Source organism: Hyaloscypha bicolor, assembly GCF_002865645.1.
Source record: "Hyaloscypha bicolor E unplaced genomic scaffold K444scaffold_87, whole genome shotgun sequence".
Taxonomy (NCBI): domain Eukaryota; kingdom Fungi; phylum Ascomycota; class Leotiomycetes; order Helotiales; family Hyaloscyphaceae; genus Hyaloscypha; species Hyaloscypha bicolor.
The window spans coordinates 782,564-888,481 of NW_020194589.1; the positions used below are offsets into that span (position 1 = coordinate 782,564).

A 105,918-nucleotide genomic window follows, 5' to 3' on the forward strand; every position below is an offset into this window, starting at 1 on the left:
GTTAACACCACTGGAGCAGCTTTTTTAGCCTTTAGAGCAGTAGAAACTAGCTGCTTCTTTAGTGCTCTCTTAGCGGCCAGCTCCACCTCCCCTACTAATTACTTCTAAACAGCCTTAGCCTCCTTATCTGCCGCTCTTTTTGCCTTCTCCTGTTTATTTCTAAGGGCATTCGCGGCCCTTTAGATCTTTCTTTCCAATTTAGCTTCCTCCTCTACGATTCTCAACCTCTCCTTCTCTTCTTAATACTCCCTAGCCTTAACCACCTTCCCAGGAGAGTAGCAATCGATCAGACCCTTATTCGCCTTACCAGCAAGATTCAAACGAACGCCCTATCGACCCTTCTTCTTTTAAAGCTCAATTGCTTTATATAAACCTCGATTTTCGTATTCTAGAACCGAGACTCGTACGGCGAGGTGAAGTATAGTTGAGAAAATCGTCTTAACCTTCTCAATTATAGGTTCTTTATCGTATACTTAATAAAATCAACGAATCGATTTCGCAGATCTCGGGGGACGTAATCTACCTGCCTTTTCAGGTAATACATATATAGGGCGAGTAATAGTCTTAATAATAAGACTCCCATTAATCGGCTATATCCCTGATTTGCAAAATACCGATTAGATATTCTTTTCAGTAAACGCCTTATCCTAAGACCTCTTAAACTTTGGCCAAAAGAAGCTTTTACTCATTAAAACATACCCGCCCGATTCGTTTATCATTTTATCAAGCTCCCAAGAGTATATAGTCAATAATAGTTGAAAGAGTCCTATATTAAGGGGCTAAAGCCAGTAAGTTGTATATAGAGGTAAAATCAATAAAATTATACCATATTAATCAGCCTAATCAATAAACGCCATATTTACGTGACTTAAGTACCCATTAACAATAAGAAGACGTTTTTGAGTCGTACGTAATAGTTTAGTATATCGTTCAAAGACATTCTAAAGCCAAGATAACCCAATCGTATTATTTAACCATCCATTCGGCGAAACCGTAAAATGAGCCTTTGAATCAGTCGTAACTTCATTAACCCACGTACTTATAAGGTCTCCTGACTCGCCCTTATATACTAAAAGCGGTAGTATCCATTTCCCGATCGCAGATATACAAGCTAAGAGACTAATAAACTCGCGATTTCCATCCTACTTTACCTTAGTAATTCGACCTAATTCCAGAGCAGCTCTAGTCATAATTCTCTTCAAAGAACGCCCAAATCCCATTAAGAACCCCTTCTCGTCGAAGTTATATATGTTTTCGGGCGTAATTCGATATTTAGTAATCACTAAAGCGAGCTAGTAAAGCAGACACACGTCAGCAGATGCTCAAGCAGTACATTCGCGAAATAATAAAAAATCAAGAAACAAACCATACTAAAAAATAATTGGAACATAGGAGCGTACTCAGAGCTAGCACGTAGATTATCGATATTCCGTAAATAAAGACTCTTTAGCCTAATCGAATAACGCTTCACGAACTAGCTAACCCAGTTCTTTCCAAGCAGCCCCCCCCTAATCTCCTCTATAAGGTTTCTGACAATATGACTAGTCGGTAGTATTCCTCGATCAATAAGAGTATTAATTCGATGAATAAGCACCTCCTCTTACTCAATAGTAAGGCATTAGTACCAGAATGAATTCGCTTCCTTCTTTAACTTCGTAAGGCCACGGATTCGTCTAGAGACAGCGCTACGGTCACACTTGAACTCCCTAGCTATATTAGAATAATAAGTAAACTCCCCTCTTTGAATTACGGCTACTGCCTGGTCGATACGACTTGATTTGACGAATTTATCGCGCATCTTAGTAGTAGTATTAGTCGTGTTTTAAGCGTGTTTTGGTGCGGGACTTCGGTTAAGCGAACCGAGGCACGTGCGCTGTGGGCAGTGTTTAGCGAGCGGTCGAGGCTGCGTAAAACAGCGATAAAACCAGCCGAATTCAGCGGCCCAAACCGCAGTACTCAGATATATTATATAATTTTAAAAACTAATAATATTAATTCGGATTATTTTTAATTATATAAAAATTAATTAAAATAAGAATATTATTTATAAATCTATTAGAAATATAAATAATCTTAATATTTTTTAAGAAATATAAATTAGTATTTCTTTATAACTTATTCTTAATCTAAACTAGCTAATTATTAAAAATAATATAATTTTTAATAAAGAAAATTAGATTTGAGAGCTTAATAATTCTAGTATTTTTAAAAGAAATATAAAATATAAGAAATCTTAAATAGAAATAAATAAAAAATAGTTCGGAATTCTTTAGAAAGAAATTCGAAATAGTTAGAGCTATAGAAATAATAAAAGTAAATAAAATAAAAATAGTTAAAGCTATTATAACCCGATTTATTATAGCTATATAATATTTAATATTATTCTCGAATTTAATATTATAAAGCTTAATATTTTCGAAAATAGTTTTATTATAATTATAGATATTTTTATATAAAAGAGTTTTATAAATGTTTTTCTAATAGCTTTTTATAATAATATTAATATTTGAATTTCTTGGCCTATTTATATAACTTTCTGGTAATAATATAGTTATTAATTTCTAAAAGCTTTAAAATAAAAATAAAAAATTCTATTTTTATAAATTTATTTATAAATTCTCTAGAAATACTAATAAGATATTTAATTCGAAAAAGCTACTAATAAGATAATCTAAACTAGTAGAAGCTTTAGAAGCTTTAATAGAAATTAATATAATTTCTAATTATATAATATTCTAGAAAATTAATTTATTATATATTTTTTCTATTATATTTTCTTTAATAATCTTATTATTATATTCTACTGCTTTACTAGTAAATTTAGTATTACATAACCATAATAATGCATACGGCTAGCTAGTATTTAGAATACTAAGGCTCTTATACTCAGAGCTTCCTTCCTTAGTTTAGAATTCTCGGATTAAGAGCCACTCTACCTGCTTTCCAAGCCCAGAGCCCGGTTTCGTAATATTATTCTAAACTTATTCTTATTCCTGTAAAGGAAGTAAAACCACTCTTATATCTTATATACAAGTGTGATTTTACGGCAATTTAATAATAGTACTATTAATATATACGGCTACAGAATTATATATTTACTAGAGAGATTAAGAGCTTATTAGGCTCTCTCTTACTTCAAGTTTTTGCGATTTCCCCTTCTCTTTTTTCCGAAATACTATAATACTATAGATTAATCTTTATAGATCCAGATTACAAATGCAATTGCCGAGCTATAAGCAGAGGTTTAATATTAAGCTGAGGTTATTTAGTAATAGAGTAATAGCCTCCTCCTCTTATAAGCTCGCCTTTATATAAAGCCGAAATCCTCTCTCTTATATCCCGAAAAATTTGATATCCAGATCTATAAGTTTGATATCTGGCTCCCCTTAATTAAGGCCAAGCTACAAGTTAATAGCAAGGCTATTAGTAATACTACTACTCAATTCTACTATATTTACCTTAATCTCGAATTATATATTCAAGCGATAGTTCTTCCTTAGCTTTTCCAGGCTAAAGACAATTAAACCTGGTCCTACCTCTCGATTCTCGACTAACTCTCTCGCATTTACTCAAATCCGAATAAGGTATAGGAAGCAGAGGACAAGCTATACTCTCTCAAGCAAGGCACTGATTCGCTTTATACGTTTATTACTAAGTTTGAATGTATTCTATATGAGATATATAGGCAGAACTGAAACGATATTAATAAGATTATAGCTTTCCGTTAAGGACTTAATACTATAATTAAGAATAGACTAGTATAGTAATTGAACCTCCCTTAAACCTATACCAAGTTTATCGAGACGGTATAATAGCTAGCTGGATACTCTAGTATATACGAATACCAAAGCTCTGAGAAGAAGCCTTACTATTTATATAATACTAGACGATGTCTGTGGGGCGAAGAATCCGCATTTCTACCTGCTACCTATGATGGGAGATTCTATCGGACCATCTACCGAGGAATGTGCTGCGACTCTTGGTCCCTGCCTCAAGTTTGGCGACCAACATTTCTGGTTGGCCAATCTCCATGTGTTTATCAAACTGAAAAGGGGGGAAACAAATGCTCAACAACACGTCCTTCATCCAGGGTTGCTGGACAAACATGCATGCGGGCACCTGACTGGAAAGGGTCATGTGCGATTTGGAACGTTATATGCTTTCTCGGCGAACGATCTGACTACCACGCGGCCTTCATCACACCCTTTCTGGAAAATGTTTCCGGAAATCCCCCAAGTAGTTACCGACTGGGTGCTGATCGACGATTATGGGCACATAGAAGAGAACGAAATAGGGGATCAGGAGCCGTTTCTGAATACTCTTCGAATGCCCGGGCCTGGAAGAGGTGACCCATATGTCACTGTCGTAAATCACAGCCCAGTGTTACCAGAGGCCAAGGTTCATACAACTGGCCGAACAAGTGGCCGTCGATCTGGCCAGATCTGCGAAATACCAGCATATCTCGATGCAGATGCCTCGAGGAGATCAACCAAGCCTACGCGAGAATGGTACGTCGAGCAGCCTAGTTGGATAACAGTTTCCGAGGACAGTTAGCTCGAAAGTGGAATCGGAGTCCCAGGAGATTCAGGTGCTCCCGTCATCGATTCCGATACCAATTTCCTGTATGGCCAAATATGGGGGCGAAATAAATATTGGGGTCCGGGTCCAAGAGTTGCTTATTTCACGGCGATTTCTGATATCTCAGAGGATATCAAAGAGAAATGTCCTCAGTTGACAAGCACTTTGGAGCTTCCGCAGCGCTGTAATCGAGAAAGATCCCTTGCTTCGGAGCTTTATTGCCCCGAATGCGCTCATCCTGTAGAGAATCCCACACTACATTCAAGCGGAGACGGGTCCGACGAAATGAGTATGATGTCTGTTTCCTCCCCTAGTGAATTCAACAGTCTCTTTGATGATCCCTCGGATATCAACCCACTGGAACACAACTCGACAGATGGAAATCCTCCAGATTTACAGGATTCGGATATGATTTCGTCAGATAGCGATGAGCGTATGAGTACAAACTCCAGGGATGCTCAAGTGTCGTTTTCACCGATGAACCAACAGGCATTTGGCGAAGAGATAGACCAGTCTTATGTCGTACCAAATGACCAATTTGCGCTTGGGATGGACCAATTTCATGACGACTCGGACTACGAATTTACTGTCAATGGCCGCCCACTTTCGATTCTTGAAGACGATAGCGAGGAAGATGATATAGCGCGGTCCTCGGCGTATAAGAAGACACTGCACTATAGCGTTCCATATAACAAGGTTCCCAGCTCCTGGGTCATGGTTCACTCGAAGCCCAAAGCCACTACCAAAAGGCTATCGAAAGTGGCCTCAAAGGCGATGACGCAGCCAAGGAAGGAAACACGCTCGCTACTGCACTCATTTTTGAAGACTACCGAGGTACGTGTAAGGCCAAAGAGGCGTCGTACGCCTGCTAACACGTCTCAGTTCTTCCAAGGCCTCGCTCTTACTTGACAGTGGAATGGTAAAGGATTACCGTCGGCTGGAAAGATCAAGCGCCAAAAATTAGTCTTGTAGTTCTACTTTTGGTGTGAGAAATGAGCCTCAGGCTGTGTAGCGCGACGACTCGAATTCCCTTGATTGCCAGCAGGTGAGGTTGGTTAAAGAGAAAAGTAAAAATCAAGCTGAGCTGATAAGGGGAAATTTAGCCCAGTATCAACGCCGAATTTGTTAAGAGCCTGTTATTTCGACCGTAAGAGAATATGTGTCTCGTAGCTCTGCATTCTACCAAAAGAAATTCGCTAATGTTCAGCCCTTTCGTCAGTTTAGAGTGCGAAGCACACAATTCTATTAATAACGATCCGGTGCCCACCAATACATCTCTTCACAATTCACAAGCAAGATATCACAAATTCATCCTTTTTAAAGCCACGCTGCAGCCGGGCGATGTCAACACTATTACGTTTGGTATCTCTGAGTCTTCTAGTATGCTCTGCCTAGGCCCCCTTACTGTGTGTGCGAATTGCGTTATTTCTAAGGAACTAGAGAATTGGATGTGCTAATTGTATTACCTTTCAAAGATTTGAGGTACAGATAGAGGCCATTGAGCTCTTTGAGGAAGGATTCTAATCATCTGGCTGGAAGATAGTAATGGTGATGGTGATGGAATTAAGACCAAGGGGGCCGCATCACGGATCTCACACACAAACTGGCCAGCAGAGGCCCTGAGACGAGGCACCAATCTCGTCTGGTCGACACCTTATGCCACGCTATGAAATGCTTTTTCGACTGCAAGTTCTATTCAACTACCAACTACTCGGCCTTGGGATTGGCTTTCTATGGTATTGCGGAGAATACGGTCGCTGCTGCCATGTCGTTCGAGATGACATAAAACTTGATTGCCGAATGGGCTCGGCCTTACAAGGGTGTTGGGAGTAAAAATAGTGACTCACTCGGTATTTCCGACAAGCTATGCATGATGGCGGAGGAAGAGAAGGTACTCAAGGAAGTCCAGGCGAAGAAAGCGGAGAGGGACGGCATTATGGCCGAGGTGAAGAAAGAGGGAGCTGAGAGACAAGCGCAGTTGGCCCGTTTAGCTCCTTTCCCCAAGACTCTAAGCAAACTCTCTTCCCCCGAATCAGCAACAAATGCCGATGCCAGTAATCATATCAACGGTAGCTCGGCTGTCTTTCACGATGACGCTTGCAATATGATGTGGCTGGACTCGGAGGGAATGGGAGACGACGGCCCCAACGCTGCCTCCGGCTCTCCGGATCGAAGCAGTGAAGACGGCATCGAGCCCGACTTCAAAGTGGAAGATGAATATGATGTAGTAAAGAGATTACAAGAGATGAGAAGTTACAGATTCAAATGGTATAGTATATAGCTGGGTGGGAAACCAAAGATATCCTCCTTTTGTTTTCACGACTCACATGCGATCAAGTCGGCTATGCTCTTGAAACACGTCCAACACCACAAAAATTAGGCCATTGTGGTCGTTTTATTAAGCTTACGCCTTGTCACCGCAAACAACTCGTGAAATGAGCGACTATAGACTCACATACACGTGATAACCCTTGGGTAGAGCTTCCTAGATATCTTGGATGGGCTGAGTGGTGTGGGGCAAAGGCAATTCGAGGTGCCTTCCAGCTTGAGGGTTATACTAGAGTAAGAAGGAGAAAGCCACCGCTCTCAGAGAAGAATCAGGAACTGCGGCTAAAGTGGAAAGAAGAGCACTTAGACTGGACTAGCGAGAAATGGGATATAATACTTTGGAGCGACGAGAAGTGAGCTCGCCATGGCCCTCATAGGCAACAACCCTGCACGCGTAAGAAAGGGCCTTCAGAGCTATTCCAATTTCCACCCTGACACACCAGTGGCAGAGGAAGATTGGTTGGATGTTCTTTGGCTGTATTTCAGGGAATTACGGCAAAGGAGAGGGTTTATTCTGGGAGAAAGCTGGGGGATCAATTAATACAACGACTTATTATCAATACACTGTACCTGTTATTTTGAAGTACGTGTTCAACCACACAGGACTACACTTCAAGCAAGACTGTGGACCAGGGCACGGATTAAAAGCAAGTCTAAAGTATATTCTAAGCTTGTTAGACCGGGAGGTTCACAGAAATTACACACGGCTCAAGAGAGCTGTGCAGGGGGCTTGGGATAGTTTAACAGATGCTGAGATTAGGGATTCCATCCACACGATGCATGTCAGCTGCGAGGCTATGTTCGCTGCGCATGGCCTATACACAGAATATTAGCATAAATAGCTTTAATTCTATGTATTATGCCTCCTTCTATGAGCTTCTGCAGTCACGATATTGTAAAAGCAGCGTGATGTGGCGATTTCTCGGCCGCTAATGAATTATTACTACCTGTACTTTGTATACCTGTGCGCGCGTATCTCGACCTACCTGCAGCTGAATTGCCCGATGTGGGCTCATCGGAATCAAGAACTTAATCTCCACTGTGGATGCACTCAGGCCTAAAACACATGGGAATACCTGATGCCGCAGCTATGATATGATGTTTAAGTGGTCCCCAGGGGCATAAAATACATATATTGAGATGGCGAAACATACACAATATCCATCATCCAGTATCCATGAAATCCGGCCATGACAAGCTAACATGTTCAAAAGATTGAGGCTGATAGCTATCTGGTGGCTTCAGCTTGACCTTTTTACGGTCCCTCATATATGGTGCCATACTTCCAGCCGTCGAGTCCTCAGGCCGAGCTCTCTTATTTGAGAAGAACATTCCCAGGAAAGCCCAACTGCAAAAACATATACCCCGAACTTTCATCGATGTGGAGGGCTCGCGATCAAAGTTGAAAGATCCGTGACGACGTCTAGTTTCATATCTCAACTCATTACCAAGGTCAACCGGGTGACATGAAATCCATTGAGGGGTGATGGTGTCAGTGAAGTGGGGGTAGTGTTTAAAAAGCGTTTTCTAATCTCATTCCTTTTTTCGCTTCAATTCCCCACTATATTATGTTCTCTTGTTCTCTTGTATTCTTCATGCGTGGAGATGGATCCCGCTATTTAGTGTTCATGTCACGGGTTCTACTTTCTTCTCAGTAAAATGAGTGAAAGTGTTCTGTAGTTTCCCTTCTTCACTATCAAGCAAGGATCTCTGAAGAGCATATATGAAGCGGTAAAATACGAAGGCGGAAAGACTCAATAATTACCGAGAATATATACTGGGTTTAACGAGTGATTGACCACTTTCCTTAAATATTGAGTTTGTGGGATAAGCTCTGCTCTTGAATTGGTTTGCTACACAGCAACTTAAATTACTGTCAATTGTTGTAAGTGACTTGGTACCTGTCACTTCATTCTTGCTGTCAGCATTGTCTGGACCCACAATGCACAGCTTGAGGGAGCAGCTTACAGCTTGTTTCATACATAAGTCTGTAAATACTTACTCTCGTCCTAATTGCAAGTTCAGACAACCTAGGCGTATCTTGTGTAGTACACCTTGGCAAAAGTCAGGTCGACAGTTCATTCCATCCCCTGATTTCTTTGTGGAGGATTATGACATATCCAGGTCTGGCAAATTGTGAGGAGTGAATAAGGACGTACAGTACAGCACAGCAGAGAAAAGAGGAGGGTTACATTGATCTACTGCAAAACTTTTTGAATATACCTTTAAACGTGAGGAACAAATTCAATTACAACCTTTCCTCTCGCCTTCCCGCTTTCCATCCTCGGAACCGCTTCCTCGAACTTCTCAACTGGCCACACGCTATCCAGCGCCGTCACAAATCCACCAGCGTCAATCAAGCTTCCCACCTTTCCCGCATGTTCTCCCGACGGCTCTTGGATAAAGAACAAGTTCTTGACATCCCGAGTCGGAAGATCTGCAGGTTTCATTCCCTCCGGTGGCTGGAAAATGCTGATCAAAGTCCCTCCTTCTTTCACAACCCACCAGGCGTCCGCCAAAGCTTGCCAACCAATGCAGTCGATCACCACGTCAACTTGTCTGCCAGCTTCAGCTTCTACCCACTTCTTCACATCGGCAGTTCTGTAATCCAACACCTCTGAGGCGCCAAGAGACTTCACAAAATCAAATCTGTCTTTGCTACCTGTTGCTACCACTTCGGCGCCAGCCCACTTTGCGAGCTGCACAACCCACTTGAGAATCCACAGTCAGTAATTGCCTCAAAAACACTACAGAAAATATCAGATTGAGGGTGAATTTGCCAAAGAGGAAAGTACAACTTGAGAATATACACACCATTCCAACAGCCCCAGACCCAGCCGTAACGAAAATACGTTTCCCCCTTGCTCCCGTTCCTGCAACAGGCTGGAGTGGAGCCTGAACAAACAGCGCTTGATACGCTGTTTCTACGGACATCGGGACCGTAGCAGCTTGAACAAAAGACAGTGTCTTTGGCTTGAAAGCCAGCTCATACGTGTCGCAAATTGTATATTCTCGACCAGCGGCAGTGCGGTAATAGTGTGTTCGACCGTATACTTCAGTTCCGGGCTGAAATGGTGAGTCTGAAGGGGCGGTAATGACGGTCCCAGCCATGTCGTAGCAAGGGACCAGCTCTTTGCCTTTGGTTTCGGAGGCCGGCGGGGGAAAGTTCTTCATCCAGAGGAGCTCTCCGCTTGTGAGAGCTGCTGCGTGAACGCGGATAAGGTGCTCTGTCGAGTTGGGGACGGGAACTGGGAGAGGTCGGGTAGCGAGAAAGAGGGTCTTCGATGCTGGATCTGACTGAAGGAGGACTTTCATGGTGGTTGGGAGAGTTGCTGAAAGCATGGCTGATGCAAGAAAACTATTGATGTTATGATGAAGGTTTTGGAGATTTTCGTTGTTAGGGGGAAAGTGGATGCATATGCACAGAACTTGAGACACAGAGAAGCTCTGTCTGTATTAAATACTTAACCTTGTGCTGCCTGACCGTGTTTTTGAATCGCCCTTTCCTGAACTTATCCGAGGAGAATCAGGAGATAACCGGAAGATAGTCAGGAGAAATCATGATAAGGCTGTCTCTCTTTGCCGTTGCCTTCTCCCCTAAACTGCTTTTCCTCAAGTAATGTTTTAGTTATACTTGCTTCAATTTTTCTAATTAGGCCAATTAGGTTCGGCGGGCAATCCACTCTACAAGAAGTCTCGTAAGCATCTGCGCAATGCGGCGTAAATCAATCCAACTCCTCCGTAATTACCCCGCAATTCAGAAGCTAGCAAGCAGCTCACTCATCAGTATGCATACGGGCTCCCCATGTCAGGCGGCGACACGGAGGATAATCTGCCGACATTTGGAAATTTTAACTGCATGCCAAGAGTCTTGAGAGCGGAAAGAAACGGAGTGGCACCGCGGAGAAGCACAAATTCTCCTCTTCGGCAGCTAAGCAACTTATTTTTCCAAATTCCTACCTTCTTGTAGAAAGTTCAAGCCAGTTCCTTTCTACTCCTGGCGCGGTCGGTCCGGGTGTAGACCACTTGTCGCGAAGATTATACGAAACAACCGGAATCCACAATCCCCGTTCTCCGTGAGAGGACGCCCTCTCTGGTGTGAGCAGCCCCCAACCTAGAATGCGCGATGAAATGAAAAGTCCATATTTCTTGTGAACGGAGAGGGCGATTGACTGGGAGGCGGATGCCAGAGCATCGACACAAAGATACTGATGTTTTGATTCTGCCAGCATACAACTTTACTACCATCAGGACACCAATGTAGGAAGTATGCGAAACCCTTGAGAAGCACTTCACAATTTGATGTACTCTCACTAAGGCTGACGTTGCACCAAGATTCAGACGCTCTATCAAATACTTCAAACTTGTAAGTCATTAACATCGCTTGCTTCAAATCCAACTTTCATATTGCCGCAACTCAAGCTCATCCTCCTCCAGAATTCTGTCTTTTGCTCGACTCTGCTTGCTACTCATAATAAAGCTTTGGTACGATCTGTTCTGTCTTTTAGGATAATCTCGATATCCTTCTCCTCCGCTCGGTGGGGTTCCCAATGAGATTTTCCAAGGCTTGGGCGTGAATATCTCAGTGCTACCCATTATCTTAGGGAAGTAATGGCTGAGAAGAGGACGAATCGCCGGGAGAGAGGCGCATATCAGGGAGATGTTTAGTTCAAATATGGACCAAATTACTGTCGGCGCGTTGTCAACTATGGGAGGAAGATCAGTATAGTTTCTCAAGCCGGCAAGTAGAACTTGACTTACACGTAGCATCGCGAGAGGTCTCAAAGTTGACTAGGAAGAACAGGCGAGTGATGCTTGTGGCAGTGGCACTGGAAGTATCAGATTATGCTTGGTCAAATGGTAATATCCACTTACAAGCCGCCAGTAAGAAATACCCCGAAGACACCAATCTTCTGCTTCCAATGCAAATTCAGTGTATTCAACTCCGGCAATGGAATCATTATTATGACAACATCCAGTGCGGTGTTAACAGCCGAGGTGGCGATTGAGAAAGTGTTGACATCGATGCACGTCTTCGGAAGTGCGGGATTCCAGATCGATTGGATTGGTATACACTGAAAAATTGCCATCAACGTTGTGATGGTAGCTGAAGTTGCTACGCAAATAATGGTTGCCCAAACTGTAAATCGAAACCAAGGCGCCATGAATATGCGGAGGTAGAGAAGCAGGACGGAGATCTTGGCAAATGCCAGAGGGGCTGCATAGAAGACCTCGGTTATATAAAAGAACTTTGTGAGAGTCAGAATTTGTATGAGTTAGCCAGAGCTGTGAGTGAGACTACCTCAACAACGCTAGGAAGCACTTCTGGGGCTATCTTCCACAGATGTTGCCCAAATCCCTTGTACACAGCTGCTACTTGTTAATCTTTAACTTGGCTTTATTGAAAGTGCTACCTCACCCAATACCTCAATGACAGGTGTTGGCAATAGTAATGTCTATGAATACTTAACCTTGATTTTCAGATAAGCACCAGGAGGACAACTTACAGCAGATATCAAAGCAAACCAATCATCTTCAAAAAGTCGGCCCGAGAATTTCAATCTTGAGTAGACTCTAAGGCTCACAATAGGAAAATTGATGCACATTAATATTATAGCAATCCGACTTATTTGGCCACTTCTCGATTCGATAGGGACCGCTGCGCAAAGTTGTATGTTGACCGCACTGGCCTCTACACATCATTAGCATTTTTTGACCCTTGAAATAATGGGAACCAACTGAAAAGGTCCGTTGCATTACAAGCAGTTTGTGAACAACCAACGAGATTTGCCTGCAACGTATTGTTTCCGCAGATACACGAAGTGTTCGTTGGGGAGCAACCCGAAGCTGTTACTCCCTCCACGAGACATGGTAGCTAACTGCATTAGTGACCCTTAGATTCTCCGGGGGGGAGGTTGGGACTTTGACCTACAACACAACTTGGAAGTTGGGAGAGAAGCAGTGCTTGAGCTTGGGGCATTTGCACTGCCGCCATCGATGCCAGCCCCAGAAGTAACCCGCACAACGGCGCCTTCATCGGGCAAAAGAAAGTTGAACATGGACTGACAACCTTATTTCCTGAGAAGCCCAGATAAAGTGATACCTTTCAGCCCTGAGGTCTTATTAAACCTCGTCAGGAAGTGGTATGGAAACGCTGTGGGAAATTATGGCGTGCGCCGTCTTCCTTAAGCCTCACGCCACCAAACCTTTTGCTGAAAGTGGCCACTGGGAGAGATAGAAAGAAAGTATGGCAAGGCGTCAACGTAACCAAGTTCTGCTGGTAGTGACGTATATGTTCGACTCTCGCTACTCAGATTTCTATGCACAGATGTTTTCTGTGGAGTTTTAGGAAGGACTTGGGAGCTTTGCGAGTCGGGAAGGGGCGAATCCCTTTGGTGCTTTTCTCGCGTCGAGCTCTCCGACTAGATATGTTCCAGGATCCACGCTGCGCAGGATGGAGAAAGGTTAATGCACTGGATTGTGCACGAAGCGATGGTTCATCGTTTGATCGAGACGATCGCGATCGATCTCAAACGAACGCTAAATTGTCTGAGCCCGAAAGATTGTTAACGGTACACCAAGCCTGGAACGTAAATGGTTTCTTCCCCGTTCGTGAATCCCCAAACATCAAGAGCCGAAAGTTTCTTAAGCCATGGAGCAACCCAGGCGTTCGGCCTCTGAGTTATTCGCAGGCCCTTCCTCTCCTGGTAAGAAGTATCCACGGGCCAACCGCCCATACCCCCCAACCGCCCACCCCAAAAATTTCGATTTTTAATTATACCTTTATTATAATTACAAATCCTATTACATATTAATGCTTTATAATATTTTCGATACTCTAATAGCTGTATATTTATTTCAAACTAGTAATGCGGCTAGAATCGCTCATAAGGTAGTGATTTTTTCATTTTTACCCCGCTATCAAATCCCTCCCTACGCAGTAGAGCCTTGCTACCCGTCGGCAATCCCTCGCTTTGCTGGGGCCGACTGAGCTGGCCCAAACCGGGTGAGGAAATGCCTGCGAGTAGAGGCTCGCTAGAGGCAAAATACCAAAATTTTGTGATTTTTTTTGAAGTACTAGGAAACTGCTAAAAACTTCCTGGATTACTATACCAAGGCCGCTGATTACGAATATCTACTCAAAATTTCGGTTTTATGCCACTGTTCTGGTGAAAAGGGGTGGGCGGTTGGCCCGTGGATACTTCTAATCGCTATCGGGGGAAAATTTTCTTAAGCCTCAGGCATGACTTTCGCTTAATTATCACGCTAAGGAGTATTTAGCCTCGCTCCCAGCTTCTACGAGCTTCCGCTTCTGTTCAGAAAATACACGGTTCCAGAAATCTCTCTGTTGTTACGTGACGTGTGTTTTTACCCGGTAGATCGGTTGGCCTGGTACATGGTCCACTTCTGCCTATTTGTCCTCTGGATCTCATCGCGCGATCGATAAATAGTCAATAATTATCGATAATTATCGGTTATCGGCCAATTAGCGCGATTATCTATCAATCGATTATCGAGCCTATTGGAGCCGACACTGCATAGATCCACAAATTAATGTTAGAGAGTGTTTATAGAATGTTACAAAGCTGGTGAGATATCTAGTTTGAGGTTTTCCTCAAATAGGAAAATGGGTTGCCCTTCATTATTTTTGGGAATTTGTGTTTGCAGAACGAGCTGAATTTACTCTGGTACGGCAGGGGAGACCTGAATCTAAGCCACAGAAAAGAGCAACCACAATGGCCTGAGTCTCAAACCCCGCACTTCTTCCTTCCGGTATTCCACGCGTCTCACTGCATGAAAACCATCTCAGCTGCTGCTTGTTGGCACCTTCATCAAAAGCGTTACGAACAAGCATTGTATTATTCCCAGCCCTGTCTAAGTCGCCATGACGAAGCTGCCAAAACCAGCTTTGGAGAGTAAGAGGAAACTCGCCGATGCAGTAGCTGATGAGCCTTCCGAGCCTGACGAACCCCCCACAAAGCTTCGCAAGGAATTCGAACAGAGGATGAGTCAACTCGAGGAGAGTATCATAACTGCCAAGGACAGCGGATACCCCCCAAAACTTTCGAAAGAAAGACTTGAAAGCCTTGCCGTCAATGAACGAGACGACATCTATCCCACAATCCTTCCAAGTTTCTGTCAGTCTTCAGTAATACCATCAAAACGAAGTCCTCTTGTACGAAGCAACCTTTGCACGCAATGTGCAAAGATTGATCTCGACGCTCTACTATCGAGGCCACACAAAACCCAAGCTGGTCAGCTAGCGAAGAATCTCAGCCCAGTTCCCAACTGGAAAATTGAGTCTTGCGCCTTGTGTAGCTTGCTATCTTCAACCATGGACCTACATTATTGGCCATCTGGGAGGAAAGTACCACTTAGAACCTACTCATCTAACAAAATGAAAGATAAGGCATGGAATTCAATCAACACGAACTTGTTGGAAGCTGGGCACAGTGAGAGGTATATCATTTCACAGCCCGAGGGCATGGAAGGTCCTGTCAGAATTATAAAGGACGAAATTGAGAAGGCCAATTTTGAAACCGTTAAGAGTTGGATCAGTCTTTGTCAAAACAAGCATACGAAAATATGCTCCATCGCGGACCCTTCCTTCGTCCCAGGTCTTAAGTTGATCGATTGTATAACTAGCGACATCGTCCTGGCAAAAGATAAGCCCTACGTGGCGTTGAGCTATATCTGGGGATCAAGCACCGAAGTTTCTGAGAATCCGAGCAAATTACCAGAAACCCTGCCAAACACAATCAAGGATGCCATTATTGTAGCAAAAGAGCTTGGATATCGCTATCTTTGGGTTGACAGGTACTGCATCGACCAGGCAAACGAAGGAGAAAAAGCCGATCAATGCGGAAAGATGGACATAATATACCAGAACGCTGAACTCACCATAATTGCAGCTATTGGTCAGGACCCGAGTTATGGGCTTCCCGGCGTTAGTCTAAGAAAAAGGAAACCTCAACATTTGACGACTTGCTCAAAGATTGGGAAACATTTCTTGATCTCCACCCAGTCTTGGTCAAAAGAAGTGGTTGAAACGACTAAATGGAAAACTAGAGCCTGGACATATCAAGAAGGTTTGTTGTCCAGGAGGCGACTAGTTTTTGCGGAGGAACAAATGTACTTCGAGTGCTACGGGATGTATTGCTACGAGTCGGTCTGATCCATCCCATCTGTCAATACGAGCGGTTTGGAAATCGGGCGCTATTTGGGCTAAGCGAGGGGCCCGATTGCTTAATCGTCTACTTAAGCGAGCTCCGGTTCATAAATCCGAGGTCGGATACGAGCGAATTTTGAAAATATCATAATATTTTCAAATTAATAAATTAATAAAATTCTATTAGTAGGATCTATTAAAAATGACTTAGTTAATAATACTATTTAAGTAATTTTAGCTAAAGTCTTTTATTAGAACTATATATAATTTTAATTATAAAATAGTTTTTTAAAATATATAATTATATAAATCTTTTTATCTTTAATAGAATTTAATCTAGGTGATACTCCTCTAAGTTTCTTATAAGCATTAATGTTTTTTATTTAATTAAAATTTAGCCTTTGCTTTTTATTAGAAAGTTATATATTATTTTAAAATTAGGCCTTTTTATTAGCGAATCGGGCCCCTCGCTTAGCCCAAATAGCGCCCGATTTCCAAACCGCTCGTATTGACAGATGGGATGGATCAGGTCCAATTTCCGCTTCAAACTCTGCATAGGAAAGATATGCAAAGCTTCAAAAGCGTTTTCTGCTCCGAAAAATTGATTGGAATATTTCCGAAGGGGGTTGGAACTACAAGTATTGAAATAGTTCAGCGTATTGAAGAGTACTCAGGACTCAATCTCACAAATCCTTCAGACATTCTAAGAGGGATGTTGGGAATCTTCAATGCATTCCAAAGAAGTCGCCTGGGTATCTACCACTGCTTGGGCATACCGATCTTGCCTTCGATAGCGCAGGGGGTTAAGCCGATTGAGGGGTGGACGCCGTCCATGGGATTTTTCTTCGGGTTATTTTGGGACCTACAAGAACGATCAGAAAGAAGGAATGGCTTTCCGAGCTGGTCTTGGACTGGTTGGTAAGGTCCTGTGAAGTGGAAATGGGCCTGGGTCGATCCTATGAAATGGCTAGAAGTAAAATTTGACCCTGGCGTCCAACTGAGCGTCGAGTTGATCGATGGACAGATATTGAAATGGGAGACCTTTCAGGAAATCAACATCAAGCGCAACATGTTGTCAGATCTGTCTAACGTCATTTATCTTGCGGCGTGGACAATTGAGGTTTATATAATTGAACGAGAACAACAGAGCGACAAAGATGAGTATAAAGCCATGCTCAAATTAGAGGATGGTGGGCATCTCGACTGGCGGTTCAAGTCCACTTCGAGGATTGAATTTCTACCAGGTCAAGTATGCAAGGGAATTATCTTGGGTCATGATCGCAGCGGCAATTCCACAGGGCCTGCTATACTGGTTATTGGCAAAGTCAACGATACAATGGAACGAATCGGTCTCAGTTGGGTCGATCAATTGGATTATGAGAGGTGGAACAGAGATGGGGCTTCGGAGTTTTCGAATGAGAACAAAAACTGCCTCTGGATAAATCCGAACTTACTCAAGCCTCTAGAATTAGTCAAGTCATGGGAAGAGATTCGACTTGGTTAGTTTAATTACTCCGCCAACTCCACTTCAAGAGGAAAGGAACTCGTAAGAGTCTTGATGGTTAAGCTCCCTTCTACTCTCGGAAGAAATTCACACTTAGATTATCAGAAAAGTAAATTCAAAACGTCTTCCTTAACACCCACGTTTTCATCTCTATCCAACTCTAACATATCTTTATTAATAGCTCATCCATCTTCTATTAATCTCCCCCCTCCACCCAAGATATCCTCGTCGATAGCTCTGATTCGATAGGGTACTTCTGAAACCCCGGGACGAATCTCATTATAGCGTCCTTCCAGCGTATATTGAAAAGAGAAGCAAATGTGTGGATGAGAGGAATCATATTTTATATCCTAATGCGGACCTTAAAAGTCTAATGGGTCTCAACTGTTCTATACAGAAAGCGTGCGTTTCCTTCTCTCCCCGTCATAACTTAAAACAAACACTTTCTGACCTATTTTTCTGTTAAATAGTTCAGAGATTCTAAGAGATCGCCCGTTTCGGTTACTGGATATGCTCCGACAAGCTATAGGCATAAAAGGGACTGGAAAGACATAAAACTCAACAAATTCCGCCTCAACCCAACACTAGGTTTCAAGTCTTTACATTACAAAACTACAAAACGTCTCCCGACTTTGACATTATTAGCCGGAGTAGTTTAAATTTCAGTGCAAATTTCCTGCCCGCACCAGTGCTCTTGATAGGTGAGGGCAAGGAAAATAACTTCCTGAATTACTGTTTCCGTGTTTGTCGGTTAATTATGAATAAATAGTGGTAACATATTTAGAAGGGCCCTCTTCGGGCCCCTCGTTAAAAGTTGATGATTTCTGGTGACGGTAGTCTTCGCTGCGCCGCGTTCGTGTAATAGGGGTAAGTAGACCTGAGCAGACCTGAGCAGACCTAAGCCGAAGGTGAGCCTGACCTGAGCCGAGCCCGAGCAAAGGCGGCGCTGCTTAAAGTGAAGATAGGGTTGGGAAGAGCAAACATTCCGGCGTGGGAACAGTGAGTACGAAGTCGGCAGCATCTGATAGAAAACAACGGAGCGGCGGCCCGCGATCTCAAACGGTGAAAAGTAGACTGTGGCACTACTGGGTGGCGTTAGGAGTGAGTCTTTATATTCAGAAGGCTTTTGAGGGTCAAAGTTCATCACTTTATAATAGACTAGACATGTCTCAAAGGAAAACGAACTCGTTATATATTGTTAGGACTGGGTTTGACCGTAGTACGAATATTGCGGCATAAAGTCATGCGACTACAGGGCACATGATGTCCCAGCCACTAATCACACGCTGTAATCAGTGAAACTAGCCTGTAAAGCCACCACCACTAAAGTGCCCTGGAAGCACCTGGAGCTCAGTGGGTCCGTACCTAAATTATAGGCTACCTGCCCCTGTAAAGCGAGGTTTACTAAGGCTATAGGCTTAAGCCATGTAACGAGCCCAACCCCACTAGTCTGCGCGCACAGGGCATTTTAGGTATATTTCAAATTTGAAACCCTCAAATTCCTAGAAAATAAATTAATGAAATTATACTTTAATTACTTTACCTCTTAGGCCCCGAATATCAAGTCGTAATTATTTATTCATTATCTCATAACATTTAAGTGCTTTCGTAGAGTTTGGTTTTGGGAAGCCTGTAAGCGGGTTCGGGGTGCCTGAATCTGCCTGAAAATTGCCTTGTACGCGCAGACTAGTGGGGTTGGGCTCGTAAGGAGTTTCAGGGATTGAAAGACAATTCTAGGGTATGCCCCTGCAAGTATAGGGGCTTGATCGCTAAAGGGCCCTATGAGACCTCTAAGTTCCAGCGTCTGAGCGCTATAGTCACTGGGCCAACAGCGTGGCGCTATAGCCACAGCCACTACAGGACACATACGCTGAAGTCGCATGACTTTATGCCGCAATATTCGTATACAGAGTAATATAGCAGATATAGTTCAATTTCTTTCTACTAGTATTATAGTCATCGATAGGAATGATTGTCTTGGCTCCAAAACAACACAAAAAATAAATACCTCCGGTCCCATGCCGGACTCCCTGATTAACGAAGCTAATAGCGAAGTTTCAGACAACCGCAAAGAAATTTGGACTTGAATTTTGAGTCTTAGACAGGTAACTTGGGCTTAGATTGCAAAACCTAGCCGGGAGAAAATATCGCTATCCTATGCATCTGCGGTTGGATTGAAATCACCTTTTCTTCACTATCGATCCCACTAGCGCGTCGCCTTACGTTTTGCTCTCAACCAAATGATATAACAAGACACTCTATTTAACTTTCCAACTAAGCCTAGGAACACCTATCTGTCCTGCCAATTCAGGTTAGCATTTAACGCGGGACCCCGCAGTTCCTTTTTGAATTGTCGCTTAACTGGGGTTTGCAGCGGGTTTGCAGAGGGCTTGCAGCGACGTCGGCAGCGCAACAGCGCAAAATCCGTTTTCCAAGAGTAGGACCGACTCCCTTGACCTAACCCGTTGTTAACGTTACATGAATCCGCAGAGGATCACCATAAACCTTGTCTAGTCAACCCTTTCTAGTTGCTACTCGTATTGCGGAGTTGAGTTCACGAGGCGTTAAGCAAAGCCGCCTCTTTTGCAGTAAGGGGAATGGAAGGTTGCAGTCCAAGCCAGCATTCTTTGCTTCATTCCGTCAATTGCTTAACTGCTTTGGAGTTTAGAGTGCTGCGTTTATCTATTACACTTTTAGTAATAGTTCTATTCTTAGTTATATGCTCGTAATAACGGTGTAATAAAGTAGTGCAGGCTTAGTAATAATCCAGGATCGATTAGATTAATCTATGCCCTATATACCTTATTTAGTAAATTTGTATGAGAGGTACTTCCAAGCGTCTCAAAATAGGTATCGAGTTAAGCGACTCTTATAAAACGCTTTATTTCTTCTTACTACTATATTATATTCATATAAAATAAGAACTAAATCTCTCATAAGTAATATTATAAAAGAAATAAGATCAAGTAAAGCAATCGCATAACTTAAATTTTATTATATAATTAGTAGTTATAAAGTTATTCATAAAACTATAAGGAAGTACCTTATAAGCTTCCTATAATTATAAGGTATTTCAGGCCTTGAGGGATAATTTCGCTAAGAAGTGATCCGAATTTCGGGTCGATCCTTAGCGATCTCATCTAGCATCGGGTGCTAGACCGATGTAGCATAGATCATCGCCCAACCTGGAGTAGGGGCGAGAATCTGTCGGCCGCGGTTTGGTCCTCGCAATTGTCCCAGCTGCCCTATTGTCTGACAGCCCTGCATGGATATAATGAAGTCGATTTTAATCCTTGTCCAAATCCAATATTACTTCCCCTTATTGTAACCTCCGTGGTTACATCTCCCAGCACCAGCTTTCTCCTAGACGGATTCGGGGAATAGGCCGCACATGGGCTTAGAGCTTTGAAGAACAATAAAACCAGCTGCCTTTAGTACGTCAGCTGCGCATTGAATTCGGGCCGTGAAAAGAAGATGCAATAGCTGCCTTTAGTCGAGGGACTATTAAAACAACTGCTTCCCAGCAGCTACCAAGAAGAAACTCCATAGGAGTAGATAAGTCCAGCGCAATTGAAAATTAATAGTGCTGACATGCTCGCTCCAATACTTGCCAGTCTCTGTGCTGCTCTAGGTGCTGCTCTACCCAGCCTCAATAACCGTCAGGCTGGTGCCTTCGCCTTTGCTTCGAACTCGGCCGGCAACCTTCGGCTATCCTCCATAGCAGCTCCTGTCCAAGGTCCTGGCAATCCTGGTCCTTCAACGTGGAAACTCAACATTGACGACACGCCTTCTGGCTTTAAACAGACCATCACTGGCTTCGGTGCCGCCATTACTGATGCTACTGTTACATCCTTCAACACCCTGTCTAGTGCTTCGTTGAGCTCTCTGCTCAATGAGTTAATGACCTCTGCCGGTGCCGACTTCGCCCTCATGCGCCACACGATTGGGGCTTCTGATTTGTCCGGAGACCCAGCGTACACCTATGATGACAACGGAAGCAATGCCGATCCCAACTTGACGGGCTTCAACCTTGGCGACCGAGGCACCGCAATGGCTCAGATGCTAGCCCGGATGAAATCGTTGCAGCCGGACCTGACCATCCTCGGCTCCCCCTGGAGTCCACCTGGCTGGATGAAGTTAAACCACGCCATTGATGGAAACACAGCTAACAACAACCTGAACGATGGGTATCTTACCAATAACGGGGCCCAATATTCTAGTGCTTTCGCCAAGTATTTTGTCAAATACATTCAAGCCTACCAGGCTCAAGGAGCCCACATTGACGCTATTACCGTTCAAAATGAACCTCTGAACAGCCAAGCTGGCTACCCTACTATGTACATGTTCGATTTTGAGCAGGCCGGTTTGATCCAGAATTACATCGGTCCTGCCCTTGCAAATGCAGGTTTGAACACAAAAGTCTGGGCATATGACCACAATACTGGTGAGTAAATTCGGTAATTTTGGTTGACATTCTCTGAGCTCACACATAATTTTCTAGACGTGCCCTCATACCCTCAGAATGTCTTGAATGGGGCTGGTCAGTACGTCGATACGGTGGCTTGGCACTGCTATGCCAGCAACCTCAACTGGAATGTTTTGACCCAGTTCCACCAAAGCAACCCAAGTGTGAAGCAATATATGACTGAGTGCTGGACTCCAAAAACTGGTGCCTGGAACCAAGTTGCGGGCTTCACCATGGGCCCTCTCCAAAACTGGGCATCTGGTGTTGCTGCCTGGACTCTCGGCACCAATGCTCAAGATGGCCCTCACCTGTCGTCTGGCGGATGTGCTACTTGCTCAGGGTTGGTAACCATCAATAACGGCGGGTACACCTTTGAAACCGCATACTATATCATAGCCCAGTTCAGCAAATTCATGCCTTCAGGAGCCAAAGTTCTCTCCGGTACCGGTAGCTTTGACTTCTCAAATGGAGGCATTCAATCTGTCGCATCCTTGAATCCCGATGGAACCCGTACTATTGTCATTGAAAATACCTTCGGGAATGACGTCTATCTCACCCTCACTACTAACAGCGGACAGGAATGGAGCGGCAATATCCCTACTGAGTCGGTCACTACCTGGGTTCTCCCTCCGGTTTAAGCCTGAAGAAGTCTGCGATGGAGGATTTAATGTAATTCATAAGTGGGCATCAGGGCTGAGGGGAAACTTTTTGAGATATCGCAATTGAGGGCTCCCTAGCTGTTCTGTTCATGTCAGCAATGAAGAGCCATGAGCGTATATACTGATTATTGACTTATTCATCAAATTTAAGGCGTTCTCACGAGACTAGTATTGGCACTGACTGCAGGAATTATGAAGCGAGCAAGAGCAAATGTAAAAGCAATAACGAATCTCACCAACTCGTTTGCCATCCTCCTCGCCCCGCCGCTCTAATAAACAGAGGTACTTATGGTAATACGGTACGTCTCATCGTCTCCCCATGCTATCCACATTATCCCATTGCTCTATCATTCCAAGCTGTCTAGAAGCAATTCATTTTCTTCCTGTGCATCTAAAGTGTGCGACCCAATAACTAGGTAAGTATATCCCTTTTCCCTCTCGTTTCTCGTCCCAGCACCAAACCTCATCCCCTGAAGCCAGATATTCGCACCGTCGGCTGTCTGACTTGAACTCGGAAACTTAGTTCTTGGCGACACTCTATCCATATTGCCAGATGACAGCTTCGTCGGGCCCACGTTTAAGCGGGCCTTGTCAATTTAAAGTTGGCTTCTTACTTCAGGGGAGTCTTGCAGTTCATTCCTTGGATATCTGTTATACCAGAAAGCTGACTTGCGGCGGGTTCATTGATGAGACCACAGAGTCGATGACCTACATTCAATCATAGATCTCAACCCTCTGGTTCGATGTACTTTTAATTTTTCGTACAGATGAGGAAGACCAATATAGAGGAGGGGTAAAGAAAGGAGTCCGTTTGTCAATGTTCACTGACTCAATGCAGCATTTCAACATTGGCGGAGGACGCGACAGCTTGGGACTGCCTGCGCCTCAACATCAACCCCAAGGTCAGCAGGCATACCAGGCCCTGAACTTTCAACAATTCATCAATGGAGCCGCCGTCCTCAGTTTAGCGAGTGCGGAGTATACGACAGCGGTCCATCTGGTAAATTGTTGCCTGGGCGGTGTTTAGATCCGGATTGCTGCATCCCCGCAGAGAAGTCATGGGCCACGAAAGCCTCGGTAACCTACTCTTCATTGCACTTTAGTCTATTACGAGAAGAAATATAAATCACATTAGACTCGTTAGGCGTAGGGAAGAAAATGTAAGATTTACGAAAGAGTAAGAGAGACTCCCAACTAGCAATTGAGACTACTAATAAAGGAGAATATGTGTTACTAATAGAATAAGTCCACTATTAACTATTAAGCAAGCTTTTACTAACAATGCACATTTATTTTCCAGCATGTAATTGAGTAAGCTCCCAATGCCCGCTCCTAACCTGCTGAAATATTGCTTCAAAACAGGGCGCTAATAGCTAAGCTATATATATTAAATAGCGCAATGCGAAGGCAATAGCGAACCTGACAGAAAACATAGCTTTTAAATGCTCTGGAGTATCTCGCAACAATATATCTGGATGATAAGAGAAACGGAAACTTGAGCTTTAAGTACAGTGGGGTACTCCGCGAAACAGCGGGATCGCGGGTTAACCTCGACTCCGAGTTGAACGCCGTTTTGTTTTGATACGATAATGACTTGCCATTGGTAATCCTACAAGCGAGCGGCTAGGGGGAGTCCCCTGTACATTCAAGATAAGCACAAGACAACCTTATCTTCTTCCCTCTGTTCAGGTTTTTTAACACTCTTCCAAATAACATGATTTCTACGGTCAAAAAGCACTGTGTTCTCGTCTCGGCCTTTATCGCCTTCATCTTCTTTATCATCACTCCGACACTTCCCCTCATCAAGCGCGTGAGAACCAGCTTGGTTCCCTCAAGAGGGCATGACGCAGGCGCTTTTCGAGCCCCAAAGCTGAACGTTTGGGCCGATCTGAGCACGGAAGAAGCGGAGGACGTTGTCAATTTCTTGTTCAAGAAATCAGACCTCAATTTGACCCGGTCATCATTGGCTACGAGGTGCGCGCCTCCCAGGCTCCCACTCTCAAGATAAGTCGCTGATAACGCCGAATAGCCATGACAACCAAATCTTCTTTGTGGAGGTACTCCAGCCTAATAAAACGGACGTACTGGGTTATTTGACTGGCAGCTCGGCTCCCCCGGATCGATGGGCACGAGTTGCAATCGTGCAGAGTGCAACTGAAGAGGCTTTGATTGTCAATTTCAAAGTATATTGCCGTTCAATCTCCATACTTCCATCAATTCTGACAACGCTTTTATTAGGTTGGCCCATTACCAATCAATGAAGCTGCTGAAATACTATCTTTGGAGTTTTGCTACAGCTCTGGTCGGAATTACGTAGCCAATTCAATATCCATTCAAGACGAGCTAGTGGCATGGTCCCTGTCGAAACTGGTGGAATTTTCCGATATCACGCAGGAGCTTTTAGGAGATGTTAGTATGTTCCCTTGGAGAGATTCCACGCTTACCTGTTCTAATGCAGGATGAGGACCCTTTCGATCCAAATGGTCTTTCGGTGGGAGGCAGGTTGTCTTCCGTCGAAAATGGCACCGCAGTGGTTTGGGTGCACTTTGCACTGTCCAACCCAACCGGCGGTACTTCAACTTTGCTACCGCAAGGTCTTTACACTCAGATAGGTAAAGAGACATCTTCCACGAAGGCGAGATCAGTGATGCTTAGTTATGACAGATGCATCGACCAGGGACTCCTCGAATTGGAAAATCCTACAATGGTACTATAATAACGTACTTTACGACACAGCAAATGATCTTCGAGATGCGATCAATGCGCCTGGATTCAAGAAAGCGGGAAGAAATACTGACGGTCCTTGGACAGAGACAGTTGACTTTAGCGAAGGCCATGCTGATAGAAGCAAACCACCACCAACTATGATACAGCCCACAGGAGCGAGATATCACATCGACGAAGAAGAAAACTACGTCTCATGGATGGGCTTTGAGTTCTTCATGAGAACCTCATCAGACGCTGGAGTTGCGCTGCACGACATCAAGTTCCACGGAGATAGCGTGATCTATGAGCTTGGCCTTCAAGAAGCACTCGCCCACTATGCAGGCGACGATCCAACACAGGGGGGCTTGGAATTTATGGATACATCCTTTTACATGGGAAGGTTGATGTTCGAGTTGGTCCCGGGTTACGACTGTCCGGCATACGCGACGTATTTATCTACAAGCTATCACTTCGCGGAGAAGACAGTGGTAAACCAGAACAGCATTTGTGTCTTCGAACATACGGCGGATTACCCAATACAACGCCACAGCTCCACTACTCGAGTCTCAGTTTCGAGGAACACCTACCTGGTCGTCAGATTTGTCTCTACGGTTTGGAATTACGATTACACCTTCGACTATATATTCTACCTAGACGGCACCATTGAAGTGAAAGTTCGAGCCAGCGGGTTTATCTTCGCCGCTTTCTGGACGGGAAATGAAGCTAACGAAGACGAGTATGGATTTCGAGTTCACGACAGTTTGGCGAGTAGCATGCATGACCACGTCCTCAACTTTAAAGCTGACCTGGATATTGCTGGCGCCGATAACACAATGGTACGACTCGGCATCGAACCAATTACGTTGGAATACCCGTGGGACGATGACAGGATAAAACCAAGAAATACAATGCACCTCGTGCAAAGGCCGGTCGAGAAAGAAACAGGACTTGACTGGGCCCGTAACTCGGGCGAGATGTTGATCGTCATGAATCAGAACAAGACAAATGAGTGGGGGGAGAAGAGGGGCTATCGGGTCCAGCCAGGCTCTGGGATTGGAAGTCCAACCCACCTTACGATTCTGAACTCCACAGCCTTGGGCAAGTCCGCATTGTGGGCATCTCGAGATCTCTGGGTGCTGAAAAGAAAAGATACTGAGCCCAGGAGTGCAAGTTCGCTGAACTTCCTTGATCCCTGGGACCCTCTTGTGGATTTTAGCAAATTTGTTGACGATGAAGACATTGTGCAGGAGGATTTGTAAGTCCTCTTGGTTAATTACGGCAAGACACACTCATGAGTGGACTAGGGTCATTTTCTTCAATCTCGGCATGCACCATGTTCCGCACTCGGGAGACATCCCAAATACCCTCATGCACACTTCATCTTCATCAGTAATGTTCACTCCATTCAACTTCCACAACCGGGATCCAAGCCGTCTCAATTCACAAGGTGTGCAGCTAGATGTGGAGGCTAAGGGAGCAAAACCAAGGTATTTTGGGCAAACATACCACGAGGGAGTGAAATTGAAAAAAGTAGGTGACAGCTCCCCCCCCCCCCCCCAAGGCTATGGGGTATTTAAGAAATCTTGTGCGAGTGTGAGTGCGACTGACACGACTTAAGAGCGATCTCGAACCAGACCTAACGAAGTTCGGGGGCTCTTCTGGGAATGTAAGCTGGGTTTCAAAGCTTGTAGGACCTATTCCATGGGCTTGAACCTCGACGCATAATAAGTTCATAAAATACACGACATCAAGCGCGGATTATCGAATGTGCAGAGAAATTCACACTTTGGGCTTGAGTATTCTGCGTTTTGCTGAGAAATACAGTGAGCTAGACTTTTTTTTGCACCTTTAAGCAAAAATGAAGTGACTGTGAATGGGTATCTCTCAAACGCCAACTCACAGCAAGTACACAATTTCTCTATACCTTTGCGAGCCCTCGCAGAAGAGCATCTACTCTAAAAAAGCCAAACGTCACTCTGAGGGCGGAACTCTCAAAATCAATTGTCTAGCATTAACTCTGTATTTGATATGAGATAAGATTGATAAATGCATGCTTGTGGACTCAAATTTCAGTCCATACGTTCACCAAATCGCGCTTCAGATCTGCCATCAAACTTTTATTTTAAAAGATGACGATGTGATATTATTTCCGGCCTTTCTCATCTTTTCCGGCTGTACTTTCGTACACAGATTTATCATCCCGGCAGCTGCTACCTTGCATGGCTCTCAAAACCTCGTCCTCTTTATGTTCGCAAAAATGGCCAACTCTGCGAAAACGACCACCAGAAGGCCAAAGACTAGTCGGAGGAGACTCTCAGACTCGAGAATCCATTGGCTTGGCTCCTCCTTCTCGAGACGAATATTACCCAGAAACCTGGATGGTGGGACGAGATTCCAAGCTTGCAAGAAGAAAAGAGAATCTAGAGCGAAAATCGGTTATCTTGGGCTCACCGCAATTACCCAATAGCTAGTCAACCGTAGAATAAGTAATAATTATTATCTCATGCTGCCATCCAATTCCCATCGCAGCGTCTGCCCTTCTCCCAATTCTCCAGGCTGTGCAAATGCCTCACGAACCTGCGTATCTCTTGGCTCCAACTCCTGGGCTGCTGGCAGCGCCTCTTCCTGCATGGGCTCCGTGGACCTTGCGGAAAAACTAGAGACAGTGCATGAATCTGTGTATCCTCCAGCTTTAACACTCGTGCTCCCAACGTTTTCTCTTTGCTCCGGTCGCCTGCAGGAACTCCTGCAGTCCGCGGAGCAGAGAACTTGCGAACCCGTGCGTCAGAGGAGAGGCCCGATTTGTGGGAAGTCGGTGCAGATGATGATGCCCTAGAGGAAGGTCTGTCGGGGAAATAGCATTGCCGGAGGTCGTAGTTGCCGCGCTTGAAGTTTTTGCGTTTGCTTCCGTAATTAGCTGATATTTCTAGTTTCCCAAACAATCATTATTTTCTTCCTGCAGCGACCCAACACTCCGTCTTCTCGAAATCAAGCATTCTATGCCTCCAGCTTCGGAGCTTCCTTTATCCTCGAGAGAATTGAACAGAAGCAACTTTACCTAGCGAAGTTGTAGAACTGGAGCTCGTTGATATCGCGGTACTCGATGACGTTGATGAGCTCGACGCAGGAGTCGCCTGGGCCAAATTTGTAAATCCTTTCGAAGCACAATACGCCGAGAAAACACTCGCTGTAAAGGTCTCTGCTGCAGCAACTTGTGAAGAGCTACAAAATGTAGACAAACAAGTAGCCATTGCCTTCTCGCCTCCAGGGATGAAGTTTTCAGGCGAGCAGAAACATTTGGGGGTCGAGCAGCCATTGAATGCTAAGAACTTTTCGCACGCCTGGGCGCAGTTGAGCTGGTCTTGATAACCTGGTATGTTGAAGAATGGAAACTCATTAAGGTCTAGTGTTCCAGACATTATTCGGATAACGGAGCGAGGGAGGGAGCAAAGTTTGGGGAATAGCGGGGAGAATTGAAGCAGGAAGTGAAGGAGTTGGGATCGGGTTGTTATGTATCTCTTGCTATGCTTTAAGCAGGGGTACCGAGGTAGAATGTGCCTTTTGCACGCGTTGCCATGAAGATTAAAACAGAGAAGGCGGGTCCCAGAAGCCATTCCCTTGTTTTGGTGGACAGAGAAACCCTGAAAGGCAACCTTTCATCTGCAAGTGCGACGAAACGGTGTCGAGCTGGGGTGCCTATTTGCCGAGCCCCTATCTCCTTTTCGTTACCGTCACATGGCCCTGGGAGAAGTGGCCAGTGGGTATGAAGCTGTTGGATTCTTGATTGGTGGAGGAGATTAGAGTTTTGGTTGTTGGTGCTTGTAGAATCTTTGGTTCATCATGTGCAGTTATTATGACGCTGGTCTTACGATTATTAACGTTCAAGCTCAAGTCTTGGTCTGGAAAGGGGCTCGGCTGCTGACCCGATTATTGATTCTACCCTCGTCAAGATCAACCTCAGTTCTCTCTCAGCCAACCGCGAGACTGCTTTGAACCTTTGTAATCGCGAAACAATAAGCCTGACTTGCCCTTTCGCCATAGACAGAGACTTGGTGCTGAGTCAAGGCCGAAATCTCTTGGTATTGGAAGTCGCCCCGAAAGTCCGGAGTCGTCGCATAGTATTCACTACCCTTTATGCACCTCTTAGGGCGGAGGAGCATCGAAAGGCTCGCCGAAAGTTATTCCGCCATTAGTCTATCGTAGCGTCAGTAACATGTCCCTCAATCAATCGGGGTTTATCTCACATTACGATGCCAACACTTGACAACCGCAAACACAGCCCCAACAAGTGCCACAAATCCAGACGCCAAACCAACCCCCAACGCCAACCTATCCAAACTCAATCCAGATCAGAAAGGAACATTGACAACTCGATCACCCTGAGCGGTATTCGCACCGTCTTGGCCACCCTGCCCATAAGCCGTTGGATGATAAATACACGTCTCTCGATCATAGTTCACGAGCGACTTCTCCGCATCCGTCTCCGTTGAATTACAAACCGTGTTCTCCAAGCACTCAGTCACTCCCTCAAACTCCTTTCCCAGCCGACCAACGCAAGTTCTCGTAATCTGCGCTTTGCAGTAAGTTAGTATAATTGCTGATCTGACGCACGCTCTTGAGCATTACGAAGTCCACTCAGGGTGACGTTTGGATGACTGAGATGCATTGCGAACCAGTCTTCCATGGGGCGGGCACCAGTCGTTGCCGGTGCAGTTTCTGCTCGCGCGGTTTATGTGTCCTAGGGCGTTGCAGAACATTCTTTTGTGAGTTGGGTGCAGCCGAGTGAGGAGTGGTAAGGGAAGCAGGAGCTGCTTGCTCATTCGGGTGTTTTTGAGAAGTCGACATTTGATCAATTAACGATGATGGAAAGAAAGGAGGAAATCAGAAAACTTAACAAGCAAGACTTCTTGAAGTATGCGATGAGATCCATTATGTGAGAAATTGATTATTCAAATGAAGAATGAAAAATAGTCTGGCTTACATCGATAGAGGTTGACGAGGTGGAAAAGATGTTAAAATCATACCTGCCTGGGTTCAGAGGACTGGGAATCTCACTCACCACATTCTGCCCGGGATGTCTTCGCCAATCGTCTCACTGATATTCTTCAAAGCTTGGCAACTTCATTGTGCAAAGTCCTGATCCCGGATGTCTAGTTCTTTAGGTCTGCAGGCGGCACACACCAACGGCCAGGCCGACTTCAAGTCCTCAACCTCTCCAACTGCCGCAATTCTATTGGGCGATAGCAAATATTGAATTCAAGGGATCTATCCAATAGTTTTCCTTGTGTAACAAGGTATCCATATCGAAGAAGCACTGACCAGTAACAGCAGAGAGGTAGCGAGCGGAGCGAGCAGTCAGGGGTGCCTTGGCGTCGCCGGCCGTAATTGTTTATTTTATGACTTGTCATGAACAGCGGAAGAGTGCTGCCATCTCGATGAAATGCATATTGGCTGGAGATTGTTTTTCGAAAAAAAAGGAAATTGGGGAGTATTTTCATTTGGCGCTGAAGTACTTGAGGTTTGTTGCTGGGATAATTCGAGGCCAAATCGGGGCGAGCAGACGGCTTGCCACAGATCGACAGGAACAATGAATCCCCGGGATGCGTCTTCCCCAGCTCACACCTCGTGCGCCTCACGCAGATCGCCATCTAGAGTCACTTCCGATGCCAGGCGTCCCCATGACATTGGAAAAACATGAAACAACATGGCATTCCGGGTTCGACCAATGGCATCAACACAAGGGGGTGGCAAGCGAATCTCCTCTCCCAAAACTTTTGTCAACTTTAATTGCAGCGTCGGAGACGGTGTGGCAAAAAAAAACTCTAAAAAAAACTCAGGGGAGCGGGGCCAAAGGTAAGGAGGAAAATATTGTTAATTCGACATGTCTCCGGACCAACGCTATTCGCGATGACATCAGCGGTGAACGATAGGTAGCTCTATTGCATGGTGCGAAGGTATCGATCGCTTTTGTAGAAAATGATGGGGATGCTTCGTCAGTTGATCCATAGAGGAGTACGTTTGCGCATCGAGGCTATATATTTTTTATTTTTTAAAGTTACAGCATCTGTGAGGGATCCTGGGGGATTGGACGGGAGCAGCGGGAGCCGACGGAGATAATTTCCTCGTTAGGATCACCTCCGCCGAGCAGATTGAGGCACGGGTGGTGCACTCTTTGATTATGTGATTACTGGCTCCAATGCTTAAATTAAGATCAATTGAAAAGTTCACAACACCATAATGAAATGGTGGTGTGGCAGCGGATGGTGAGGTGGACGCAGACGTGGCTTAATTGAGACCTATTCTTGTTTCATGGGGACGGGATCTCTGCCATGTCTCACTTACTCCACACCCAAGGCAGATCGGAGTTCTGCTCGGGGAAAAGGGAGGATCGGAAGATTCGTGATTTAGTACGCATGGCGTCGAGATTCTGCGAACGCTCCGTTTTGTGCCCTTGCGTTGTAGTCTGGTCGATGTTGAAACTTTGCTATCAGATAGGGAAGACTTCTCGTGCATTGAGACGAGAGGGGATCAGATGATGAACGTAAAACGATTTGGCTGGATTCTTCTTCTGTTCGGTGGTTGAAGAAGAGTCGTATTCATCGAAAGTGCATGCAGATCGTGCCCGCCGAGTCCGAGGCGCGAGGAGCAGGCGAGCCCAACTAGATTTAGCCTTTTCAATGAATGAAAAGCTTAATAAATACCCTTACCACGGCGGTAATGTAAGGAAGGGCGGGAGTATTTTACGCCTGACAATACGCTTACATAACACGCTAAGCCAAAAAGTAACGGGACCTCCCCGATAAAGTATAGTCCGATTAACCCCCCTACAAACAGTGCCCCGCAAGCTTAGAAATGCCCCTGAAATCACCATATTTTCATATATATATATTATTTAGAGTGTAGCGAGAAAGGTTTATTATTACGTCAAGGTCAACACTTTTTCTTTTAGTATTACGGATCTCGGTTACAAGGTTGCAACCCTAGCAGCCCAACGAAGCCGCCCACACGCGGCCGAGAGAGTCTACAAACGAGAGCAATTGATCACGAGAAACGGAGAATGACTACTGCTTCTGTGATCGGGCGTGTGAATGCAATAGGATAGTCTTAAGGTAGGAAGCTCGAGCACTGGAAGTGCAGAAGGCCAAAGAGTCAGGACTGCATCGTGAGAGCAGGACAACTCGCGCGGTCCAAGTTGAGTTTCGGACGGACTTGCGACGGTTCAGGCTAATTATGGATTAACAATATCAGATTGGCCGAATCCGTCGAACAGCGGGGCGGCACAGACTTCTCTGGAGTTTTGACAGCTGCGGTCGAGGGGTTCTAGGGCGGGTGCAGGTCCTGCAAGGGTCCTCCAAGGACACAGGCCGCCCGCCCGCTTATCTGGTGGCCATCGCCAGCCTATCTTGCAGCGCAAATCATTCGCAATCGACGATTTTCCGTCAAAGCGCAAGCCTGGCGCTCGGGATGGTTGGGGGGCTCCGACCCTTCCACGAACACCCCTCGGGCTCGTGGCAGCCGTTCCTGTGCCTGGGGTTCCACTTTAATCGTTCGGATGGCTTGTGCTGCACAAATAAAAGATCAAAGCAACTAACAAACCCGGGGTGGGCAGTCCTTGTGATCACTTCTTTGCCGAAAGCATCTGAAGGGTGCGGGACAGAAGATTAGACTCTCTGTTGGTTGGGACGATGCGGACTGTCTTCGGAAAGAAGAAAAGTCGGGCAGGGCTGAGTGCAGGGTGCCTCCATAGGGTATAAGGCTCTGACTCTTGCCCACAACCCTCTTTCTCTGCTTGCCACTGCTCTGCATAGCTTCCCTAGTAGTGACCCAGGCGAAACCCTTCACCATGCAGTTCCCAGCTTGGCTCACGTGGTACAAGAAGCCGTCATATGTTGACGTCAATGAGTTTGCGAACCGCATCCGAGAGAAGGCGGAGAGAGTCCATGAGAGATCTCGCTCAAAGGCAAGGTCGAGTTCCCGCCCCATCAGCCGTCGCAGCAGTAGCGAGTCAAGTCGACGTACTAGCTGTGATGTCCCGTCGAAGCTCAGTCTTGACAGGATCTTGAAGAACAAGCCATGTATGCTCAATATTCTGTATGTTGGCCGCCTGTAACTGACTTCAGAAACAGGCAGCCCAATGTCCTTGTATGATTTCTACATGTACCTGAAGTACATTGAACACTCCGCTGAGAACCTGGAGTTTTATGTGTGGTGAGTGAAATCCCATCAACTCTGGAGGAATGAATGCTTACTCGCAACAAACAGGTTCAAAAACTATGAGAATGGCCGCTTGACTGCAGTCCCAGATCTTCCACGCGCCGTGACGCCACTTGACGGGAAATCATTCACCGACTCAGAGGCGAGCCTGGCCAAGCCAGGAAACGAGGAGATATTCTCATCAGATGTTTCACAAGGAGATGCAGAATGCCAAGACAACTCCGACTTCGAAAATGGTGAGTCTTCCCACTCGGGCCTCCCAGAACGCCGTACACTAATCTCTCCTAGCTGAACTCTTCGCACGCATTGCTGCATTCTGCAACCCAGGCAACGGATGTGGTGCCGCACCCATGTACGACCGACCCTTCTCCTTCGCCGAGAAAGCCCGTGCGGCTGAAGAGGCTGATCCCGACAAGGCCGTCAACCAAGTGGAGATTGCACGCCGTGCCGAAATTGAAATAATCAAAAAACTCTTCCTCCTTCCCGGGTCGCCGAAAGAGCTGAATATCCCGTCGCCGATGCGCCGAAAGGTGCTTGATGCCATCACCATCTCCACCGACCCCAAGATCTTTGCCCCCATCGCCGAGCACTGCCACTTGCTGCTCAAATCGTGCTCCCACAGGAACTTCATCCGTCTCGGCGTCTCCAATGGCACGTTCGAAACCATCTGCGTGGCGACCACCCTTGGCATCGTCCTCACTCTCGGCGGCTTCATGGCCATGCTCCTCCTGGCTTTCGTCTCCCCTGGTTTCCGCCAATGCTCTCGCTGGAGAGGAATCGGCATCTGGCCCATGTGGAGCATTGGCATCGGCCTCATTCTCTCCGGCTTGCGAGGCAGCTGCTTCTTCCTCCTGCTCTTCTCTCGCCGTCAACCGCTTCCATGGGAACGCTTCGAGGAGGACAATTCGCAGGCGACGAAGAGGAAGAACACCTTCATCCGCCTAGTTTCGAGACTGATGATCTTTGACAGGAAGCTCAAGGTCAAGGATGATAATCTGAGGCGCTTGCAACACAAGGTGGTGGCGCAGAGCTTGCTTGGTGGTGCGCTGTTTGCGACGATGATGGTAGTTGTGTTCTTGTGCTTGCCAATCTGGAAGGGGCTCTGATGATCGATAATGTAATGGGCGTAATTTTCATCTGTGTATAACGGCCTCGAATATATCCCTTTTCTTTGACTTGTCCTTTGATGTCGTTGTGAAGTAGTGAGATTGCGATTGACGTGAGAAGCATGTGAGATTATGGAAGTGTTCTGAAATATACCTGGTTGGGCTAGTGCGTATGTTTGAGCATGACAGCATGCGCCTACTTCAACCTCAACTCGTCCTCGAGAATGCGATCTCTGAAGTGGTGGGGACGGGGAGCCTCAAGTGAGGCCAATAACGTTTCAACTTCCATGGTTCGGCTCACGAAATTGCAGTCACTAGCAAGGCGGACTCTCGTGAAGGAGGTACTGTACCTCTTGGGAAGTCACGTGACTCTTTGACCAACTGTTTTTGATGGAGATAGCTTCAGGAAGAATCTGAGCGGCTCATGGATAGTTTTTCAAGAATCAAGAGAATATTCTCTGGGTGCATCGCAGGCACAGGCTATTAGAAAAGTCTCCACGAGTGTGGTGCCAGGCACCATCTTCTTCCGGCCAGATCATCCGACATTCCCATCTTGGGAACTTTCTTTCGCACTTTTTATTATCAGCTATTCACGATGCACATGAATCACACTTGGTCTTCAGGAGAGACAGCAGTGGGTGAAGTAATTTCAATTCTCTATTTTCTTGCCACAGCTGTCCGCTTTTGCCAGTCAAGCAAGAAGTACACAAAAACAGCGTGCAGAAGGAAAAGTGACGCAATCTCGGGCCCTCCCTGACGTCTCACAGGGTGTGGCCTCGAATTTCAATTTCGATAGCAAAGAGTGTATTGTTTATGCTTCTCCCGTTCAACGCAATCATCACAATCGTAAAAGCATTTCTTAACCGTAATTTGTGCATCATCGCAGAGGTAGAAGTTTCGTCTGTAGCATGGGGTAGTCCGAGCGAGGTGCTTGTGGCCACATTCGTCTGGAATAAGTTAGTAGTTTTCTTGAATTTTGGTAGAACGGGAATACATACAAACCCAAGCGATGCAAGTACACATGATGAATGTCTTCGCGTGGTTGTGTTTTCGAGTGGGGTGTTTCTGTGTCGTTGTGTGTTTTCGAGCTATGGTATTTTATGTATTGATCTACGAATCTGATTTAGTGAATAGGATGTCGAAGGAACCTTGTGGATGAACCTATACAGGAGTCGCAGTTGCTGTTTTGGCTGTGTCAAAGATCCTTGGCTTTGTCTGCTACAAGGGCATTGTCAACATAATCGACATACCATTTCAATCTGCCAACGAACAATGACGCGTGCTCACCTCCTTTGTTCATGCCTTATGCCCATTTCTGCCTCTGCGATGGTTGTTGGTCCGGCGATGTTCGGAGATGAGGTCAGAAATGACTAGACACTCCGAATGTCAATTCACTGAAGGCGGCCAAAAAGCTTTCCGATGGCAAACTCACTTGACCCAGTCTTAGCATCTTCATCTGAAGCAACGCCATCAGTCGCTGAATCTGTGTTATCTCCATTTCCACCCCTCGAGTTGACTGCAACCCATTTGATGGGGACCCAACTTCCGATGCCAGCTTCGCCTGTCCTTTGCTTCTCTGTGATCTGCCCAGCCTCTTTGGCGCTTTCGAGAAATTTCCACTTCTCGTAGGAAAAGGTTCCGTCCTCGTTCTCTACTCTTATTGGAGGGCTCGTAGACTCGCCGTATGGGAGATTTGGGGTTGGGAATCCGAGAAGCTTCGCTCCGGGGGCCGTCTCTTCTGGGGTTGCCACTGCTGTGCTGCCGCCGTCGGAGATTTCGGAATCTGTGTTCTTCTTGACTTCACGAATGGTCGTATTGATCGTGGTGGCTTCTCCAACTGCCTCCTTTAGCTTTGAATATGTTGCCTTCCTCTTTCGTTTTCCCTCGGCTTGCTTTTTGATGAAGGCTTTGCGATCTTTTGCCCGGCACAATTCACATTTGCCTTCGTAATCGGCAGCCCTGGAACAGATCAGCAATTCAGCAATCATTTGTTTTAGAGTAAACACAAAGCCAGGACGGCGATGCATTTTTTCTGGATGCACTGAAGCAAATTCCATGAGTCTTCGTCTTCGGGGGGAGGGAGCGAGGCCAAAGAGACGGAAAGCCAAGATTTTCTTACGAAATGCCTGGTTTATCGCAGCAACCCGGATTATTGAATTCGCAAGACACTCTCGTCATGACTACGGGTTCCAGTCAGCGGTGCTTCAAAAATCAATTCTGGGGGCCTACGCTTGTGTCCGCATCGAGGGAAAACGTCAACCACGAGGATACACATCTTGAATTGATGCTGATTATCCAAAAGGATTTAGCACGAGTTGAAATATTGCTGTGGCGATGTAATGTATCTCTGCGATGCTTGCGGTTAGCAAATTATGGGAATGATTGTGAGAATTGTTTGCATGTTCTTGCTTCCTCGATAGTTGGAGGCAAGTCTCTCGTGGAAGGCCCTCGTGTCACTCCTTCCTTCTCAACATCAACCGCCGTATTTCATATCGGGAAGTAGCGAATTGCGCCAAATGGCCGCTTTCTTCTCTGTAAATGCAGACTCCTTGGAGTCCTTTCAAACCCCACAGCCATCCATTGTTCGCCAGGAGAACAGGGGTAACGTAACAATGCGTTGGCATTCACCTTCTTTACGGCGTCACGATGAGAACAACATCGAGTGCCTATAAGTATTCAACACCTGACACGCTCGCAAAGCAGTCTTTTTCGCTCGTCTCACGCATCCATCTTCCTAGATTCTCTGTTCTGAAATACCTCCGTGTTCCACAAGCATCAAAACACTACAATCGAACCAAATTCTTCGAGAAGAGAGATAAATTACACGCTCAGCTCTCCGTTAAACATGGCATCCGAATCCACCTCCAGACTGCTCCGTCAGCGACTTATCGCTAATTCACTCAACTTTCATCTGAACGAAAGGGTGACAGCCAACGCTCCAAATGTAGGAGCAGGAGGACAAGTACTCCCACTTACCTTCAAGCAGTGGGCATCTGTCAACACCGAATCTAAAGATAACGACTTATCCGCAGAAGTTGCTTTAACCTTCGATATCGTTGACTACGAGATCTATCTCTCCGGGGAACAGCCCTTCAGCTTAATGTACGCCACTCGGTTTCGCCACCTTGTTAATGAACTTCGTCGAGGGGATCGAATCACTTTCGACTTCAGTGCCAACAGCGCCGATGTTCCTTCCTTCAAGGAGTGGACTGGCAGATCGCGAGAGAAATCGACGGGGCATCGCAATGCGGAGACAAGTGGCCATGAGCGTCATATCACCGCTATTGGGGCGTATGCTAAAATACCCAGCTAGTGGCCCAGCTTCCATGTCAGATTTATCAGCGACAGGAACGAAATAGCGAATATTCAGAGAATAATGCTTAATGATGGGTTTGGTGGACTCAGTGCATACATCGACTCTCTCGACAATATTCCCTCAGTCCCTGAGGAGGCCAAAACTCCTGATGCCGGCCCCCCTTCCCCTCCGTCCACTTGAGATAAGTGCCTTCAACGGTACTTCTCTTGCATCGCATTTTCTTAGAATAGACCGGATAGGATCAATAAATACACTCACCAATAACCCAACAATCTCCCAAATAATTTCAAACTGTATTCCGTGATTGACAGGTTGGCGGAATCTCGAAGCTTTCAAGTTTCTAACATGGGTTGAGCCTTGCAATTCTGACTGACTGAATCCATGTTGCATTTTTGCGCAATGCTCCCAAATCCTACGCATTCTTCAAGTCACGGCCTCGGGATCATGGGGTTGGGTTATTCTATGAGAAGATAACGGATGTCTTCCTCTTTACTTAGAACCGTTTTTGGGCCGAATATCATTATCTAAACTAAGATAGTCTTTTCTCTATCTCCCTGTTTCCTCGCCCCTGGGCTCGCAACACAGCCACAGGCAACAATCAAAGAAAAGAAATAACTGACAATCTTGGCCATACCAAAGACCCATTCGCTTCCTCCCACCTGGGCTCGCAACACAGCCACAGCTAGCAAACAATCAAAGAAAAGAAAAATAGACAATATAAGCACAAAGTCTGTGAAAAAGAACCGTACAAAGGCTGAAAAGGAAAATAATCCACTCTTCATCGCTGTCCTTGATGCTCCAGTAATCTCGCAGCATAATTCTTGTCACATCCCCAGTATTCTCATAAAACTCCCCAATATTCTCGAGAGTCAGTCTCCCACCAGACTGCTAATTTGTCCGTTCTGTTCTCTTCTCTAATTTGCTCTCATTTGTGCCCATAGGCCGGGTCCGTAATGGATTAGAGCCCCTGTAGCTGCGCTACCAACAAGATATATGCCGATTTTTGTTGGGGTATTGAAACTCTCGAACATAAAGTCAAAAATGGCCTTCGAGAGTTCCGAATCAGGTGGGGTAGGAGGCGGGGCGGTACCAGTCTGCTCGTCCTCGGTCCCAGATGGCGGGGGAGCATCAGCAGTCTTGGTTGATGTGGCGTGTTTTGTGGCGGAGGGGGCTGGAGGTATGATGACAGATGGAGGGGGAGGAGGGGGAGTGTAGTCCCATTCGCATTGGGTGGTGTCAAGGCCTTGATTTTCCGGCAGAGACCAGGGATCATGAGCAATTGTGGCTTGGTGAGGCAGCGGATCTGCGCTCAAGATCGTGGCCAAGATCGTAATGCCACCGAAAGCGGAGAGCAGGGCGAGAAATGCTACGAGTGCTCCAGACCAGAATGACAAACCTTTGGAGCTGCGTTGTCTATCAACTCGAGCATGGTTCTCCGCCGTTACTCCATTTTCTTGTTTCACAATTGGAATATCCTCCTGTTTCATCGTTCCAGGATATCCGTGCAAATTCTGATGCACTGTTGTTTGCAACGGTTCCGGGGATTCTTGAACCATAGGTTCGACTTTGATTTCCTTCTGAAGACCAACAGGTTCTATTTGAAATTGTCCAGTAGGTTCTGGAGCAACGGATTCAAGTGCGGGCTTCTTCCTCAAGTCAACATCTTGCACCTGGGATTGTTTTGGGAGTTCTTGCACAATCGGTTCGGTATCAGATGCCTTCTGCAAATCAACAGCTCCAATTTGCGATTGTTCGGGAGCCTCCCGCACCTGGAATTGTTTTGGGAGTTCCTGCACAATCGGTTCGGTATCAGATGCCTTCTGCAAATCAATAGCTCCGATTTGCGATTGCTCAGGAGCCTCATATCGGTAACGCCCTTTGCCGTAGCAGGATCTGGTGAGTTTTTCAATGTACCGAGCTTGGTTGCGTTGGATGAAAGTTATAGGACAATGCTCGCAGAGGGTGAACTCGTCGTTATTTTCGAAAGCGATACGCTTCCGCAAGGCCATTTCACAGATCTGCACGTATTCTGGCGAGGCTGCTCGGCCAAACAATGTGTTCTTGACATATCCTTTGCAACAGGAGATGGCCTTGCCTGCTCTTACACATTCGGAGCAATCCTTTCTTACTTCTACCAGCTGCAGGGTATATGCGCCCATGTTGCGCCAGAACTCAATATCTGGTTCAGGAATGAGAGGTTTTTCAAATCTGGGATGCCAGATCAGTCAGTGATTCGTCAATTCGTAAAGAGATATGCACTTACCTTGATTTTCCCTGTCCTCCAATTTGACCTCCATGGTTATTGCTCTGACCATTGCCGATGTGTGGAGCGGCAGCTCTAGGGCCAGGGGCTCGCGAGACCACGTTTTTGCCATATTGATTAGACTGGGTAGTAGGCGTCTGAATAGCCATGCCATACCCACCATTTGGTGCCGGTAAGCCATAGTTGGTTTCGGATGACTGTAGAGCGAAGGTTTGGCCGTGGCGCATGTGTGGAGCTTCGTTGTAATTGGTGGATTGATCATACATGCCAGTATTATCCTTGCGATTTCCGTTCTGGCGATCAATTAGGTACTGATTCTGATATTGTGGGAGTCGAGCTGGCGACATGTATTGAATCTGTTGAGGCAGATTCTGAGCGGCTGGCGAGTACTGGGAGTGGGCATAGGCGACCTGAGGAGGAGGAGTGCGTTTGAGTTGGAGGTGGGGAGCCTGAGCTATAGGTTGGGTATGAAAGTGAGGCGAGGCGATCTCCTGTTGTCCATGCCATTGCGCGTTGAAGTTTTCCTTGGTCACTATTGTACCGCCGTACGCCTGTTGGTTCAGATTCGGTTCTCCATCCCAATATTTGTTCGCGGCTTGCCCAATCGTGATTGCTCCACCGTACGCCGGTTGATTTGGATTCTGTCCTCCGATTATGTCAGGGACCCAGAGAGGGCTCGGTGTGTTATATTGAGGTTGTTGCATGGCTTTGGAATCAGATTGGACGTATTGTTTGTCACTTCTGTTAGAAGTTGACTGGTCACCAACGTCCTGTTTCTGAGGGGAGGTGCTACGGCACTCTTGTGCCCATCTGCTATACTGTTAGCTCAAAGAAGCATCACGGGTACTGAAGAAGCTGCATACATGGACCGCTTAAGACCTGGAGCTGGCTCTCCTGTGTTTGAATCCATTGTCAAAGAAGCAGCTGAAACAAACGCTGGAGCTGTTGACCACGTTGTACTGAGCTAGTGGGGACAATTGAAGTGCTGAAGGTCGATGATGGAGGAGGTTCAAGGAGGGAAGGGTTTGCGACCGGCGAGGTCATTTACGTTTTGGCCCGAAGGATTTTAATTTACCGAGCCTCAATCTAAATTCACCTTTAGGTGGGAGAGTGAATTTGCAAGATGGTGGTCAATGTCAAAGGTGACGCGCCCTCGCTTAGCTTATTTACTCGCCCCTATCTGCACAACTCACTTTACAACAATCAGTTGCAACGCTCAGGACTCGATTGTACCAGCTCCTTGGGGAATAATGCTCTTGTAATATCCGACAAAGATTACTTTTGGATTGTTCCACTTACGAGAAAGATATTAACAATCGCAGTTGCCAAGAGAGGCGATAATGATAATAATGATAATGATTATTATTTTCGTCCGGGAAAGCTAGAAGAAACTAGCTTTCCTCTAAACCTCCCATGGGGTATGGGGACGTACTGAGCTTATAGGATATTTATATACAGAGTCCTGCTTATAAAAAAAAGCCAAAAACCACGAGGGGTAAAAGATGTCCTCTATAAGCAGCCCCGGGTCCCTAATCTCGCAATGTTTCAGTGCTCCCGTAGACCTTATAGAAAGCATTTCTAGTATAAGCGAACGTGCCAAAGGCTTGTAATTACCCACCTCCCCGGCTATTTAGGGTGGCAATTAGATTCTATTCGGAGTACCTCAGGTAGCCTAAAGCTCCCTTAGACAAGTGCATTAACGCCATACGAAGGTGTAATACCAAGTCTCCTCTACTTCTCCCCCTTCTCCCTTCCCACGATCTCTCCCTCGTATTTGCCACGTTGCATTATCAGGCCTGCCTTTGCAGGAGGATTCCTTCACTATATAGCCCCCTCAAGAGAGTAGGCAAATCGAGTAGGCCACGGTGTCCACCCCGATTTCCCTCCACAATATATATAGAACGAGTTGTGCCGTCGCGTTTCGAGGAGAAGAAGGAGGAGAAGTCGTAGAAGATCGTCGATAAGGGAAAATCTCTTCGTGTAACGCTATGCGAGCGTTCGAAAGAAGCATCGCTTTCACAGCGTATCGGCAGTTGACTCAATCTTGACCCTATGCTCCAGAGAGCATAGGTTGACAGCTTGCACCACGAGGAGGTGTTGAGTCGTCGCAGGCCTTGCCAAGAGAGGCGGGGCTACGAAAGGAGGAGAAAGTAAATGAACTAAGGACGGCCGCTCACCTTCATCATCGACTACTACATTAGGGGAATTCACTTGAAGCCTTGAAAGCAAAATTAAATTGAAGCTCTCTAATTCCCAAGGCTGCACACGCAAAGCATTTGAGATCGAACTCCGTCGCGAAAATTCTTGAAACCTTCAACCTTCCTCCAACCTCGATTATCCACCACCACAACAACTCCCATCTCTCGCACCTACCTTTCCATTGCTCCTCTCCGATTCAGTAAAACGAAAGACTACAACGCCGGACTTTGTCTAAAAGCGTCTAGAATAATGGCTGCCAGAAGCTACGGAAGAAATTGGGGTCCACCGATGGGACGAGAAATTCCAGCCACCATTATATGCGAATTCGCTGTAATTACTAGGTCAGACGGTTTAGATGACAAGTGCTCGCTTTCGGATTTTATTTAAACACACGCAAACCCTCGTATGCAATAAAGTTTACACCAGCATCCTAATCAAATTCCTAGGCCAAATGAAGTGTTCCGAATCTTTCTTCAATTTCATCTCCAGTTATCCTCTCACCTTCGGCAAGTTTAATAGTCTGTCCAGACTTGCTCGTGCACTTCACTTCCACTGCACTAGGTCGTAGAATACTCGAGTTTCTTTAATTGATGTATTATTTCTATTTCTATTTTATGAGAATAAATTGATTAGGAAAAGAAGAAATGAAAGAAGTATATCTCAGTAAAGTACTAAGATAATACTATATACTCTTGCAATAGCCAATGGTTCATTGGATCGACATCGTAAGGCTCAGATAGAAACACCTCAAAACCTAATTTGTTCAGCACTCTCTCACTCCTGGGGTTACTCTTGTGTACAGAAGCGATCACTCGCTCTCTTGCCTGAGATGTTTCCCTTCTATCGAGAGTGCTGGGGGCTACTTCAAAGCTTACTTGCTGGCGAGGTAGACTCCACCAAAATCGCATAAAGGCATGCCCAAATTCAGTTGCGTAACCCCTGGACCAGTGCTCCTGCTTGAAGCGGTAAGCGAATTCGAACCAGTTTCTTGGGACTCCGTTGTCGTCGGCACGCCTAAACATTCCACCATCACCGATGAGCTCGCCTTCGCTGCCATTAGGGTTCCTTAGAAAGATTCCTAAAAGGAGATCTGTGGTGAATGGTGGCAACACGCGTTGGAGTTCTTGCTGAGACTCGGCAGGGTCCATGATCGGCTCCCCTTCCATAGCTCCTGGATCCCTCAGTAGGGTACGATATGCATCAAGATCCGATAAATGGAATGCTCGTGTGATAAGGCGGTCGGTGGTAATAGGTAGAGGTAGATAGCCCTCAGTATTAGGACAGGTTGTCCAGACAGTAGCCATTGTGTAGGATTAAGTTGTGATTGCTGGTCAGGATTAATGGTAATTGGTTGCTGCTTCTGTGCGCTGAGTAATAATAAGAGTGGTAAGAGGAATGGGTCGATTGTGAATGTGTGATTGATGATGATTGAGCGAACTGGCTAAGTAGTAGGTTTTCGTACTGTTCAGTTTCTTTCTTCTGCTGATGATAATAAACTACCTCGGCGCTTGAAATGACTGATCTTTATCTTCTTTGAAGCCAGAGTATGAGTCTTTCTTTTGGTAGGTCTAAACTTTGTAGATAATCGTCTCAATATTTTACCTCGTCAGATAAATAAAACGTTCTTTCGAGGGGATTCTTATTTTAACAAAGCCCATTGCTTTTGATTCTCGATCAATGGCAACAGAAAGCAGTCATTACTTAATTAGCTCTCCTTTTCATAAAGAACACGTCTTCCATTCCTTTGTCTCCAGACAATGACATTGTGTGCCTGTTGTCTGTTTTCTCGACTACTCAATACCTTGAGGATAGTATGAACAGACCACTTTTCATCTTCGAACAGAGAAACTCACATGTATAAATATTTGAGGAAGTTAAGGCTCAATAATAGGTCAGAGAAAGGTATTTTCTGCCCGCCATTATGACTCAGCAAGCAGACAAAACTTACTATCCTTGTTGCGGGGCTTGGGAGGGAGATATGGTACCATTCAGTTTTGGAGAATGGCAGGCGTTCAACGGAGTCCTTGTGAATAACATTGGGCCCACACACGAAGAGGCACTCGAGGTTGATATCCATCGTTTCTATGCCTATCTTCTCCAGGGCACGTTCTCCAAATACTACTATGAGTACTTTCGCGACCATGTAGATAAAATTTTCTCCAATTTCCGTGAAGAATTTGACTTTCTTCCTGCCAACCCTCGTCTCGGCTTCTTTTTCTTTAAGGAGTGGACTCGCAGAACTACAGAGTGGTACAAGGAGTATCGCTATCCAGGCTTGACTGTACATGAGTTGCATCTCAAGCTCGTAGACGAGTACATTAAGGGACCCTTGTCGCTCTCCCCCGAGGACCTCGAAAGCTTCAGAGAGCGTCGAGGAATGCGTGCGAAAGTTATCAGATACGATCTGGTATCCGAACAGTGGACCAGATTTGGTCTCTGCACACAAAGCCACTGAAGCTACTAAGCAATATATCCTTTTCCATTTAACGTATTATTATCGCATTAGTAGACACAAAGAATGAAAATTACTCCAAACATAACCTAAACTATAATCTCGTTGGCACGTGAGTTGAGAGAGACACCACACAGTAAAAGGCTAGTGATGTATGTGGTTGGCTCTATCAATGCGATTGCACTGCCAAAGTTCATCCTGAGGAACTTGTACTCCACTCCCCGTGTTTCTCTTCTCTTCCCAGAAAATACTAAATCTCTATGCTAAGGTTGGTTCACTTGAGGAGTAGCATGATGTCAACCAAAGCACAAAAGCACAAGCGTAAGTGATAAGGTAGAGGGCGGATTGGAACACAAATGGCAGGGTGCGGACATGATAGAAGGCAGTAAAAAGACCCCTAATTATCACATTTATCTGTTTCCGCGAATAGCTTGATTTTTGTATACGCTGTACCCTAGCCATTCTTTGTCGAAGGTCACAGAATAGAACGAGACGAGTGAGGGCTTGAGAATTCTTTGTCAACCCTGACCTTTTTCATTGGAACAATCTCTTCTTCCCAAAACAACTGCTTTGTGACTCTTTGTTTGTCTCTTGCTCTTCAAGGACAATATTGATAAGGTTGATTTATCTCGTCAAACAGCGCGATTGCCATGTTTAAAAGCACAGCTAATAGTACCTTGTGGCTTACTCCTCGCCAGCATCGGATATTTCCACACGCGACTGCGCTACACTTTCTTGATACGAGAACTCAACCTTCAACAAGCAAGAAAGAATAATTCAGTACTCCTACCAACCTCAACAATGGTCGGCCTCTCAGGTTCTCGGTGGGCATCCAAAGATCAACAGATCAACGCTTCAGCCAATAAATCAACAGCGGCTGAAGCGCGGCTCGAAGAACTCCTAAACGAGCAAAACGAGCAGAAGAATTCCCCTGTCCCAAAAGGAATCCTGAATCCGCAAGCAGAAACTTTCTCGTGCAGTAGAAGAGAAGGTGGTGAGCAGATCCCAATGACATTTGATGAATGGGCTGTACAGAACTCTCCCGAGTCCATGTTCGGAGGTCGTCTCCCATCGGAGGAAGGCCTCGATGGAGATATCATGAAATACACGGAGTACCTTCTCTGGGAGCATTTTCCAGTAAGATACGGCGTCGCATTTTCCAATCACATTGCCAATAAACATGCCGAGGAGTTAGCCAACTTTGACTACCAGACTACACACCCCTCCATGGGGTTCCTGTCTTTTAAAGAATGGGCCTGGAGGACTCGATTGTGGTACAAGCGGAGCCAATTCCCAGAACTGGATGACTATCAGCTCTATCGAGCCATGGTAATACAGTATGAACAAGGCCCTCTGCAGCAGTCTGCTGTGGATTACTCAAATTTCAAGAAACTCCGAGAACACCGGGCAACCTTCACCAGAATCAACCTGGAATACGATGCTCACTGGTCTTCACTTGGTGTCTGGGGAAGGCCACGCACTTCCTCGCACTGAATTCAACACGACCACGTCATTCGATATGAAAAATACAAAAACATGAACCCCAGCACAAAACTCAAGGTGCGGTATGTAATTGAACAACCATTAAAGAGTGAGTGAAAATGCTTACGGAGTAGAAGAAGACAAGAAAGGAATGACAGGAAATTTAGTCTCGGACCGCTTATTCTATGCGTAAGGTAAAATGAACGCTGCCAGTTGAAGACGAATACACTCAGGAGCTGCTGTTACAACAATGGAGGACAGTCTGAGCTTCCTTTCCCTAAGTGCTCGACTCCTTTCACAAACCCAGTAATCCGAGTTTTTTTGTTCTCTAATTTTTTGTTCACCCAGTACAAAGAGCTTTCTTAGATGAACAACGTTTGTTCAAATATAAATATAACCCCAGCTTCGATATCCTCGCTGTCCTCTCAGAGCTACTTAATACTGTTCATTACTTTCCATTCTTCGAATTCAACCAACTCAGTTACTATCCACACCTAACGATCATCCAATACCCGACGCAACTTGAAGGATCTGCAAGATGTGTTTTGGCACCACCACCATATGTGAGAGGTGCCAGCGTCCAACAGTCTACCTCCTTCCCGGTATCCATCGTTGCAGCACTCGCTGTAAAGCCTCACACACCATCACCGGTCCCACCAGCACCACACACTCCTGTTGGGCATGCCGGCCAACAATCCCTGGATCTGTCGACGAGGTCAAAGAAGTATTATTCTGGAACCACTACGCCGACACCTTCATCGGCTATGCCGACAGCCTGGAGGAATCAAAAGCCCTTCTCGCCGCTCTCACATCCGAGATCGAGGAAGCGTCGGACGAGGATGTGAAGAGGGAATTAGAAGTGCTCAAGCGCGCTGAAGAGCTCAGGACTCGAGAATTTGAAGCTGCTACCGATCGCTTCACTGAATGGAAAAAGGAAGGAAACTTACCCATCCACGTGATCACTCCGCCGCCGGTCGGCGAAGCAAAGCCACTGACATTCAAAGAGTGGGCATCAAAATTCGGCGTCGAAGCGAGGGACTTCGATAGCAAAGAGGATCTCACGGCCTGGGAAGCACTGGAATTCCACGATTGTGATGGCTACGAGCTGTATCTCGAAGAGAATGACTTCGAGTATGAGCTCGATTTATTTCGAGCACGGAATGACTCGCTTCGCTATATTGACCGACTGTTCTTTGATTTCGACCCAAGCAAGCTTCAAGCCCATGACCCGCAGGCAGAGGAGACTGAAGGGCTATTGAGCTGGAGAATCTGGATGAGAAAGGAGAGATTGGGGGCCATCAAGTGGAGTGAGGAGAGGATGAAAGCAAAGTCTACGGCGGAGAGATTTGAGCGCGATCTTAACTTGTACGCTGTCTACTTGGAAGATGCATCAAATTACTGGTCAAAGGTTTTTACCTATTTCCGAACGAAGGACACTTTGACTCGCAGAAGACGTCTCAATGAGGGACACCATTTGATATGGGATCCTGATAGGGCCGAAGGGGAAATTGAAACCACAGAAGTTCCACCTACCGCCAATGACGAGGAGTACACTGGTCGGGTACAATGGTTGAGAGCTGCGAGCCGCTGTAGACACCCAAGCAATGGTGAAGAGGCTAAAGAAGAAATCAAAGAAGCAAATGTCAAAGAAGCAGATGCCGACGACGAAGACGGACCCATAGTCATGACCTTCGCGGAATGGTGTGCGTCTCCCCTGGTACCACAAGATGGCGAACAAAACAAGAACACAGATGCAGCACTACGTGCAGATCTCAAAGGATACGCCAACTATTGCTCCACCTTCCCACACCCAATGCCGGAAGAATACTGCGCAGTTCGACGCCGCCTCGATCGCTTCCGCGCGGAGACCTTCAACTACACGCCTCCCTGCCAGTCTACCGAGCAAATTGGACAAACGGAAATGAAATGGCCCTGCGGTTTGTCAGACTTTCGCCACGGTCTCACAGCGAGAGGCTTTAAGCCAAGCATGAACTCTGGGTGGGTCGAGGATACTTACGTGCTCTACCTAGACATGTTTGCCGAGAAGGAAACAGTAGGAGGCTTCGCCCAAAGTCGAGACTGGTGGGCTCGCGATGACCGCCGTGAGCTCGAAGGTCTCCCTCGCTGCGATCCACTCACAACTAAAATCACATCCGTGATGCAACTACTGGTACAATACATCGTTTCTATGGAAGATCCCGCATCTCGACTTGCAGTTGAGGCATGTCTCTCCCCCGTGCTCTTGATGTTGGATTCCTGCATGGAAGAGCATCGAGAGCTGATGACTGAGCAGTGGGAATACATACGCGCTACGTACCATCACGCTGAAGCTATGGCTGCGGTTGTTAGGACGAGGGAGCAGAGGCTTGCCAGATTCTCTGACCAATCGCACGTCACATCGCAACACACTGGTGTAGTTGAGTCCACAAGAGCGAGATTGCCGCAGACTCTTATATCCGCTGAGGGCTACTATGCGGATAACGACAGCGAGACCGACAGTGAAGACGAAGATGGTCAATTTTACAGCCCGGTCATCCACTCACCATACATCCCAGATCTCGACTCTGATGATGAAGGCTCCTCTGATGCTGACGATGCGGGACCTGAATTCTCGATGATCTGGGGTTTGGCAGCGTTGACAGATGACGTTGAGACTGATGAAGATGAACAGAGGTTGTTGATGAACTTCTAATGAGGTGAGAATAGGTGGTTCTGATGGTGTTCGGTGGCCTTGTCTCTCTTCCTTTTCACTTTGCGTGTACTTTTCATACTCGAGACAAATAGTAAACCAAATAGAGAAAATCCCCCAAAACTTACTTGAAAATAATGAGATGTACAATGTGACAGTAGATTGAACTGAGACACGTATTTCAAAATCCAATTTCGGATCATTTCCGATCCTGAATGAGAGCACAGCGTTTCAAGCCTCGACTAGAAGCCCCGGCTAGGATTCAAGGTCTTTAATGGTTCAAAGTAATCCTACATTTTAGGCAATCCTAATATGAACAGTGCTGTTGGCCTGGCCCAAATCATGGAATGAATAGAAGAACCGCTGCCCCAAAAATCGCTCACTGAACAACCTGCAACAAGAATATAACACTTCTCCCATAATACTTCACGGCACCTTTCTCCTGCCACACCATAAATCCCCATCGAGACATCTAATTTAGTTCAGGAAAGTACTGCGCGATCTTCAATGGATCACCATACGATGCCCGTAGAGGTGGCGAATCCGGTTCTGGATCTTCTTGCATTATTTGGGGAGGGGTATGGCTGGAAAGTGATTTTCGCTTCTTCTTGGTATTTCTTAATTCTTGTGGTCTTGTAGGATCTCGAGCGCTGGCTGTCAGGTTTGAGCCGACGTTTCGGAGTTCATTGAGTGGTGTATTCTCTTGAGTAGGTGATAGCATTGGTGATGCGGAAGGTGCGGATCGCATGGCAGGGACAAGGCTACTTGCTAAGCTCTCGTGGAGACTTGACGAGACCTTGGATTTCGGGGGTTTGCCGTTCGTGACGCCGGGAGTGGTTGGGGCGGCACCCTTTTCATTCGTGACAAGGCCTTTGTCTTGGACGAGCTTGGATGACCGCTTGTGATAAGGATTGTAGTTGTAGTATTCGTCGATTATTGGGTGAACCATGACCGTTTGTTTGTGAATTGTGAGGATGGAATTAGTGGGGACGGTAACCCACGTTTCTAACAGATGTTAGAGAGTGATAAGTAATGCAAAATGACGCCCTACCTCGCTCGAATGTCAAAGGCTCGCTCGCAACCAAGACGATATCTGCACCTTTATCTTTCCGATCCATCTGAAACTCGCCCTTCTGACTCTTGTCCTCCCAGCTTGTGCCCGATGAGTAGTACAAGCTTGCTGCCTCATCCGTTTTGCTACGAACATACCGTGTGCAAACGACACTATGCCCATCGGTGACCGCAAAATTCAGCAAACTTCTGGTATCTACTTGCTCCTGCTCAATCACTTTCGAAGGGATTGCTGCGATGAAATCGTTGGTTCGTTTGATTGTCTCTAGCATGGCTTGACGTAAAACGGTGGGACCAAAACCGGTTGGAGGGGGAGAGCTTGGATCGTGGCCCATTCGCTCAAGTGTGTCGAGGAACAGAGCAAAAGCCCATTCGCTGTCCGTTCCTCCCTGCACCGAAAGGTACCACTTGTCTCCTAGTGACTCCCCCAAACGCCGCTTGATATATTTCCAGCCTCCCAAGCCACCATTATGCATCCACATCAAGCTTCCATGGCAGAAAGGATGGCAGTTATCATCGCTCAGAGAGCCTTCAGTCGTCGCGCGGACGTGGGCAAAGATAAGATGTGATGCAGTCTTCGAGGCGATTCGTTGCAGATTGACGCAGTTCCAAGCAGGTATTGTGGAGGTGAAGATGCAAGGATCGGGGCCCAGTTTGGGTTCGGTATAGTATCCAATTCCAAAGCCATCGCCTGGGGAGAGGTCAGCGGGAGTCACGCATGGTCAGTGAGGTTTGCGTACCATTGTGCGGCCGTCTCATGTCCAAACGAAGCCTTGAGTCGAAGGATTGAATGAGGATGGAATGGGCAGGATCCAGAATCAACCTTGAAAGCAAGATCTCGTCCGAGCCTTTGTAAACCTGCGAGCTGTTAGAGCTTACGTGGAGCGGTCAACCCCGGCTCTTACAAGAAACCGACACATCTTCGCAATTGAGCAACCTTCACGTTCTGAACCAAATGCAAGAGGTAGACAAGGAAGCCGAGTAGCTTCGATGCGAGCTCATGAGGAAGTGATGGGTCGAGAGTGATAGCTCATGGAGTTGTTGGCGCTGAGTCAATCATTGAATACGAATCCAGGGGAGGCGAGGCTGAAGGACCTGGATGGCGCAATCCTGGCCATCAGGATAAAAAAGGGAAAATCGCAAAGAGGGACACCCGAAAAGGGGGGTACAGAAGCAACAAGTTTGTATCCAAGTATGCAGCGACAATTACACGTAGAGAAGAGAATTAATACACTGCCAACTCATTGTGTTCCCACTGTTTGCTCAAGGCTGTTGATCGTCCGATGTCAGAATGGCCGCTAGACTCCACTCTGCGCATGAATCACCAGCCACACTCTCATGCACGCCACTTTCAAGATTCTTGACTCGCAGCCATAGGAAACCCGCATCTGTCAGTATCAACAACCACTGCAGCCTGTGAATCGAATTCCATGAATACCAAAGATCCAACACATATATTGCTTCCACTATACGCCTGGCCACTATGAGCGGGCGGCTCTTGTCAGCCAGGCTTCAGCCTCTGGCACGTCGAGCCAACACACAAGCAGCGCGTCACTTCCATCACCACACGACCTCCTCCGCCGGCGGCCTCCTTAGATCAGATTCTGCTGTCCGAGCAGCGCGCAGAAGGATATGGCCTGCTGGGTACACGCCATTCTCTAATGTAGTGGCGGTGCGGAATGCTTCTTTCGCACGAATACTGCCCAAGTTGCTCCTGAAGTTTGCCAGGATACCAGCACTTTTTGGTGGAGCAACAATTGCTGGTTTAGCATATGTACAATACCAGGCTACTCGTTCGTCATTCAATGTACGGATGCTGGGGGATAAAGGCTAACATTCTCCAGAGGCGGGAAACTATGTTGCTGGTGTGTTCAATAAAACGACGGAGACAGTGACAGGTGTAGCTGGTGGACTATTCGGAAACGCGAAAGAGATCGTGGACCAAACACGGCGAGGATGGGAGAATACAAAGGATCAGGTCGAATTGCCGGATTGGATGCAGAAGATATTACGAATTCACGAAGAAATTGGTGAAGGGAAGGGCAGCACAGGTGGTGAAGGGGGCCCAGGAGGAGAGCAGCCGAAACAAAGTAGGATGGGAGCTGCTGCTGTAGGAGGCACCGCTGCCGCATATGGGTACGAGCAATCGACGGAGGAGGACACCCGAAGTGGAGAGGAGGTTGCTCGAGACGACCAGATGATGGTTTTAACCAAGAAGATGATTGAGATTCGGACTATATTGCAGACTGTTGGGCAGTCCAATGCTTTGACCTTGCCATCAATTGTGGTCATTGGATCTCAATCATCGGGAAAGAGTTCGGTACTGGAAGCTATTGTTGGACATGAATTCCTCCCAAAGGGGTCGAATATGGTTACACGGCGGCCCATCGAATTGACTCTCGTCAATACCCCTGATGCCCAAGCCGAGTATGGAGAATTTCCAGCGCTTGGTCTGGGAAAGATCACAGACTTTTCCCACATCCAAAGGACGTTGACTGAGCTCAACTTGGCTGTCCCAGACTCAGAATGCGTCTCAGACGATCCCATTCAGCTCACAATTTCGTCTCCTCATGTCCCAGATCTATCACTGATAGATTTACCTGGATATATCCAAGTTGTGGGACACGATCAGCCAGCAGAGCTAAAGCAGAAGATTTCTGATCTCTGTGACAAATATATTCAGCCTCCGAATGTGATCCTGGCAATCTCAGCGGCGGATGTGGATCTGGCAAACTCCACAGCTCTTCGAGCAAGCCGAAGAGTCGATCCAAGAGGAGAACGAACCATTGGCGTCGTCACGAAGATGGACCTTGTTGACGCCCCAAGGGGAGCGTCCATCCTCAATGATCGAAAATATCCATTACGGCTGGGCTATGTTGGTGTGGTGTCACGAGTACCACCTCAAGCTTCAAGCCTATTTAAGAGAGGGAATGGCAATATTGCCACTGCTATCTCTAAGAACGAGCATGCTTATTTCTCTGCGCACCCGCTTGAATTTGGCCCTGAAGCTGGAGTCAATGTAGGGACAACTACACTTCGGAAGAAATTGATGCACGTGCTTGAGCAAACCATGGCGGCCAGTCTTCAAAGCACAGGCGATGCCATCCGGCAAGAACTCGAGGAAGCTACTTACGAGTTCAAGGTCCAGTACAACGACCGACCCTTGTCGGCAGAGTCATATCTGGCTGAAAGCTTGGATTCCTTCAAGCACTCGTTCAAGGAATTCACAGAGAACTTTGGGCGACCTCAAGTTCGAGAATTGTTGAAAGAAGAGCTGGATCAAAAGGTTCTGGATCTTCTGGCCTCGCGATACTGGAACAAGCCAGTCACGAATCTCTCACCACCTCCTCCCGAGCCGGACTCTCTCGCCGATCTGCCCACTGCTGACCCAGAATCCCTCTACTGGCACCGCAAGCTCGATGCCTCAACCTCTGCTCTCACAAAATTGGGCATTGGCCGTCTAGCAACAACAGTAGTCGCAAACGCAATCCAGGCACACGTTGACCGGCTCATCGCTCAAAGCACCTTCGCCTCACATCCCTTCGCCCGACAAGCTATCACCGATGCTGCATCCGGAATTCTCAACGAGCGCTTCTATAGCACTTCCGACCAAGTAGAAAACTGCATCAAGCCCTATAAATTTGAAATCGATGTCGAAGACGGGGAATGGACTCGAGGCCGCGAAAGCGTGGCTGGTGTATTGAAGAAAGAGTTGAAGGATTGCGAGGACGCGGTAAAGGCTGTAGAGAAGAATGTCGGCGGGAAGAGGAAGTTGAAAGATGTAATGGGTTTTGTGGATAAGGCGAGGAACGGAGAGGTTGAGGTGGTGGGTGATGGAGCGAGTGGCGCTGGGGGCTTCTCCTCTGACTTGCTGCAAAGAGGTATGTCTATGTCTCTTCCCCTCCCTCTTTTCCGGTCCCGACCTTGAAAATGAAATTTACTGACCGAACGATGCAAAGGCAAAGAAGCAGTCTTCCTCCGTGACCGCGCCCAACTCCTGCGCCTCCGCCTCTCCGCCCTCAAATCCCCACCGTGCAACACCTCCCACCCCAATGCAAACCCGAACGCCAAATACGCTTGTCCCGAAATCTTCCTGGACGTGGTCTCCACGAAACTCACTTCCACCGCCGTGCTATTCCTGAACGTTGAGCTTCTTTCAGAATTTTTCTATCAGTTCCCACGGGAGTTGGATGTTAGGCTGGGGAGAGGACTGAGTAAAGAGGAGGTGGAGAGGTTCGCGAAAGAGGACCCGAGGGTTAGAGGCCACTTGGAGGTTATTAGACGGAAGGAGTTACTTCAGCTTGTGTTGGAGAAGATGGAGGGGTTGAGGGAATTGAATGTTGAGGAACGGGGGAGGAGGAAGGTTGAGAAGGAGAAGGGGAGGAAGGGGGGATGGAGTTTGTTTTGATTGAATGGAAAAGGGGGTTTAATGAGATACGGCACAACAAGGTGGTAGGCGTTCGGCTCGAGGTATCACTGCTTTCAATTCCCCACTTCAGTTCGGTCAAAGGTAGATGTAGATTGTGCTTTTCAGCGATTGGATGGGTTATGAGATATGAAATTGTATGATACACCCAATTTCACATTTCCCCTCTCTCCCTCTCTTGCGTCTTGTGGGACCAGATCAGTCTGGAGCAATTGGACATGACATATTGCCAGTGATCGTCGATATTCTGTTACAGTTTGTGCATCAGATCTGCGAGGCATATAAAATTGGGCCGTCGTTCTAAGTTCAAGAGGCAGACAGTCCAACATAGATGACGCTACCTATCAAATGTCACCTCTAGTCCCTCGATTTGCCCCTCCTGGTCCCCGACTAAGACCCTCCATGTTCTCGTCCTTGAAACAGATTACCACTAGCCCCTCCTATGACTTGGAACTGTCGCCCCCTGGGCTTCTTGTAGTCAATTCCAAATCCAAACCAATGCAGGTTGAAAGGTGAGGGTGAGAGTTTATTGACAGTAATATCCAGTCTTCGCATAACGAGGATTCTATTTCTGTTATCGAGTTCTTACGGAGAAAACACGAAACCACGATCCCTGCAGGACGGGTTACCAGGAACAAAGCATGGTCGTTTTCTCCCCAGTTGACGATAACATGAGGTTATGCACTGTTGATTCCAATTGCTAGATATGGAAATCTGGGGTTGTTGTAAAATGAAATTTTTGCCGTACTTGTAGACTTAAAGAAAGCCTAAAAGAACTAACCCCACCTCCCCCAAACCGGGATAGACAACAGGACTGAGCTTATACCCTGTACTGTACACAGGGTATACCCAAGCTAAGAGCGTACTCATTCACCTCCCCCCCCCCCCCCCCCCCCCCCAAAAAAGCGAGCATCCCAGTCCCCCCAAATGCCATGGCACCATCACGACTCAAGTCAAGACACTGCCAAATTACACCTCCACGTCCTACATTATGATACACCAGCAAAAACTAAGCCTAATTGAGACGGGCCATGCTTAGTGTTCGTCGGAGGTAGTATTTTTTTGTCAGTGGCTTGGGATGAGAAGGAAATCGGAGGAATGGGAAGAAGTTCCACTCGACTTCATGGCAGTAAGAGATCAAAGAAAGCGAATCGAGGGAAATTTGTACGTCGTGTTTCTCAAACGCTCTGTGTATTGCTTTCATGCACCAATCCTCCATAACGCCATGATCATGCAATGCAATGTATGTTGTACCACCATCTCGCCAGAAATGCATTATCAACCATCCCCCCGAATCCATCATATACAGGAATCGAACATAGTCCAACATATCATACATCCATCATCGTTCAATCGTAAACTGGATCGTAACCTCCCACTTCATGCTCGCGCCTTTGCCATATCCACCACCGAGTCGATTCTTAATCAGATAGCTGAGGCGCTCTCGGAGTTTCTGGAGAGACACATCATCACCACGCACCCGTAGCTTCAGGTTCGCCATGCAGAGGCCGTAATGTACCTGCCAGAACCGCGCTTCCTCAATGTGTAGTATCATCGGTTCCTTGTTGACTTCGTACATGACTTCGCCGACGCCTTTTCCGGAGTACGACATGAGAAGCATGAGGCCTTGAGCGATAGCCAGGCGGACGCCAAGGAAGAACATCGAGATCGCGATAAGGGTGCAAAGGAGGCGGTCGAGCCAGATATATAGCGTAATTGTTAGGAGGGGAAGGAGCAGCATGATTGTGCTGCAAGAGAGCGTGAGGAAATGTGAGGGGTTCGACAGGATACTTGGAAGGGAGGCGATGTATGCGAAGCGCATTGTTTTGCCTATTCTTGCGTGGTTTTTCAGACCGTATGCTGAAGTTAGTGTTGCAACTATTGACAGTAGAGCTGCTGAGTCGACGGAGCCCGGTGATACACGCTGGTGTGAGTGCGGGTGGTGCGCTTCATGCCCACCCAGTCCTTCCAGCATATGCTTCAGATTGTGTGATATGAGGTCGAAGCCCATGAAGAGCAAGAAAACGGACATGGCGAAGCCAGCTAGAACTTCAGCTCGCTGTAGACCGAAGGGGTGTCGAATCGAGGACCGTTTCCAAACTTCGAAATTGCAGAGCACGTCAACAGCCACGCAAATTGTGGCAGATACGGCGTCGAAGAAGATGAGATGGGAGAGAGCGGTGAGAGCGAGAGACCCGGCTGCAGAGTACAAAACGTACATCGCTACGAGAGCGTGACAAGCACACCAGGCCATCCGTCTTGTTTGTTCCTTCGACCTGCTCGTCCACGCCTCTTTCAAGGTAGGAATTGGCAGAGAGGCGGGGAGTGCAAGCGGCGCTCGAGGTGGTGGTTCGGTGAAGATCTGGTGTTGCGTGCTGACGCTGCTGTGTTTGTATCTGTGGCCACGCCGCTTGCCAATATTCTTTTCGTTTGTGTTAGCATTCAAAAGCTTGATTCTGTCACCTGAAGTAAACAGATTGCTGTCCCATACTGAGTTTGACATTGCTGGCGAGTCTTTGATGGATTGCGTCTGGAAGTTAAAGGGTCCCCGTTGCCCTCCTGGCGGAGGTGGGGGTGCCATCAATCCATCGCTACCCAAGGAGGGAGTGCTCAAGCCTGCAGACGATGGCATTGGTGAAGCCATAGATCCAAAGCGCCCTGGGAACGTATCCATCACCGGTGACAACGCATTGGAGTCGAACGTGATTGTCGAGCGCACCGTGTGCCCAGTGCCACCAATTCCAAGGCCTTCGTCGGGCTCCTCGGGGATAGGTGTCGGGGGAGTTGGCGTCCGTGGTGGAGCTGGAATTGGTAGGCTCGACGCCATCGCAGCTGTCTGTTGGCCTCAAGAGGCTCAACTCAAGAGGGCATAAAGAGTTCCGCGGAGGACAAAGACAGCTTGTGAATGAAGACTGGGGAGATCGGGAGAGATTGACGTCCTCGAGGGGCAGATGTGGTGCTGTTGACGTTGCGGGAAGCTGCATTAGCGTGCGACTATTTCCCGAAGTGGCCAGGTACGCGATTACCAGGCCAGCGAACTTTAATACGATCTCACTCCTTTCCCTCCTCTCCTTTCTTCAACATCATCGCCAACTCTCCACCAACCTCTTCCAAATATCCTCCCAGGCTGTTGAGATATCAGCAATCTACCTCAGAAGAATACTGGGCTGGCATCCGTCTATATTTGAAGGTATTGAGCCCTCCATCTGTCAATATCAGAATATTCACAGTCCCACTGGAGAACCACTCCACAACATCCCCCAACCAGAAATTCTCCACCTTGACACTACCTCCTCTGCCTGAAGTTCTCCACACCAGTGCTATCTCTTGCTCACAGGAAGCCTCAATCCAGAGAGAGCAGTCTTGCCTCCACCGTCAGATCCTGACAAGATTCCTTCTCGTCGCTAGGCACATCTCATCAACTTGTCGATCAGTGGTGAGCACAGCGCACTGCTGCTCGTTATATTCCTTTGCTTATCGTTGACATCGCAGGATCCCCAGAGACTTTGTCCTTTGTTGCCAGTACAATCCTGTGCTGGATTGCAACTTCTCAGGGCCTAGCGCTGCGGATTTGCCCTCGGTATAAGGTTTCGCTCACATCTAGACCTGCATTGGATCTACTCATTTGTGTTAACCGGGCCGCCTCCTGAGAACTGTCACTATTCTTCTCGAGTTTCCGTCACGTAAGCTCAGACAATGACTCTCTTGTGATTCATTCGCTTGAAAGCCGCTACCAATGCTAGAAATGGAGCAAAACTACATCACCATGGACAACAGCAACAATTTTCAAACCAGACATGATCGACCCGGTACCACTCCTTCTCCGGATGGAAACTATCCTAGCCACAGGCGCAGTGTATCTGGCAGCTTGCTCTCCAAACTCTCATTTTTAAGAACAAGTTCTGATGGAAATCAAGATCGAGGACCTTTGAGCCCAGAGTTCGCATCTGGCGATGATCGCACGTCACCAAAGAAAACCAGCAGGGCTATGGCTGTAGCTGTGCACCAGCAAAAAACTAGAAGGAGGAAAGGCTCACTCAGAAAGGCAGCGCTGCTCGGTCGTGGTGCACAACGAGAAAAGAAAGAAATGAAAGCATCGCCTCTTGAAACGGGCCATGACATAGGTTATGCAGGAGATGGCACTCTCAGCCCCACTTCCCCTGAGGAACTACCTCAAGCGTCGGGGTATGGCTTAGGTATTTCTGAGGCGACTCCAAGACCTTCAATGGAAGGATATGCCAGTCGAGCGAACAATGTCCTTCTGTCACCAATCAAGACCCTGCCAATGGGGACCGAAGATCATCTTGTTTCATCGCCCACTTCGGCAACAAGTCCAACGCTGACCTACACCTCGACCGACGAAGATGATGTTCTCTCCATTCCCACCCACAGTCTTCCGCCACCTCCGCGTGTACCATCAACCTCATCAGGATCCGACTCATACTTTCCCCCAGGAGCTGGCTCTCTTGCTCGCCGAAGATCGCAAAATGCCAAGTCGCCATTGTCCTTGGGAGGCCCCGCTGCCAGTCCCCTTCCGGCCCCCGATGCCGAATGGGACTACTCAGAGACTGAATGGTGGGGGTGGGTTGTACTGATCGTTACATGGGTTGTCTTTGTCACCGGAATGGGGTCTTGCCTCGGGGTATGGAGCTGGGCATGGGATGTTGGAGAAACGCCCTATGCTCCGCCAGAGTTAGAAGACGATCCGACTCTTCCAATTGTGGGATACTATCCTGCTCTAATCATTCTCACGTCTGTGATGGCCTGGGTATGGGTTGTCGTCGCGTGGGTGGGCATGAAGTACTTCAGACATGCAAAGATCAGTGGCGACTGAGTATATAAATAATCCAAAGAAATTTCACACCACGCTGTCGCAGCCTCGTCGGTGGTCGGCATCCATGTCACTAGCGGCTAAGGGTTAGACGAAGACAACGTGTTCCCTCACTGCCCTAGACACGTTGCCGACGCGCCATTTGTTTGCTTCAACACGATCGTGAGAAGTCAACATACCATCCACTACCATCAAAGAAACCTTGCACAGCGCGGTCTCTACAAGAATTCCTCCGTGCACACTCACACTATCTACAACTTCGTCAACAATCCAAAGTCACTCAGCACAAAATGGCCTCAATCTCTGTTATCGACCGTCCTTTGGGCACCTACCGATTCAAGGTTTCTGAAAACCGCGAATGTAAGACATCATTCCTGCAATCTTTGGGACATTCGATGCTGATGATTGACAGATGAAGTCATCCTGACACCCAGAGGACCCAATGCCCTGGAGCTCGCTACCAGCGTGGCTGACGATGGCGGTCCACGAGCCCTTTCTGGTGTCACTGTCAAGACCAGTGGCCAAAAGCCTAAGATCATATTTCCCCTCGAGAAGCAAGAGGTCTCTTATTTGTGGGACACCGACAAGAAGCGTTGGGTTTTCGGAGACAATTCTGACCTTTATGGTTCCAACCGCGCCACGCTAAACAAAGTTGTGGAGGAGTTTCTACACCCGGCCCCGAGGGTTGGCAGCCGCCGAGCTGGACCATTAATCAACTATCTCACGGACAGTTTGTTCTTCGAGTGCCACCTATGCGGAGAGGATCACAACGCCGAGTTCGACCGTGCTATGGCAGAAGCTGTTGACATTGTCATTGCTCACCAGTCAAATCCCAACAACCCTCCGATCCGCGATCTCGCTCTCTCCTGGTGCACCGGAGATCCAAGCGTCTCGACTATTCTGGGTCCGGTCGCTAGCGTCAAGCACTTAGAGCATGTTACGGTGGTCATGCATAGACATTTTAATGAAGATCGTTTGGATGGTGAGGGTCCCAATTGCCGATTCAGAGATATCAGGGAGGCTCAGGGAGCAATTATTGGTGGCGAATTGAAAGGGTATGCTTTCAGCGCTTCTATCGAGGAGTTTAATCGCTTCCCGGTTGACCCAGATGAGGACGAGGACGAGTATGAGTAGATTCGGGGTAGATACCGGGAAGGGATGAGCTTCATCAGACAAGCCGGGGCTTTGACCGCATAGAGGGAGTTTGGGACAATGGGATTTGATGCTTTGCTATTGACATGAGAGAGGAGAAGTTGAGCAACGTTTTTTTCACAAGACAACAATTGAGCACATGGTTTGTAGAGTAGATACCCAGAGCACGGAAATGGCATGATCATGAACTGAATTCCTAAGTAAGATGTGAATATGTGACATTGTCAATTGTTATTATTCCACTCAGAGCAAGTACACTCAATTTGCAAGTGCTGTCATTGTTCACTGGGACAACTGTACCACCGAGAGCTGGTATATTCAAACTAACACTGCCCTTATTGTCCCAGAAACATTTGGGACCTTGATTCCACAATAAGGTGGCTCTCCAGAGTGAAATGTGAAGACTTGCCTCTTGCAATTATTCCACTTACAAGCCGCACATTCCATTTTCTCGTGCTCTTGATGCTCCAGGAATACTTGGTACTTTGAATTAACTAAGCACCTGTTTCCTAAATTTAAGTGTCGATCTTTGAATTTTAACCTTTGTCACTGTTCCACGCAGAGCTGGTGCTTTCAAACACCGAGAATAATTCGTGGGGCAGCCAGAAGGAATTGGAATCAAAGCTTACTAAAGCCACTCCATCAAAGTGTAAAGTTGAAGTATTGAGACCGCTCAACAACATGCAAAAGAGAGCGAAATGTTCCGAGAATTGTTTGGAGAATTAAGGAAGGGAGAGAGGAAGTGAAGTCGGAAGGTGGAGGTGATAGATTTTGAACTAAGAAGGCGGTGAATATCTTAGCGCGGCAGAATCGAAAATGTCGGCCAAAAAATATTCAACCTAGCTCTGCACGACCTCACAGATTCTTCGAGCTTGCGCAGAACACCCATCGGCACAATGGTCACGAAAAGTAAGCTGAAGATGGCTTTGGCCGCCGACAAGGGGGTCGACTACAAGAAGTTGCACTTGAAGAAGAAGGAGAAGATTGCGAGGAAAGGAAAAGCGAAGAAGCATGGCGGGGAGGTTGAACCGACAAATGGCAAGAAGGTCGAGGAAGAATGGGAGGATGTTGAAGAAGAGAGCAATGATGAAGGCGTCGAGTTGGATGAGGAGGAGAGTGGCAGTGAAGAGGAGGTGGATGGTCCTATGAAGGTATGTTTGTAATCAACTTCAGCATTTTCCTTCTGACAATTCTACAGATCGATTTCGCCGGTATCGACGAGAGCGACAGCGATTCTTCAGCAGGCGAAAACGATCAGAATAATGAGGAATCAGATGATGAGGACGAAGAGGATATCCCCATGTCAGATCTCGAGGATCTCGATGAGGAGGAGAAGGAGGATATCATACCCCACCAACGCCTCACAATTAACAATACCGTCGCCCTCACCGCAGCCCTGAAACGAATTGCTCTACCCATATCGAAACTACCCTTCTCCGAGCACCAATCCGTCACCACCTCCGAACCCGTCTCCATACCCGACGTCTCAGACGACTTAAATCGCGAGCTCGCATTCTACGCACAATCATTATCCGCGGTGCAAGAGGCGCGCAAGTCGTTGAAAGCAGAAGGCGTTCCGTTCACAAGACCTACAGATTATTTTGCAGAGATGGTAAAGGCAGATGAACATATGGCTAAGATCAAGGCGAAGCTGATTGACGAAGCTGCGAGCAAGAAGGCGAGTGCTGAGGCGAGAAAACAAAGGGAATTGAAGAAGTTTGGCAAGCAGGTGCAGGTTGCGAAGATACAGGAACGGGATAAGGAGCGGAAGCAGACCATGGAGAAGATTAAGGTATTGAAGAGAAGTATGCTACCGAACCCCTCCGCTTCCACTTGATATTTGCTAACATGCAGAATTAGAACGTCAAGGTGCTGATACGGAGACTACAAATGAAGCTGATATGTTCGATGTTGCTGTTGATGATGAGATCAAAGACTCCAAGGCCTCGAGGAAAGACAGACAAGGACCCAATAAACGCCAAAAGAAGGACGAGAAGTTCGGCTTCGGCGGTAAGAAGCGGTTCAAGAAGAGCGGTGATGCTATGTCAAGTGGTGATTTGAGGGGCTTCTCGTCGAAGAAGATGAAAGGCGGTGCCAAGCAACGACCTGGAAAAGCGAGGAGGGCGGGCAAGAGGTAGTCTGGAATCCTGTTGATATGAGAGATCTGGGAACGGAAAATACTGGAGTTCAGGTTGTGTCTGCTTTATTGAAGGTGGCTTTCTGCAGTTTCAGGGCTGCGATTTGCCTGCTGTGTGGGCTGTAGATATCATCAGCCTGCTCGATCACAAGCGAAAGTAAAGCCGGGCAATGCTGTAATTCCAAGTTGTCAATATGGCTGATCCTCCAAATTATCGATGTGGTCCTTTTCGTTCATTCAGATGCATTCAATAGCAGTCTTTATGACCTCGATGTCACTGCCATTCCAACACCCAAAGTGTGCGAGTGCACTGTCTTTTATTCAAGTCACAGTGCGTTAGACTTCTATTTTAAATACTCCTGAAGCTACGCCCCAATCGAGAATGTGTTTATTGCGCGATGACTGCGTCCCACTGAGTGGATCCTTTTCTGATATCCATCCATCAACCTGACACGCCCGATGGAAAACTGTGCAACTTTGTTCTTCCTGCGAACAATCCGTCGCTTAGACTGGGCCGCAGCCATGTTCTTCCGCCATTTCCAGGGTCCACCCAAGGGGTCTGTTTCACAGCATCGGCTGCCGCTCTCACTGGCCACAGAGGACGGGATGAAGCCCAAAAGTGGTGCAGACTAGAACAAGCTCTCAGAGAGATGGGGACAACCAAGACATCTGAAGGCGCAGAGATCTCCAACCTCAGATAAACCTGAGGCGGAGCCGAAGCAATAGCCCTTTTTGCTTTTCGCCATGCATTCCATCCAAAGGCTCTTGAAATCTTTGCTCGAGGTGGCCTCTGTGCTTCACCTTCAGAGTTTTACCAGCACCAATTCCTTTTGGCCATCCTACAAATTCTTCACAATCTGCAAATGAATGGGATGCTGAGCGACCTGTCGACCATTAAAGATTGGCTGAGAACAACCTCTGAACAACTCCGTCCATTTGGAGTCGAGATGAGAATGCGTTCTGAGGGCGAGAAGCTGTTTCGACTTGACGCAGCAGACGAAGAAATTGCGAGCAGGCTTTGTAAGTCATTCCTCTCTCTCCATGTCTGAGCCGAAGCTGATGTGTGGAAAGGGAGTCACCACTGCTTTCTCTAGAAACTGGACTTGCTTTGAACTCTCTTCATGAAGATGATTTAAAATTCGGTGCAGACCATTTGCTAGATGAGAACTATCAACTTCCCATTAGAGTAAGATTGCAATCACTAATGCCCTCGCATCAGATACCATAAACCTTTTCCAGCAAGAGCCTCCTGAGAATGTAGACGATTGCATGGACTGGGAAGCTTCAGACAGCCTTCCTGCGAGACTTCAACTCCACCGAGCCAAATGACTCGATGGAACGAGACTGAACTTCTCGAAGCCTCGAAGAGGAAGACTCGTCTCTTCGGCATGAACGGCATCATGGTGGTATGGTGGATGCACTACCTACAACTCCGCCCCGGGTGGCCGATTGTGGTCAAAGATATCCACCCAGCCCTCCTCCAATCAACCGTCGACGATCCCACCACCAAAATGGTGGGACAATGCTTTCCCCTCAACCATCTCTTAACCTTTGGTAATCATTTCGCAACCTCCACTGATCAAGTGGGATTTGCTCTCTGTCTCGCAACACGCTCGTGTCGTCCGCCAAATCGAACTCCTCGACAGGCACCTGTGGCAGATCACTACGAGCACCAGACTTCTGAGAGGAGCCCTTTGTTTTCGAGCATGCTTTTTGAACATTACCTTTGTCGTGGAAGCATTCGGTTATTCTATGTAAGATCTTACTCGTACTGATCATGATGTGCTGCGGCACACGAACTTGTTGGATTTCTTTCATTGAGCACGCCCCGGCTTTAGGCATAGGGCTCGTTGTATTATCTTGAGTAACAGAGGGAAGATGGATTATTTGATTGCAAACGCGCTTGCTGTATGAGCTGGGCGCGTTTCAGTATTACTAGAATTTGAGAAGGGTTTTCTTGGCACGGGAGGCATCACGAGAGAAGTAGGAACGCACTGTGGATACTTTAGCTAAGCAGCGCGGGTGCTTCGGGAAAATGCAAACTTTAGGTAGAAAAGAGCGCACAAGCAACATGCAATAAAGTTATGTACCTAGTTGGCCATCATCCTATTTTTGTGAAGTACTGAATTTTGTGGAACATGTGAGCATGTCTCCCAGCGCCACTACCCCTTTCCAGGATGTTTAAGCATACTGCGCCTCATTGGCCATTTGCCGAGTGCCCCACTTCCCCTTTCTCTGTCGTTTAGATTCCTTTCTGAGGAACAAATTAGAACCAGATGTGTTCACATCGAAATGTCAGCATGAGCATTTTTCATGTTACATTTTTGGATCTGAGCTGTTGCCGCTTTAGCCTGAACGGTGAGTGAGCAAGGTGACGCCTTTGGTAAACACTCCTGAGCAAGGCCTTAACCCAACCAAAGTCAATTTAACCATACACAAAAAAGCCATTTTAGCGCCTGGAGAAGAAATCTGGCCATAAAGTAGTGTTCGGCAAATCTCACCGCCATCAGTCGGCAGGTCCTCCTTAAGAGTTGGTCACGTGGGATAGAGAAGATGCTCAGAAGACGTTCCAGTCCACGAGCATCAACTTATTGCTACTTCGAGTGTGAGACAGAAGATGATAATCCCGCCAGAAAAATTCACTTGCGAGGCCCCCTGCTGTCCAAAGTCATACACATAGCCTGAGTTCGGATTAATTGACGACTCACGGGCTGGCATCACGACCTAGTCTGGCACGCTACATGCATGGAACAACACTACGGCTGCTTGTCCTTCCAAATTCACCCAATTCGCCCGCCCGTGGTGTTCCAGAAGACTTAGAGAATGCTTCCATTCCCATGAAATAAATCCGTAGTTGGGGAAGACACAAGATACTCCCGCCACCACCACACCTCAAAGTACTGACCTAGGAGCACTTTTGTGATATCGAAGATCAAAACCGTTTCTGTTTGACTGCAGAAAGCATCCACAAGTTCGAGAATGTGCGACCCCAAAGGGAGACTGGCTTAATCCACGTAGCAGCTTTTCCTCTTCTGTCCATCTCGAAGAGGTGTAGACGGGATTGCAAAGGAAGAATAACTAACTGCGCATGGAACAATGTCGACTCTCTCTTCCATTCTCTCTTATTAGAAAGCTTCTCGAGTTGGGTAATGGTATGATCATATTTTTTCAAGTGCGAAATCAACTCAGAGATAACCAGCAGTAACCAATTTCCGAAACCGGGCAAATTCTGTACCAAAGACAAGTCCCTTAATCCCAAAAATTGCGAAAGATCCTTGAGCATAACTTCGTAATACCCAGCATGATAATCGGTCCTTGAAAAGAGAGAACAAGTTTTGAGATGTCTCGACCGTCACAGAAAAGTGCCCCAAGCTCCACACCCTTGGGCCATATCAGTGCCCGTTCTACCTTCACACCATACAATTTTCCGCTTGGTTCGTTTCTTTCAAGATAAAATAGGCTCATTCACGGTGCAGCGCCTAGAGATGATTGGATGGGAGGGCGCCAGTAACTCCCCCTACCACTTCCAGATGAGATCAGAGCTGTTGATTGTTGATCATTTCTCCACTCGGAAGATCTGGTAAGCTGCAATCAGTTAGCAACTTGATAGCTACAATATATAAGATATCCTTTTGTTTACGCGGATCGTCCCGCCTAGCTCTCCATCTCCTCTCGGCGCCGCCTTACTTCCATCCGCACTATGGCATTTACTCTTTCTGTACAACCAATGTCAGCCCCACCTAACCCCTCGATTTTTTTCAGGGTGTCCAACTTGAAAATCAGACCATCGGTCGTCTCCGTCCACTCGCGCGAGTGTCTAGCGAGTAGCATTAATACCAAATTCGCCTGACGGCTTCTGCACGCAAGATCCAAAGCCCGTACTCTCTGAGACTCATCAGCTTTGAAAAGTGCTCTGTAATTAAGCAACAGCTTCACAATCTCATCATGCCCACACTGAATAGCCCATAGCAAGGCTGACATTCCATCTTTGTCTTTATCTGCAGTCTTTGCACCAGCAGCAAGAAGGTATCGAACAATTTCAGTCTTTCCGCACCGCGTGGCGATTGTGATAAGGTAGGAGTTTTCTCTGGCTTCTTCCGTGTCATAAGGACCCCATGATTCACTTGACGTGAGATTCAACGCTGCCTCGACTAGACGGCGGACAATTTGGTGGTTCTTGGAGTTGATGTGTGCTAAGAGCGAAGGACGTGGATCAACTCCGGCCTCTAATAGGACGCTAACAACCTTTGAATGCCCGACTTTGGCTGCTTGGTACAAGGGACATTGATCCAGGCTTGGAGGGCCCTCCAAGGTTGTCGACGCAGACAATAGCACTGCTACGATATCGTCATAACCACGAACTGCTGCAGCACAGAGGAGGGCTTGGAGAAGGTCATTTCCATACGTCTCTAGATTGGGAAAATTTGCAGCTCCTCGTGAATTGCTTTGAAGTAGGTCCCCTGCTGGGCCACTGAACTGATCAACCTCGGCGCCTTTATCTAACAAAAGTTGTACGGTTTTTAGGTGGCCGTTTGCCACAGCAATGAACATTAGTGAAGGCGTCATATGCCCCCTGAAGAGTGATTTTTTAGCCTCGATGACATTCATCTGGCTGTTATTATCCACAAACATGTCAACAAACACGTCGATAAACATTGTAGCAACCCCGTTGTGGCCAAGAGAAATTGCAAGTCGAAGACAAAAATCGATAATATTAGATGGTTTCTGAAAAGTGAAGGATCTTTTGACGGCGTACACGAGATCCACGGATAGCTGCCTGCTGGTGATAGCGCAGAAGCTCAATCTCAGACTCTGTCAGCCACAATTGGGTATCGGAGTTCGAAGTAGTATGTGTTCCCAGTCCGTCAAGCTCAAACTTTTTCAATTCGTATTGGGCACCGGAAATCGAAGTACTACTGTATGTGTTTCGAGGTTCTCCACTTGCACGGGAGATGTAATGTTAATGTCGCTGTAATCAACCAGGGTCCGAACAACTTCGACATTTCCGCACCTGACGGCGATCTCAAGAGCCGAGCCGCCTTCAGGGCCCTCATCCAGAGGATCACCACCATTCTCCAGCAACAACAGAACGATTTCGCGAGCGCCTTCCTGGGTAGATTTCCTCAGTGCTGAATTCTTGGCCTCGATATCCTGGGGCGATGCTTCGGCTGATTGCATGACCATGAGTAGGCCTTCTACCACTGCTCCGTTACCATTCCCCGCTGCATCAACCAAGGCTTTTCTTAGATACGTCCGAAAACCGGGGCCTACTGGTGGCTCCCCGAGCCCCCAAAGAGAACGAGTCATCTTTACGATGTTTACGTGGCCGCGGAGCGCAGCCATTGCCCCAGAAGAGAAATAGTAGCCATCATGTTCGAGGAAAAGTTCCAAAAAGGGGGCGAACGAGTCCACGATATCTGCAACCAGTTTCTCCTGGCCATGCATTGATGCTTCGAAAAGCAAGTGTCCCAAAATTATGTCCTCTAAGCTGCGAGAGGAACCCACCCCGGAGCTAGTCGGCTGTCCCAATGATCCATGTACTGACAAGAGGCCAGATTTCAATCCAGTGAGAAGGTTCCCGTTTCCTTGACGGCAAGCACTTAAGACCTTGGAGTACAGCCACAGATAGGCTCTTTCAATAGTCTCGGGAATGCTTTCCGAATCGGTTGGGATCATTTCCAATGTTTTCCTGTCCAGTACTGATTTGTATGGCCCTAAGCCATGCAGCTTTACTCCTGCACGATTCATAAGATAGACCCCAGGATTATCATCTGTAAGTACTGCTAATAGCAGCAGATGTTGAGCTTTAATGGCCCATCCCGCCTGAGCAATAAGCCATAGTTCCTTGTTTTGAATGCTTTTATGCTTCCATGGAAAGACGTTGAAGAGGAGATTTTTGTGGAGGATCAATGTATGGAATAATTGGTATGTCCTGGAGGCTTTATCCATGTGATGATCCAAACAGGTACTGTGAGGAAGCCAGTTGTTAGAGATATACTCTAAGATTCGAAATTTCTGAAGGAGATGCTCGTTGGGTGCTCTCGTGTTGACATATCTTCGATAGTCGATCTGTTTTGGCGTTGCTGAAGGTCCTCCCCTGAAGTAATCCCATACTTTAACGACACTATTCGCCAAATAATCATCAGGAACGATCGAGAAGCTAGAAACCATTTCTTGTATTAACTTCATGTCATTGTTTGTAGCGTCCAAGTACTTCGAAACCTGTGATTCGAAGTCTGAAAAGCAAAGATAGGCAATGCAGACTTGTGCCACCGCGATGTTTGCCTCTTCCATTGTGAAATGGATAGAGGATCCCAGGTCGTAAGGCTTGCCGAGGACATATTGCTGGACTGTGTAATGGGCAAGAGAGACATGCCGTGTCTCTTCGCTGATCACAACCAGGTTCCCGCAGGCACGAACGACTCGGAGAATCTGGGTTGGAATCTTGCTGCCGTCCCAATGTCGGTCCTCTATATCAAAAGCAATTGCCTCCCGAAGTTCATCGATATAGAGTGGACGTTTGGCGCAGACAATCCATTGAAACATTCGCCGGACTAAATCTTCTCGCTGTTCGCCATTGATTCTTCCAAGGAGCCTGTCGTATGTCTCGCCAAGATCTTTGGGGAGGTTTTCTAGAATTCGTTTCACTTCACTATCGGTTTCCGCCGTACAAAGCTCGGCGAGTTGAAATTTGACCCATAGAAACATGCCCTTTGCGCCGTCCACAAGACAGTCGATAATAAGTTGCTCTAGATCCTCATCGCCCAGTACCAAGCTCCCGTCAGCCAGTAGACTTCGCACCGAATGTGTAACATACACCTTGATGTCATCACTAATGGCAGTGGGAAGGACTTGGAGGCGATGCTTGACAACATGCGGGGGCGTCATGGCCGAGACATCATCATCTCGACTGCAGAGTAGAAGTTTGATCGGTTTGGTACCTCCCCAGAGACTTTTGAACGCTTGGTTTATATTTTGTCGATCACAGTCCTTTACCTCATCCAGCCCATCTAACACCATCGTAACAGAATCAAAGACTTCCTCGACTAATGTACCGAGAATTTGGAGAACATCGCGAAGCTCGGGCGATTTATTTCCGTTGCCGTAGCATTTCACAATCAATTTTTCCACGGAGGAAGGAATTGGAACATGCTGAAGAAGGCCCTTAGCCAGCGATGCAAAGATGTTGATGGGTTCAAGAGTTCTTTTGTCTGCATAGTCACAATAGTAATGCGTGACAGCGGAACTTGTTGTTGACTTTGGGAGAGTGTCGATGATAGCTGATGCTAGAACCGACTTCCCGCATCCGGCTTACCAGAACTTGTCATTTATAGCTCACAATTTGGGGAATAGAGGTACTTACGTATCCCATGGCAACACAGTGCTGCCGAATCTGGACAGTGCAACCAGTTCTGATATTCGGGTGACGCAAGCGCCCACAAGCATGTACCTTCATGGCGCATGGATCCTAGGGCGCGGTGCCTATAGCCGTCATCAACTCCTGACAGAAACCCTAAGAGTTGAACGCGTCGGTTTGCTATTTGATCAGAATTAGCGCTAGATAACTTATTCTTCTGGCTCCGACTAACCTTTCTCCTCCCTTTCCTGCAGTTCTTTATTTGCAAGAATTATTGCTCTTGCCTCCTTTGCTTCAATCATATGGCAAATCTCGGCTTCCTTCTCTACGGTCTCTTTATGGTCACGGAACTTCTGGATAGCTTCTTCGAGCTCCGTGTCGAGCTCCAATGGCTTCAAAATTCGCTTCAAGGCTGACACTTTCTGCTCTTTTAGAGCAATCCGAAATTTAGTACAAAGGTCAATGATGTCGAGATAAGCGTTGGATAGGGCTTGCGTTAGCCTTTGATGTTTCTTTGAGTCAAATAACCTCTGATAGTCGCCTCAATTAGGTCAGTATTCATCTATCCAAGCCATTATTTGAACTTACGAAATCTCGGTAGCAAATCGCCGATCCTGCCAAACATCTCAACAGCTTGTGCGTAGAACTTTGTGTATTTCTTCGCCATAGCAAGAAATACTCTGATACTTCCCCATATCGGAGCTAGATACAGTGGGGCCATGTTTGTGAAAGTATCTAAGGCCTTCCCATAGTCTTCGACAGCAACCACCAATGGTCTCATCTTTTGAACCAGAGATTGGGCTTTACTGCTGGTCCTGTCTTCCCGCTCGCAGTTGCTAGCAGTGTAATATAGGTTCTCAAGACTTGCCGAATCGAAGAGTCTCTTCTCGCTTTCAGATAGATCAGCTGTGAAGCGATTTCTAGCGATCACCCAAGGGTCATCGGGATCGTCCAGGCTGGGAGCCTTCTGCGTCGCAAGCGTGCCTGGCATTTCGCTGTGGGGTTTCGCACACCTGTGTAGAGGAACATACTAAGATCTCGAAAAATCTCGAAAGATTGAATCGAAATAGAAGAATATTAATGCAGAATTGAGCGGGGTTTGATTGTGAGGCTGTGGGCAGGTCTGGCGTGGGGCTGAGTGGCGCCACTCAAACAAGAAATTCTGTTGGGTGGACTCCATCAACGCCAACTTAATTCTGCTACACTCCACGGGAATCCGACAATTAAATACACGAAAATTTCAAGTAACTTTGAGAAAAGAGGTACTATGTCTTCAGGAACTTGAAGCTTAATATCCCGGCTTTCTAGGTAATCTTACTTTGACAGCCGTAGGCCAAAAGTATTATCTTTTCCAAGTTCTTTAGGTAGTGAGCAGTTGACTTTTATATTTTTGCAACCAAGCATTTATTAGAAGGCTGCAAGCACTTCAACGTGAATGCGCATTTGTTTCACAGTAACACGATTAATCTGTCTCTAGAGACATATGTATTAGAAATAGGTTCCTAAGGTTTATAATAAAGACTAAGCTATAAATTAGCTTTTCATATAATATATTAGTAATTAAATTAATAATATTTATTATATATACTTTTTTCGTTTTCTATTTTCTATTTTATAATCTTTAGCTATTATAAGTATTATATAAATATATTATATATAAGCTTTCTTTAAGCAAGTTTTATTTCCCTAAAATATAACTCTTATAAGTACTCTTATACGTAATAAAAGCTTAATACTTATTTCTTCTATTTTACTTTTATAAATTAAATATTAATAATAGCTAATATATAAGTTTAAATATAACTTTCTTATATAAATATATTATATAATTATCTTTTATATACTTGTTATTACAGGTATTATTCTCTAAATATCTCTTTATTTAAGTTTCTTAATTCCTTTATTTATTTAATATATTTCTTATATTATTATTATATTAAGCTTATAACTAGAAACTAACTAGTTATTTTTTAAGAATTAATACTTTATATACAAGTATAATTAAGGGCTTTCTTATCTTTTATATATTAATTATACTTATAATTATCTAAGAAATATATTAGATTTTAGTTATAAATTTATATTTATCTTAAAACTATTATTTTATATTATTATAAATTTCTTTCTATTAATTTATTACTATTATTAAAGGATTTAAAGCCCTTAATTAGTAATTTTCTTTACTTAAATATTATATATATTAAAAAAAGAATAAATTCGTACTATATTTAAAGAAAATATCTTTTAATATCTAGATTAATATATCTAGATTAATTTGATATATTATTATATTTATATTTTAATATATATATATATATATAATTTAGTTATTAGATCTTAAAAAATTAATATATTATTACTATATATAATAAAAAAGAGCTTAAAAACGCATTAAAATAACTAAAATTTAGTTTTAGCCCAAGAGTATAAAATCTTTTAATTTCTAACTTATTATTGCATGGCAACTGCGTGCTAGTGGTCACGTGACTATAATCCTGTATTTAAGCTTTGGCCACTCGTGCCACACCTCCCTTTCCTCTTTATCTATCTATATATTATTATTACAATATAATAATAATGTTTTATTATAATACTTATATTATATAAAAGTACTAAATATTATAAATTATTATTATATATACTTTATTAATTTTTATTTATTTATTTTTATAAAAATTTGAAATTTGAAATCGAAACTTTATATAAAAAATAATAGACCTAATTAAAATCTATTAAAAGTTAATAAATTAATATATATATTTTTAAAATATTTTCTTTAATTATATATAATTCTTTATTATTATACCTTTTACTTATTTTGTTATCTATAAACTCTTTATATGAAATATTATATAAAACGGATCTATAATTAGTTATTAAGAAATAAAAAAACTCGCTAAATCGTGTTTTTGTGTGTGGGCGTGCTTTTGCCAGGGCCCTCGGTTAGCACGTAACCGTCAATCCGAACGAGGCTTAGCCGAATTTGTCTCCCTTCAATTCCCTTGCTAAACCCGCAGCTTGACATTGTGAGAATAGGGCAGGGGGAACTTTTTGTCTGCTTAACTCTCCGTGCTCTCCTTGCAATATTCATAGCTGGTATGGATGTGTTTTCAACCTAAAGCAAGTGCAGTGGGATGTCCAAGCGAAACGCCAAACTAGAGAGGCCGAAACTACTGTGTCCCTCCAAGTGGCACTTCATGCGCGGCGAGCCATTCCCGCGCCCTCAACGTGCCAGGTCAGGCCTGCAGCAAGCCGTGTCTCCCCCTGCCTTCCTCCTTATCCAGGATTTCGAGAAGTGGGTATCCTTCGGATACGAAATGGATACTCCGTACGGGCGGGATAAATGCCAAGCGGGCTAAGTTTTCCCCATTATCAGGAGCGTGTGATAGGCGCAGAGGTCTCATTTCCAGGGGCGCGGTACCCGCTCCTCATTTAAGCCATGTTCCTTCAAGATGTCACCCCGTGTCTCCCTTTCTTTGCTTCTTTAGCAAATTTTTTTTTTATAGATATATACTCGAGGAAGGTATGAAAGTTGCTTTCTCGAGGGTTGAAGCCTTCATGTCAGGGCCGTCGTCCCGGCGTCGTCCGGGCCTTTTGTATACTGCGCCTGCTTTTGGGTTATCTTTGCTTTTCTTGTGGTTCTGGATCGGTAGGCATCATGAGCAGCCAGTTGTCTACCCTCCCCCGAGGCCGATCAATAATGCGCCCGAGAAGGAGATGATTAGGGAAGATTGGGATTTTGTCCGAGACGCAAGAAATTTTCTGATGACTGATGCGCGGTGCGATGAAGCGTTTCCAGAGCTGTTCAAGGAGATAGACCGGGCTGTGGAAGTACGGAAGAACGATCATGTCACCCTGAAAGAGCTGGACGAAATAGTGAAAGTCAAGGGTTACATGCGAGCTATGATTTATGACCAACAGGTATATTAACTCCCAATTGATCAGCACGCACTGCTAATAACCAAGCTCTACGTTCTCGACGCGGCAGCGTTAGCGATCAACTTGCGCGAGCAAGCTACACTTCACGCCATCCACCGCGCAATCGTTACCTCCCCCGAACCCCTCCCAAACATCGAGTTCGTATTCATGTCTGACGACATCGCAGCCGGCACCCCAGAGGCAAAATGGTCATACTCGCGGCAATTGAACGAGACCTACAACTGGCTGATGCCCGACTTTGGGTACTGGTCCTGGCCAGAGCCCAAAATCGGTTCATACCTCGAAGTACAGATGAAAGCGACCGCAATGGACACCAAGCTGGCATGGCGGAAGAAAACCAACAAGCTGATATGGCGAGGCGCAAGCATGGAGCTTCTGGTGCGAGAACAACTCGTCAACGTTTCACGCGGACACGAATGGGGGGACGTCAAGATCTTTAGCTGGGAAGAGGAGGGCCCCAAGCCAGAAAGCAAGGAAATCCTCACCATGGATGAGCACTGCGCCTACAAATACGTCGCGCACACCGAAGGCATCTCGTACTCCGCGCGCCTGCAAAACCTGCAGAACTGCAACAGCGTCATCGTCTCGCACCAGCTCAAGTGGCTGCAGCACCACCACCACCTCATGGTCTCTTCCGGCCCGGACCAGAACTTCGTCGAGGTGGCGGCGGATTTCAGCAATCTGCCGGAAACGATGGAGCGCTTGTTGAAGAATGATGCGGACTCGGAACGCATCGCGGGGAATAATGTGAGGACGTTTCGAGAGCATTATTTGACGCCGGCGGCGGAGACGTGTTATTGGCGGAAGCTGTTTAGGGGGTATGCGAGCGTCAGCTTTGAGCCGGAGTTCTTTGATGCGAAGGGGAAGTGGAGGGGCTTGCCGATGGAGAGCTATGTACTGGAGAGGAAGCTGACTTGGAACCCTCATTAGACGTCCAGGCTGTATTGGTTCGAACATCATTGGATTGGCGTTTTGGGTGCTGGGCTGGTGGTTTGAATCTTCGACGAGAGATGACATCTGTTGTAATGTTTCACCGACGCATCGTGCATATGGGCTGGAGTTTCTGGGCGGAATGGTTTATTGCTATAGATCTTAGACGTTAATACCCAGATCTTAACCTTGCCATCTTAACGCAAACCGGCATCCTCCTTTACTTCCAGGCGGCGTCGTTTTAGGCAGCTGTCAGAAGTCCAAGAATGGGGAGGCTAATGTCTAGTCGCAGGTCCCAACCCACGTCATTCGAATACCTACACTTTATCAATTGGGTCCGCCTCCTGGTGCCTCCAACTGGGCACGATACGAACCGAGATCTTCAGACGTCAGCTTGGCGAACCGGTGGAGTTCCAGATATTATCCTGGGGGAGGTATGCCTTGCGGCTGATAAAGTAGGGCAGGGAGTTTCCCTGGATTTCGGAAGACGAGAGTCTGTGGAAGTTTCATCTTAAATTGTTCGCGTGGGCCGAAATGGAGATGAAGAGGACACCTACATCGCGGGTTGGATACGAGATGCGACGTCTGGTTTGGAGCAGAACGGCAATGCAGATCACGGCTTGGAGTGTCTCGGCGTGATGTGTTGGTTTTTGCAGACGGTTTTTCGATATTTGTCTGGACGAGGTTTTGCTTCCTTGCTTCATCTGTTCGTGCATGCACCTTTCTTCAAACTGTGGAACCGTGTTGTCGAATTCGTTTGATAAACATACTTAGTTTAAGCAAAGCCGTTGCTTTACATTTTCCTTACTCGGGCGAGGAATTATAACCTCTTTGCCACGAGACGAATTTGAACCGCACGACCTCTCTTCCGTCACTCATCGTTGCCATTTTCAAAGGTAATTCAACAATTCTCTTGGCCTTCTTGCTCTTTAGTCGTTTCCACAGGGTCTGACCAACCAGGTTCTTCTAAATCGTTGGAGTTCTCAGAACCGCTTGATCTTATCCTTGGCTTGTGATCAGGTGCTACCTGCCTCGTGTGTGACAGTGTTATCCTCCGGATCAAACCAACTAGTGCTGCCACCGGCTTGTGCAACCTCTGTTCCTATAAGAAGCGTAGTCGATGTTGCTTCTAGAACTCGCCATCACTAATTTCCTCTTGCTCTCTCTCAGCCTCCTACTCCCATCGATATCCCCGATTCCGTACTAGCCCATCGGCCCCATCTGGCTTTGCGGAGACCTTGTGCAATCTGTTGCTATAGAAGTCTGCTTTTTCGCAGAGTCGTATATAACGCAGAAGGTCGATCGCCGTCCAATTTCCTTCCTCTACCGCTCCTTGAAAGAGCTTAACGAGCGAGGTTTAGCCCTCAGTATGGACAAAGTTCACAATACCCACTATGACCTTGTTCCGTTGAATAATTTGCTTTACGTCCACAGTGCTTTCATGCTGCCTAAACTCAACCGTTGGTTTGGCGCCTGGGATGTTCAGGCAAAAATACAGCAAGTTCAAGGAGTTGTATTTCTTGTTCTTGTTTGAATACGGAGTACCAGTTTCCCATTGCCTCTGCGAGCTCCTTCATATAGTCGATTTTTAAGATCTCTACTACCCCTTGCATTGATGTCAGCGCCACAAGATTCGGATTGGCAAACTCGTGCTCAGAGTAATGCACACACAGAAATGAGAACAAGTTTGCATCGTACGCAGTTCGAATGTTGCTGCTAACCTGGCTGATTCATGCTAGAAACAGGATGTCATATCAGTATTGTCTGCAAGAATGTCCAGAGCGAAGATGACACATTGTAAGCTATCGTTCAAAGCCCATAAGTTCGATGAGTGATCTGCTCGGAAAATAAAATAGAATGCCGAGGAATAAATAACTGACTACATGTAATCCCGCGGACTCCGGGGTATTGATATAGTAGTTGCTTTTTAAAAGTTCACATGCCTTCGGGATGGCCCCCTAAATTCTCGACCCTGCGGTAGAGACAGCAAGTTCTAATTTCTATTTCAGGTAGTACAGAGAGCATGTTCAAGAAATGAAGCTCTCCCTGGGGGTGTTTGAGGAGTAGGGGCTTTATTAAACGCGCCTAATAGACTAAAGAAGTTAAGAAGTCAGTCTGCTTTACTCACCTAAACCCGAAGGAGGGAGACATAACTTGAACATCCGTCCAATAATACTCCGTATCTACAAGCGGATAAACACTCTAATCCTCACCCACCCTCCACATCGCGAAATTCTCTTCAAAATTATCTTCGTCCTCGACTTCTACTATTAACCCTGATTCGCAGAACTTATCAAATACATGCCGCCGGACTGCTAGTGCAACAAGTGTGCGCATGAAAGACTTGTCCATTTTGGTTTCGGTGACCAGCAAGAACATCATCCGCAGATAATTTGAGCGTGTCTCCATCATGGAAGTAATTTACCACATACTCTCTCTTTGAGTTGTAGCCTTCGACCGCTGAGTTGACGTCTTCTTGGGAAGACCGAAAACGGAGGATTCGTGCCCCGTTTGGGTCTGGTAATGCTTTGGTGGCTGGGCAGATGAACGCGAGGAGAACTCTATTTCATGGCTGAAGAACCATTTGGGAAGGGTAGCCACCGTAGAGAACAGAGTCCTTCCTTATTGTTTATTTCCTGGAACTGGAAACTGTATGGCGGCAAAAGCTCTGGCGAACGACGCACCTGGACTTTTAGATCTATTGTGTTGAGGCAGCTTTTTCTTTGTTCTGCCTCGGGTTTTGCTTGTACAAAGGGAGCTTTTCTCAAATAGCGGCCTCTGTAATACTTTAATAGGCTGTTTGTGTATTTTTAATGAAGGAGACAAAGGGAGGGGATGTATTGTTTGGTCTAGGACCTAGATATTCGGCTTAACTTACCACTTTTGATTGTTTTACCAGAATCCATCTACCAACCCTCTTAAGCTTGAACGCACTCCGATCAGAACACTGCGGCCTAGCGAGACTAAAAGCTAAACAGTTCTCTAACCTCAGGCATAAAAATGTTCCCTAACTTGCACTCCCGGCTCATCATACTTCAGTAGGGTAGGGGGCAGCGCCGACTGGGGGTTCTGTACTGAAGACGGAGATGAGGCTCACGCCTAAAACCCGCATTTGGTGGCGACCCCCAAATCTGCGCTGCCCCTAACCCTACACGATCCTGAACTCTTCATTGTGAGCACTGTCCCCGGCAGTGGCATGAAGAAAAGGGCGAGGATAATGTTAGAAGACTGAATGAGAACTTGACTGAAGCTTCTTTACCGTGAGGATTAAGAAATCGAGATAAACTTTGTTGTAGTAAAGTGTGTTCGATTGTGCAGTGTGATATTGGTAGAATTACCAGTATGCTGGCGGAGCATCGGGTTTAAGTGGCCGTTCAACGGCTCCAGGGGTCAAGCTCGCGAAATCACGGCCTTGCGCCACCTCCTGAGTCTTAAGCGAGGCACTGAAAGTGGTGTTATCCTGAAGCATATATGAAATTATGTCGCAGTAGAGCTGCAAAATCTATAATAACTGTACATAACGACTGACAACACATTTTCTGCTACGCGTTTGTAAGAAGTGATTACTTATCTTGTGGAAAGAAGAATCACCTACCAAAATGGACATATCCAAGCCATCTGGAAACTAGGGCACATCTATCAGTCTAGCCAACTCAGAACTTCATTAGTTAAAGACGCAGGCAGTGTATAATCTTTAAAGTTGAAAGGAAGAATCTTGAAGATAATGGGAAGTGCTTTCGGTATTTTAAGCGCATCCGCCTTCCCTTCCCTCACCCTCCAATGTCTGCTGTTCTCTGTACAAGATCTTTCGGGCGAACATGTTTGCAATTCCCAGAGAGTCCGGAATATTTTTTTTTAATACTTGCTATAATACGGGATGTTGTGGAAATTTCGCGGAAGTTCGTATTCCATTAGACTAATAAATTAGTTATAAATTTTAAACAACGGCGAAGGCAAGTCATGGAAAGATATTCACCTAAATTTTCCTTTGAAGGGCGATCGCCTAGCAAAAAATTTATGAGGCTCGCTCATACGGACCACAGCCGGTGGACCATAAATATTTGCCCTTCGTCCTCAATCCTTCAAATTCTTCATCCAACTTCCACCTCCAACTCTTCTTCTCAACGCCATCTCCCAACGGATTTCTTTCCAAACTGCGAGCCATCAGGCTAAGGTATGTGAACACCAGCTGATATGCCCGTCTGCCTCTTTAAACCTCCTACTCTTCACTTTTTCGAATGTCCCAATACTGATGCCAACATCTTCCAGTGCAGTACAAATACCAGCATGCCGGTCATAATCAAACCAATTCCCGACAAGGCGGGCACCAACACTGATGAAGCTGTCAGCAGTAGCCAAGAGCTCTTCAAGAAGACTTCACTTGCTTGGGCACCGCCAGGCGGCGGAAATAGAGATATGACAATCGTTGAGACTGACAAGCGGCGAATCATCCAGTCGTCGTTCCCTGATATCGACGGCTCTGCCCAGAAAGTCATTCCGTATGGTAATGGTTTCGTCAACGGTGTCATTCGCGCTTTCCAGCAAGACCTTCATCTCATTCTCCGACCAGATGATATTTGGCTTGCTGTCTTGACCCAGTACGTCTTCCATATTTTTGTTTTAAGCACGCGAGGTAGGCGTGTGGTTTGATGCTGACAAGCGTGTAGATTTGGCATGTATATCAACGGACAGGCTGAAGAGGCTCGTAAGTTCTTCGTACGACGCGAAGGCAAGCAGCGACTCTTGATCGATATTACCCCCAAATATCTCTGGGCAATGGATACGGGTGAATTCGCGCAGAAGACGACGACCCTCATCCAAGATAATGTTGGGGATCGAGGCCTCGAGGACTGGATTATGCCAAACTTCACGACTACTACACACAACGACAAGTCGGTCGCCGCAATTGCGGTGATGGGAATTGTCCAAAGCTTCTTCAACTATACAGTTGAAGGTGGTTGTGGCTTCCCATCAGTCACCCTTCTCGGTGAGAAGTCAGACTGGTATGAGATTGAAAAGGGAATCACCCGCCTCATTTGCTACGGTATGCTGGTCCTAGAGTTTCTATGAGATTCCTTCTTTCTATCACCCTTTCTTAATACACGGGCAGCTCCTGTGGTACAACCGATTCCAGAACTGACTTTCACCTCCTTTAGGCTCTGAGGCTGAAGAATGGACGATGCTCTTAGCAAAGGCCATCAAAGCCATGGTTCAATCTTTTGACTCCCCTGAATCTCAAGCAACAAAAGACTTCTGGCTGCACGCCTGCCACTCTGGAGGACAAGATGGAAGTTGCAATGATATCGAAACTATCTCCGGTTGGCTTTCGGCTTTCTGCTTCTGGGACAAGGATGGACGTCGCATTCCTGAGATACACAAGGATACCGAATTTTGTGAAGATCGCTCTACACCATTCGCGGACCGAAAGAAACTTGCTCTAAATGACATCAAATATCCAGTCATTGCCCGAAGTGCCATTCCAATTGGCGTTCTCTCTATACCAGTCACTATTTTCCAAGGCACGGAAACCCAGCTCGAGCATGAAACAACTATGATCGCTGGATCGGTCGCAATGACAGCTACCACAGTGGGTGATCAGACTGCTTTCCAGCCTCGATCGGGTTGGTGGATGGTAAGTCTTGACTTCTGGGAGTTTCGTTCCCTCTTACGTGTCGATATATCAGGAGCCGATGAACATTGAGCCTGTAATGTCCAATGGCTCCTGGAACATTCTACCTTGAAATACTCGAAAGAAGTATGCTGACTTTGATGTTTGGGCTATAGGTCGAGGACTCTGTCAAACCTTTGGGAAGCAGCGCTTAGGCCAGTGCGACTTATCACACACTTGTCTGGCATATCCCACCGACTCTCTTCTTTGATTATACTTTCAGATGGCATAAGATTGGTAGAGATTGACTTACGAAATTGCAAGCAATAATGACCCAACGGATGGCTTAGGAATGGAGTTTGGCTTTCTTGCACACAGACCTGGGAAAGGAAAGAATGGAATTCTGCTATGGCAATACAATGAACCACACATTAATGGATCTTCTTCTTCTTCGTCCTCTACATGTGATACAATACAACTTCGAACGCCTGATCTTCTGAATTCACTCTTGTCTAGTTACCATGGGCCCTGCAGACCAAGAACACCTCAATTAAATGCTATTACCCCTTTACCCCACTTGTCTTCTCTGTCGAAGATGTGCCATGCCAGGGTCTGCCAGAAGATCAGACATCGAAATCGTATGGGTATGTTGATGACGGAGGACTGGTTGAGACTCGAAATAGCCATTACCTCCGTGATCTAGCCCCATTTCTTATTAGAAAATGAATACACTTGAGAATTGCAGAGAAGCATGCTTACGATGCTCGGTGTTCATAGCTCGAAGTGTACAATATGAGATGAAGACTCCAACCAAGCTGACGATAGCGCTGAAGATGCCGAATCCAATCGCTATCGCTGTATCAATCGATACTTGAATAATGTTAATAGAGTTCGAAGAAGAAAAAATATAAGACTGGCTCTGGATAGGGCGGTGGCTTCAAATCTGAGTAGATACGTGCTTGTGCAATGTCACGCAGGGGAATGAGGAACCCAGGTAGAGAAGTCTTACCCATGTCGAAGAATTGTTGCAAAGATGATAAAGACGTTATTCGAATGCTATGGATATGGAATTCTAGTTATGGGAAAGTGGCTTTATATATCATGTTCATTAGTTGAAGGGACGACGTGGGAGGCTAGGCAGAGAAGTAGATAGCGATAGCGATGCCGCGACATTTGAGTTGAGGCTTCAAGCTTAGACGCAATCTGACACCAGGACGAGCGGTGGTGCACAACATCTGACATTTATTGATAAAGCGCACGGGAAGAACTACCAGTGCGTATGACTAGAGCAGCCTGCCAATGAATGAATGATGGCCCGCCCCGCTGGCTGGGACGCACGGGAGTTGGAATGCCGAACGCATGCTCGCCAGGAACCGCGCAGCGGGTGGCTGCAGTAGAAGGCGGCTTCGTGGTCCAGATTGCTCATATCGTATTTTAACATCGACGACAGTATGGAAGTTGCTTGAGGCAGTGCATTAGCGGATCTTCAGGCACCCTAAATCGGGCGGAATGAACCCCTCTGTGCAAACAACAAAAGTGAAGAAAGGCTGCGATCCTGGTGGAAGAGCACTCCGAATCCGTATGGGAATATTGACTGCTACAATCCGACGCGAACCTTCGGTTGACCGCAGCCTAAGAGAGCGAAATACTGGTCAAGGCTGACAGGCACTTGCCGAGGCAGGTTTGCTTCACTGCAAATGTCTCATTGTGTAACTTTGCGAATCAAGTAGGAGCACACCTCGCGAAATATCTAACAGCTTGCCAGAACTATCAAATGACATTTTGCATCCCGAGGGCGTGGCTCTTCCTCATTGATTGGCGAGCATTAGCCATGGGAAGTCGAGAAAAATTGGTGATGAGTTGTCTGATAGATTTGCAGGTACGAAGACAACGGCATAAAGTATCGGGAATACAGGGCATTGGGAGACTTTCAGGCTCTCCAGCGTACAGATCAAGGTAACAAACTCGCTACAAGGCCCTATATTTCCAGGCCCTTCCCCTAAAAGCACATTTACGCCTTCGACAAGGGCTACCACACCTTTTCAGGGCTTCTTCCCTGTACTTACAAGGGAGCCTTCGCTAAAGGGGCCTATAATAGTTGCTTATTTAGCGTCCAAGCGCTGTGGTTGCTCTACTAACAGCGCTATAACCCTAGAAGATCTACTTACCCCATGCGAATGTCTTATAGCGCCTCTTTACATAGATTTAGGGAGCACTACCTAGAGTTATAGGGGCTTGTAGCGAGCTTCTGCTCTAAATTCACACCCTGTAGAGCGCTGAGGGTCAAAATGCCCTGTATTCCCAATACTTTATGCCGTTGTCTTCGTACTGCTTTTTTACACATTCTATTCGGGCTCCTCAAGCATTGGCTCAATTTAAAGTAGAGAATTGACAGATATATATTTGGGATTGGATAGAGGTAGAAGATACTAAGGGATCTTTGAGTTTTGAACGTGGAGTATGATGAGTTTTATCTGTAAGAGAGTGTTGAGAGATATTTTGATGGTGAGATCCTGGCATCTTAATAACTATAACGCTGGCCAAAGTCACAAACTCAGAAGCAGGCGACTTCAGCCACAAAAGGATGCCAAGACTTGATGGGTGGCATTCATTCCGAAAATAAACGCTGCCAGGACGCAGCGTTTTTTTCTGCCGGTGCACGTGACCAGCATGTGCCACACGCGAATAGCTATATTCCTCACTGGCATAGGCCATTCGGGAATGGCTATATATTCCCCACCGGCATAGCTTATTTGAAGAATGGCCATATTCCCCACTGGCATAGGCCATTTGGGAATGGCTATATTCCTCACTGGCATAGGCCATTTGGGAATGGCTATATTCCCTACTAGCATAGGCCATTTGGGAATGGCCATATATTCCCCACTGGGAGATGCCATACGCGAATAGCCATATTCTTTACTAGGTAAAAGAATATATTTAGAAAGGCTATATAAAGATTACTAGTAACGGAAGTAAGGAAGCTACTTGATAAGTAATTAATTAGTAAGTAATTAATTAAGTATACGGGATTCTTATTAGTTAGCCCTTTCCTACTACCCAAATTTTCTGAACGAGGGGTAATTTTCTTGAAAACGCTGCCGCAAGCGGCAGCGTTTATTTTACCTCGCGAATATTGAAAGTTCGATCTTCACAGGGCAAAAAAAACGCTGCCGCCAGCGGCAGCGTTTTCAATAGCGGGGTAAGTCGTAGTTTATTATTATTATTTAAGATAACTCGCCCGCAATAAGGTATTTCCTTAAACAGAGAACGAGGAGCTGCTATTAGTATATTATACTATAACTCTACTAATTTTTTCTACAAGAAAAATACTTGCTGTTATTGTAATAATTAATTAAAGGGGTCCTTGCGATCGGGCGCACGCTTCACTCGGGCGGTGAGGGATGTACGCGCTAGCCGCATCTGGGGCGCAGGTGCGGCAGCGTTTTTTTTGTGGTGATAATCTTACAGTCATACGGAAAACTGCAGCCCATCGTCTTAGCGAGCGGATGAGGATCAGAGAACCCAAATGCTGTGCTACGGAAATTGAGGCTAAGAAGCCAAACCACACTCTGTTCCAGTTTTTCGAAGTATTGTCTATCTAATGGATTAAATGTACATTGCCCTAATGCTACCAGTTAGGTCAAAATGCAATAGTACGAACACAACAGTCGACGGAAATGCGTTTTGAACAGGCATCAGCGACCCGCAGTCACCGGAATTGCATGGTGCCGGGTAACACGAACTACCGCCAGGTTATTTGCTGGAAATACCCAACCTCCCGAGGAGGAAGGAAGGCTGAGATGTGATTTGGGTCACCGGTCAGAATTAGACGGTAACAGTGTGTCAAATGAATAGAATAGAATAGACTAGTGGCCACTGCTTTATTCTATTCATCAAAATTTACTCACTACTCATATTCTATTCATATTCTAATCAAGGTATTCATAAATATTCATGAATACTTTGAGTAGTATATATGTGATTATATATATAATTTGCATGTAAGGAGCTAGCTATATTAGATAAAGCTTCCGCTCACTCCCGCTCTAGCGCTACCTCACTACTCAATTAGGCAATAGCAAGAACTAGTAAGTAAACCAAAGCACTAGATTCCGAGAAGAATAATTAGTTTATTATTATAGAAAATTAGTACTTAGTTAGTATTATATAAGTCTTAGCTTAGTTTAACTAGAGCTACTAATAGGCGCCTTAGTTATTTAATAATTATTAAGTAAACCTTGATTTTCTATAGTTATATAACATTACGTAGTTAGTAATTACTAGGATTTATGAATATTTATAATATATATTCTACTCTACTTTTTTTTTTGAGAATTGCGCTACTGATATTGTATTCAAGATATTCATGAATATTCATGAATACCTTGAATACCTTGAATATTTTTTTTGACACACTGGACAGTCATAAAGCTCTCATTGCAAGAGGCGAGCGCGGCTGGGACTACTACAAACTAACTGAGTGTGCACGCTGAAACCTGTAAAAACATTCTAGTGTTCTCCATTTGAAACTCCTTGCCATACGCTGACTGTGGTAGTAAAGATGATAGAGCGGCTTTTGGACCTAAGACTGAGTTCGACATTTGATTTTCCAACCAATGGACGTCAATGGACGAGATGCAACCTTCAGATCTTTGGGCAAGTCCAGCAGGACCTTGGTTTATATCAAGACAGGGTAGTGGTAACTTAATGGATAGAGTGATAACGGTAATGATCTGGAGTCCTAAAAAAACACTTTAAAATTCGGAAACTCCTGCCTGAGACCTCTCAATCTTGCAACCCTATGTGTCATGATTTCGCGGCACAATCTTCCCCGACGGCTCGGGCAACTATGAATTGGGGATCCAAATTCAACAAAGTGCAGATGCGGGCGTTCGATAGTCTCTGCCTTATCTCCAATAATCGTTCGGCGTTTCCCACCTAGTCTCGCTGAGTGACACTCGCCGAACGATTACTGGCAATCCGGAATGAACGTCTTTTCAAGTTGCGAAGCAACCTTAATCGTTACTCCCTAAGCCAATGGGAACTTGCAGTAAGGATACGGCTTCCGCGCAGCCTCACTCGGCTTCGGAATCGGTTTCAGTAAAATTATGCAATTGATCTCAGACGCAATGGCTATCAGTTGGCTTTTCTTTGCTCGTTTGGCCCTACCATAGACTAGTGGTAGTTGCCTTGTGGTGTCAGTTGATGCTCAGAGCCTTGGGGAGTAATAGCTCTGAGAAGTCCCCCAGCGAGGCTGTGGGGGCCAATTTTGCCCGGGGCATGTGCCACCAACCTCTTCTGCGCAGATTCCGTTATCGTCATCTAATGCCGGCCTTGAACATCCCGAGGCACTGCAACATTCGATTCACACGCAACCAGTAATTGAGATGATCTCACAAATCAAGGGGGACCGAAAGTAGAAAATCGCGAACATCTGATACAACAAGCTTCTACAGAATTTCCGTTTACCTTCCGACTAGTTCAAATTCCAAGAGAATTGCCTTCTTATCCGATTGCTCCAATGCTCCCCCATAAGTATAGGTCCTTGAAGCTTATAAGCACTCAATCCATAGAAGACTTCTTCTTCCCATAAGGTGGTGAGAGATATATGAAGTGAGTGTGCTCATGTCGGAGAACGGGTTCGTGATTATGGAATACTGGAGGATTTTGAGTATCTATTTACAAGGTGGGTTAGCAAACTCCTATTGAAGAGCTAATTCGGCATTAGATAGAGATATAAGGGGAGGGCGCATACTAGCTTCGAGCGTCATTGCTCGTAAAGTGAGGTACCCAATGAAGACGCCAAGGAGGCCGATGAGAGTACTAATAAGCCCAAAAGCAATTGCGATGGCCGAGTCTGAAGTGGCTAGAGATAACTCAGAACACTTAGAGCAAGAGAGAGAATAATTAGAAATGTTGAGAGACGGAAAGCTGAGGTAGGGGAAGGTCAGTGTGAATTGTTCACGTGACCTGCCCCGCCTGCATTCGAAGAAAAAATAACTTACCCATGATTTGACGTTAGTTGTTGGAGATGATTGAAAGCTTTGGTAATGGATTTTATATTTAAGTGTATGCAGAGGGGTCATGGTCGATTGAAGTGGGCTTGATGTGTTACTTGTATGCCAAGAGGCTATGTGTGTATGCGCCGAAAACGTTGTCAGCTTGTTGCTGAAGTGCCGACGTACGGTGGCCGTGTTGGTCAGTTGAGCAACTTATTTTCCCAGGCTGTGCTAGAGGCCGTCGGTGATTCGCGAGAAGGTCCTGGACATGACGGAGAGTGGCGCTTTTTGCTAGGGAAAAGCAGTCTGAGGTGCAGAGTTGGGCTTGGGGACCTATAAGTTTATCCAAGAAAAGATGCACGGCAGCCTGACCCCTGGTCTATGAACTGAACCGATGTAGGTGGCAGTGAGGAAAGGGTGCTCGAGCATGTTTGGCCTGGACTGGGGTGTGTCGCTCGGATGCACTTTGATTACACTGACCGAAATACGGTAACCCTGTTGCATAATATGACACTTATTCCTCCCTGCTGTGTCAGAGGTTGTGGGTGTAATCACTGTCGCCTGGATTCGGTTCTGATTACAGCGTCCGAAGTCCGAAGTACGGTGGCCGGAATGCATAGTAGGCATAAATCGCCGGGACGGACAATATCTAAGACCCGAGTGCTGGCACCAATCATAGGATATTGGGTGACGACTTGCTCTTTTTCATTGCCTCTCGGTTGCATCATCTGTTCGCATCTCATGTGTTTACCATTGATCAAGTCCTGACCCACGTGAAAAGGGAATGGGAAGCGAAATTCAAAAGCTTGAGAAAACCAGGGCCAAGGAATATTTAGCGACCGATTCAGGGGTGCAGGCTACGCAGGCTCTTGCTCGCTCAATGCCAGCCCGTCGCCACCCCCTTAATCTTAAGCGAGACACCAAAATTAGGGGACTCCCCTAGGATATCCGACCTGATATTGCGATAAGCTGCCCAGATTACAGTTTCTGCGTAAAGCCCTAAAACTTAACTCCCTACCGCAAGTCTGTTCTCCTGGCACTCCCGGTGACTCGTGCTCGTATCACTTCCGACTACATATAATTAAAGTGACTTGCTTAGCACCTTGTGTCAATTATCGATTTCTTACAAGTAATCGTGTTTATAGGGGCCATGTGCCTCCAGCAAATATAAGTTCTTCTATTCTAGGTGCCGAATAGTTCTTACTTTGGCACGATTGCAGGTGGTCCAAAAGATATCGCAAACATTTACAAGCAGACCTTACCGTCACAGTGTTAGGTGAAAATCAAAACAAATAGAGGGACAAGGAGCTCGAATTGCTTTTATATTAGGGGAATAAACAGTAGTAACAAGAAATCAATCGATCCTGCAACCTGTTGGCGGGCACGAGACCATTAAGACAGGCATTCGGGAAGACAACAAACCCGACTTGAATGCCAAAGGTGTCGAAGGACCGGCATTCGTTGTTTCCTGCGATACCTTTATAGATAACCCTCAGTACTCCTATCAGTGAGCCGTTGTCAATTTGACCAACTATTACAACTCCTCCTTTCTATATCCCGCAAAAGTCGGAATATGTTGCGGTGCGGTGAAATGGGTGTGTTCATGGCGAAGAAGCAACCCATATTCGCCGGGAAGTCGAGGGATTGCGTCTTCTAAGATAGTCTTAAGTCAGCATGAGTTTGTGACAAATTATTAAAGGATTAAGGTAGAAATAGTTGAGGTGATTCTTGGAAACGTTTGCTGCTCGAAGAGTAAGAATCCAACGGCAAGGCTAATTAGACTGATAGTGGCGCCGAAGGAACCAAATGCAATGTCAATCCAAGCATTTGGCGAGACTGGGAAATGAGTCAGCTGGATACAGATCACAACAACCAAGTATGAAGTGAAAGCAGAGTCTGTAAGTGTTGTTAATTTGCAGGTGATTGACTTCTTTTTCTTTTTCTGTGGCTTGGAAAATTTTGTCACCTATTCTTAGCAAGTTTCTGGGAATTGTTCAGCAATGCGCCAGCGGTATTTAGAGCACACATTCCTGTACTTTTAAAAACGTGTGAGCGATGCACAAATATAAGTACTCGCAGGCCATTAAGAAATAATGTTTGTGAGGAGGCATCATCGATAGTGGGTCAGCGGCGGAGACTTGCTTGGGGGCTGGAGATTCGGGACAGGGGTAATGAAAAAAGGATGTAATGAATAGATATTGTTTTTTCTGAAGTCAAGTGGGGGTGAGCGGACAAAGAGTCTAGAAACGGAAGTTGTCTCCAGAGCGCGGGGTTTGGACACACGTGACGCAGTCTACAAGTCTCCCTTCTCCACCAAAGTAATACAAGTATTGGTAAGCTTCCCTGGTTTTTTTAAGTCGAAGGGTCTATTTGTTTGAGATAGGGCTTCACCCATACGTCTGTATCGCTATTCAAAGACTCCACAAGAGAGCGCGGAGGTTGTAATTAGCTTTAGAGATCTTGATAATGTTTGAATTAGATGTCAGCAGGAAGAGAAACATCAACACAGACACAAGCCCCGAAGAAAAATATACGGCCACTAATTGCCCCGTTGATCCACGCCAAGATTAATCAATCGAAGTCCTAGCCTGCTCAGGCCGTAGAAGACTTTCGCTCTCGGTATGGTTGAGAGATGGAGATGAGGTGGGTGTGCTCATGTTGAAGTACAGATCCCCGTTCGATACGACTTCGAGAACTTTGGCCCCTGTTCAGATAACCATTAACAGCTATTCAGCAGCTTAGCTAGGGAGGGTGGTGAGTACCGGTTTCAACAGTCATTACTCGTAAGGTAAGAAGTCCGATAAAGAGGCCAGTGAGACCAATGAATGTGCTGAGAAGTCCAAAGGCAATTGCTATAGCTGTGTCTGAGGAACCTGGAGTTACATCAGCAAAGGTATTGAGACAAATGAAGAGCATCAGGGTACTCGCGCAAAGGATGAAGCCAATTGGCGTTCGCCTCATCCTGCAGTCGTATGTTGGCTTCCGTTGGACTAGATGCCAGGATTGGATTGGCGGACAAGATGCAGGCGCTTCGCGAAATCGGTTTCTCCGACCGCCAAATTTGGAACATCTCCAATGCTGTCCTGAGGTGCATGTTGCGTGATGTATGCTTTAGTGAAAAGGGAGCAGGGGATGCGCTCGCGCAGCATCAGTTTCCTGCAGGCCGTCTTTGGCGTAAATGAACCTAATTCTGCATTCAATCCACTTGAGAGTAGTTTCGCTACCCAATATGATACTAAATGATCGAGTCTGAGCATATTGACACTAGGCATGGCAACATGATAAAAACGTCTAAACAAAAAGGATTTCCTAAGGACTATGAGGAGAAACTGATTAGAAGGCATTTTAGAAACAAAATGTTGGAGACGCCTACAGTCCTCTGGAACAATCCGGATAATGGCAGGATCTTTGGGTAACAACGTGGAAAGCCTAGCAAACCCGAACAATCCTTCAATATCAACCTCCCACGCGTATCCTCTGCTAGTACTCCAGCCGTGTACCTTTAACCTACAGTTGTGTATCAAAGGTGCAGAAATAGATATCAAACACCGAGCCCTCGCCCCCTCTTCTTACTCCGTCCCTGTACTCGTTGTTGAAAGCCTATATGTCGTGGCTTACGCCATATAGGGAGTTCGCTTCCCATTGGATGGGAGGGGTGTCATGAAGTGTATGTGTTCGTGTCGAACGACTTGTTCCAGTTCGGAATGAGATCGATTTTTGGCTTCTTTTCCTTAAAAATATCCCATTAGCTATATGAACAACAACAATACATAGAGGCAATGGAGTTTGTACCATGATCAACGGTCATTGCTCGTAGAGTGAGGTAGCTGATAAAGACGCTAATGAGGCTGAGGAGAGAACCAACAAGTCCGAACGTGATACTGATTACTGCGTCTGGGGAGGCTGATACCGAATATGGATCAGTGATAGATTGATAAATAGAGGGCGTTGAGAGATGGTAAGGGACAAGGCGGAGTGTCTTGACTTGAAGTGTTGCCAAGCCACGCGACTCATTTAGATTCTTCCCCCAGATCTCAGGGAGCGGGCGCTTACCCATTTTTTTTTTAAGGGATAGAGAGGTGTAGGGCGGAGGATAAGGAGGTAGAAGGAACACAAACGGAGGTTCTGGCAACTTATATGCTTTGGTATTTCCAACAAGGCGTTTCTGCTGAAGCCTCGCTGCACAGTGGGCAAGTGCGCCTTCTGCTTGATAGCTGCAATGCCCCCCCATGCCATAGGACAAAGTAAGGGCGCGCAGGAGCTGTGCGTGAAGTGGCTTGAGTGTTGTGGTAGTGTGTCACCGCCATGCTAATCGGCCCACTCATGAGCGTCACGAGGCTATGGATCAGGACATCAATCTTGGCTACTCTTTTGACCTCGAGGGTGGTGGATGAGTCGATTGTCTACGTTGGTGGCATATTATGCACGCGTTACTCGGGCGTAGATTATCTTCCTGTCGCCGCCTCAAGCAGTTCAATAAATCGATCTCCGACTATTTTTGGGTACACATCTGCTAGCTGCAGGCACTTGTGCGGTAGTAATGGATTTCTTGGAAGGGGCTCGCAATTTACAGTGAGTGGACGAGGAGCGATTCTTACTTAACGAAATAGGTAGATAGCAAGCAAAAGGAAACCACGGCAGATGATCCCTCTTGCAAAGTACCCACCCCCAAGAATTCGGAGTTTGGTTAACGATCGTTGAGAATCGTACTGTAGTCTGGTTTTCATCGTAAAGGGTCCATCGAGCATCCTCTGAAGAGATGTCCAAATTGTACTCGATAGGGTTGGTAGTCATACTGGACTTTCGATATGAGGGGGTACAGGAAAGGAGGGTGCAGTTTGGCGCTCGGACGTCAACGACCTTGACCCCTGGTAAAGTCGTTGACCCAAATTCGTACTAGCTTCCAGCAGATGCGAGTACTCACCAATCCCACCTCCAGTGGCGCAACTTTGAGCCATAGGTGACCCGTTGGCGTCCTCTGCCCCAATACGGAGGATGCGGCCATAAGTCTTGCAACTGGCAGGGGTGGGCGCCAAGCCTAAGGACGCCACGTAGCTCTGGCATAGCAACGGTACTTAGGCCCTCAGTAGCCTGAAGGAACATCGCTATTAGTAATGTTTACAGGGCTTGAGTACTATTATTTAAGCATAACGAGCCTGTAAGGCCCTGTAATTATCACGGCCTCTAGTTGCCGTGTAACGCCCCTGCTATTTAAGCGAGTGTAGCGTCAAACCCTCCCACTAGTCTCCAGCCACGAAAGCCCTCGCAGGTCTACTGCACAAATCAACCCTTCCAATTCCCCTCCATCCCCCGGTCAAGGCTCAAGGATCACTGGCGAGCGAGTGCATGTGGTGGGACGCAGCAGCCAGCAGCCAGGGTGACACGCAGCACTATCGAACAGCCAGCCAGCCTTTCAGCTTCATGAGCCTTCCACAACCGCTCCCATACGCAAAGTACGGGGGCCTAAGTCGGCCGCACTGCTTCTCAGGCTCGGCAAAAATTCCTTAATTTCGGGTATCGATAGGAATCGATGCCAGAATCGTAAGGTATCGATAGTATTAATAGTTCTATCGATACTTAGTCAGTATTTGCCCTATTTCTAAGGCCCTACCTAATTATTTTGACCCCACCATCTGATTTACTAAATAATCATATGATTCATAGCTTAATATAACTAATTCTAATACCCTAGCTAATTATTTTAATTCTATTATCTGAACTATAGTAAATAACTATATAATTTACAGCTTTATAGCCCTATTTCTAAGGCTCTAGCCAATTATTTTCCCTATATTATCTGAACTATACTAAATAACTATATGATTTATAGCTTGATTTATAGCTTAATCTGAATTATTCAGGCTCCCATTTGAGTTATTTTTAGCCCTAGATATTTATATAATAGGCTCTTAGCTCTTAGCCCTCTCTCTAACTTCCTTATATATATATATACTCTCTCTCTCTCCTTATATACTCCATATATATACCTCATATATAATACTTTATATATACTACTTTATATATATATAATAGTAGCCCAAGCTTAATAAGATCTCGTTATCTGGACTTATATAGACCCCTCTAATAATAATAAGGCTTAGTATTTCCTTTATATGGAAAGGAATAAGCTCTAGCCCTTAGTTATTAATAGTAGCCCTTAGTAGAAGTATATCTTTAATATTAATAATCCAGAACCCTCAGATATTATAATTAAGGGTCCCTATATTCCTAGTACCTTTAATGCCCTACTTCTCCTGAGTTTATATAATCTATACTAAGTAATATAATAGTAAAGTTAATACCTAGACTCCTTATATTACTTATAATAAGGGTTAAGGTATATTTATAAAGTATTTAAGGGTTCCTAATAGAGAATAGTATAGGGCATATAGTAACTATATTTGTTATAGTTATATGACTTAATATACTATATAAGATATTAATAATAATAGAGGAGAGGAAGGTTCTAGAGAAAAGCCTAAATTTCCTAAAATTATATAAAGTAGTATAGTATGGCAGGCCGTACTTATCGAAAATCATATTGTTTTGGCGGTTTTGAGGTTTAGGTCACATGGTAAAGGTCGCGGCCTTTTGCACGTGACTTGCGGAAATCACATAAGAAAGCTGGTTTTTCTATAGACTTAAAGAATAATTCTTTATAAGTATTTAATTAATTAAGCTTTTATATACTATATACTATTTATACTTTACTATTTATGCTTTTAATTTATTATTTTACTATTAAGTTATATTTTATACTCTAGTATACTTTATATAGGTTTTTGTCTTATTATAGTTTCCCTCTTATATATTTTATAATAAGTAATATAAGGAGGATAGAAACTTCGTAGTTAAGGTAATACTCTTATAAAGTTCTAAGGAATATTTATAAGGCGAATTATTAGCTTAGTAAGTTAGGAGAGAAAAGAACTATTATAATACTTTGAGCCTAAGGCCAAAATATTAAGAATATATAAGTATTAATCTTAGTATCTTACGTTAATTTCCGATATATCCAGTAACTTGAATACGGGTTAGCTATAAGATATAATTACTAGTATAGTATATAGAAGTAGTAGAAATAGAGGCTAATTATAAAAGAAAAAAAAATAGAGGAAATAGAATAAGAAATATTATATTAAGATAGTATAAGTTAGATCTTAGTTAGAATTAGACTTTAGTACTCGGAAATAAAGTTATACTATTAATTTATATATTATTTTTAGTTATAATAAAAGCCGGAATTAAAGTAGCTTTAATCTTAGTAATAAAGCTTATTCCTAAATCCGAAAAAGATATCTAAAAAAAGAAATATTCTTAAATTTAAGTAAAATAGTAAACTAAAATCGGAAATAAGAATTAAAAAGAAATCGGAAATAAGAAATTATATAAATAAACTAGAGAAGCTTCTAAAGAAAGAAATAGATACTAAATAAAGAAAGAAAAGAGAATTCAGAAAAGTTAGAAAAATTAGCGAAATTATATTTATTATTTTTATTATTACTTTTAATAATATTAATAAATATACCTAGTTTAGTAAAATTAAGGGAAAATACTATAGGTATTAAGCTAAAGAAATAGAAAAGAAAGTATAAATAATAAAAATAAGACTAGAAAAGCTATTATCTTATTATTACTAATACTAAAACTCGAATCTCGACTATATCTATTATTATTAACTAGTTTTTTTCTAATTCCGGTTCCTAAACTAAAAGATATACTTAAATAGGAAGTTAGTTCTTTAGGAATCTTATTAGTAAAAGTCTTAGGTACGGAAACTCTATAATTAATTATAGAAGAAATTATTAAGATTAATATAGCTAAGAATAAATATATACTAGTACCGGATTTAAACTTGTTATTTATAGGAGCTCCTGAAGTACTATAATTTCAGGCAAGTAATATCTTTATATTCTTAGAATAGTATATAAATATATATAAGAACTATTATATTCCTAATAATATTAAAAAAAAAAGAATTATCTATTATATTTCTCTTATTTATAAGAATTAAATTAAGGCTATATCGGAGTATTATACTAATAATTCAGGAGATTATTAGGAGACTAAGTTCTTTAAGGCCTTACTAAAGAAATTCCGAGAGTATAACTAGGAAATACTTAAAATTAGTTATGACTTTCTTAATTAAATTATTATATAAGCCCAGAATAAAGAAATCTTATCTAAGTCTTATATTAATATATTTAATAGAATATTAAAGGAATTACTAAAGAAAAAAGAAATAAATGAAATTACTTAGTATTAAGAATTTATAAGGGAATTATTTATTTTAGTAAGAGATTATATTCTTAAAAATATAAATTTCGAGCCTATAGATATTTCTACTTATAAATATAGTAAGATATATAAGAAGATAATAATATCTTATTAGTATAAAGAAAAGAAATATTATTTTAATATTACTAATAACCTAGATATATTTAGATTTAGATAAGAATACTTAAATATAGTAGTTTATAATATGGTTTCTAAACTAGAAAATAATTATTTCTTATTAGTTTCTCCTATTATATTTCCTAAAGCTATTATAAATATAAGTAAAAAGAAAACCTAGCCTATAGCTAATTATATAAAATTTACTAAAAGTAGTAAATCTAAGAGAAATAATATTAACTAGCTAGTAAGAAATCTGAAAAAACTATCTATTATTATTATAACTTAAGAAAACCTATAAAAATAACTTAATATAGCTATTATTATAATTCGAGAGGATATCTATAGCCTACTCGTATAGCCTAGCTAACTATAATAAGTATAATAGTATTAATAGCCTAGTAAATATAATTCGAGTTTTCGGGGAAAATATATTAGAAATTATAATAGAGGTTATAAAGAATACTATAATAGCTATAGTAATTAAGCTAGAATAAGTAAAGAGTCTAAATAATTATATTCTAGAAGAAGTTAGTCTTAAGTATAATTAGAAAATATTACTTAAGTTAATATGGCCTATAATATGAACCTAGAACTAAGAGAATGAATTTGCTATAAGTACTATAATAAAAATAAGAATAATAATATTAATCTAGAATATATTTATATTTCTTGATTTTATTACTTACTAATAAAAGAACTTATAAACCGTAAATATACTTACTAATTTAATAGAAGATAATATAAAAGGCTATTTAAGCCTAAATAAGAAAGTATTTCCTTTTTTCTTACTAGTAAGTACTAGTAGTTTAACTAAATTATTTCCTAAGTTTAAGAAAAAGAATTTAATTATAACTTAAATACTTAACTCAAAAATATCTAGAAATTAATAGGAAATACCTAGTTTACTAGGCAAGAAAAAAAAAAGGGAACTAGCTAACCGGGATTTATATATAGAAGTAAGCAAGTTATATCTAGGGAATCTAAATAGCCGCTTTATTTTAGAGGAAATTATATTAGAATTACTAATACTTTAGGTTCTGGAATTAATAAATAGTACTAAGATTTGGCTATAAATAGTATTTCTATTAATATTATAATAGGTTTCTTATTAAGAAAAATAAGAAAAAAAATAGAAATAGCTAAAAAGGTTTTCCGAAAATAAGCTAAAGTAAAAGAAAAGTTATTTTATATAAGAGGCTAGAAGAATACTATTTTAAGAAGTAATAGATAAGGAAATGGCCTAGCTAAGAATATAAATATTAATATTTCCGGGAATAAATAAGACAAATTAGGAACCTAATATACTCTTAATTATAATAAGTATAAAATTCCTAAAGTTAATAATATTCTAATAAGATTACTAAAAAAGGTAATTATCCTATTTCTAAAGACTTAGAAAGAAATAAGAATATTTATTAATGCCTTAAAAACGCTAGATCTAGCTACTATATTTTAGAACTAATAAATTAAAAATAATACTTCTTATCTTATTATCTTATAAATAAGAAATACTATTATATTAAGTATAATTAGATATACTAGAAAATCTATAGAACTGGCAGCTATAGCTTATATAATAAATAGAATATTTAAGGAATTAGAAATACTAGCTTAGGTACTTAATATTAATAGAATTATTTAATTTAAAGATAATAGTATTAATATTCGGATATTACTAGCTTATAAATATATTATACGAGCTTTATACCTCTAATTTATACTTTAAGGACCTTAAGGAAATATTAAATATAAAGAAATAATTAATATTAGAGCTAAAGTTAATATTTTTCTTGAAAAGATCTCTAGAAATATTAGTAAAGTAATATATAATATTATAAATTATTAAATATTTATTATTATTAGGATAGAATTTAAATTTATAGAAATAGTAAAGCTTAAAGCTAAGGTTATAAATAAAGTAAAATACGAAAATATATTTTTCCTAGTTAAAAGGGCTCTAAAGATCCTATTTAGTTAATTATTCTTAGTAAAAATAAAAATAAAAATTATATATAAAAGTAATAATTTATAGAATAAAAGATTTACTAATCCTAAAAATAACTAGAATACTTGTATTATTATAATTATTCTATTTTTAAAAAATACCGGGAAATAGAAAAAAATAATAGTTTAAGAATACTAAGCTCCTAAAATTAAGAAATTAAGTAATATAAAATAGGAAACTAAAGATAAAGAGGAAAAATAAAGCCTAGTATTATAACTAGTAGTAATATTAGGGAAAATAGAAAGATACCGGAATTTCTTATAAATTCTTTTATTTTAGGGTTAGGAATTTAGAAAATTAATAATATTTTTAGAGAAATTAAAGTAAAAAAGGCTCTAATTAAAGTATTATTAAAAATAGTTCCGGAATTAATAGAAAAAGAAGTAAAAAGAATATTAAGTAAAGATATTTCTAAAAAAGAAATAAAGTAATATTTCTTAATAATAAAGAAATATATTCCTAAAGCTAAGAAATATTAAACTTAAGACTAGAAAGAATTCTGAAATATATAAGAGCTTAAGAAAAATATATTAAAATACTAAATAAAAAGGCGCTTTTTGTATCTAACTAGGAAGAAGCTAAATAGAAAAGTTATGAATTCCGGAAATTAGATAAAAAGAATATTAAAGAAAATAGTTATAGTTCTTAAAGAAAAGAATAATAATTATAGTCTATTCCTAGTTATAAAAGTATATAAAATAAAGAATAAGAAGATTTAACTAATAAATACTAATAATAGAACTAGAGAAGGCCCTAGTAAATATTCGGACTAGTTTAAAAAATCTAAAGCTAGAGAATACCTATAGAAATATACTAGGAAATATAAGAACTACTTTTTATTAAGAATATTAGCTATTTTAAGAAATTTATAACTTATTTCAGAATATCTTAAATAATTAGATATTAGTAACTGGCTCTAGAAAAAGAAACTAGCTATATTCTAAGAATTAATAATTAATTAAGAAAGTATAATTATATTTAATTAGAAAGAAATAAGAAAAGTTTATAAGAATATTAGCCTACTTATTTTAATTAAGACTATTAAATATAAAGCCTAGTAAGAGAAGAATTTCCCATATTCTAAAGCTCTAGTACTAGTAGTAGTAAAAATGCTATTAGAATACCTAGATTATAAAGTTCTTGAGAAATATAATAAATCTTACTAAAATTCATAATTCTTAGTTATAAAGAAGATTACTAGGACTTATAAACTAATTAATACTACTATAAAGATAAATTTAGTAATCTTATAAGATACTAACCTATTCCTGTTTATTAATAAGATTTCGGAGGAATTTACTAGATATATTTATATCTCTCTAATTAATTTCTTTTCTGGATATAATTAACTTATACTAGATACTTATAGTAGAGATTTAACTATATTTATAATATCTCTAAGGCTATTAAGAATAACTATACTATCTTAGGAAGCTACTAATTCCATTATATAATTTATATAAGTTATTATAATTATTCTAAAGAATCTATTTCCTAAAATTACTATATTATTTATTAATAATATTAGAATTAAGGAACCTTATATAGACTATAATAAGTAGCTTATTTTATCTGGAATTTGGCATTTTATATTTAAATATTTTTAAAACCTAGATATAACCCTAGATAAAGTTAAATAAGCTAGAGCTAGTATAGAAGAAAAATCGCAGTTTTATTATAATAGTATAGTTATTATTAGCTTTGTTTATAAAGTACTTGGAAGAAGCCCTTTGAATTTAGGAATTACTAAGATCTTGAGATAGGAATATTATAATAATATAACTAAAGATAAGGCATTTATTAGAATTATTATTTACTATTATATTTGGTTTAAAAGCTTTATAATTATTACCAAACCTATTTATTACTTAATAAAGAAAGATATAACATGGAACTGAGATAATAAATAAAAGCAAGCTATGCGAATTCTTTAAGAAAAGCTTATTATAGCTTTAATATTCTATAAGTTATATTATAATTTATTAGAAAGTTAGGGAATAATTATATTAGTAATAGATACTAGCCTAGATAGATAAGGCGGAACTCTTGGTTAATATAATAATAAAGAGAAAAAGAGAATTATATAATATAAGTCTAGAATCTGGAATAATACTAAATAGAAATATAATATTATTAAGAGAGAATACTAAGGGCTAGTAAAGTATTTATAGAAAATATAATTCTGGCTATATAAAGTTTATTTTATTCTTGAACTAGATACTAATATACTTGTTATATAGCTAAGTAAAGTAGCTACGGATTTTCCTGGAGCTCTAGTTATTTACTAGCTAGCGTGAATTTAGTTATTTGACTTTAAAATCAAGTATATTAAAGAAATCAAGTATACTATTACTAATAGATTATTAAGACGCCTATAATAAGAAGGTAATACTAAAGATAACGAGGATATTAATAAATAATTAGTAATAGAGCTTAATATTATTAGAATAGTACTTATTAGGCAGAAAATTCGGATAAAGAAAGCAGTTCCGGTTTAGTTATATAATATTATTTTAAGGAATCCGATTTCTAAAACTTTTACTAGATATTTAAATAATAATATCTAGTTATTAGAGATTAATAATTAAAGCCTTACTATATCTAGAAGCAAATTAGTAATATTAAAAAATAATAAAATCCGGAAGTTATATAATAAATGCCATAGCCTTTTATATATAACCTTTAGTAAAATAGTAAATAATAATACTAACTTATATATTTTACTTAATAACCTAATTATTTTACTAGATTTCTTAAATAATAGCTATTTTAAATAATACTAAAATATTATATAATATCTTATAATATTCTTTAGACTAGAAGAAATATCTAGGGCCAAGTTTCAAAAGTTAAATAGGGAAGCTTTAAATTATAATATAAGAAATTAATTACTATAGAGAGTTATATCTAAAGTATACTTACCTTAACTAATTATTAATAATTAAGAGCAAAAAAGAATTATTATTAAAGAGTTATATAATAAGATTAGATATACTAAAAAGGAAAGCATCTTTTATTTAGTAGCTAGCTACTATTACTAGGAAGATTACTATAACTATATATAGAAGTATATTAATACTTATAAGGTCTATTAGTATAAGAGTAAAAGAAGATAAGAAGAAGCTTTATATTTAATAAAAGCTATATTTCTTTTCTATTACCTTGGGATTAATATAATTAAATTACTAGACTATAAAGGATATAACTTATTAGTTATTACTAGAGATAACTTCTTAGGATAAGTTAAAGCTAGATCTTTAAAAAACCTAATTAGTAAGAAGGTTACTAAGTTTATTTGGGAAGAAATTATTTATAAACATGGTTTATTTAAATAGCTTAAGGTAAATAGCGGATTAGAATTTAAAAAAATAGTAATTTAGGAACTTAATAAGCTAGGAATTAATAGAATTATTATTTTAGCCTATAATTTTAAAGGAAATAGTATAATTAAAAGAGAATATTAACTAATTATTTAAATACTTATAGTACTTATAATAAGTAGAAAGAAGCCTTGGGTAGATTTACTACTATATATTCTATTTACTAACCGAGTTACTATATATAAACTAACTGGATTTATTTCCTTTTATATAGTTTATAGCAGGGAAGTAGTACTACTTATAAAAATATACTTTCTAATCTAGAGAATACTTGAATAAAATAAAGTCTATAATAAAGAAGCATTTCTAAAAATACAAATAAAACAAATATAAATAAGAAATAAAGATATTAAAGAAGCTAGAATAAAAAAGAATAAATAATACTAAGAAAGAAAAAAGTAATTTAATATTACCTACTAGATTTATTTAAAGCCTATTTCCAAAAAGAATCTAGTTCTTATATATAATATTAAATTAATAAATTAAGACAAGTTAAGAAATATAAAGCTATTATATTACTAGCTTGGCCCGTATAAAGTAAGGTATGCAGATTAACTAAAAGAATACTATATACTAGAAGAACTTAATAATACTATACTTTAAAGAATATATATTGAGAATTAACTTAAGTAATTTATTAAAAAAAATGAATTCTAGTATTTCCCTAAAAATAAAGTTAATAATAAGTATATACCTATAAATAAACGTTTTAAAATAGATATAGAACTAAAAAGGGAAGTAGTTATAAAGTATTATAAGTAAAATAGTACTTAGGAAATCAAGAAAGCTACTAGTATTATTATATATATTCTAGAATTACTAGAATTAGAGAAAGTAAAGTATGTTTTCTTTATAGAGAATTAGAAGAAAGTATCCGATAATAAAAGCTTTTTTTAATCTAGAATAAAGCTTATTATATTTAATTCTTTATATATTTTTTATTTTTTCCTTCTAACTAATATTTATAACTTTTAGAGAATATTATTATTAGACTATTATTCTGGAAATCGGACGAGCTTTACTATTATTTATTTCTTATTATTGTCTAATTACTATTACTAGATAATATTCTTAATATATGAAATTCTATTACTAGATTTCTTTTAGTATAAAAATAAATGAGGAATTAAGAGATTATTTTATAAACTCTTGACTCTGAATTATAGTAATAGATAGTAATTATATTTGAAATTAGGGAAAAAAGAAAAGAAGAAAGGAAATCTTTTATATATGTCTTACTAAACTAGAAACCTTTTAAAGGCTTTACTTGCCTTTTTAACTAGCTATTCTTATAGCTTATACTAGTCTAAAGCTTAACTATAATATTTATAGATCTCGACTTTAACTTAAATTACTATTATAAGTTTCCTTATAATACCTAAATAAACTTCCTAATTAGGAGTTATATATAAATGAAATAGCTAAACTAGAAGCCTTATAAGAGGAAAGAGAAACCTTATTAAATCTAATAATTATTTCTGAAAGTATTTAATAATATGTAATTCTGGGAATCTATTAGATATTAGATAAACTAGATCTGCCTATTTAAAGCCTATCTTATATTAGAAAACCTACTTCCTCTTTAATATAATTATAGCTATTCTTAAAACTTATATTGAGGCTTAGTTAGTATATTATATATTCCTATTTCTATATAAAAAGAACTTCTCCTATATAGAACCTATTTCCTAATTAAGATACCGTTTATTACCGGGAACTAATTACTTCTTTAAAAAGCTAGTATTATTTACTAATTCTTGTTATTAATTTATTTCTTACTATTAAATATTATCTAAATAATTCCCATATTCTTAATACTAATTCGGAATACCTAATTTTTCTATATTCTATATTAACTTTAATATTAATTATTCCAAACTTAATAATAATATTATAAACTCTATTTATATTATTTTATAGTTCTCTTTTTTACGTATTTTAATATTTTTAGTATTACTTTTATTAATATAGATATTACTTTAAAGTCCCAAATAACTAAATAGTTTTATACTATTTAAAGTTAACTCTAATAAGTACTAAACAAATATAATTAGTCTTTAGAAGAAATATAAATTAGTTTCGGAAGAAGTAATATCTTATTCTAAGTTATTTCTTAATCCTATTATTCTAACTCTTTTTCTATTAATACTTACTTTATATTTTTTCTAATATTTTTAATATATTTATATATCTTACTTTTTATATATTCCCTATATTATTTCTCTTTTTTTATACTGTTTTTTTAAGTTAATAGAAATGTTTCTAAATAAATAAAGAATCGGGATATACCTATATTATGAAATTTTCATTATTTTCTTCTATATTTCAATACTTTAGATACTACTATTATATTTATATTTCTATTATATTACTTTTTTATTTCTCTATTATTACTATTTAGTTTAATTTGCCTTAATTATTTCCTTAATTATATTTTCTTAAGTATATATATTTGTGTTTTTTTCTGTAATAAAAGCCTAACTTTATATTTTATCTTTTATAATTATTTCTAATTTATAATTATATTACCTTAAATATACCTAATTATTATATCTACTTTCCCTATTATATATATTACTATTTTAGCTTTATTTTCTTGCTAGGAAGAAAGAAAAACTCGAATATATATAACGTATTTATATAATCTAAGACTATTCTAATTTACTTTTTATTTTGGAATATACTTAAAAGAAATTCTCGTAATCTCGAAAACCTTTAATTCTATAACTTATAACTATTATACTAATAATATTTTTATAACTTATTAAGAATAATAGAATGGCTAAAGAATAGATTTCTCAAGTTAGTAAAGTATAGTAGCTAGTTCTTATAAGCCATAGTATTATTAAAAGCCTATAAATTAATAGTATTAAAGTTTAGAGTATTAAAGAAGCTTGGGCAGTTATAAAAGGCCTGCTAATACTAGAAAAGATAGCTATAATTACCAAATTTAATATAAATATTCTAGATAAACTAAGTAGTATATATAATAAGCTCTTGAAATAAAAAACCTTTATTAGAGATAGAACTAGACTAGGATTAACTAAGGAGAAACTAAAGAACTACTAAGCTAATAATAGGGAATTCGAGAATATTATTAAAGGCATTTCTAAAGGCAAATAAGAGAAGCTTAATAAGATTAAGATTATAATAAATGATTTTAATACTAAGGGTTAGAATAGAATTATATTATATAATAAAGCTTTTAGCTAATATATTAATAATATTTATAATAATCTTAGTAAGAATATTTATAAGAAGTTATATTCTTTTTTTAAAACAAAAGCTTTAGTATATAAAGCTATTTAATTAATTAATAAAGCTACTTTAGAGTATATTAAGGACAAGAAGTATTAGAATACTGGCATATTTACTAAATTAGATATTATTAAGGTATTTAAGTATACTAAAGCTATTTCGGAATATAGAGAATTAGAGTTTAAGCTATTATTAGTTAATAATCTTAAGGCTAGATAATATATCTTTAATACTTCCGGAATTCTAATTAAGGGAGTTTATAGTAATAAGTCTTTTCCTGCTTTCCGAGATAAGCCTAAAGAATGGGCCCCTATTATGATTTTAGCTTTAACTTAACCGGATCTAGCTAAGAAAAATAAAGCTAATTCGGTAAAGCCTAATAAGAAAACTACTAGTAAAGCTAGCGAAACTAGTATAACTAGATAAGAAAAACCTGGTAAAAATAGAAAATAAGCTAAGCCTAAGACTTCTAATAAATAGCAGAGATCTGAGTACTAGACCAAGTATAAGGTTAGTAAACTAGAGAAAAGCAAGAAGGAACTCTTTATTTTAAAAGAAAAGATATTATCTAAGAAAACTCCTATAATTATACCTAGAACCAAGAAGCAGAAAACTAAGAATATTAAGTCCAGAGAATTTAATAAAGGTATTTAGTATACTTATAAGATACTAGTTAAATAGAAGTTAATACTTACTTAGTAAGATAAATATATTTTTAAGGAAGTATATAGTAGTATTATAGGACCTATTTATGAATGAGAATATTATAAGATTAATAATAGATTTCTTAAAGCTCCCTATATAATATATATTTAGTAATTTACTAATACTTTTTTTATTAATATATAAGAAATTAAGAATACTCTAAAGCTAGTTACTAAGATCTATAAAGTTACTAAAGGCAAGAAGCATATTTCTATTACTTGGGTAAATAAGGAAATACGAGATTTCTTTTTTAAGAACTAGGAAATTAAAAAATATAAATATAAGTACTATATTTCTAATTAATTTCGCCTTAATTTATAGCTCTAATTTAATATTATAGTTCCTATTCCTGAGTCTAGTACTACTAATCTGGGTACTAATAGCTATATTTATAAGAAGAATTACCTAAAATAAATTAAGAAGCTTAGTATTTGAGAGCTCTTAATAAAAGAAATAGAGATATTATAGTTCTATTTCTAAAAAAAATAATATATTAATATATAGAGATCTTAGTAATAGCTATTTTATCTTAGCCTTTTAACTTTTAATAGCAGATCTATTAATATAGCTCGGATTTTACGAGGTATTAAGCAAGTATCCTATTTATCTAATTACTTATTTTTAGCTAATCTAATACTTTATTCCTGGAAATATTAATTATAATTAGTATAAAGATAATACTAAAGATCTGGCTATTACTAAAGCTTTAAGTAATGAATTCTATTTTAGTAAAAAGTATTAGAATATTAGCTATATTTTTCTTATAAACTATAAGAAGGCTATTATTTTTAGTAAGAAGTTCTTTAAAGATATTAATTACTTTTTTATTTCTAATAAATTTAAATCAGAAGTAGCTAAGGAAATAGGCGAGTATTTATTAAAGGTAATAAGAGAAAAGATTTTAAGTATAGTTTATTTAACTAAATAAATGAATACTTTTAGCTAGGTAATTTATAAGTCTGGAATTATAGGAAAGCATTAATTCTCAAATAATATATAAGTTAAAGAATAGCTTAATAATAATTTATTACTTAATAGGCCTTTTGCTATAGTTCCTATAAGTCTAATTACTATTAAGAATAGAATATGCAAAAATAAAGTCTTCTATAAGGTTATTAAAGCCTCTTATCTAGAGCTTTCCTTTCCTATTAAAGATTAATTTAAGAATACTATAAATAATACAAAATTCGAAGAAGCTATTTATTTAGAATATATTAGTGCGATTTATAATATGATTTGCTATAATAAGCCTCCTTAATATCCTATAATAAAGGCAGAAATTAAGTAATAGTTAAAGGCAGATACTAATTAATATAAAGAACTATATCGGATTTGGTATAAGAATATGGCTAAGCAGGTTCGGATTACCTTTAAGTAAATTCGGGAATACGAAATAAGATTATTTAAGAATAATAAGTCTTATTTTAGGTATATAGAAAAGAAATTAGATTAATTAATAGAAGAGAATTCTAAATATTTTATTATTTCGAACTCTAAGTAGGATTTTTCTATTATTTTTAGTATTTAGGGAATAATTATAAATAAATAGGAAGTCGGATATAATATAGTAGGCTATACTTATCGAAAATC

General features: G+C 43.1%; 28 protein-coding genes across 28 annotated transcripts; 17 read left to right on the forward strand and 11 right to left on the reverse strand.

The window, feature by feature from the left end:
• Nucleotides 1-842: 842 nt before the first annotated feature.
• On the reverse strand, nt 843-1,782 carry K444DRAFT_724147 (uncharacterized protein). Its single transcript, XM_024888606.1, has 2 exons — nt 1,367-1,782; nt 843-1,292 (listed from the first exon to the last, which is right to left on the reverse strand). Exons 1-2 carry the CDS (start codon nt 1,388-1,390, stop codon nt 1,143-1,145), a joined length of 174 nt encoding a protein of 57 aa, XP_024735547.1. The 5' UTR covers nt 1,391-1,782; the 3' UTR covers nt 843-1,142.
• Nucleotides 1,783-3,933: 2,151 nt separating this feature from the next.
• K444DRAFT_724152 (uncharacterized protein) lies at nt 3,934-5,487 on the forward strand (the record flags this gene model as incomplete). Its single annotated transcript, XM_024888607.1, has 3 exons — nt 3,934-4,508; nt 4,563-5,412; nt 5,461-5,487. 3 exons carry the CDS (start codon nt 3,934-3,936, stop codon nt 5,485-5,487), a joined length of 1,452 nt encoding a protein of 483 aa, XP_024735548.1.
• Nucleotides 5,488-7,370: 1,883 nt separating this feature from the next.
• Nucleotides 7,371-7,739, forward strand: K444DRAFT_531790 (uncharacterized protein; the record flags this gene model as incomplete). Its single annotated transcript, XM_024875024.1, has 1 exon — nt 7,371-7,739. The coding sequence occupies one exon, from the start codon at nt 7,371-7,373 to the stop codon at nt 7,737-7,739; it is 369 nt and encodes a 122-aa protein (XP_024735549.1).
• A 1,348-nt stretch (nt 7,740-9,087) lies between these two features.
• On the reverse strand, nt 9,088-10,427 carry K444DRAFT_613538 (putative zinc-binding oxidoreductase). The gene is made up of 2 exons (XM_024880369.1): nt 9,721-10,427; nt 9,088-9,617 (listed from the first exon to the last, which is right to left on the reverse strand). The coding sequence occupies exons 1-2, from the start codon at nt 10,219-10,221 to the stop codon at nt 9,132-9,134; spliced, it is 987 nt and encodes a 328-aa protein (XP_024735550.1). The 5' UTR covers nt 10,222-10,427; the 3' UTR covers nt 9,088-9,131.
• An 868-nt stretch (nt 10,428-11,295) lies between these two features.
• K444DRAFT_724157 (uncharacterized protein) lies at nt 11,296-12,781 on the reverse strand (the record flags this gene model as incomplete). Its single annotated transcript, XM_024888608.1, has 6 exons — nt 11,296-11,594; nt 11,668-11,735; nt 11,782-12,155; nt 12,209-12,279; nt 12,410-12,598; nt 12,646-12,781. Coding segments are annotated over 6 exons (1,137 nt in total), but the record flags the coding sequence as incomplete, so codon positions are not given.
• Nucleotides 12,782-14,911: 2,130 nt separating this feature from the next.
• On the forward strand, nt 14,912-16,997 carry K444DRAFT_724161 (HET-domain-containing protein; the record flags this gene model as incomplete). Its single annotated transcript, XM_024888609.1, has 2 exons — nt 14,912-16,075; nt 16,605-16,997. The coding sequence occupies 2 exons, from the start codon at nt 14,912-14,914 to the stop codon at nt 16,995-16,997; spliced, it is 1,557 nt and encodes a 518-aa protein (XP_024735552.1).
• A 4,146-nt stretch (nt 16,998-21,143) lies between these two features.
• Nucleotides 21,144-22,865, forward strand: K444DRAFT_562527 (glycoside hydrolase family 30 protein). The gene is made up of 2 exons (XM_024876989.1): nt 21,144-22,023; nt 22,081-22,865. Exons 1-2 carry the CDS (start codon nt 21,171-21,173, stop codon nt 22,680-22,682), a joined length of 1,455 nt encoding a protein of 484 aa, XP_024735553.1. The 5' UTR covers nt 21,144-21,170; the 3' UTR covers nt 22,683-22,865.
• A 1,552-nt stretch (nt 22,866-24,417) lies between these two features.
• On the forward strand, nt 24,418-27,375 carry K444DRAFT_590515 (amine oxidase catalytic domain-containing protein; the record flags this gene model as incomplete). The annotated part of the gene is made up of 7 exons (XM_024878152.1): nt 24,418-24,677; nt 24,733-24,886; nt 24,942-25,112; nt 25,162-25,315; nt 25,368-26,664; nt 26,714-26,939; nt 27,028-27,375. The coding sequence occupies 7 exons, from the start codon at nt 24,418-24,420 to the stop codon at nt 27,118-27,120; spliced, it is 2,355 nt and encodes a 784-aa protein (XP_024735554.1). The 3' UTR covers nt 27,121-27,375.
• A 506-nt stretch (nt 27,376-27,881) lies between these two features.
• On the reverse strand, nt 27,882-29,253 carry K444DRAFT_414265 (uncharacterized protein). Its single transcript, XM_024872641.1, has 2 exons — nt 28,468-29,253; nt 27,882-28,313 (listed from the first exon to the last, which is right to left on the reverse strand). Exons 1-2 carry the CDS (start codon nt 29,021-29,023, stop codon nt 28,102-28,104), a joined length of 768 nt encoding a protein of 255 aa, XP_024735555.1. The 5' UTR covers nt 29,024-29,253; the 3' UTR covers nt 27,882-28,101.
• Nucleotides 29,254-33,670: 4,417 nt separating this feature from the next.
• Nucleotides 33,671-34,818, forward strand: K444DRAFT_613542 (uncharacterized protein). The gene has a single exon (XM_024880370.1). It carries the CDS (start codon nt 33,974-33,976, stop codon nt 34,727-34,729), a length of 756 nt encoding a protein of 251 aa, XP_024735556.1. The 5' UTR covers nt 33,671-33,973; the 3' UTR covers nt 34,730-34,818.
• Nucleotides 34,819-35,490: 672 nt separating this feature from the next.
• Nucleotides 35,491-37,004, reverse strand: K444DRAFT_630363 (uncharacterized protein; the record flags this gene model as incomplete). The annotated part of the gene is made up of 5 exons (XM_024883197.1): nt 35,491-35,676; nt 35,732-35,817; nt 36,162-36,688; nt 36,849-36,909; nt 36,959-37,004. The coding sequence occupies 5 exons, from the start codon at nt 37,002-37,004 to the stop codon at nt 35,491-35,493; spliced, it is 906 nt and encodes a 301-aa protein (XP_024735557.1).
• Nucleotides 37,005-37,574: 570 nt separating this feature from the next.
• On the forward strand, nt 37,575-38,042 carry K444DRAFT_630364 (uncharacterized protein; the record flags this gene model as incomplete). The annotated part of the gene is made up of 1 exon (XM_024883198.1): nt 37,575-38,042. One exon carries the CDS (start codon nt 37,575-37,577, stop codon nt 38,040-38,042), a length of 468 nt encoding a protein of 155 aa, XP_024735558.1.
• A 512-nt stretch (nt 38,043-38,554) lies between these two features.
• K444DRAFT_724170 (uncharacterized protein) lies at nt 38,555-41,218 on the reverse strand (the record flags this gene model as incomplete). Its single annotated transcript, XM_024888610.1, has 3 exons — nt 38,555-40,253; nt 40,309-41,118; nt 41,172-41,218. The coding sequence occupies 3 exons, from the start codon at nt 41,216-41,218 to the stop codon at nt 38,960-38,962; spliced, it is 2,151 nt and encodes a 716-aa protein (XP_024735559.1). The 3' UTR covers nt 38,555-38,959.
• Nucleotides 41,219-42,949: 1,731 nt separating this feature from the next.
• On the reverse strand, nt 42,950-43,811 carry K444DRAFT_630366 (uncharacterized protein; the record flags this gene model as incomplete). Its single annotated transcript, XM_024883199.1, has 2 exons — nt 42,950-43,088; nt 43,198-43,811. 2 exons carry the CDS (start codon nt 43,809-43,811, stop codon nt 42,950-42,952), a joined length of 753 nt encoding a protein of 250 aa, XP_024735560.1.
• Nucleotides 43,812-44,428: 617 nt separating this feature from the next.
• K444DRAFT_630367 (uncharacterized protein) lies at nt 44,429-44,962 on the forward strand (the record flags this gene model as incomplete). The annotated part of the gene is made up of 1 exon (XM_024883200.1): nt 44,429-44,962. One exon carries the CDS (start codon nt 44,429-44,431, stop codon nt 44,960-44,962), a length of 534 nt encoding a protein of 177 aa, XP_024735561.1.
• A 798-nt stretch (nt 44,963-45,760) lies between these two features.
• K444DRAFT_630368 (uncharacterized protein) lies at nt 45,761-46,453 on the forward strand (the record flags this gene model as incomplete). Its single annotated transcript, XM_024883201.1, has 1 exon — nt 45,761-46,453. The coding sequence occupies one exon, from the start codon at nt 45,761-45,763 to the stop codon at nt 46,451-46,453; it is 693 nt and encodes a 230-aa protein (XP_024735562.1).
• Nucleotides 46,454-46,979: 526 nt separating this feature from the next.
• Nucleotides 46,980-49,133, forward strand: K444DRAFT_630369 (uncharacterized protein; the record flags this gene model as incomplete). The annotated part of the gene is made up of 1 exon (XM_024883202.1): nt 46,980-49,133. One exon carries the CDS (start codon nt 46,980-46,982, stop codon nt 49,131-49,133), a length of 2,154 nt encoding a protein of 717 aa, XP_024735563.1.
• Nucleotides 49,134-49,305: 172 nt separating this feature from the next.
• On the reverse strand, nt 49,306-51,451 carry K444DRAFT_653085 (N-terminal nucleophile aminohydrolase). The gene is made up of 3 exons (XM_024885854.1): nt 50,942-51,451; nt 50,182-50,892; nt 49,306-50,135 (listed from the first exon to the last, which is right to left on the reverse strand). Exons 1-3 carry the CDS (start codon nt 50,958-50,960, stop codon nt 49,603-49,605), a joined length of 1,263 nt encoding a protein of 420 aa, XP_024735564.1. The 5' UTR covers nt 50,961-51,451; the 3' UTR covers nt 49,306-49,602.
• Nucleotides 51,452-51,557: 106 nt separating this feature from the next.
• On the forward strand, nt 51,558-54,965 carry K444DRAFT_562538 (uncharacterized protein). Its single transcript, XM_024876990.1, has 3 exons — nt 51,558-51,994; nt 52,046-54,082; nt 54,161-54,965. Exons 1-3 carry the CDS (start codon nt 51,685-51,687, stop codon nt 54,607-54,609), a joined length of 2,796 nt encoding a protein of 931 aa, XP_024735565.1. The 5' UTR covers nt 51,558-51,684; the 3' UTR covers nt 54,610-54,965.
• Nucleotides 54,966-55,699: 734 nt separating this feature from the next.
• On the reverse strand, nt 55,700-57,545 carry K444DRAFT_613545 (uncharacterized protein). Its single transcript, XM_024880371.1, has one exon. It carries the CDS (start codon nt 57,452-57,454, stop codon nt 55,970-55,972), a length of 1,485 nt encoding a protein of 494 aa, XP_024735566.1. The 5' UTR covers nt 57,455-57,545; the 3' UTR covers nt 55,700-55,969.
• A 1,004-nt stretch (nt 57,546-58,549) lies between these two features.
• Nucleotides 58,550-59,461, forward strand: K444DRAFT_472690 (uncharacterized protein; the record flags this gene model as incomplete). Its single annotated transcript, XM_024872895.1, has 1 exon — nt 58,550-59,461. A coding segment is annotated over one exon (912 nt), but the record flags the coding sequence as incomplete, so codon positions are not given.
• Nucleotides 59,462-59,748: 287 nt separating this feature from the next.
• K444DRAFT_630374 (uncharacterized protein) lies at nt 59,749-60,592 on the forward strand (the record flags this gene model as incomplete). Its single annotated transcript, XM_024883203.1, has 2 exons — nt 59,749-59,818; nt 59,871-60,592. The coding sequence occupies 2 exons, from the start codon at nt 59,749-59,751 to the stop codon at nt 60,590-60,592; spliced, it is 792 nt and encodes a 263-aa protein (XP_024735568.1).
• A 914-nt stretch (nt 60,593-61,506) lies between these two features.
• On the forward strand, nt 61,507-62,748 carry K444DRAFT_530482 (Ebp2-domain-containing protein; the record flags this gene model as incomplete). Its single annotated transcript, XM_024874906.1, has 3 exons — nt 61,507-61,761; nt 61,809-62,415; nt 62,471-62,748. The coding sequence occupies 3 exons, from the start codon at nt 61,507-61,509 to the stop codon at nt 62,746-62,748; spliced, it is 1,140 nt and encodes a 379-aa protein (XP_024735569.1).
• Nucleotides 62,749-63,957: 1,209 nt separating this feature from the next.
• On the forward strand, nt 63,958-64,841 carry K444DRAFT_414454 (uncharacterized protein). Its single transcript, XM_024872642.1, has one exon. It carries the CDS (start codon nt 64,073-64,075, stop codon nt 64,520-64,522), a length of 450 nt encoding a protein of 149 aa, XP_024735570.1. The 5' UTR covers nt 63,958-64,072; the 3' UTR covers nt 64,523-64,841.
• A 1,347-nt stretch (nt 64,842-66,188) lies between these two features.
• K444DRAFT_414485 (ankyrin) lies at nt 66,189-67,515 on the reverse strand. The gene is made up of 3 exons (XM_024872644.1): nt 66,533-67,515; nt 66,388-66,463; nt 66,189-66,332 (listed from the first exon to the last, which is right to left on the reverse strand). The coding sequence occupies exons 1-2, from the start codon at nt 67,401-67,403 to the stop codon at nt 66,402-66,404; spliced, it is 933 nt and encodes a 310-aa protein (XP_024735571.1). The 5' UTR covers nt 67,404-67,515; the 3' UTR covers nt 66,189-66,332; nt 66,388-66,401.
• On the reverse strand, nt 67,516-71,195 carry K444DRAFT_414471 (uncharacterized protein). Its single transcript, XM_024872643.1, has 4 exons — nt 70,693-71,195; nt 70,337-70,645; nt 70,111-70,284; nt 67,516-70,057 (listed from the first exon to the last, which is right to left on the reverse strand). The coding sequence occupies exons 1-4, from the start codon at nt 71,093-71,095 to the stop codon at nt 67,629-67,631; spliced, it is 3,315 nt and encodes a 1,104-aa protein (XP_024735572.1). The 5' UTR covers nt 71,096-71,195; the 3' UTR covers nt 67,516-67,628.
• Nucleotides 71,196-73,662: 2,467 nt separating this feature from the next.
• Nucleotides 73,663-74,973, forward strand: K444DRAFT_530455 (DUF821 domain-containing protein; the record flags this gene model as incomplete). Its single annotated transcript, XM_024874903.1, has 2 exons — nt 73,663-74,025; nt 74,071-74,973. 2 exons carry the CDS (start codon nt 73,663-73,665, stop codon nt 74,971-74,973), a joined length of 1,266 nt encoding a protein of 421 aa, XP_024735573.1.
• A 4,416-nt stretch (nt 74,974-79,389) lies between these two features.
• Nucleotides 79,390-80,796, forward strand: K444DRAFT_724180 (uncharacterized protein; the record flags this gene model as incomplete). The annotated part of the gene is made up of 4 exons (XM_024888611.1): nt 79,390-79,571; nt 79,641-80,017; nt 80,130-80,605; nt 80,758-80,796. 4 exons carry the CDS (start codon nt 79,390-79,392, stop codon nt 80,794-80,796), a joined length of 1,074 nt encoding a protein of 357 aa, XP_024735574.1.
• Nucleotides 80,797-105,918: the final 25,122 nt, after the last annotated feature.

What these genes read in the sequence shown, in the direction of transcription:
- K444DRAFT_414471 (XM_024872643.1), bottom strand. Translation starts at nt 71,095, where the DNA reads ATGCCAGGCACGCTTGCGACGCAGAAGGCTCCCAGCCTGGACGATCCC. An exon ending in CGATTTGCTACCGAGATTTC is followed by an intron (nt 70,646 to 70,692) that starts GTAAGTTCAAAT and finishes GACCTAATTGAG; the next exon opens with GCGACTATCAGAGGTTATTT. An exon ending in ACTGTGTTGCCATGGGATAC is followed by an intron (nt 70,058 to 70,110) that starts GTAAGTACCTCT and finishes AGTTCTGGTAAG; the next exon opens with CCGGATGCGGGAAGTCGGTT.
- K444DRAFT_613542 (XM_024880370.1), top strand. Translation starts at nt 33,974, where the DNA reads ATGTACGACCGACCCTTCTCCTTCGCCGAGAAAGCCCGTGCGGCTGAA.
- K444DRAFT_613545 (XM_024880371.1), bottom strand. Translation starts at nt 57,454, where the DNA reads ATGGCGTCGAGCCTACCAATTCCAGCTCCACCACGGACGCCAACTCCC.
- K444DRAFT_724147 (XM_024888606.1), bottom strand. Translation starts at nt 1,390, where the DNA reads ATGTTCCAATTATTTTTTAGTATG. An exon ending in TCCAATTATTTTTTAGTATG is followed by an intron (nt 1,293 to 1,366) that starts GTTTGTTTCTTG and finishes CTGCTTTACTAG; the next exon opens with CTCGCTTTAGTGATTACTAA.
- K444DRAFT_653085 (XM_024885854.1), bottom strand. An exon ending in GCCTTTGACATTCGAGCGAG is followed by an intron (nt 50,136 to 50,181) that starts GTAGGGCGTCAT and finishes AACATCTGTTAG; the next exon opens with AAACGTGGGTTACCGTCCCC.
- K444DRAFT_562527 (XM_024876989.1), top strand. Translation starts at nt 21,171, where the DNA reads ATGCTCGCTCCAATACTTGCCAGTCTCTGTGCTGCTCTAGGTGCTGCT. An exon ending in GGCATATGACCACAATACTG is followed by an intron (nt 22,024 to 22,080) that starts GTGAGTAAATTC and finishes ATAATTTTCTAG; the next exon opens with ACGTGCCCTCATACCCTCAG.
- K444DRAFT_414485 (XM_024872644.1), bottom strand. Translation starts at nt 67,403, where the DNA reads ATGTTTATCGACGTGTTTGTTGACATGTTTGTGGATAATAACAGCCAG. An exon ending in GTGGACGGAGACGACCGATG is followed by an intron (nt 66,464 to 66,532) that starts GTCTGATTTTCA and finishes TTGGTTGTACAG; the next exon opens with AAAGAGTAAATGCCATAGTG.
- K444DRAFT_414454 (XM_024872642.1), top strand. Translation starts at nt 64,073, where the DNA reads ATGACTCGATGGAACGAGACTGAACTTCTCGAAGCCTCGAAGAGGAAG.
- K444DRAFT_562538 (XM_024876990.1), top strand. Translation starts at nt 51,685, where the DNA reads ATGAGCGGGCGGCTCTTGTCAGCCAGGCTTCAGCCTCTGGCACGTCGA. An exon ending in TGTACAATACCAGGCTACTC is followed by an intron (nt 51,995 to 52,045) that starts GTTCGTCATTCA and finishes AACATTCTCCAG; the next exon opens with AGGCGGGAAACTATGTTGCT. An exon ending in CTCTGACTTGCTGCAAAGAG is followed by an intron (nt 54,083 to 54,160) that starts GTATGTCTATGT and finishes AACGATGCAAAG; the next exon opens with GCAAAGAAGCAGTCTTCCTC.
- K444DRAFT_613538 (XM_024880369.1), bottom strand. Translation starts at nt 10,221, where the DNA reads ATGAAAGTCCTCCTTCAGTCAGATCCAGCATCGAAGACCCTCTTTCTC. An exon ending in GGTCTGGGGCTGTTGGAATG is followed by an intron (nt 9,618 to 9,720) that starts GTGTGTATATTC and finishes TGGATTCTCAAG; the next exon opens with TGGGTTGTGCAGCTCGCAAA.
- K444DRAFT_414265 (XM_024872641.1), bottom strand. Translation starts at nt 29,023, where the DNA reads ATGGCTTCTGGGACCCGCCTTCTCTGTTTTAATCTTCATGGCAACGCG. An exon ending in CAGTTCTACAACTTCGCTAG is followed by an intron (nt 28,314 to 28,467) that starts GTAAAGTTGCTT and finishes TAATTACGGAAG; the next exon opens with CAAACGCAAAAACTTCAAGC.